The sequence below is a fragment of the Balaenoptera borealis genome (genome assembly GCF_965194805.1).
Source record: "Balaenoptera borealis genome assembly, chromosome: 17".
In the NCBI taxonomy this organism is placed as follows: domain Eukaryota; kingdom Metazoa; phylum Chordata; class Mammalia; order Artiodactyla; family Balaenopteridae; genus Balaenoptera; species Balaenoptera borealis.
Genome location: NC_138876.1, coordinates 48703733 through 48843805, shown reverse-complemented (window position 1 = coordinate 48843805; position 140073 = coordinate 48703733).

The window sequence follows — 140073 nt, the reverse complement described above, 5'->3', positions numbered from 1 at the left end:
GCTCAGCCTAGGGCAATGAGGCCGATTTGCATGACATGTAGGACGTGAGAGAACACAGTTCCTGGAGCTGTTGGAGTGCTGAGGAAATCTAGCTCTCCCAGGGAAGAGTGCAGTGTGTTGCCCTACACTCAGCATACACTGAGTGACTGGGAAAGGATTCCGGGCCTGGAAGTTTCTTAGCAGCCTAGTGGAGCCTGCCGGTGCTCGGTGTTCGTGCAGGGAATAGGGTGCCCAGGCGAGGTCCTCCGTTTCCTGAAATGCTTACTAACGTTAAAGAAAGCACACCTAAAGCTAATGCCTCAAGGACTCTGCTCCAAGCTTCCACTTCGGCAGGGCTATTCAAGGCTTTACCTTGAGGAAAGGACTCACGTCAAGTTTCCTTTTAGCTCTAGAGCGTATCAGGAGGAGCTCCCACCCAGGCTATGAAAGCACCCTGTTGATGTAGAGAACACTTGTTCCTTTCCCAGAGCCCTGCCTGCAGTGACTAGAGACCCGTCCTAAAACTGTTATTTAGGTAGCTTCAAGGCAGCATGAATGGAGCATTCAAAATGGGAAAGCAAGGCTTGTGCCATAAGGCCCTGTTTCCAGCGAACCCGCAGCCTACCTCCTTGTGATTTCTACCAAGTATACACTCTAGCTACACACTGGTCCCTTCCTTGAATAAAGTTTATTTGGCACGGAGTTCTGCGTGTAGCCAACCGCCTCCCCCAAGGAACGCTCTTGCTAGGCTCTCGGGCTTAGCTTCTTCTAAAACCCTGCAGTGTAAGAGGAAGAACTGTGCTTTGTTTACAGCAGGAACGCAAGCCGAATTTCTCCTGTAAGGATGGGGTCTTAATGTATGACTTTGTGGAAGGAATGCGAAGCAGTTTTGGTTTCTCAGTGCCGCTCAGCCTAGGGCAATGAGGCAGATTGGCATGACATGTAGGACGTGAGAGAACACAGTTCCTGGAGCTGTTGGAGTGCTGAGGAAATCTAGCTCTCCCAGGGAAGAGTGCAGTGTGTTGCCCTACACTCAGCATACACTGAGTGACTGGGAAAGGATTCCGGGCCTGGAAGTTTCTTAGCAGCCTAGTGGAGCCTGCCGGTGCTCGGTGTTCGTGCAGGGAATAGGGTGCCCAGGCGAGGTCCTCCGTTTCCTGAAATGCTTACTAACGTTAAAGAAAGCAGACCTAAAGCTAATGCCTCAAGGACTCTGCTCCAAGCTTCCACTTCGGCAGGGCTGTTCAAGGCTTTACCTTGAGGAAAGGACTCACGTCAAGTTTCCTTTTAGCTCTAGAGCGTATCAGGAGTAGCTCCCACCCAGGCTATGAAAGCACGCTGTTGATGTAGAGAAGACTCGTTCCTTTCCCAGAGCCCTGCCTGCAGTGACTAGAGACCCGTCCTAAAACTGTTATTTAGGTAGCTTCAAGGCAGCATGAATGGAGCATTCAAAATGGGAAAGCAAGGCTTGTGCCATAAGGCCCTGTTTCCAGCGAACACGCAGCCTACCTCCTTGTGATTTCTACCAAGTATACACTCTAGCTACACACTGGTCCCTTCCTTGAATAAAGTTTATTTGGCACGGAGTTCTGCGTGTAGCCAACCGCCTCCCCCAAGGAACGCTCTTGCTAGGCTCTCGGGCTTAGCTTCTTCTAAAACCCTGCAGTGTAAGAGGAAGAACTGTGCTTTGTTTACAGCAGGAACGCAAGCCGAATTTCTCCTGTAAGGATGGGGTCTTAATGTATGACTTTGTGGAAGGAATGCGAAGCAGTTTTGGTTTCTCAGTGCCGCTCAGCCTAGGGCAATGAGGCAGATTTGCATGACATGTAGGACGTGAGAGAACACAGTTCCTGGAGCTGTCGGAGTGCTGAGGAAATCTAGCTCTCCCAGGGAAGAGTGCAGTGTGTTGCCCTACACTCAGCATACACTGAGTGACTGGGAAAGGATTCCGGGCCTGGAAGTTTCTTAACAGCCTAGTGGAGCCTGCCGGTGCTCGGTGTTCGTGCAGGGAGTAGGGGCCCAGGTGAGGTCCTCCGTTTCCTGAAATGCTTACTAACGTTAAAGAAAGCAGACCTAAAGCTAATGCCTCAAGGACTCTGCTCCAAGCTTCCACTTCGGCAGGGCTATTCAAGGCTTTACCTTGAGGAAAGGACTCACGTCAAGTTTCCTTTTAGCTCTAGAGCGTATCAGGAGGAGCTCCCACCCAGGCTATGAAAGCACCCTGTTGATGTAGAGAACACTTGTTCCTTTCCCAGAGCCCTGCCTGCAGTGACTAGAGACCCGTCCTAAACTGTGATTTAGGTAGCTTCAAGGCAGCATGAATGGAGCACTCAAAATGGGAAAGCAAGGCTTGTGCCATAAGGCCCCCGTTTCCAGCGAACACGTAGCCTACCTCCATGTGATTTCTACCAAGTAAGTAGACACTCTAGCTACACACTGGTCCCTTCCTTGAATAAAGTTTATTTGGCACGGAGTTCTGCGTGTAGCCAAACGCCTCCCCCAAGGAGCGCTCTTGCTAGGCTATCGGGCTTAGCTTCTTCTAAAACCCTGCAGTGTAAGAGGAAGAACTGTGCTTTGGTTACAGCAGCAAGGCAAGCTGACTTTCTCCTGTAAGGATGGGGTCCTAAGGTATGACTTTGTAGAAGGAATGCAAAGCAGTTTTGGTTTCTCAGTGCCGCTCAGCCTAGGGCAATGAGGCAGATTTGCATGACATGTAGGACGTGAGAGAACACAGTTCCTGGAGCTGTCGGACTGCTGAGGAAATCTAGCTCTCCCAGGGAAGAGTGCAGTGTGTTGCCCTACACTCAGCATACACTGAGTGACTGGGAAAGGATTCCGGGCCTGGAAGTTTCTTAGCAGCCTAGTGGAGCCTGCCGGTGCTCGGTGTTCGTGCAGGGAATAGGGTGCCCAGGAGAGGTCCTCCGTTTCCTGAAATGCTTACTAACGTTAAAGAAAGCAGACCTAAAGCTAATGCCTCAAGGACTCTGCTCCAAGCTTCCACTTCGGCAGGGCTATTCAAGGCTTTACCTTGAGGAAAGGACTCACGTCAAGTTTCCTTTTAACTCTAGAGCGTATCAGGAGGAGCTCCCACCCAGGCTATGAAAGCACCCTGTTGATGTAGAGAACACTTGTTCCTTTCCCAGAGCCCTGCCTGCAGTGACTAGAGACCCGTCCTAAACTGTGATTTAGGTAGCTTCAAGGCAGCATGAATGGAGCACTCAAAATGGGAAAGCAAGGCTTGTGCCATAAGGCCCCCGTTTCCAGCGAACACGTAGCCTACCTCCATGTGATTTCTACCAAGTAAGTAGACACTCTAGCTACACACTGGTCCCTTCCTTGAATAAAGTTTATTTGGCACGGAGTTCTGCGTGTAGCCAAACGCCTCCCCCAAGGAGCGCTCTTGCTAGGCTATCGGGCTTAGCTTCTTCTAAAACCCTGCAGTGTAAGAGGAAGAACTGTGCTTTGGTTACAGCAGCAAGGCAAGCTGACTTTCTCCTGTAAGGATGGGGTCCTAAGGTATGACTGTGTAGAAGGAATGCAAAGCAGTTTTGGTTTCTCAGTGCCGCTCAGCCTAGGGCAATGAGGCAGATTGGCATGACATGTAGGACGTGAGAGAACACAGTTCCTGGAGCTGTTGGAGTGCTGAGGAAATCTAGCTCTCCCAGGGAAGAGTGCAGTGTGTTGCCCTACACTCAGCATACACTGAGTGACTGGGAAAGGATTCCGGGCCTGGAAGTTTCTTAGCAGCCTAGTGGAGCCTGCCGGTGCTCGGTGTTCGTGCAGGGAATAGGGTGCCCAGGAGAGGTCCTCCGTTTCCTGAAATGCTTACTAACGTTAAAGAAAGCACACCTAAAGCTAATGCCTCAAGGACTCTGCTCCAAGCTTCCACTTCGGCAGGGCTATTCAAGGCTTTACCTTGAGGAAAGGACTCACGTCACGTTTCCTTTTAGCTCTAGAGCGTATCAGGATGAGCTCCTACCCAGGCTATGAAAGCACGCTGTTGATGTAGAGAAGACTCGTTCCTTTCCCAGAGCCCTGCCTGCAGTGACTAGAGACCCGTCCTAAAACTGTTATTTAGGTAGCTTCAAGGCAGCATGAATGGAGCATTCAAAATGGGAAAGCAAGGCTTGTGCCATAAGGCCCTGTTTCCAGCGAACACGCAGCCTACCTCCTTGTGATTTCTACCAAGTATACACTCTAGCTACACACTGGTCCCTTCCTTGAATAAAGTTTATTTGGCACGGAGTTCTGCGTGTAGCCAACCGCCTCCCCCAAGGAACGCTCTTGCTAGGCTATCGGGCTTAGCTTCTTCTAAAACCCTGCAGTGTAAGAGGAAGAACTGTGCTTTGGTTACAGCAGCAAGGCAAGCTGACTTTCTCCTGTAAGGATGGGGTCCTAAGGTATGACTGTGTAGAAGGAATGCAAAGCAGTTTTGGTTTCTCAGTGCCGCTCAGCCTAGGGCAATGAGGCAGATTGGCATGACATGTAGGACGTGAGAGAACACAGTTCCTGGAGCTGTCGGAGTGCTGAGGAAATCTAGCTCTCCCAGGGAAGAGTGCAGTGTGTTGCCCTACACTCAGCATACACTGAGTGACTGGGAAAGGATTCCGGGCCTGGAAGTTTCTTAGCAGCCTAGTGGAGCCTGCCGGTGCTCGGTGTTCGTGCATGGAGTAGGGTGCCCAGGCGAGGTCCTCCGTTTCCTGAAATGCTTACTAACGTTAAAGAAAGCAGACCTAAAGCTAATGCCTCAAGGACTCTGCTCCAAGCTTCCACTTCGGCAGGGCTATTCAAGGCTTTACCTTGAGGAAAGGACTCACGTCAAGTTTCCTTTTAGCTCTAGAGCGTATCAGGAGGAGCTCCCACCCAGGCTATGAAAGCACCCTGTTGATGTAGAGAACACTTGTTCCTTTCCCAGAGCCCTGCCTGCAGTGACTAGAGACCCGTCCTAAACTGTGATTTAGGTAGCTTCAAGGCAGCATGAATGGAGCACTCAAAATGGGAAAGCAAGGCTTGTGCCATAAGGCCCCCGTTTCCAGCGAACACGTAGCCTACCTCCATGTGATTTCTACCAAGTAAGTAGACACTCTAGCTACACACTGGTCCCTTCCTTGAATAAAGTTTATTTGGCACGGAGTTCTGCGTGTAGCCAAACGCCTCCCCCAAGGAGCGCTCTTGCTAGGCTATCGGGCTTAGCTTCTTCTAAAACCCTGCAGTGTAAGAGGAAGAACTGTGCTTTGGTTACAGCAGCAAGGCAAGCTGACTTTCTCCTGTAAGGATGGGGTCCTAAGGTATGACTTTGTAGAAGGAATGCAAAGCAGTTTTGGTTTCTCAGTGCCGCTCAGCCTAGGGCAATGAGGCAGATTTGCATGACATGTAGGACGTGAGAGAACACAGTTCCTGGAGCTGTCGGACTGCTGAGGAAATCTAGCTCTCCCAGGGAAGAGTGCAGTGTGTTGCCCTACACTCAGCATACACTGAGTGACTGGGAAAGGATTCCGGGCCTGGAAGTTTCTTAGCAGCCTAGTGGAGCCTGCCGGTGCTCGGTGTTCGTGCAGGGAATAGGGTGCCCAGGCGAGGTCCTCCGTTTCCTGAAATGCTTACTAACGTTAAAGAAAGCAGACCTAAAGCTAATGCCTCAAGGACTCTGCTCCAAGCTTCCACTTCGGCAGGGCTATTCAAGGCTTTACCTTGAGGAAAGGACTCACGTCAAGTTTCCTTTTAACTCTAGAGCGTATCAGGAGGAGCTCCCACCCAGGCTATGAAAGCACCCTGTTGATGTAGAGAACACTTGTTCCTTTCCCAGAGCCCTGCCTGCAGTGACTAGAGACCCGTCCTAAACTGTGATTTAGGTAGCTTCAAGGCAGCATGAATGGAGCACTCAAAATTGGAAAGCAAGCCTTGTGCCATAAGGCCCCCGTTTCCAGCGAACACGTAGCCTACCTCCATGTGATTTCTACCAAGTAAGTAGACACTCTAGCTACACACTGGTCCCTTCCTTGAATAAAGTTTATTTGGCACGGAGTTCTGCGTGTAGCCAAACGCCTCCCCCAAGGAGCGCTCTTGCTAGGCTATCGGGCTTAGCTTCTTCTAAAACCCTGCAGTGTAAGAGGAAGAACTGTGCTTTGGTTACAGCAGCAAGGCAAGCTGACTTTCTCCTGTAAGGATGGGGTCCTAAGGTATGACTGTGTAGAAGGAATGCAAAGCAGTTTTGGTTTCTCAGTGCCGCTCAGCCTAGGGCAATGAGGCAGATTGGCATGACATGTAGGACGTGAGAGAACACAGTTCCTGGAGCTGTTGGAGTGCTGAGGAAATCTAGCTCTCCCAGGGAAGAGTGCAGTGTGTTGCCCTACACTCAGCATACACTGAGTGACTGGGAAAGGATTCCGGGCCTGGAAATTTCTTAGCAGCCTAGTGGAGCCTGCCGGTGCTCGGTGTTCGTGCAGGGAATAGGGTGCCCAGGAGAGGTCCTCCGTTTCCTGAAATGCTTACTAACGTTAAAGAAAGCACACCTAAAGCTAATGCCTCAAGGACTCTGCTCCAAGCTTCCACTTCGGCAGGGCTATTCAAGGCTTTACCTTGAGGAAAGGACTCACGTCAAGTTTCCTTTTAGCTCTAGAGCGTATCAGGATGAGCTCCCACCCAGGCTATGAAAGCACGCTGTTGATGTAGAGAAGACTCGTTCCTTTCCCAGAGCCCTGCCTGCAGTGACTAGAGACCCGTCCTAAAACTGTTATTTAGGTAGCTTCAAGGCAGCATGAATGGAGCATTCAAAATGGGAAAGCAAGGCTTGTGCCATAAGGCCCTGTTTCCAGCGAACACGCAGCCTACCTCCTTGTGATTTCTACCAAGTATACACTCTAGCTACACACTGGTCCCTTCCTTGAATAAAGTTTATTTGGCACGGAGTTCTGCGTGTAGCCAACCGCCTCCCCCAAGGAACGCTCTTGCTAGGCTCTCGGGCTTAGCTTCTTCTAAAACCCTGCAGTGTAAGAGGAAGAACTGTGCTTTGTCTACAGCAGGAACGCAAGCCGAATTTCTCCTGTAAGGATGGGGTCTTAATGTATGACTTTGTGGAAGGAATGCGAAGCAGTTTTGGTTTCTCAGTGCCGCTCAGCCTAGGGCAATGAGGCAGATTGGCATGACATGTAGGACGTGAGAGAACACAGTTCCTGGAGCTGTTGGAGTGCTGAGGAAATCTAGCTCTCCCAGGGAAGAGTGCAGTGTGTTGCCCTACACTCAGCATACACTGAGTGACTGGGAAAGGATTCCGGGCCTGGAAGTTTCTTAGCAGCCTAGTGGAGCCTGCCGGTGCTCGGTGTTCGTGCATGGAGTAGGGTGCCCAGGCGAGGTCCTCCGTTTCCTGAAATGCTTACTAACGTTAAAGAAAGCAGACCTAAAGCTAATGCCTCAAGGACTCTGCTCCAAGCTTCCACTTCGGCAGGGCTATTCAAGGCTTTACCTTGAGGAAAGGACTCACGTCAAGTTTCCTTTTAGCTCTAGAGCGTATCAGGAGGAGCTCCCACCCAGGCTATGAAAGCACCCTGTTGATGTAGAGAACACTTGTTCCTTTCCCAGAGCCCTGCCTGCAGTGACTAGAGACCCGTCCTAAACTGTGATTTAGGTAGCTTCAAGGCAGCATGAATGGAGCACTCAAAATGGGAAAGCAAGGCTTGTGCCATAAGGCCCCCGTTTCCAGCGAACACGTAGCCTACCTCCATGTGATTTCTACCAAGTAAGTAGACACTCTAGCTACACACTGGTCCCTTCCTTGAATAAAGTTTATTTGGCACGGAGTTCTGCGTGTAGCCAAACGCCTCCCCCAAGGAGCGCTCTTGCTAGGCTATCGGGCTTAGCTTCTTCTAAAACCCTGCAGTGTAAGAGGAAGAACTGTGCTTTGGTTACAGCAGCAAGGCAAGCTGACTTTCTCCTGTAAGGATGGGGTCCTAAGGTATGACTTTGTAGAAGGAATGCAAAGCAGTTTTGGTTTCTCAGTGCCGCTCAGCCTAGGGCAATGAGGCAGATTGGCATGACATGTAGGACGTGAGAGAACACAGTTCCTGGAGCTGTTGGAGTGCTGAGGAAATCTAGCTCTCCCAGGGAAGAGTGCAGTGTGTTGCCCTACACTCAGCATACACTGAGTGACTGGGAAAGGATTCCGGGCCTGGAAGTTTCTTAGCAGCCTAGTGGAGCCTGCCGGTGCTCGGTGTTCGTGCAGGGAATAGGGTGCCCAGGAGAGGTCCTCCGTTTCCTGAAATGCTTACTAACGTTAAAGAAAGCAGACCTAAAGCTAATGCCTCAAGGACTCTGCTCCAAGCTTCCACTTCGGCAGGGCTATTCAAGGCTTTACCTTGAGGAAAGGACTCACGTCAAGTTTCCTTTTAGCTCTAGAGCGTATCAGGAGGAGCTCCCACCCAGGCTATGAAAGCACCCTGTTGATGTAGAGAAGACTCGTTCCTTTCCCAGAGCCCTGCCTGCAGTGACTAGAGACCCGTCCTAAAACTGTGATTTAGGTAGCTTCAAGGCCGCATGAATGGAGCATTCAAAATGGGAAAGCAAGGCTTGTGCCATAAGGCCCTGTTTCCAGCGAACACGCAGCCTACCTCCTTGTGATTTCTACCAAGTATACACTCTAGCTACACACTGGTCCCTTCCTTGAATAAAGTTTATTTGGCACGGAGTTCTGCGTGTAGCCAACCGCCTCCCCCAAGGAACGCTCTTGCTAGGCTCTCGGGCTTAGCTTCTTCTAAAACCCTGCAGTGTAAGAGGAAGAACTGTGCTTTGTTTACAGCAGGAACGCAAGCCGAATTTCTCCTGTAAGGATGGGGTCTTAATGTATGACTTTGTGGAAGGAATGCGAAGCAGTTTTGGTTTCTCAGTGCCGCTCAGCCTAGGGCAATGAGGCAGATTGGCATGACATGTAGGACGTGAGAGAACACAGTTCCTGGAGCTGTTGGAGTGCTGAGGAAATCTAGCTCTCCCAGGGAAGAGTGCAGTGTGTTGCCCTACACTCAGCATACACTGAGTGACTGGGAAAGGATTCCGGGCCTGGAAGTTTCTTAGCAGCCTAGTGGAGCCTGCCGGTGCTCGGTGTTCGTGCAGGGAATAGGGTGCCCAGGCGAGGTCCTCCGTTTCCTGAAATGCTTACTAACGTTAAAGAAAGCAGACCTAAAGCTAATGCCTCAAGGACTCTGCTCCAAGCTTCCACTTCGGCAGGGCTATTCAAGGCTTTACCTTGAGGAAAGGACTCACGTCAAGTTTCCTTTTAGCTCTAGAGCGTATCAGGAGGAGCTCCCACCCAGGCTATGAAAGCACCCTGTTGATGTAGAGAACACTTGTTCCTTTCCCAGAGCCCTGCCTGCAGTGACTAGAGACCCGTCCTAAACTGTGATTTAGGTAGCTTCAAGGCAGCATGAATGGAGCACTCAAAATGGGAAAGCAAGGCTTGTGCCATAAGGCCCCCGTTTCCAGCGAACACGTAGCCTACCTCCATGTGATTTCTACCAAGTAAGTAGACACTCTAGCTACACACTGGTCCCTTCCTTGAATAAAGTTTATTTGGCACGGAGTTCTGCGTGTAGCCAAACGCCTCCCCCAAGGAGCGCTCTTGCTAGGCTATCGGGCTCAGCTTCTTCTAAAACCCTGCAGTGTAAGAGGAAGAACTGTGCTTTGGTTACAGCAGCAAGGCAAGCTGACTTTCTCCTGTAAGGATGGGGTCCTAAGGTATGACTTTGTAGAAGGAATGCAAAGCAGTTTTGGTTTCTCAGTGCCGCTCAGCCTAGGGCAATGAGGCAGATTTGCATGACATGTAGGACGTGAGAGAACACAGTTCCTGGAGCTGTTGGAGTGCTGAGGAAATCTAGCTCTCCCAGGGAAGAGTGCAGTGTGTTGCCCTACACTCAGCATACACTGAGTGACTGGGAAAGGATTCCGGGCCTGGAAGTTTCTTAGCAGCCTAGTGGAGCCTGCCGGTGCTCGGTGTTCGTGCAGGGAATAGGGTGCCCAGGAGAGGTCCTCCGTTTCCTGAAATGCTTACTAACGTTAAAGAAAGCAGACCTAAAGCTAATGCCTCAAGGACTCTGCTCCAAGCTTCCACTTCGGCAGGGCTATTCAAGGCTTTACCTTGAGGAAAGGACTCACGTCAAGTTTCCTTTTAGCTCTAGAGCGTATCAGGAGGAGCTCCCACCCAGGCTATGAAAGCACCCTGTTGATGTAGAGAAGACTCGTTCCTTTCCCAGAGCCCTGCCTGCAGTGACTAGAGACCCGTCCTAAAACTGTTATTTAGGTAGCTTCAAGGCAGCATGAATGGAGCATTCAAAATGGGAAAGCAAGGCTTGTGCCATAAGGCCCTGTTTCCAGCGAACACGCAGCCTACCTCCTTGTGATTTCTACCAAGTATACACTCTAGCTACACACTGGTCCCTTCCTTGAATAAAGTTTATTTGGCACGGAGTTCTGCGTGTAGCCAACCGCCTCCCCCAAGGAACGCTCTTGCTAGGCTCTCGGGCTTAGCTTCTTCTAAAACCCTGCAGTGTAAGAGGAAGAACTGTGCTTTGTTTACAGCAGGAACGCAAGCCGAATTTCTCCTGTAAGGATGGGGTCTTAATGTATGACTTTGTGGAAGGAATGCGAAGCAGTTTTGGTTTCTCAGTGCCGCTCAGCCTAGGGCAATGAGGCAGATTGGCATGACATGTAGGACGTGAGAGAACACAGTTCCTGGAGCTGTTGGAGTGCTGAGGAAATCTAGCTCTCCCAGGGAAGAGTGCAGTGTGTTGCCCTACACTCAGCATACACTGAGTGACTGGGAAAGGATTCCGGGCCTGGAAGTTTCTTAGCAGCCTAGTGGAGCCTGCCGGTGCTCGGTGTTCGTGCAGGGAATAGGGTGCCCAGGCGAGGTCCTCCGTTTCCTGAAATGCTTACTAACGTTAAAGAAAGCAGACCTAAAGCTAATGCCTCAAGGACTCTGCTCCAAGCTTCCACTTCGGCAGGGCTATTCAAGGCTTTACCTTGAGGAAAGGACTCACGTCAAGTTTCCTTTTAGCTCTAGAGCGTATCAGGAGGAGCTCCCACCCAGGCTATGAAAGCACCCTGTTGATGTAGAGAACACTTGTTCCTTTCCCAGAGCCCTGCCTGCAGTGACTAGAGACCCGTCCTAAACTGTGATTTAGGTAGCTTCAAGGCAGCATGAATGGAGCACTCAAAATGGGAAAGCAAGGCTTGTGCCATAAGGCCCCCGTTTCCAGCGAACACGTAGCCTACCTCCATGTGATTTCTACCAAGTAAGTAGACACTCTAGCTACACACTGGTCCCTTCCTTGAATAAAGTTTATTTGGCACGGAGTTCTGCGTGTAGCCAAACGCCTCCCACAAGGAGCGCTCTTGCTAGGCTATCGGGCTTAGCTTCTTCTAAAACCCTGCAGTGTAAGAGGAAGAACTGTGCTTTGGTTACAGCAGCAAGGCAAGCTGACTTTCTCCTGTAAGGATGGGGTCCTAAGGTATGACTTTGTAGAAGGAATGCAAAGCAGTTTTGGTTTCTCAGTGCCGCTCAGCCTAGGGCAATGAGGCAGATTTGCATGACATGTAGGACGTGAGAGAACACAGTTCCTGGAGCTGTTGGAGTGCTGAGGAAATCTAGCTCTCCCAGGGAAGAGTGCAGTGTGTTGCCCTACACTCAGCATACACTGAGTGACTGGGAAAGGATTCCGGGCCTGGAAGTTTCTTAGCAGCCTAGTGGAGCCTGCCGGTGCTCGGTGTTCGTGCAGGGAATAGGGTGCCCAGGCGAGGTCCTCCGTTTCCTGAAATGCTTACTAACGTTAAAGAAAGCAGACCTAAAGCTAATGCCTCAAGGACTCTGCTCCAAGCTTCCACTTCGGCAGGGCTATTCAAGGCTTTACCTTGAGGAAAGGACTCACGTCAAGTTTCCTTTTAGCTCTAGAGCGTATCAGGAGGAGCTCCCACCCAGGCTATGAAAGCACCCTGTTGATGTAGAGAAGACTCGTTCCTTTCCCAGAGCCCTGCCTGCAGTGACTAGAGACCCGTCCTAAAACTGTGATTTAGGTAGCTTCAAGGCAGCATGAATGGAGCATTCAAAATGGGAAAGCAAGGCTTGTGCCATAAGGCCCTGTTTCCAGCGAACACGCAGCCTACCTCCTTGTGATTTCTACCAAGTATACACTCTAGCTACACACTGGTCCCTTCCTTGAATAAAGTTTATTTGGCACGGAGTTCTGCGTGTAGCCAACCGCCTCCCCCAAGGAACGCTCTTGCTAGGCTCTCGGGCTTAGCTTCTTCTAAAACCCTGCAGTGTAAGAGGAAGAACTGTGCTTTGTTTACAGCAGGAACGCAAGCCGAATTTCTCCTGTAAGGATGGGGTCTTAATGTATGACTTTGTGGAAGGAATGCGAAGCAGTTTTGGTTTCTCAGTGCCGCTCAGCCTAGGGCAATGAGGCAGATTTGCATGACATGTAGGACGTGAGAGAACACAGTTCCTGGAGCTGTCGGAGTGCTGAGGAAATCTAGCTCTCCCAGGGAAGAGTGCAGTGTGTTGCCCTACACTCAGCATACACTGAGTGACTGGGAAAGGATTCCGGGCCTGGAAGTTTCTTAGCAGCCTAGTGGAGCCTGCCGGTGCTCGGTGTTCGTGCAGGGAGTAGGGTGCCCAGGCGAGGTCCTCCGTTTCCTGAAATGCTTACTAACGTTAAAGAAAGCAGACCTAAAGCTAATGCCTCAAGGACTCTGCTCCAAGCTTCCACTTCGGCAGGGCTATTCAAGGCTTTACCTTGAGGAAAGGACTCACGTCAAGTTTCCTTTTAGCTCTAGAGCGTATCAGGAGGAGCTCCCACCCAGGCTATGAAAGCACCCTGTTGATGTAGAGAAGACTCGTTCCTTTCCCAGAGCCCTGCCTGCAGTGACTAGAGACCCGTCCTAAACTGTGATTTAGGTAGCTTCAAGGCAGCATGAATGGAGCACTCAAAATGGGAAAGCAAGGCTTGTGCCATAAGGCCCCCGTTTCCAGCGAACACGTAGCCTACCTCCATGTGATTTCTACCAAGTAAGTAGACACTCTAGCTACACACTGGTCCCTTCCTTGAATAAAGTTTATTTGGCACGGAGTTCTGCGTGTAGCCAAACGCCTCCCCCAAGGAGCGTTCTTGCTAGGCTATCGGGCTTAGCTTCTTCTAAAACCCTGCAGTGTAAGAGGAAGAACTGTGCTTTGGTTACAGCAGCAAGGCAAGCTGACTTTCTCCTGTAAGGATGGGGTCCTAAGGTATGACTTTGTAGAAGGAATGCAAAGCAGTTTTGGTTTCTCAGTGCCGCTCAGCCTAGGGCAATGAGGCCGATTTGCATGACATGTAGGACGTGAGAGAACACAGTTCCTGGAGCTGTTGGAGTGCTGAGGAAATCTAGCTCTCCCAGGGAAGAGTGCAGTGTGTTGCCCTACACTCAGCATACACTGAGTGACTGGGAAAGGATTCCGGGCCTGGAAGTTTCTTAGCAGCCTAGTGGAGCCTGCCGGTGCTCGGTGTTCGTGCAGGGAATAGGGTGCCCAGGCGAGATCCTCCGTTTCCTGAAATGCTTACTAACGTTAAAGAAAGCAGACCTAAAGCTAATGCCTCAAGGACTCTGCTCCAAGCTTCCACTTCGGCAGGGCTATTCAAGGCTTTACCTTGAGGAAAGGACTCACGTCAAGTTTCCTTTTAGCTCTAGAGCGTATCAGGAGGAGCTCCCACCCAGGCTATGAAAGCACCCTGTTGATGTAGAGAAGACTAGTTCCTTTCCCAGAGCCCTGCCTGCAGTGACTAGAGACCCGTCCTAAAACTGTTATTTAGGTAGCTTCAAGGCAGCATGAATGGAGCATTCAAAATGGGAAAGCAAGGCTTGTGCCATAAGGCCCTGTTTCCAGCGAACACGCAGCCTACCTCCTTGTGATTTCTACCAAGTATACACTCTAGCTACACACTGGTCCCTTCCTTGAATAAAGTTTATTTGGCACGGTTTTCTGCGTGTAGCCAACCGCCTCCCCCAAGGAACGCTCTTGCTAGGCTCTCGGGCTTAGCTTCTTCTAAAACCCTGCAGTGTAAGAGGAAGAACTGTGCTTTGTTTACAGCAGGAACGCAAGCCGAATTTCTCCTGTAAGGATGGGGTCTTAATGTATGACTTTGTGGAAGGAATGCGAAGCAGTTTTGGTTTCTCAGTGCCGCTCAGCCTAGGGCAATGAGGCAGATTGGCATGACATGTAGGACGTGAGAGAACACAGTTCCTGGAGCTGTCGGAGTGCTGAGGAAATCTAGCTCTCCCAGGGAAGAGTGCAGTGTGTTGCCCTACACTCAGCATACACTGAGTGACTGGGAAAGGATTCCGGGCCTGAAGTTTATTAGCAGCCTAGTGGAGCCTGCCGGTGCTCGGTGTTCGTGCAGGGAATAGGGTGCCCAGGAGAGGTCCTCCGTTTCCTGAAATGCTTACTAACGTTAAAGAAAGCAGACCTAAAGCTAATGCCTCAAGGACTCTGCTCCAAGCTTCCACTTCGGCAGGGCTATTCAAGGCTTTACCTTGAGGAAAGGACTCACGTCAAGTTTCCTTTTAGCTCTAGAGCGTATGAGGAGGAGCTCCCACCCAGGCTATGAAAGCACCCTGTTGATGTAGAGAAGACTCGTTCCTTTCCCAGAGCCCTGCCTGCAGTGACTAGAGACCCGTCCTAAAACTGTTATTTAGGTAGCTTCAAGGCAGCATGAATGGAGCATTCAAAATGGGAAAGCAAGGCTTGTGCCATAAGGCCCTGTTTCCAGCGAACACGCAGCCTACCTCCTTGTGATTTCTACCAAGTATACACTCTAGCTACACACTGGTCCCTTCCTTGAATAAAGTTTATTTGGCACGGAGTTCTGCGTGTAGCCAACCGCCTCCCCCAAGGAACGCTCTTGCTAGGCTCTCGGGCTTAGCTTCTTCTAAAACCCTGCAGTGTAAGAGGAAGAACTGTGCTTTGTTTACAGCAGGAACGCAAGCCGAATTTCTCCTGTAAGGATGGGGTCTTAATGTATGACTTTGTGGAAGGAATGCGAAGCAGTTTTGGTTTCTCAGTGCCGCTCAGCCTAGGGCAATGAGGCAGATTGGCATGACATGTAGGACGTGAGAGAACACAGTTCCTGGAGCTGTTGGAGTGCTGAGGAAATCTAGCTCTCCCAGGGAAGAGTGCAGTGTGTTGCCCTACACTCAGCATACACTGAGTGACTGGGAAAGGATTCCGGGCCTGGAAGTTTCTTAGCAGCCTAGTGGAGCCTGCCGGTGCTCGGTGTTCGTGCAGGGAATAGGGTGCCCAGGCGAGGTCCTCCGTTTCCTGAAATGCTTACTAACGTTAAAGAAAGCACACCTAAAGCTAATGCCTCAAGGACTCTGCTCCAAGCTTCCACTTCGGCAGGGCTATTCAAGGCTTTACCTTGAGGAAAGGACTCACGTCAAGTTTCCTTTTAGCTCTAGAGCGTATCAGGAGGAGCTCCCACCCAGGCTATGAAAGCACCCTGTTGATGTAGAGAACACTTGTTCCTTTCCCAGAGCCCTGCCTGCAGTGACTAGAGACCCGTCGTAAAACTGTGATTTAGGTAGCTTCAAGGCAGCATGAATGGAGCATTCAAAATGGGAAAGCAAGGCTTGTGCCATAAGGCCCTGTTTCCAGCGAACACGCAGCCTACCTCCTTGTGATTTCTACCAAGTATACACTCTAGCTACACACTGGTCCCTTCCTTGAATAAAGTTTATTTGGCACGGAGTTCTGCGTGTAGCCAACCGCCTCCCCCAAGGAGCGCTCTTGCTAGGCTCTCGGGCTTAGCTTCTTCTAAAACCCTGCAGTGTAAGAGGAAGAACTGTGCTTTGTTTACAGCAGGAACGCAAGCCGAATTTCTCCTGTAATGATGGGGTCTTAATGTATGACTTTGTGGAAGGAATGCGAAGCAGTTTTGGTTTCTTAGTGCCGCTCAGCGTAGGGCAATGAGGCAGATTGGCATGACATGTAGGACGTGAGAGAACACAGTTCCTGGAGCTGTTGGAGTGCTGAGGAAATCTAGCTCTCCCAGGGAAGAGTGCAGTGTGTTGCCCTACACTCAGCATACACTGAGTGACTGGGAAAGGATTCCGGGCCTGGAAGTTTCTTAGCAGCCTAGTGGAGCCTGCCGGTGCTCGGTGTTCGTGCAGGGAATAGGGTGCCCAGGCGAGGTCCTCCGTTTCCTGAAATGCTTACTAACGTTAAAGAAAGCAGACCTAAAGCTAATGCCTCAAGGACTCTGCTCCAAGCTTCCACTTCGGCAGGGCTGTTCAAGGCTTTACCTTGAGGAAAGGACTCACGTCAAGTTTCCTTTTAGCTCTAGAGCGTATCAGGAGGAGCTCCCACCCAGGCTATGAAAGCACGCTGTTGATGTAGAGAAGACTCGTTCCTTTCCCAGAGCCCTGCCTGCAGTGACTAGAGACCCGTCCTAAACTGTGATTTAGGTAGCTTCAAGGCAGCATGAATGGAGCACTCAAAATGGGAAAGCAAGGCTTGTGCCATAAGGCCCCCGTTTCCAGCGAACACGTAGCCTACCTCCATGTGATTTCTACCAAGTAAGTAGACACTCTAGCTACACACTGGTCCCTTCCTTGAATAAAGTTTATTTGGCACGGAGTTCTGCGTGTAGCCAAACGCCTCCCCCAAGGAGCGCTCTTGCTAGGCTATCGGGCTTAGCTTCTTCTAAAACCCTGCAGTGTAAGAGGAAGAACTGTGCTTTGGTTACAGCAGCAAGGCAAGCTGACTTTCTCCTGTAAGGATGGGGTCCTAAGGTATGACTTTGTAGAAGGAATGCAAAGCAGTTTTGGTTTCTCAGTGCCGCTCAGCCTAGGGCAATGAGGCAGATTTGCATGACATGTAGGACGTGAGAGAACACAGTTCCTGGAGCTGTTGGAGTGCTGAGGAAATCTAGCTCTCCCAGGGAAGAGTGCAGTGTGTTGCCCTACACTCAGCATACACTGAGTGACTGGGAAAGGATTCCGGGCCTGGAAGTTTCTTAGCAGCCTAGTGGAGCCTGCCGGTGCTCGGTGTTCGTGCAGGGAATAGGGTGCCCAGGCGAGGTCCTCCGTTTCCTGAAATGCTTACTAACGTTAAAGAAAGCAGACCTAAAGCTAATGCCTCAAGGACTCTGCTCCAAGCTTCCACTTCGGCAGGGCTATTCAAGGCTTTACCTTGAGGAAAGGACTCACGTCAAGTTTCCTTTTAGCTCTAGAGCGTATCAGGAGGAGCTCCCACCCAGGCTATCAAAGCACGCTGTTGATGTAGAGAAGACTCGTTCCTTTCCCAGAGCCCTGCCTGCAGTGACTAGAGACCCGTCCTAAAACTGTTATTTAGGTAGCTTCAAGGCAGCATGAATGGAGCATTCAAAATGGGAAAGCAAGGCTTGTGCCATAAGGCCCTGTTTCCAGCGAACACGCAGCCTACCTCCTTGTGATTTCTACCAAGTATACACTCTAGCTACACACTGGTCCCTTCCTTGAATAAAGTTTATTTGGCACGGAGTTCTGCGTGTAGCCAACCGCCTCCCCCAAGGAACGCTCTTGCTAGGCTCTCGGGCTTAGCTTCTTCTAAAACCCTGCAGTGTAAGAGGAAGAACTGTGCTTTGTTTACAGCAGGAACGCAAGCCGAATTTCTCCTGTAAGGATGGGGTCTTAATGTATGACTTTGTGGAAGGAATGCGAAGCAGTTTTGGTTTCTCAGTGCCGCTCAGCCTAGGGCAATGAGGCAGATTGGCATGACATGTAGGACGTGAGAGAACACAGTTCCTGGAGCTGTTGGAGTGCTGAGGAAATCTAGCTCTCCCAGGGAAGAGTGCAGTGTGTTGCCCTACACTCAGCATACACTAAGTGACTGGGAAAGGATTCCGGGCCTGGAAGTTTCTTAGCAGCCTAGTGGAGCCTGCCGGTGCTCGGTGTTCGTGCAGGGAATAGGGTGCCCAGGCGAGGTCCTCCGTTTCCTGAAATGCTTACTAACGTTAAAGAAAGCAGACCTAAAGCTAATGCCTCAAGGACTCTGCTCCAAGCTTCCACTTCGGCAGGGCTATTCAAGGCTTTACCTTGAGGAAAGGACTCACGTCAAGTTTCCTTTTAGCTCTAGAGCGTATCAGGAGGAGCTCCCACCCAGGCTATGAAAGCACCCTGTTGATGTAGAGAAGACTCGTTCCTTTCCCAGAGCCCTGCCTGCAGTGACTAGAGACCCGTCCTAAAACTGTTATTTAGGTAGCTTCAAGGCGGCATGAATGGAGCATTCAAAATGGGAAAGCAAGGCTTGTGCCATAAGGCCCTGTTTCCAGCGAACACGCAGCCTACCTCCTTGTGATTTCTACCAAGTATACACTCTAGCTACACACTGGTCCCTTCCTTGAATAAAGTTTATTTGGCACGGAGTTCTGCGTGTAGCCAAACGCCTCCCCCAAGGAGCGCTCTTGCTAGGCTATCGGGCTTAGCTTCTTCTAAAACCCTGCAGTGTAAGAGGAAGAACTGTGCTTTGGTTACAGCAGCAAGGCAAGCTGACTTTCTCCTGTAAGGATGGGGTCCTAAGGTATGACTTTGTAGAAGGAATGCAAAGCAGTTTTGGTTTCTCAGTGCCGCTCAGCCTAGGGCAATGAGGCAGATTTGCATGACATGTAGGACGTGAGAGAACACAGTTCCCGAGGCTGTTGGAGTGCTGAGGAAATCTAGCTCTCCCAGGGAAGAGTGCAGTGTGTTGCCCTACACTCAGCATACACTGAGTGACTGGGAAAGGATTCCGGGCCTGGAAGTTTCTTAGCAGCCTAGTGGAGCCTGCCGGTGCTCGGTGTTCGTGCAGGGAATAGGGTGCCCAGGCGAGGTCCTCCGTTTCCTGAAATGCTTACTAACGTTAAAGAAAGCAGACCTAAAGCTAATGCCTCAAGGACTCTGCTCCAAGCTTCCACTTCGGCAGGGCTATTCAAGGCTTTACCTTGAGGAAAGGACTCACGTCAAGTTTCCTTTTAGCTCTAGAGCGTATCAGGAGGAGCTCCCACCCAGGCTATGAAAGCACGCTGTTGATGTAGAGAAGACTCGTTCCTTTCCCAGAGCCCTGCCTGCAGTGACTAGAGACCCGTCCTAAAACTGTTATTTAGGTAGCTTCAAGGCAGCATGAATGGAGCATTCAAAATGGGAAAGCAAGGCTTGTGCCATAAGGCCCTGTTTCCAGCGAACACGCAGCCTACCTCCTTGTGATTTCTACCAAGTATACACTCTAGCTACACACTGGTCCCTTCCTTGAATAAAGTTTATTTGGCACGGAGTTCTGCGTGTAGCCAACCGCCTCCCCCAAGGAACGCTCTTGCTAGGCTCTCGGGCTTAGCTTCTTCTAAAACCCTGCAGTGTAAGAGGAAGAACTGTGCTTTGTTTACAGCAGGAACGCAAGCCGAATTTCTCCTGTAAGGATGGGGTCTTAATGTATGACTTTGTGGAAGGAATGCGAAGCAGTTTTGGTTTCTCAGTGCCGCTCAGCCTAGGGCAATGAGGCAGATTGGCATGACATGTAGGACGTGAGAGAACACAGTTCCTGGAGCTGTTGGAGTGCTGAGGAAATCTAGCTCTCCCAGGGAAGAGTGCAGTGTGTTGCCCTACACTCAGCATACACTGAGTGACTGGGAAAGGATTCCGGGCCTGGAAGTTTCTTAGCAGCCTAGTGGAGCCTGCCGGTGCTCGGTGTTCGTGCAGGGAATAGGGTGCCCAGGCGAGGTCCTCCGTTTCCTGAAATGCTTACTAACGTTAAAGAAAGCAGACCTAAAGCTAATGCCTCAAGGACTCTGCTCCAAGCTTCCACTTCGGCAGGGCTATTCAAGGCTTTACCTTGAGGAAAGGACTCACGTCAAGTTTCCTTTTAGCTCTAGAGCGTATCAGGAGGAGCTCCCACCCAGGCTATGAAAGCACGCTGTTGATGTAGAGAAGACTCGTTCCTTTCCCAGAGCCCTGCCTGCAGTGACTAGAGACCCGTCCTAAAACTGTTATTTAGGTAGCTTCAAGGCAGCATGAATGGAGCATTCAAAATGGGAAAGCAAGGCTTGTGCCATAAGGCCCTGTTTCCAGCGAACACGCAGCCTACCTCCTTGTGATTTCTACCAAGTATACACTCTAGCTACACACTGGTCCCTTCCTTGAATAAAGTTTATTTGGCACGGAGTTCTGCGTGTAGCCAACCGCCTCCCCCAAGGAACGCTCTTGCTAGGCTCTCGGGCTTAGCTTCTTCTAAAACCCTGCAGTGTAAGAGGAAGAACTGTGCTTTGTTTACAGCAGGAACGCAAGCCGAATTTCTCCTGTAAGGATGGGGTCTTAATGTATGACTTTGTGGAAGGAATGCGAAGCAGTTTTGGTTTCTCAGTGCCGCTCAGCCTAGGGCAATGAGGCAGATTGGCATGACATGTAGGACGTGAGAGAACACAGTTCCTGGAGCTGTCGGAGTGCTGAGGAAATCTAGCTCTCCCAGGGAAGAGTGCAGTGTGTTGCCCTACACTCAGCATACACTGAGTGACTGGGAAAGGATTCCGGGCCTGGAAGTTTCTTAACAGCCTAGTGGAGCCTGCCGGTGCTCGGTGTTCGTGCAGGGAGTAGGGGCCCAGGTGAGGTCTTCCGTTTCCTGAAATGCTTACTAACGTTAAAGAAAGCAGACCTAAAGCTAATGCCTCAAGGACTCTGCTCCAAGCTTCCACTTCGGCAGGGCTATTCAAGGCTTTACCTTGAGGAAAGGACTCACGTCAAGTTTCCTTTTAGCTCTAGAGCGTATCAGGAGGAGCTCCCACCCAGGCTATGAAAGCACCCTGTTGATGTAGAGAACACTTGTTCCTTTCCCAGAGCACTGCCTGCAGTGACTAGAGACCCGTCCTAAACTGTGATTTAGGTAGCTTCAAGGCAGCATGAATGGAGCACTCAAAATGGGAAAGCAAGGCTTGTGCCATAAGGCCCCCGTTTCCAGCGAACACGTAGCCTACCTCCATGTGATTTCTACCAAGTAAGTAGACACTCTAGCTACACACTGATCCCTTCCTTGAATAAAGTTTATTTGGCACGGAGTTCTGCGTGTAGCCAAACGCCTCCCCCAAGGAGCGCTCTTGCTAGGCTATCGGGCTTAGCTTCTTCTAAAACCCTGCAGTGTAAGAGGAAGAACTGTGCTTTGGTTACAGCAGCAAGGCAAGCTGACTTTCTCCTGTAAGGATGGGGTCCTAAGGTATGACTTTGTAGAAGGAATGCAAAGCAGTTTTGGTTTCTCAGTGCCGCTCAGCCTAGGGCAATGAGGCCGATTTGCATGACATGTAGGACGTGAGAGAACACAGTTCCTGGAGCTGTTGGAGTGCTGAGGAAATCTAGCTCTCCCAGGGAAGAGTGCAGTGTGTTGCCCTACACTCAGCATACACTGAGTGACTGGGAAAGGTTTCCGGGCCTGGAAGTTTCTTAGCAGCCTAGTGGAGCCTGCCGGTGCTCGGTGTTCGTGCAGGGAATAGGGTGCCCAGGAGAGGTCCTCCGTTTCCTGAAATGCTTACTAACGTTAAAGAAAGCAGACCTAAAGCTAATGCCTCAAGGACTCTGCTCCAAGCTTCCACTTCGGCAGGGCTATTCAAGGCTTTACCTTGAGGAAAGGACTCACGTCAAGTTTCCTTTTAGCTCTAGAGCGTATCAGGAGGAGCTCCCACCCAGGCTATGAAAGCACCCTGTTGATGTAGAGAAGACTCGTTCCTTTCCCAGAGCCCTGCCTGCAGTGACTAGAGACCCGTCCTAAAACTGTTATTTAGGTAGCTTCAAGGCAGCATGAATGGAGCATTCAAAATGGGAAAGCAAGGCTTGTGCCATAAGGCCCTGTTTCCAGCGAACACGCAGCCTACCTCCTTGTGATTTCTACCAAGTATACACTCTAGCTACACACTGGTCCCTTCCTTGAATAAAGTTTATTTGGCACGGAGTTCTGCGTGTAGCCAACCGCCTCCCCCAAGGAACGCTCTTGCTAGGCTCTCGGGCTTAGCTTCTTCTAAAACCCTGCAGTGTAAGAGGAAGAACTGTGCTTTGTTTACAGCAGGAACGCAAGCCGAATTTCTCCTGTAAGGATGGGGTCTTAATGTATGACTTTGTGGAAGGAATGCGAAGCAGTTTTGGTTTCTCAGTGCCGCTCAGCCTAGGGCAATGAGGCAGATTGGCATGACATGTAGGACGTGAGAGAACACAGTTCCTGGAGCTGTCGGAGTGCTGAGGAAATCTAGCTCTCCCAGGGAAGAGTGCAGTGTGTTGCCCTACACTCAGCATACACTGAGTGACTGGGAAAGGATTCCGGGCCTGGAAGTTTCTTAACAGCCTAGTGGAGCCTGCCGGTGCTCGGTGTTCGTGCAGGGAGTAGGGGCCCAGGTGAGGTCTTCCGTTTCCTGAAATGCTTACTAACGTTAAAGAAAGCAGACCTAAAGCTAATGCCTCAAGGACTCTGCTCCAAGCTTCCACTTCGGCAGGGCTATTCAAGGCTTTACCTTGAGGAAAGGACTCACGTCAAGTTTCCTTTTAGCTCTAGAGCGTATCAGGAGGAGCTCCCACCCAGGCTATGAAAGCACCCTGTTGATGTAGAGAACACTTGTTCCTTTCCCAGAGCACTGCCTGCAGTGACTAGAGACCCGTCCTAAACTGTGATTTAGGTAGCTTCAAGGCAGCATGAATGGAGCACTCAAAATGGGAAAGCAAGGCTTGTGCCATAAGGCCCCCGTTTCCAGCGAACACGTAGCCTACCTCCATGTGATTTCTACCAAGTAAGTAGACACTCTAGCTACACACTGATCCCTTCCTTGAATAAAGTTTATTTGGCACGGAGTTCTGCGTGTAGCCAAACGCCTCCCCCAAGGAGCGCTCTTGCTAGGCTATCGGGCTTAGCTTCTTCTAAAACCCTGCAGTGTAAGAGGAAGAACTGTGCTTTGGTTACAGCAGCAAGGCAAGCTGACTTTCTCCTGTAAGGATGGGGTCCTAAGGTATGACTTTGTAGAAGGAATGCAAAGCAGTTTTGGTTTCTCAGTGCCGCTCAGCCTAGGGCAATGAGGCCGATTTGCATGACATGTAGGACGTGAGAGAACACAGTTCCTGGAGCTGTTGGAGTGCTGAGGAAATCTAGCTCTCCCAGGGAAGAGTGCAGTGTGTTGCCCTACACTCAGCATACACTGAGTGACTGGGAAAGGTTTCCGGGCCTGGAAGTTTCTTAGCAGCCTAGTGGAGCCTGCCGGTGCTCGGTGTTCGTGCAGGGAATAGGGTGCCCAGGAGAGGTCCTCCGTTTCCTGAAATGCTTACTAACGTTAAAGAAAGCAGACCTAAAGCTAATGCCTCAAGGACTCTGCTCCAAGCTTCCACTTCGGCAGGGCTATTCAAGGCTTTACCTTGAGGAAAGGACTCACGTCAAGTTTCCTTTTAGCTCTAGAGCGTATCAGGAGGAGCTCCCACCCAGGCTATGAAAGCACCCTGTTGATGTAGAGAAGACTCGTTCCTTTCCCAGAGCCCTGCCTGCAGTGACTAGAGACCCGTCCTAAAACTGTTATTTAGGTAGCTTCAAGGCAGCATGAATGGAGCATTCAAAATGGGAAAGCAAGGCTTGTGCCATAAGGCCCTGTTTCCAGCGAACACGCAGCCTACCTCCTTGTGATTTCTACCAAGTATACACTCTAGCTACACACTGGTCCCTTCCTTGAATAAAGTTTATTTGGCACGGAGTTCTGCGTGTAGCCAACCGCCTCCCCCAAGGAACGCTCTTGCTAGGCTCTCGGGCTTAGCTTCTTCTAAAACCCTGCAGTGTAAGAGGAAGAACTGTGCTTTGTTTACAGCAGGAACGCAAGCCGAATTTCTCCTGTAAGGATGGGGTCTTAATGTATGACTTTGTGGAAGGAATGCGAAGCAGTTTTGGTTTCTCAGTGCCGCTCAGCCTAGGGCAATGAGGCAGATTGGCATGACATGTAGGACGTGAGAGAACACAGTTCCTGGAGCTGTCGGAGTGCTGAGGAAATCTAGCTCTCCCAGGGAAGAGTGCAGTGTGTTGCCCTACACTCAGCATACACTGAGTGACTGGGAAAGGATTTCGGGCCTGGAAGTTTCTTAACAGCCTAGTGGAGCCTGCCGGTGCTCGGTGTTCGTGCAGGGAGTAGGGGCCCAGGTGAGGTCTTCCGTTTCCTGAAATGCTTACTAACGTTAAAGAAAGCAGACCTAAAGCTAATGCCTCAAGGACTCTGCTCCAAGCTTCCACTTCGGCAGGGCTATTCAAGGCTTTACCTTGAGGAAAGGACTCACGTCAAGTTTCCTTTTAGCTCTAGAGCGTATCAGGAGGAGCTCCCACCCAGGCTATGAAAGCACCCTGTTGATGTAGAGAACACTTGTTCCTTTCCCAGAGCACTGCCTGCAGTGACTAGAGACCCGTCCTAAACTGTGATTTAGGTAGCTTCAAGGCAGCATGAATGGAGCACTCAAAATGGGAAAGCAAGGCTTGTGCCATAAGGCCCCCGTTTCCAGCGAACACGTAGCCTACCTCCATGTGATTTCTACCAAGTAAGTAGACACTCTAGCTACACACTGATCCCTTCCTTGAATAAAGTTTATTTGGCAAGGAGTTCTGCGTGTAGCCAAACGCCTCCCCCAAGGAGCGCTCTTGCTAGGCTATCGGGCTTAGCTTCTTCTAAAACCCTGCAGTGTAAGAGGAAGAACTGTGCTTTGGTTACAGCAGCAAGGCAAGCTGACTTTCTCCTGTAAGGATGGGGTCCTAAGGTATGACTTTGTAGAAGGAATGCAAAGCAGTTTTGGTTTCTCAGTGCCGCTCAGCCTAGGGCAATGAGGCCGATTTGCATGACATGTAGGACGTGAGAGAACACAGTTCCTGGAGCTGTTGGAGTGCTGAGGAAATCTAGCTCTCCCAGGGAAGAGTGCAGTGTGTTGCCCTACACTCAGCATACACTGAGTGACTGGGAAAGGTTTCCGGGCCTGGAAGTTTCTTAGCAGCCTAGTGGAGCCTGCCGGTGCTCGGTGTTCGTGCAGGGAATAGGGTGCCCAGAAGAGGTCCTCCGTTTCCTGAAATGCTTACTAACGTTAAAGAAAGCAGACCTAAAGCTAATGCCTCAAGGACTCTGCTCCAAGCTTCCACTTCGGCAGGGCTATTCAAGGCTTTACCTTGAGGAAAGGACTCACGTCAAGTTTCCTTTTAGCTCTAGAGCGTATCAGGAGGAGCTCCCACCCAGGCTATGAAAGCACCCTGTTGATGTAGAGAAGACTCGTTCCTTTCCCAGAGCCCTGCCTGCAGTGACTAGAGACCCGTCCTAAAACTGTTATTTAGGTAGCTTCAAGGCAGCATGAATGGAGCATTCAAAATGGGAAAGCAAGGCTTGTGCCATAAGGCCCTGTTTCCAGCGAACACGCAGCCTACCTCCTTGTGATTTCTACCAAGTATACACTCTAGCTACACACTGGTCCCTTCCTTGAATAAAGTTTATTTGGCACGGAGTTCTGCGTGTAGCCAACCGCCTCCCCCAAGGAACGCTCTTGCTAGGCTCTCGGGCTTAGCTTCTTCTAAAACCCTGCAGTGTAAGAGGAAGAACTGTGCTTTGTTTACAGCAGGAACGCAAGCCGAATTTCTCCTGTAAGGATGGGGTCTTAATGTATGACTTTGTGGAAGCAATGCGAAGCAGTTTTGGTTTCTCAGTGCCGCTCAGCCTAGGGCAATGAGGCAGATTGGCATGACATGTAGGACGTGAGAGAACACAGTTCCTGGAGCTGTCGGAGTGCTGAGGAAATCTAGCTCTCCCAGGGAAGAGTGCAGTGTGTTGCCCTACACTCAGCATACACTGAGTGACTGGGAAAGGATTCCGGGCCTGGAAGTTTCTTAGCAGCCTAGTGGAGCCTGCCGGTGCTCGGTGTTCGTGCAGGGAGTAGGGTGCCCAGGCGAGGTCCTCCGTTTCCTGAAATGCTTACTAACGTTAAAGAAAGCAGACCTAAAGCTAATGCCTCAAGGACTCTGCTCCAAGCTTCCACTTCGGCAGGGCTATTCAAGGCTTTACCTTGAGGAAAAGACTCACGTCAAGTTTCCTTTTAGCTCTAGAGCGTATCAGGAGGAGCTCCCACCCAGGCTATGAAAGCACCCTGTTGATGTAGAGAACACTTGTTCCTTTCCCAGAGCCCTGCCTGCAGTGACTAGAGACCGTCCTAAACTGTGATTTAGGTAGCTTCAAGGCAGCATGAATGGAGCATTCAAAATGGGAAAGCAAGGCTTGTGCCATAAGGCCCCCGTTTCCAGCGAACACGTAGCCTACCTCCATGTGATTTCTACCAAGTAAGTAGACACTCTAGCTACACACTGGTCCCTTCCTTGAATAAAGTTTATTTGGCACGGAGTTCTGCGTGTAGCCAAACGCCTCCCCCAAGGAGCGCTCTTGCTAGGCTATCGGGCTTAGCTTCTTCTAAAACCCTGCAGTGTAAGAGGAAGAACTGTGCTTTGTTTACAGCAGGAACGCAAGCCGAATTTCTCCTGTAAGGATGGGGTCTTAATGTATGACTTTGTGGAAGGAATGCGAAGCAGTTTTGGTTTCTCAGTGCCGCTCAGCCTAGGGCAATGAGGCAGATTGGCATGACATGTAGGACGTGAGAGAACACAGTTCCTGGAGCTGTTGGAGTGCTGAGGAAATCTAGCTCTCCCAGGGAAGAGTGCAGTGTGTTGCCCTACACTCAGCATACACTGAGTGACTGGGAAAGGATTCCGGGCCTGGAAGTTTCTTAGCAGCCTAGTGGAGCCTGCCGGTGCTCGGTGTTCGTGCAGGGAATAGGGTGCCCAGGCGAGGTCCTCCGTTTCCTGAAATGCTTACTAACGTTAAAGAAAGCAGACCTAAAGCTAATGCCTCAAGGACTCTGCTCCAAGCTTCCACTTCGGCAGGGCTATTCAAGGCTTTACCTTGAGGAAAGGACTCACGTCAAGTTTCCTTTTAGCTCTAGAGCGTATCAGGAGGAGCTCCCACCCAGGCTATGAAAGCACGCTGTTGATGTAGAGAAGACTCGTTCCTTTCCCAGAGCCCTGCCTGCAGTGACTAGAGACCCGTCCTAAAACTGTTATTTAGGTAGCTTCAAGGCAGCATGAATGGAGCATTCAAAATGGGAAAGCAAGGCTTGTGCCATAAGGCCCTGTTTCCAGCGAACACGCAGCCTACCTCCTTGTGATTTCTACCAAGTATACACTCTAGCTACACACTGGTCCCTTCCTTGAATAAAGTTTATTTGGCACGGAGTTCTGCGTGTAGCCAAACGCCTCCCCCAAGGAGCGCTCTTGCTAGGCTATCGGGCTTAGCTTCTTCTAAAACCCTGCAGTGTAAGAGGAAGAACTGTGCTTTGGTTACAGCAGCAAGGCAAGCTGACTTTCTCCTGTAAGGATGGGGTCCTAAGGTATGACTTTGTAGAAGGAATGCAAAGCAGTTTTGGTTTCTCAGTGCCGCTCAGCCTAGGGCAATGAGGCAGATTTGCATGACATGTAGGACGTGAGAGAACACAGTTCCTGGAGCTGTTGGAGTGCTGAGGAAATCTAGCTCTCCCAGGGAAGAGTGCAGTGTGTTGCCCTACACTCAGCATACACTGAGTGACTGGGAAAGGATTCCGGGCCTGGAAGTTTCTTAGCAGCCTAGTGGAGCCTGCCGGTGCTCGGTGTTCGTGCAGGGAATAGGGTGCCCAGGCGAGGTCCTCCGTTTCCTGAAATGCTTACTAACGTTAAAGAAAGCAGACCTAAAGCTAATGCCTCAAGGACTCTGCTCCAAGCTTCCACTTCGGCAGGGCTATTCAAGGCTTTACCTTGAGGAAAGGACTCACGTCAAGTTTCCTTTTAGCTCTAGAGCGTATCAGGAGGAGCTCCCACCCAGGCTATGAAAGCACGCTGTTGATGTAGAGAAGACTCGTTCCTTTCCCAGAGCCCTGCCTGCAGTGACTAGAGACCCGTCCTAAAACTGTTATTTAGGTAGCTTCAAGGCAGCATGAATGGAGCATTCAAAATGGGAAAGCAAGGCTTGTGCCATAAGGCCCTGTTTCCAGCGAACACGCAGCCTACCTCCTTGTGATTTCTACCAAGTATACACTCTAGCTACACACTGGTCCCTTCCTTGAATAAAGTTTATTTGGCACGGAGTTCTGCGTGTAGCCAACCGCCTCCCCCAAGGAACGCTCTTGCTAGGCTCTCGGGCTTAGCTTCTTCTAAAACCCTGCAGTGTAAGAGGAAGAACTGTGCTTTGTTTACAGCAGGAACGCAAGCCGAATTTCTCCTGTAAGGATGGGGTCTTAATGTATGACTTTGTGGAAGGAATGCGAAGCAGTTTTGGTTTCTCAGTGCCGCTCAGCCTAGGGCAATGAGGCAGATTGGCATGACATGTAGGACGTGAGAGAACACAGTTCCTGGAGCTGTTGGAGTGCTGAGGAAATCTAGCTCTCCCAGGGAAGAGTGCAGTGTGTTGCCCTACACTCAGCATACACTGAGTGACTGGGAAAGGATTCCGGGCCTGGAAGTTTCTTAGCAGCCTAGTGGAGCCTGCCGGTGCTCGGTGTTCGTGCAGGGAATAGGGTGCCCAGGCGAGGTCCTCCGTTTCCTGAAATGCTTACTAACGTTAAAGAAAGCAGACCTAAAGCTAATGCCTCAAGGACTCTGCTCCAAGCTTCCACTTCGGCAGGGCTATTCAAGGCTTTACCTTGAGGAAAGGACTCACGTCAAGTTTCCTTTTAGCTCTAGAGCGTATCAGGAGGAGCTCCCACCCAGGCTATCAAAGCACGCTGTTGATGTAGAGAAGACTCGTTCCTTTCCCAGAGCCCTGCCTGCAGTGACTAGAGACCCGTCCTAAAACTGTTATTTAGGTAGCTTCAAGGCAGCATGAATGGAGCATTCAAAATGGGAAAGCAAGGCTTGTGCCATAAGGCCCTGTTTCCAGCGAACACGCAGCCTACCTCCTTGTGATTTCTACCAAGTATACACTCTAGCTACACACTGGTCCCTTCCTTGAATAAAGTTTATTTGGCACGGAGTTCTGCGTGTAGCCAACCGCCTCCCCCAAGGAACGCTCTTGCTAGGCTCTCGGGCTTAGCTTCTTCTAAAACCCTGCAGTGTAAGAGGAAGAACTGTGCTTTGGTTACAGCAGCAAGGCAAGCTGACTTTCTCCTGTAAGGATGGGGTCCTAAGGTATGACTTTGTAGAAGGAATGCAAAGCAGTTTTGGTTTCTCAGTGCCGCTCAGCCTAGGGCAATGAGGCAGATTTGCATGACATGTAGGACGTGAGAGAACACAGTTCCTGGAGCTGTTGGAGTGCTGAGGAAATCTAGCTCTCCCAGGGAAGAGTGCAGTGTGTTGCCCTACACTCAGCATACACTGAGTGACTGGGAAAGGATTCCGGGCCTGGAAGTTTCTTAGCAGCCTAGTGGAGCCTGCCGGTGCTCGGTGTTCGTGCAGGGAATAGGGTGCCCAGGCGAGGTCCTCCGTTTCCTGAAATGCTTACTAACGTTAAAGAAAGCAGACCTAAAGCTAATGCCTCAAGGACTCTGCTCCAAGCTTCCACTTCGGCAGGGCTATTCAAGGCTTTACCTTGAGGAAAGGACTCACGTCAAGTTTCCTTTTAGCTCTAGAGCGTATCAGGAGGAGCTCCCACCCAGGCTATGAAAGCACGCTGTTGATGTAGAGAAGACTCGTTCCTTTCCCAGAGCCCTGCCTGCAGTGACTAGAGACCCGTCCTAAAACTGTTATTTAGGTAGCTTCAAGGCAGCATGAATGGAGCATTCAAAATGGGAAAGCAAGGCTTGTGCCATAAGGCCCTGTTTCCAGCGAACACGCAGCCTACCTCCTTGTGATTTCTACCAAGTATACACTCTAGCTACACACTGGTCCCTTCCTTGAATAAAGTTTATTTGGCACGGAGTTCTGCGTGTAGCCAACCGCCTCCCCCAAGGAACGCTCTTGCTAGGCTCTCGGGCTTAGCTTCTTCTAAAACCCTGCAGTGTAAGAGGAAGAACTGTGCTTTGTTTACAGCAGGAACGCAAGCCGAATTTCTCCTGTAAGGATGGGGTCTTAATGTATGACTTTGTGGAAGGAATGCGAAGCAGTTTTGGTTTCTCAGTGCCGCTCAGCCTAGGGCAATGAGGCAGATTGGCATGACATGTAGGACGTGAGAGAACACAGTTCCTGGAGCTGTTGGAGTGCTGAGGAAATCTAGCTCTCCCAGGGAAGAGTGCAGTGTGTTGCCCTACACTCAGCATACACTGAGTGACTGGGAAAGGATTCCGGGCCTGGAAGTTTCTTAGCAGCCTAGTGGAGCCTGCCGGTGCTCGGTGTTCGTGCAGGGAATAGGGTGCCCAGGCGAGGTCCTCCGTTTCCTGAAATGCTTACTAACGTTAAAGAAAGCAGACCTAAAGCTAATGCCTCAAGGACTCTGCTCCAAGCTTCCACTTCGGCAGGGCTATTCAAGGCTTTACCTTGAGGAAAGGATTCACGTCAAGTTTCCTTTTAGCTCTAGAGCGTATCAGGAGGAGCTCCCACCCAGGCTATGAAAGCACCCTGTTGATGTAGAGAAGACTCTTTCCTTTCCCAGAGCCCTGCCTGCAGTGACTAGAGACCCGTCCTAAAACTGTGATTTAGGTAGCTTCAAGGCAGCATGAATGGAGCATTCAAAATGGGAAAGCAAGGCTTGTGCCATAAGGCCCTGTTTCCAGCGAACACGCAGCCTACCTCCTTGTGATTTCTACCAAGTATACACTCTAGCTACACACTGGTCCCTTCCTTGAATAAAGTTTATTTGGCACGGAGTTCTGCGTGTAGCCAACCGCCTCCCCCAAGGAGCGCTCTTGCTAGGCTATCGGGCTTAGCTTCTTCTAAAACCCTGCAGTGTAAGAGGAAGAACTGTGCTTTGTTTACAGCAGGAACGCAAGCCGAATTTCTCCTGTAAGGATGGCGTCTTAATGTATGACTTTGTGGAAGGAATGCGAAGCAGTTTTGGTTTCTCAGTGCCGCTCAGCCTAGGGCAATGAGGCAGATTTGCATGACATGTAGGACGTGAGAGAACACAGTTCCTGGAGCTGTTGGAGTGCTGAGGAAATCTAGCTCTCCCAGGGAAGAGTGCAGTGTGTTGCCCTACACTCAGCATACACTCAGTGACTGGGAAAGGTTTCCGGGCCTGGAAGTTTCTTAGCAGCCTAGTGGAGCCTGCCGGTGCTCGGTGTTCGTGCAGGGAATAGGGTGCCCAGGAGAGGTCCTCCGTTTCCTGAAATGCTTACTAACGTTAAAGAAAGCAGACCTAAAGCTAATGCCTCAAGGACTCTGCTCCAAGCTTCCACTTCGGCAGGGCTATTCAAGGCTTTACCTTGAGGAAAGGACTCACGTCAAGTTTCCTTTTAGCTCTAGAGCGTATCAGGAGGAGCTCCCACCCAGGCTATGAAAGCACCCTGTTGATGTAGAGAAGACTCGTTCCTTTCCCAGAGCCCTGCCTGCAGTGACTAGAGACCCGTCCTAAAACTGTGATTTAGGTAGCTTCAAGGCAGCATGAATGGAGCATTCAAAATGGGAAAGCAAGGCTTGTGCCATAAGGCCCTGTTTCCAGCGAACACGCAGCCTACCTCCTTGTGATTTCTACCAAGTATACACTCTAGCTACACACTGGTCCCTTCCTTGAATAAAGTTTATTTGGCACGGAGTTCTGCGTGTAGCCAACCGCCTCCCCCAAGGAACGCTCTTGCTAGGCTCTCGGGCTTAGCTTCTTCTAAAACCCTGCAGTGTAAGAGGAAGAACTGTGCTTTGTTTACAGCAGGAACGCAAGCCGAATTTCTCCTGTAAGGATGGGGTCTTAATGTATGACTTTGTGGAAGGAATGTGAAGCAGTTTTGGTTTCTCAGTGCCGCTCAGCCTAGGGCAATGAGGCAGATTGGCATGACATGTAGGACGTGAGAGAACACAGTTCCTGGAGCTGTCGGAGTGCTGAGGAAATCTAGCTCTCCCAGGGAAGAGTGCAGTGTGTTGCCCTACACTCAGCATACACTGAGTGACTGGGAAAGGATTCCGGGCCTGGAAGTTTCTTAGCAGCCTAGTGGAGCCTGCCGGTGCTCGGTGATCGTGCATGGAGTAGGGTGCCCAGGCGAGGTCCTCCGTTTCCTGAAATGCTTACTAACGTTAAAGAAAGCAGACCTAAAGCTAATGCCTCAAGGACTCTGCTCCAAGCTTCCACTTCGGCAGGGCTATTCAAGGCTTTACCTTGAGGAAAGGACTCACGTCAAGTTTCCTTTTAGCTCTAGAGCGTATCAGGAGGAGCTCCCACCCAGGCTATGAAAGCACCCTGTTGATGTAGAGAACACTTGTTCCTTTCCCAGAGCCCTGCCTGCAGTGACTAGAGACCCGTCCTAAACTGTGATTTAGGTAGCTTCAAGGCAGCATGAATGGAGCACTCAAAATGGGAAAGCAAGGCTTGTGCCATAAGGCCCCCGTTTCCAGCGAACACGTAACCTACCTCCATGTGATTTCTACCAAGTAAGTAGACACTCTAGCTACACACTGTTCCCTTCCTTGAATAAAGTTTATTTGGCACGGAGTTCTGCGTGTAGCCAAACGCCTCCCCCAAGGAGCGCTCTTGCTAGGCTATCGGGCTTAGCTTCTTCTAAAACCCTGCAGTGTAAGAGGAAGAACTGTGCTTTGGTTACAGCAGCAAGGCAAGCTGACTTTCTCCTGTAAGGATGGGGTCCTAAGGTATGACTTTGTAGAAGGAATGCAAAGCAGTTTTGGTTTCTCAGTGCCGCTCAGCCTAGGGCAATGAGGCAGATTGGCATGACATGTAGGACGTGAGAGAACACAGTTCCTGGAGCTGTTGGAGTGCTGAGGAAATCTAGCTCTCCCAGGGAAGAGTGCAGTGTGTTGCCCTACACTCAGCATACACTGAGTGACTGGGAAAGGATTCCGGGCCTGGAAGTTTCTTAGCAGCCTAGTGGAGCCTGCCGGTGCTCGGTGTTCGTGCAGGGAATAGGGTGCCCAGGCGAGGTCCTCCGTTTCCTGAAATGCTTACTAACGTTAAAGAAAGCAGACCTAAAGCTAATGCCTCAAGGACTCTGCTCCAAGCTTCCACTTCGGCAGGGCTATTCAAGGCTTTACCTTGAGGAAAGGACTCACGTCAAGTTTCCTTTTAGCTCTAGAGCGTATCAGGAGGAGCTCCCACCCAGGCTATGAAAGCACCCTGTTGATGTAGAGAAGACTCTTTCCTTTCCCAGAGCCCTGCCTGCAGTGACTAGAGACCCGTCCTAAAACTGTGATTTAGGTAGCTTCAAGGCAGCATGAATGGAGCATTCAAAATGGGAAAGCAAGGCTTGTGCCATAAGGCCCTGTTTCCAGCGAACACGCAGCCTACCTCCTTGTGATTTCTACCAAGTATACACTCTAGCTACACACTGGTCCCTTCCTTGAATAAAGTTTATTTGGCACGGAGTTCTGCGTGTAGCCAACCGCCTCCCCCAAGGAGCGCTCTTGCTAGGCTATCGGGCTTAGCTTCTTCTAAAACCCTGCAGTGTAAGAGGAAGAACTGTGCTTTGTTTACAGCAGGAACGCAAGCCGAATTTCTCCTGTAAGGATGGGGTCTTAATGTATGACTTTGTGGAAGGAATGCGAAGCAGTTTTGGTTTCTCAGTGCCGCTCAGCCTAGGGCAATGAGGCAGATTTGCATGACATGTAGGACGTGAGAGAACACAGTTCCTGGAGCTGTTGGAGTGCTGAGGAAATCTAGCTCTCCCAGGGAAGAGTGCAGTGTGTTGCCCTACACTCAGCATACACTCAGTGACTGGGAAAGGTTTCCGGGCCTGGAAGTTTCTTAGCAGCCTAGTGGAGCCTGCCGGTGCTCGGTGTTCGTGCAGGGAATAGGGTGCCCAGGAGAGGTCCTCCGTTTCCTGAAATGCTTACTAACGTTAAAGAAAGCAGACCTAAAGCTAATGCCTCAAGGACTCTGCTCCAAGCTTCCACTTCGGCAGGGCTATTCAAGGCTTTACCTTGAGGAAAGGACTCACGTCAAGTTTCCTTTTAGCTCTAGAGCGTATCAGGAGGAGCTCCCACCCAGGCTATGAAAGCACCCTGTTGATGTAGAGAAGACTCGTTCCTTTCCCAGAGCCCTGCCTGCAGTGACTAGAGACCCGTCCTAAAACTGTTATTTAGGTAGCTTCAAGGCAGCATGAATGGAGCATTCAAAATGGGAAAGCAAGGCTTGTGCCATAAGGCCCTGTTTCCAGCGAACACGCAGCCTACCTCCTTGTGATTTCTACCAAGTATACACTCTAGCTACACACTGGTCCCTTCCTTGAATAAAGTTTATTTGGCACGGAGTTCTGCGTGTAGCCAACCGCCTCCCCCAAGGAACGCTCTTGCTAGGCTCTCGGGCTTAGCTTCTTCTAAAACCCTGCAGTGTAAGAGGAAGAACTGTGCTTTGTTTACAGCAGGAACGCAAGCCGAATTTCTCCTGTAAGGATGGGGTCTTAATGTATGACTTTGTGGAAGGAATGTGAAGCAGTTTTGGTTTCTCAGTGCCGCTCAGCCTAGGGCAATGAGGCAGATTGGCATGACATGTAGGACGTGAGAGAACACAGTTCCTGGAGCTGTCGGAGTGCTGAGGAAATCTAGCTCTCCCAGGGAAGAGTGCAGTGTGTTGCCCTACACTCAGCATACACTGAGTGACTGGGAAAGGATTCCGGGCCTGGAAGTTTCTTAGCAGCCTAGTGGAGCCTGCCGGTGCTCGGTGATCGTGCATGGAGTAGGGTGCCCAGGCGAGGTCCTCCGTTTCCTGAAATGCTTACTAACGTTAAAGAAAGCAGACCTAAAGCTAATGCCTCAAGGACTCTGCTCCAAGCTTCCACTTCGGCAGGGCTATTCAAGGCTTTACCTTGAGGAAAGGACTCACGTCAAGTTTCCTTTTAGCTCTAGAGCGTATCAGGAGGAGCTCCCACCCAGGCTATGAAAGCACCCTGTTGATGTAGAGAACACTTGTTCCTTTCCCAGAGCCCTGCCTGCAGTGACTAGAGACCCGTCCTAAACTGTGATTTAGGTAGCTTCAAGGCAGCATGAATGGAGCACTCAAAATGGGAAAGCAAGGCTTGTGCCATAAGGCCCCCGTTTCCAGCGAACACGTAGCCTACCTCCATGTGATTTCTACCAAGTAAGTAGACACTCTAGCTACACACTGTTCCCTTCCTTGAATAAAGTTTATTTGGCACGGAGTTCTGCGTGTAGCCAAACGCCTCCCCCAAGGAGCGCTCTTGCTAGGCTATCGGGCTTAGCTTCTTCTAAAACCCTGCAGTGTAAGAGGAAGAACTGTGCTTTGGTTACAGCAGCAAGGCAAGCTGACTTTCTCCTGTAAGGATGGGGTCCTAAGGTATGACTTTGTAGAAGGAATGCAAAGCAGTTTTGGTTTCTCAGTGCCGCTCAGCCTAGGGCAATGAGGCAGATTGGCATGACATGTAGGACGTGAGAGAACACAGTTCCTGGAGCTGTTGGAGTGCTGAGGAAATCTAGCTCTCCCAGGGAAGAGTGCAGTGTGTTGCCCTACACTCAGCATACACTGAGTGACTGGGAAAGGATTCCGGGCCTGGAAGTTTCTTAGCAGCCTAGTGGAGCCTGCCGGTGCTCGGTGTTCGTGCAGGGAATAGGGTGCCCAGGAGAGGTCCTCCGTTTCCTGAAATGCTTACTAACGTTAAAGAAAGCACACCTAAAGCTAATGCCTCAAGGACTCTGCTCCAAGCTTCCACTTCGGCAGGGCTATTCAAGGCTTTACCTTGAGGAAAGGACTCACGTCAAGTTTCCTTTTAGCTCTAGAGCGTATCAGGAGGAGCTCCCACCCAGGCTATGAAAGCACCCTGTTGATGTAGAGAAGACTCGTTCCTTTCCCAGAGCCCTGCCTGCAGTGACTAGAGACCCGTCCTAAAACTGTGATTTAGGTAGCTTCAAGGCCGCATGAATGGAGCATTCAAAATGGGAAAGCAAGGCTTGTGCCATAAGGCCCTGTTTCCAGCGAACACGCAGCCTACCTCCTTGTGATTTCTACCAAGTATACACTCTAGCTACACACTGGTCCCTTCCTTGAATAAAGTTTATTTGGCACGGAGTTCTGCGTGTAGCCAACCGCCTCCCCCAAGGAGCGCTCTTGCTAGGCTATCGGGCTTAGCTTCTTCTAAAACCCTGCAGTGTAAGAGGAAGAACTGTGCTTTGTTTACAGCAGGAACGCAAGCCGAATTTCTCCTGTAAGGATGGGGTCTTAATGTATGACTTTGTGGAAGGAATGCGAAGCAGTTTTGGTTTCTCAGTGCCGCTCAGCCTAGGGCAATGAGGCAGATTTGCATGACATGTAGGACGTGAGAGAACACAGTTCCTGGAGCTGTTGGAGTGCTGAGGAAATCTAGCTCTCCCAGGGAAGAGTGCAGTGTGTTGCCCTACACTCAGCATACACTGAGTGACTGGGAAAGGATTCTGGGCCTGGAAGTTTCTTAGCAGCCTAGTGGAGCCTGCCGGTGCTCGGTGTTCGTGCAGGGAATAGGGTGCCCAGGAGAGGTCCTCCGTTTCCTGAAATGCTTACTAACGTTAAAGAAAGCAGACCTAAAGCTAATGCCTCAAGGACTCTGCTCCAAGCTTCCACTTCGGCAGGGCTATTCAAGGCTTTACCTTGAGGAAAGGACTCACGCCAAGTTTCCTTTTAGTTCTAGAGCGTATCAGGAGGAGCTCCCACCCAGGCTATGAAAGCACCCTGTTGATGTAGAGAACACTTGTTCCTTTCCCAGAGCCCTGCCTGCAGTGACTAGAGACCCGTGCTAAACTGTGATTTAGGTAGCTTCAAGGCAGCATGAATGGAGCACTCAAAATGGGAAAGCAAGGGTTGTGCCATAAGGCCCCCGTTTCCAGCGAACACGTAGCCTACCTCCATGTGATTTCTACCAAGTAAGTAGACACTCTAGCTACACACTGGTCCCTTCCTTGAATAAAGTTTATTTGGCACGGAGTTCTGCGTGTAGCAAAACGCCTCCCCCAAGGAGCGCTCTTGCTAGGCTATCGGGCTTAGCTTCTTCTAAAACCCTGCAGTGTAAGAGGAAGAACTGTGCTTTGGTTACAGCAGCAAGGCAAGCTGACTTTCTCCTGTAAGGATGGGGTCCTAAGGTATGACTTTTAGAAGGAATGCAAAGCAGTTTTGGTTTCTCAGTGCCGCTCAGCCTAGGGCAATGAGGCAGATTTGCATGACATGTAGGACGTGAGAGAACACAGTTCCTGGAGCTGTTGGAGTGCTGAGGAAATCTAGCTCTCCCAGGGAAGAGTGCAGTGTGTTGCCCTACACTCAGCATACACTGAGTGACTGGGAAAGGATTCCGGGCCTGGAAGTTTCTTAGCAGCCTAGTGGAGCCTGCCGGTGCTCGGTGTTCGTGCAGGGAATAGGGTGCCCAGGCGAGGTCCTCCGTTTCCTGAAATGCTTACTAACGTTAAAGAAAGCAGACCTAAAGCTAATGCCTCAAGGACTCTGCTCCAAGCTTCCACTTCGGCAGGGCTATTCAAGGCTTTACCTTGAGGAAAGGACTCACGTCAAGTTTCCTTTTAGCTCTAGAGCGTATCAGGAGGAGCTCCCACCCAGGCTATGAAAGCACCCTGTTGATGTAGAGAAGACTCGTTCCTTTCCCAGAGCCCTGCCTGCAGTGACTAGAGACCCGTCCTAAAACTGTTATTTACGTAGCTTCAAGGCAGCATGAATGGAGCATTCAAAATGGGAAAGCAAGGCTTGTGCCATAAGGCCCTGTTTCCAGCGAACACGCAGCCTACCTCCTTGTGATTTCTAGCAAGTATACACTCTAGCTACACACTGGTCCCTTCCTTGAATAAAGTTTATTTGGCACGGAGTTCTGCGTGTAGCCAACCGCCTCCCCCAAGGAACGCTCTTGCTAGGCTCTCGGGCTTAGCTTCTTCTAAAACCCTGCAGTGTAAGAGGAAGAACTGTGCTTTGTTTACAGCAGGAACGCAAGCCGAATTTCTCCTGTAAGGATGGGGTCTTAATGTATGACTTTGTGGAAGGAATGCGAAGCAGTTTTGGTTTCTCAGTGCCGCTCAGCCTAGGGCAATGAGGCAGATTTGCATGACATGTAGGACGTGAGAGAACACAGTTCCTGGAGCTGTCGGAGTGCTGAGGAAATCTAGCTCTCCCAGGGAAGAGTGCAGTGTGTTGCCCTACACTCAGCATACACTGAGTGACTGGGAAAGGATTCCGGGCCTGAAGTTTCTTAGCAGCCTAGTGGAGCCTGCCGGTGCTCGGTGTTCGTGCAGGGAGTAGGGTGCCCAGGCGAGGTCCTCCGTTTCCTGAAATGCTTACTAACGTTAAAGAAAGCAGACCTAAAGCTAATGCCTCAAGGACTCTGCTCCAAGCTTCCACTTCGGCAGGGCTATTCAAGGCTTTACCTTGAGGAAAGGACTCACGTCAAGTTTCCTTTTAGCTCTAGAGCGTATCAGGAGGAGCTCCCACCCAGGCTATGAAAGCACGCTGTTGATGTAGAGAAGACTCGTTCCTTTCCCAGAGCCCTGCCTGCAGTGACTAGAGACCCGTCCTAAAACTGTGATTTAGGTAGCTTCAAGGCAGCATGAATGGAGCATTCAAAATGGGAAAGCAAGGCTTGTGCCATAAGGCCCCCGTTTCCAGCGAACACGTAGCCTACCTCCATGTGATTTCTACCAAGTAAGTAGACACTCTAGCTACACACTGGTCCCTTCCTTGAATAAAGTTTAGTTGGCACGGAGTTCTGCGTGTAGCCAAACGCCTCCCCCAAGGAGCGCTCTTGCTAGGCTATCGGGCTTAGCTTCTTCTAAAACCCTGCAGTGTAAGAGGAAGAACTGTGCTTTGGTTACAGCAGCAAGGCAAGCTGACTTTCTCCTGTAAGGATGGGGTCCTAAGGTATGACTTTGTAGAAGGAATGCAAAGCAGTTTTGGTTTCTCAGTGCCGCTCAGCCTAGGGCAATGAGGCAGATTTGCATGACATGTAGGACGTGAGAGAACACAGTTCCTGGAGCTGTTGGAGTGCTGAGGAAATCTAGCTCTCCCAGGGAAGAGTGCAGTGTGTTGCCCTACACTCAGCATACACTGAGTGACTGGGAAAGGATTCCGGGCCTGGAAGTTTCTTAGCAGCCTAGTGGAGCCTGCCGGTGCTCGGTGTTCGTGCAGGGAATAGGGTGCCCAGGCGAGGTCCTCCGTTTCCTGAAATGCTTACTAACGTTAAAGAAAGCACACCTAGAGCTAATGCCTCAAGGACTCTGCTCCAAGCTTCCACTTCGGCAGGGCTATTCAAGGCTTTACCTTGAGGAAAGGACTCACGTCAAGTTTCCTTTTAGCTCTAGAGCGTATCAGGAGGAGCTCCCACCCAGGCTATGAAAGCACCCTGTTGATGTAGAGAAGACTCGTTCCTTTCCCAGAGCCCTGCCTGCAGTGACTAGAGACCCGTCCTAAAACTGTTATTTAGGTAGCTTCAAGGCAGCATGAATGGAGCATTCAAAATGGGAAAGCAAGGCTTGTGCCATAAGGCCCTGTTTCCAGCGAACACGCAGCCTACCTCCTTGTGATTTCTACCAAGTATACACTCTAGCTACACACTGGTCCCTTCCTTGAATAAAGTTTATTTGGCACGGAGTTCTGCGTGTAGCCAACCGCCTCCCCCAAGGAACGCTCTTACTAGGCTCTCGGGCTTAGCTTCTTCTAAAACCCTGCAGTGTAAGAGGAAGAACTGTGCTTTGTTTACAGCAGGAACGCAAGCCGAATTTCTCCTGTAAGGATGGGGTCTTAATGTATGACTTTGTGGAAGGAATGCGAAGCAGTTTTGGTTTCTCAGTGCCGCTCAGCCTAGGGCAATGAGGCAGATTGGCATGACATGTAGGACGTGAGAGAACACAGTTCCTGGAGCTGTCGGAGTGCTGAGGAAATCTAGCTCTCCCAGGGAAGAGTGCAGTGTGTTGCCCTACACTCAGCATATACTGAGTGACTGGGAAAGGATTCCGGGCCTGGAAGTTTCTTAGCAGCCTAGTGGAGCCTGCCAGTGCTCGGTGTTCGTGCAGGGAATAGGGTGCCCAGGCGAGGTCCTCCGTTTCCTGAAATGCTTACAAACGTTAAAGAAAGCAGACCTAAAGCTAATGCCTCAAGGACTCTGCTCCAAGCTTCCACTTCGGCAGGGCTATTCAAGGCTTTACCTTGAGGAAAGGACTCACGTCAAGTTTCCTTTTAGCTCTAGAGCGTATCAGGAGGAGCTCCCACCCAGGCTATGAAAGCACCCTGTTGATGTAGAGAAGACTCGTTCCTTTCCCAGAGCCCTGCCTGCAGTGACTAGAGACCCGTCCTAAAACTGTGATTTAGGTAGCTTCAAGGCAGCATGAATGGAGCATTCAAAATGGGAAAGCAAGGCTTGTGCCATAAGGCCCTGTTTCCAGCGAACACGCAGCCTACCTCCTTGTGATTTCTACCAAGTATACACTCTAGCTACACACTGGTCCCTTCCTTGAATAAAGTTTATTTGGCACGGAGTTCTGCGTGTAGCCAACCGCCTCCCCCAAGGAACGCTCTTGCTAGGCTCTCGGGCTTAGCTTCTTCTAAAACCCTGCAGTGTAAGAGGAAGAACTGTGCTTTGTTTACAGCAGGAACGCAAGCCGAATTTCTCCTGTAAGGATGGGGTCTTAATGTATGACTTTGTGGAAGGAATGGGAAGCAGTTTTGGTTTCTCAGTGCCGCTCAGCCTAGGGCAATGAGGCAGATTTGCATGACATGTAGGACGTGAGAGAACACAGTTCCTGGAGCTGTCGGAATGCTGAGGAAATCTAGCTCTCCCAGGGAAGAGTGCAGTGTGTTGCCCTACACTCAGCATACACTGAGTGACTGGGAAAGGATTCCGGGCCTGGAAGTTTCTTAGCAGCCTAGTGGAGCCTGCCGGTGCTCGGTGTTCGTGCAGGGAGTAGGGTGCCCAGGCGAGGTCCTCCGTTTCCTGAAATGCTTACTAACGTTAAAGAAAGCAGACCTAAAGCTAATGCCTCAAGGACTCTGCTCCAAGCTTCCACTTCGGCAGGGCTATTCAAGGCTTTACCTTGAGGAAAGGACTCACGTCAAGTTTCCTTTTAGCTCTAGAGCGTATCAGGAGGAGCTCCCACCCAGGCTATGAAAGCACCCTGTTGATGTAGAGAACACTTGTTCCTTTCCCAGAGCCCTGCCTGCAGTGACTAGAGACCCGTCCTAAACTGTGATTTAGGTAGCTTCAAGGCAGCATGAATGGAGCACTCAAAATGGGAAAGCAAGGCTTGTGCCATAAGGCCCCCGTTTCCAGCGAACACGTAGCCTACCTCCATGTGATTTCTACCAAGTAAGTAGACACTCTAGCTACACACTGGTCCCTTCCTTGAATAAAGTTTATTTGGCACGGAGTTCTGCGTGTAGCCAAACGCCTCCCCCAAGGAGCGCTCTTGCTAGGCTATCGGGCTTAGCTTCTTCTAAAACCCTGCAGTGTAAGAGGAAGAACTGTGCTTTGGTTACAGCAGCAAGGCAAGCTGACTTTCTCCTGTAAGGATGGGGTCCTAAGGTATGACTTTGTAGAAGGAATGCAAAGCAGTTTTGGTTTCTCAGTGCCGCTCAGCCTAGGGCAATGAGGCAGATTTGCATGACATGTAGGACGTGAGAGAACACAGTTCCTGGAGCTGTTGGAGTGCTGAGGAAATCTAGCTCTCCCAGGGAAGAGTGCAGTGTGTTGCCCTACACTCAGCATACACTGAGTGACTGGGAAAGGATTCCGGGCCTGGAAGTTTCTTAGCAGCCTAGTGGAGCCTGCCGGTGCTCGGTGTTCGTGCAGGGAATAGGGTGCCCAGGCGAGGTCCTCCGTTTCCTGAAATGCTTACTAACGTTAAAGAAAGCACACCTAAAGCTAATGCCTCAAGGACTCTGCTCCAAGCTTCCACTTCGGCAGGGCTATTCAAGGCTTTACCTTGAGGAAAGGACTCACGTCAAGTTTCCTTTTAGCTCTAGAGCGTATCAGGAGGAGCTCCCACCCAGGCTATGAAAGCACCCTGTTGATGTAGAGAAGACTCGTTCCTTTCCCAGAGCCCTGCCTGCAGTGACTAGAGACCCGTCCTAAAACTGTGATTTAGGTAGCTTCAAGGCAGCATGAATGGAGCATTCAAAATGGGAAAGCAAGGCTTGTGCCATAAGGCCCTGTTTCCAGCGAACACGCAGCCTACCTCCTTGTGATTTCTACCAAGTATACACTCTAGCTACACACTGGTCCCTTCCTTGAATAAAGTTTATTTGGCACGGAGTTCTGCGTGTAGCCAACCGCCTCCCCCAAGGAACGCTCTTGCTAGGCTCTCGGGCTTAGCTTCTTCTAAAACCCTGCAGTGTAAGAGGAAGAACTGTGCTTTGTTTACAGCAGGAACGCAAGCCGAATTTCTCCTGTAAGGATGGCGTCTTAATGTATGACTTTGTGGAAGGAATGCGAAGCAGTTTTGGTTTCTCAGTGCCGCTCAGCCTAGGGCAATGAGGCAGATTTGCATGACATGTAGGACGTGAGAGAACACAGTTCCTGGAGCTGTCGGAGTGCTGAGGAAATCTAGCTCTCCCAGGGAAGAGTGCAGTGTGTTGCCCTACACTCAGCATACACTGAGTGACTGGGAAAGGATTCCGGGCCTGAAGTTTCTTAGAAGCCTAGTGGAGCCTGCCGGTGCTCGGTGTTCGTGCATGGAGTAGGGTGCCCAGGAGAGGTCCACCGTTTCCTGAAATGCTTACTAACGTTAAAGAAAGCAGACCTAAAGCTAATGCCTCAAGGACTCTGCTCCAAGCTTCCACTTCGGCAGGGCTATTCAAGGCTTTACCTTGAGGAAAGGACTCACGTCAAGTTTCCTTTTAGCTCTAGAGCGTATCAGGAGGAGCTCCCACCCAGGCTATGAAAGCACCCTGTTGATGTAGAGAACACTTGTTCCTTTCCCAGAGCCCTGCCTGCAGTGACTAGAGACCCGTCCTAAACTGTGATTTAGGTAGCTTCAAGGCAGCATGAATGGAGCACTCAAAATGGGAAAGCAAGGCTTGTGCCATAAGGCCCCCGTTTCCAGCGAACACGTAGCCTACCTCCATGTGATTTCTACCAAGTAAGTAGACACTCTAGCTACACACTGGTCCCTTCCTTGAATAAAGTTTATTTGGCACGGAGTTCTGCGTGTAGCCAAACGCCTCCCCCAAGGAGCGCTCTTGCTAGGCTATCGGGCTTAGCTTCTTCTAAAACCCTGCAGTGTAAGAGGAAGAACTGTGCTTTGGTTACAGCAGCAAGGCAAGCTGACTTTCTCCTGTAAGGATGGGGTCCTAAGGTATGACTTTGTAGAAGGAATGCAAAGCAGTTTTGGTTTCTCAGTGCCGCTCAGCCTAGGGCAATGAGGCAGATTTGCATGACATGTAGGACGTGAGAGAACACAGTTCCTGGAGCTGTTGGAGTGCTGAGGAAATCTAGCTCTCCCAGGGAAGAGTGCAGTGTGTTGCCCTACACTCAGCATACACTGAGTGACTGGGAAAGGATTCCGGGCCTGGAAGTTTCTTAGCAGCCTAGTGGAGCCTGCCGGTGCTCGGTGTTCGTGCAGGGAATAGGGTGCCCAGGCGAGGTCCTCCGTTTCCTGAAATGCTTACTAACGTTAAAGAAAGCAGACCTAAAGCTAATGCCTCAAGGACTCTGCTCCAAGCTTCCACTTCGGCAGGGCTATTCAAGGCTTTACCTTGAGGAAAGGACTCACGTCAAGTTTCCTTTTAGCTCTAGAGCGTATCAGGAGGAGCTCCCACCCAGGCTATGAAAGCACCCTGTTGATGTAGAGAAGACTCGTTCCTTTCCCAGAGCCCTGCCTGCAGTGACTAGAGACCCGTCCTAAAACTGTGATTTAGGTAGCTTCAAGGCAGCATGAATGGAGCATTCAAAATGGGAAAGCAAGGCTTGTGCCATAAGGCCCTGTTTCCAGCGAACACGCAGCCTACCTCCTTGTGATTTCTACCAAGTATACACTCTAGCTACACACTGGTCCCTTCCTTGAATAAAGTTTATTTGGCACGGAGTTCTGCGTGTAGCCAACCGCCTCCCCCAAGGAACGCTCTTGCTAGGCTCTCGGGCTTAGCTTCTTCTAAAACCCTGCAGTGTAAGAGGAAGAACTGTGCTTTGTTTACAGCAGGAACGCAAGCCGAATTTCTCCTGTAAGGATGGCGTCTTAATGTATGACTTTGTGGAAGGAATGCGAAGCAGTTTTGGTTTCTCAGTGCCGCTCAGCCTAGGGCAATGAGGCAGATTTGCATGACATGTAGGACGTGAGAGAACACAGTTCCTGGAGCTGTCGGAGTGCTGAGGAAATCTAGCTCTCCCAGGGAAGAGTGCAGTGTGTTGCCCTACACTCAGCATACACTGAGTGACTGGGAAAGGATTCCGGGCCTGAAGTTTCTTAGAAGCCTAGTGGAGCCTGCCGGTGCTCGGTGTTCGTGCATGGAGTAGGGTGCCCAGGAGAGGTCCACCGTTTCCTGAAATGCTTACTAACGTTAAAGAAAGCAGACCTAAAGCTAATGCCTCAAGGACTCTGCTCCAAGCTTCCACTTCGGCAGGGCTATTCAAGGCTTTACCTTGAGGAAAGGACTCACGTCAAGTTTCCTTTTAGCTCTAGAGCGTATCAGGAGGAGCTCCCACCCAGGCTATGAAAGCACCCTGTTGATGTAGAGAACACTTGTTCCTTTCCCAGAGCCCTGCCTGCAGTGACTAGAGACCCGTCCTAAACTGTGATTTAGGTAGCTTCAAGGCAGCATGAATGGAGCACTCAAAATGGGAAAGCAAGGCTTGTGCCATAAGGCCCCCGTTTCCAGCGAACACGTAGCCTACCTCCATGTGATTTCTACCAAGTAAGTAGACACTCTAGCTACACACTGGTCCCTTCCTTGAATAAAGTTTATTTGGCACGGAGTTCTGCGTGTAGCCAAACGCCTCCCCCAAGGAGCGCTCTTGCTAGGCTATCGGGCTTAGCTTCTTCTAAAACCCTGCAGTGTAAGAGGAAGAACTGTGCTTTGGTTACAGCAGCAAGGCAAGCTGACTTTCTCCTGTAAGGATGGGGTCCTAAGGTATGACTTTGTAGAAGGAATGCAAAGCAGTTTTGGTTTCTCAGTGCCGCTCAGCCTAGGGCAATGAGGCAGATTTGCATGACATGTAGGACGTGAGAGAACACAGTTCCTGGAGCTGTTGGAGTGCTGAGGAAATCTAGCTCTCCCAGGGAAGAGTGCAGTGTGTTGCCCTACACTCAGCATACACTGAGTGACTGGGAAAGGATTCCGGGCCTGGAAGTTTCTTAGCAGCCTAGTGGAGCCTGCCGGTGCTCGGTGTTCGTGCAGGGAATAGGGTGCCCAGGCGAGGTCCTCCGTTTCCTGAAATGCTTACTAACGTTAAAGAAAGCAGACCTAAAGCTAATGCCTCAAGGACTCTGCTCCAAGCTTCCACTTCGGCAGGGCTATTCAAGGCTTTACCTTGAGGAAAGGACTCACGTCAAGTTTCCTTTTAGCTCTAGAGCGTATCAGGAGGAGCTCCCACCCAGGCTATGAAAGCACCCTGTTGATGTAGAGAAGACTCGTTCCTTTCCCAGAGCCCTGCCTGCAGTGACTAGAGACCCGTCCTAAAACTGTGATTTAGGTAGCTTCAAGGCCGCATGAATGGAGCATTCAAAATGGGAAAGCAAGGCTTGTGCCATAAGGCCCTGTTTCCAGCGAACACGCAGCCTACCTCCTTGTGATTTCTACCAAGTATACACTCTAGCTACACACTGGTCCCTTCCTTGAATAAAGTTTATTTGGCACGGAGTTCTGCGTGTAGCCAACCGCCTCCCCCAAGGAACGCTCTTGCTAGGCTCTCGGGCTTAGCTTCTTCTAAAACCCTGCAGTGTAAGAGGAAGAACTGTGCTTTGTTTACAGCAGGAACGCAAGCCGAATTTCTCCTGTAAGGATGGGGTCTTAATGTATGACTTTGTGGAAGGAATGCGAAGCAGTTTTGGTTTCTCAGTGCCGCTCAGCCTAGGGCAATGAGGCAGATTTGCATGACATGTAGGACGTGAGAGAACACAGTTCCTGGAGCTGTCGGAGTGCTGAGGAAATCTAGCTCTCCCAGGGAAGAGTGCAGTGTGTTGCCCTACACTCAGCATACACTGAGTGACTGGGAAAGGATTCCGGGCCTGAAGTTTCTTAGCAGCCTAGTGGAGCCTGCCGGTGCTCGGTGTTCGTGCAGGGAGTAGGGTGCCCAGGCGAGGTCCTCCGTTTCCTGAAATGCTTACTAACGTTAAAGAAAGCAGACCTAAAGCTAATGCCTCAAGGACTCTGCTCCAAGCTTCCACTTCGGCAGGGCTATTCAAGGCTTTACCTTGAGGAAAGGACTCACGTCAAGTTTCCTTTTAGCTCTAGAGCGTATCAGGAGGAGCTCCCACCCAGGCTATGAAAGCACGCTGTTGATGTAGAGAAGACTCGTTCCTTTCCCAGAGCCCTGCCTGCAGTGACTAGAGACCCGTCCTAAAACTGTGATTTAGGTAGCTTCAAGGCAGCATGAATGGAGCATTCAAAATGGGAAAGCAAGGCTTGTGCCATAAGGCCCCCGTTTCCAGCGAACACGTAGCCTACCTCCATGTGATTTCTACCAAGTAAGTAGACACTCTAGCTACACACTGGTCCCTTCCTTGAATAAAGTTTAGTTGGCACGGAGTTCTGCGTGTAGCCAAACGCCTCCCCCAAGGAGCGCTCTTGCTAGGCTATCGGGCTTAGCTTCTTCTAAAACCCTGCAGTGTAAGAGGAAGAACTGTGCTTTGGTTACAGCAGCAAGGCAAGCTGACTTTCTCCTGTAAGGATGGGGTCCTAAGGTATGACTTTGTAGAAGGAATGCAAAGCAGTTTTGGTTTCTCAGTGCCGCTCAGCCTAGGGCAATGAGGCAGATTTGCATGACATGTAGGACGTGAGAGAACACAGTTCCTGGAGCTGTTGGAGTGCTGAGGAAATCTAGCTCTCCCAGGGAAGAGTGCAGTGTGTTGCCCTACACTCAGCATACACTGAGTGACTGGGAAAGGATTCCGGGCCTGGAAGTTTCTTAGCAGCCTAGTGGAGCCTGCCGGTGCTCGGTGTTCGTGCAGGGAATAGGGTGCCCAGGCGAGGTCCTCCGTTTCCTGAAATGCTTACTAACGTTAAAGAAAGCAGACCTAAAGCTAATGCCTCAAGGACTCTGCTCCAAGCTTCCACTTCGGCAGGGCTATTCAAGGCTTTACCTTGAGGAAAGGACTCACGTCAAGTTTCCTTTTAGCTCTAGAGCGTATCAGGAGGAGCTCCCACCCAGGCTATGAAAGCACCCTGTTGATGTAGAGAAGACTCGTTCCTTTCCCAGAGCCCTGCCTGCAGTGACTAGAGACCCGTCCTAAAACTGTGATTTAGGTAGCTTCAAGGCAGCATGAATGGAGCATTCAAAATGGGAAAGCAAGGCTTGTGCCATAAGGCCCTGTTTCCAGCGAACACGCAGCCTACCTCCTTGTGATTTCTACCAAGTATACACTCTAGCTACACACTGGTCCCTTCCTTGAATAAAGTTTATTTGGCACGGAGTTCTGCGTGTAGCCAACCGCCTCCCCCAAGGAACGCTCTTGCTAGGCTCTCGGGCTTAGCTTCTTCTAAAACCCTGCAGTGTAAGAGGAAGAACTGTGCTTTGTTTACAGCAGGAACGCAAGCCGAATTTCTCCTGTAAGGATGGCGTCTTAATGTATGACTTTGTGGAAGGAATGCGAAGCAGTTTTGGTTTCTCAGTGCCGCTCAGCCTAGGGCAATGAGGCAGATTTGCATGACATGTAGGACGTGAGAGAACACAGTTCCTGGAGCTGTCGGAGTGCTGAGGAAATCTAGCTCTCCCAGGGAAGAGTGCAGTGTGTTGCCCTACACTCAGCATACACTGAGTGACTGGGAAAGGATTCCGGGCCTGAAGTTTCTTAGAAGCCTAGTGGAGCCTGCCGGTGCTCGGTGTTCGTGCATGGAGTAGGGTGCCCAGGAGAGGTCCACCGTTTCCTGAAATGCTTACTAACGTTAAAGAAAGCAGACCTAAAGCTAATGCCTCAAGGACTCTGCTCCAAGCTTCCACTTCGGCAGGGCTATTCAAGGCTTTACCTTGAGGAAAGGACTCACGTCAAGTTTCCTTTTAGCTCTAGAGCGTATCAGGAGGAGCTCCCACCCAGGCTATGAAAGCACCCTGTTGATGTAGAGAACACTTGTTCCTTTCCCAGAGCCCTGCCTGCAGTGACTAGAGACCCGTCCTAAACTGTGATTTAGGTAGCTTCAAGGCAGCATGAATGGAGCACTCAAAATGGGAAAGCAAGGCTTGTGCCATAAGGCCCCCGTTTCCAGCGAACACGTAGCCTACCTCCATGTGATTTCTACCAAGTAAGTAGACACTCTAGCTACACACTGGTCCCTTCCTTGAATAAAGTTTATTTGGCACGGAGTTCTGCGTGTAGCCAAACGCCTCCCCCAAGGAGCGCTCTTGCTAGGCTATCGGGCTTAGCTTCTTCTAAAACCCTGCAGTGTAAGAGGAAGAACTGTGCTTTGGTTACAGCAGCAAGGCAAGCTGACTTTCTCCTGTAAGGATGGGGTCCTAAGGTATGACTTTGTAGAAGGAATGCAAAGCAGTTTTGGTTTCTCAGTGCCGCTCAGCCTAGGGCAATGAGGCAGATTTGCATGACATGTAGGACGTGAGAGAACACAGTTCCTGGAGCTGTTGGAGTGCTGAGGAAATCTAGCTCTCCCAGGGAAGAGTGCAGTGTGTTGCCCTACACTCAGCATACACTGAGTGACTGGGAAAGGATTCCGGGCCTGGAAGTTTCTTAGCAGCCTAGTGGAGCCTGCCGGTGCTCGGTGTTCGTGCAGGGAATAGGGTGCCCAGGCGAGGTCCTCCGTTTCCTGAAATGCTTACTAACGTTAAAGAAAGCAGACCTAAAGCTAATGCCTCAAGGACTCTGCTCCAAGCTTCCACTTCGGCAGGGCTATTCAAGGCTTTACCTTGAGGAAAGGACTCACGTCAAGTTTCCTTTTAGCTCTAGAGCGTATCAGGAGGAGCTCCCACCCAGGCTATGAAAGCACCCTGTTGATGTAGAGAAGACTCGTTCCTTTCCCAGAGCCCTGCCTGCAGTGACTAGAGACCCGTCCTAAAACTGTGATTTAGGTAGCTTCAAGGCCGCATGAATGGAGCATTCAAAATGGGAAAGCAAGGCTTGTGCCATAAGGCCCTGTTTCCAGCGAACACGCAGCCTACCTCCTTGTGATTTCTACCAAGTATACACTCTAGCTACACACTGGTCCCTTCCTTGAATAAAGTTTATTTGGCACGGAGTTCTGCGTGTAGCCAACCGCCTCCCCCAAGGAACGCTCTTGCTAGGCTCTCGGGCTTAGCTTCTTCTAAAACCCTGCAGTGTAAGAGGAAGAACTGTGCTTTGTTTACAGCAGGAACGCAAGCCGAATTTCTCCTGTAAGGATGGGGTCTTAATGTATGACTTTGTGGAAGGAATGCGAAGCAGTTTTGGTTTCTCAGTGCCGCTCAGCCTAGGGCAATGAGGCAGATTTGCATGACATGTAGGACGTGAGAGAACACAGTTCCTGGAGCTGTCGGAGTGCTGAGGAAATCTAGCTCTCCCAGGGAAGAGTGCAGTGTGTTGCCCTACACTCAGCATACACTGAGTGACTGGGAAAGGATTCCGGGCCTGAAGTTTCTTAGCAGCCTAGTGGAGCCTGCCGGTGCTCGGTGTTCGTGCAGGGAGTAGGGTGCCCAGGCGAGGTCCTCCGTTTCCTGAAATGCTTACTAACGTTAAAGAAAGCAGACCTAAAGCTAATGCCTCAAGGACTCTGCTCCAAGCTTCCACTTCGGCAGGGCTATTCAAGGCTTTACCTTGAGGAAAGGACTCACGTCAAGTTTCCTTTTAGCTCTAGAGCGTATCAGGAGGAGCTCCCACCCAGGCTATGAAAGCACGCTGTTGATGTAGAGAAGACTCGTTCCTTTCCCAGAGCCCTGCCTGCAGTGACTAGAGACCCGTCCTAAAACTGTGATTTAGGTAGCTTCAAGGCAGCATGAATGGAGCATTCAAAATGGGAAAGCAAGGCTTGTGCCATAAGGCCCCCGTTTCCAGCGAACACGTAGCCTACCTCCATGTGATTTCTACCAAGTAAGTAGACACTCTAGCTACACACTGGTCCCTTCCTTGAATAAAGTTTAGTTGGCACGGAGTTCTGCGTGTAGCCAAACGCCTCCCCCAAGGAGCGCTCTTGCTAGGCTATCGGGCTTAGCTTCTTCTAAAACCCTGCAGTGTAAGAGGAAGAACTGTGCTTTGGTTACAGCAGCAAGGCAAGCTGACTTTCTCCTGTAAGGATGGGGTCCTAAGGTATGACTTTGTAGAAGGAATGCAAAGCAGTTTTGGTTTCTCAGTGCCGCTCAGCCTAGGGCAATGAGGCAGATTTGCATGACATGTAGGACGTGAGAGAACACAGTTCCTGGAGCTGTTGGAGTGCTGAGGAAATCTAGCTCTCCCAGGGAAGAGTGCAGTGTGTTGCCCTACACTCAGCATACACTGAGTGACTGGGAAAGGATTCCGGGCCTGGAAGTTTCTTAGCAGCCTAGTGGAGCCTGCCGGTGCTCGGTGTTCGTGCAGGGAATAGGGTGCCCAGGCGAGGTCCTCCGTTTCCTGAAATGCTTACTAACGTTAAAGAAAGCACACCTAAAGCTAATGCCTCAAGGACTCTGCTCCAAGCTTCCACTTCGGCAGGGCTATTCAAGGCTTTACCTTGAGGAAAGGACTCACGTCAAGTTTCCTTTTAGCTCTAGAGCGTATCAGGAGGAGCTCCCACCCAGGCTATGAAAGCACCCTGTTGATGTAGAGAAGACTCGTTCCTTTCCCAGAGCCCTGCCTGCAGTGACTAGAGACCCGTCCTAAAACTGTTATTTAGGTAGCTTCAAGGCAGCATGAATGGAGCATTCAAAATGGGAAAGCAAGGCTTGTGCCATAAGGCCCTGTTTCCAGCGAACACGCAGCCTACCTCCTTGTGATTTCTACCAAGTATACACTCTAGCTACACACTGGTCCCTTCCTTGAATAAAGTTTATTTGGCACGGAGTTCTGCGTGTAGCCAACCGCCTCCCCCAAGGAACGCTCTTACTAGGCTCTCGGGCTTAGCTTCTTCTAAAACCCTGCAGTGTAAGAGGAAGAACTGTGCTTTGTTTACAGCAGGAACGCAAGCCGAATTTCTCCTGTAAGGATGGGGTCTTAATGTATGACTTTGTGGAAGGAATGCGAAGCAGTTTTGGTTTCTCAGTGCCGCTCAGCCTAGGGCAATGAGGCAGATTGGCATGACATGTAGGACGTGAGAGAACACAGTTCCTGGAGCTGTCGGAGTGCTGAGGAAATCTAGCTCTCCCAGGGAAGAGTGCAGTGTGTTGCCCTACACTCAGCATATACTGAGTGACTGGGAAAGGATTCCGGGCCTGGAAGTTTCTTAGCAGCCTAGTGGAGCCTGCCAGTGCTCGGTGTTCGTGCAGGGAATAGGGTGCCCAGGCGAGGTCCTCCGTTTCCTGAAATGCTTACAAACGTTAAAGAAAGCAGACCTAAAGCTAATGCCTCAAGGACTCTGCTCCAAGCTTCCACTTCGGCAGGGCTATTCAAGGCTTTACCTTGAGGAAAGGACTCACGTCAAGTTTCCTTTTAGCTCTAGAGCGTATCAGGAGGAGCTCCCACCCAGGCTATGAAAGCACCCTGTTGATGTAGAGAAGACTCGTTCCTTTCCCAGAGCCCTGCCTGCAGTGACTAGAGACCCGTCCTAAAACTGTGATTTAGGTAGCTTCAAGGCAGCATGAATGGAGCATTCAAAATGGGAAAGCAAGGCTTGTGCCATAAGGCCCTGTTTCCAGCGTACACGCAGCCTACCTCCTTGTGATTTCTACCAAGTATACACTCTAGCTACACACTGGTCCCTTCCTTGAATAAAGTTTATTTGGCACGGAGTTCTGCGTGTAGCCAACCGCCTCCCCCAAGGAACGCTCTTGCTAGGCTCTCGGGCTTAGCTTCTTCTAAAACCCTGCAGTGTAAGAGGAAGAACTGTGCTTTGTTTACAGCAGGAACGCAAGCCGAATTTCTCCTGTAAGGATGGGGTCTTAATGTATGACTTTGTGGAAGGAATGGGAAGCAGTTTTGGTTTCTCAGTGCCGCTCAGCCTAGGGCAATGAGGCAGATTTGCATGACATGTAGGACGTGAGAGAACACAGTTCCTGGAGCTGTCGGAATGCTGAGGAAATCTAGCTCTCCCAGGGAAGAGTGCAGTGTGTTGCCCTACACTCAGCATACACTGAGTGACTGGGAAAGGATTCCGGGCCTGGAAGTTTCTTAGCAGCCTAGTGGAGCCTGCCGGTGCTCGGTGTTCGTGCAGGGAGTAGGGTGCCCAGGCGAGGTCCTCCGTTTCCTGAAATGCTTACTAACGTTAAAGAAAGCAGACCTAAAGCTAATGCCTCAAGGACTCTGCTCCAAGCTTCCACTTCGGCAGGGCTATTCAAGGCTTTACCTTGAGGAAAGGACTCACGTCAAGTTTCCTTTTAGCTCTAGAGCGTATCAGGAGGAGCTCCCACCCAGGCTATGAAAGCACCCTGTTGATGTAGAGAACACTTGTTCCTTTCCCAGAGCCCTGCCTGCAGTGACTAGAGACCCGTCCTAAACTGTGATTTAGGTAGCTTCAAGGCAGCATGAATGGAGCACTCAAAATGGGAAAGCAAGGCTTGTGCCATAAGGCCCCCGTTTCCAGCGAACACGTAGCCTACCTCCATGTGATTTCTACCAAGTAAGTAGACACTCTAGCTACACACTGGTCCCTTCCTTGAATAAAGTTTATTTGGCACGGAGTTCTGCGTGTAGCCAAACGCCTCCCCCAAGGAGCGCTCTTGCTAGGCTATCGGGCTTAGCTTCTTCTAAAACCCTGCAGTGTAAGAGGAAGAACTGTGCTTTGGTTACAGCAGCAAGGCAAGCTGACTTTCTCCTGTAAGGATGGGGTCCTAAGGTATGACTTTGTAGAAGGAATGCAAAGCAGTTTTGGTTTCTCAGTGCCGCTCAGCCTAGGGCAATGAGGCAGATTTGCATGACATGTAGGACGTGAGAGAACACAGTTCCTGGAGCTGTTGGAGTGCTGAGGAAATCTAGCTCTCCCAGGGAAGAGTGCAGTGTGTTGCCCTACACTCAGCATACACTGAGTGACTGGGAAAGGATTCCGGGCCTGGAAGTTTCTTAGCAGCCTAGTGGAGCCTGCCGGTGCTCGGTGTTCGTGCAGGGAATAGGGTGCCCAGGCGAGGTCCTCCGTTTCCTGAAATGCTTACTAACGTTAAAGAAAGCACACCTAAAGCTAATGCCTCAAGGACTCTGCTCCAAGCTTCCACTTCGGCAGGGCTATTCAAGGCTTTACCTTGAGGAAAGGACTCACGTCAAGTTTCCTTTTAGCTCTAGAGCGTATCAGGAGGAGCTCCCACCCAGGCTATGAAAGCACCCTGTTGATGTAGAGAAGACTCGTTCCTTTCCCAGAGCCCTGCCTGCAGTGACTAGAGACCCGTCCTAAAACTGTGATTTAGGTAGCTTCAAGGCAGCATGAATGGAGCATTCAAAATGGGAAAGCAAGGCTTGTGCCATAAGGCCCTGTTTCCAGCGAACACGCAGCCTACCTCCTTGTGATTTCTACCAAGTATACACTCTAGCTACACACTGGTCCCTTCCTTGAATAAAGTTTATTTGGCACGGAGTTCTGCGTGTAGCCAACCGCCTCCCCCAAGGAACGCTCTTGCTAGGCTCTCGGGCTTAGCTTCTTCTAAAACCCTGCAGTGTAAGAGGAAGAACTGTGCTTTGTTTACAGCAGGAACGCAAGCCGAATTTCTCCTGTAAGGATGGCGTCTTAATGTATGACTTTGTGGAAGGAATGCGAAGCAGTTTTGGTTTCTCAGTGCCGCTCAGCCTAGGGCAATGAGGCAGATTTGCATGACATGTAGGACGTGAGAGAACACAGTTCCTGGAGCTGTCGGAGTGCTGAGGAAATCTAGCTCTCCCAGGGAAGAGTGCAGTGTGTTGCCCTACACTCAGCATACACTGAGTGACTGGGAAAGGATTCCGGGCCTGAAGTTTCTTAGAAGCCTAGTGGAGCCTGCCGGTGCTCGGTGTTCGTGCATGGAGTAGGGTGCCCAGGAGAGGTCCACCGTTTCCTGAAATGCTTACTAACGTTAAAGAAAGCAGACCTAAAGCTAATGCCTCAAGGACTCTGCTCCAAGCTTCCACTTCGGCAGGGCTATTCAAGGCTTTACCTTGAGGAAAGGACTCACGTCAAGTTTCCTTTTAGCTCTAGAGCGTATCAGGAGGAGCTCCCACCCAGGCTATGAAAGCACCCTGTTGATGTAGAGAACACTTGTTCCTTTCCCAGAGCCCTGCCTGCAGTGACTAGAGACCCGTCCTAAACTGTGATTTAGGTAGCTTCAAGGCAGCATGAATGGAGCACTCAAAATGGGAAAGCAAGGCTTGTGCCATAAGGCCCCCGTTTCCAGCGAACACGTAGCCTACCTCCATGTGATTTCTACCAAGTAAGTAGACACTCTAGCTACACACTGGTCCCTTCCTTGAATAAAGTTTATTTGGCACGGAGTTCTGCGTGTAGCCAAACGCCTCCCCCAAGGAGCGCTCTTGCTAGGCTATCGGGCTTAGCTTCTTCTAAAACCCTGCAGTGTAAGAGGAAGAACTGTGCTTTGGTTACAGCAGCAAGGCAAGCTGACTTTCTCCTGTAAGGATGGGGTCCTAAGGTATGACTTTGTAGAAGGAATGCAAAGCAGTTTTGGTTTCTCAGTGCCGCTCAGCCTAGGGCAATGAGGCAGATTTGCATGACATGTAGGACGTGAGAGAACACAGTTCCTGGAGCTGTTGGAGTGCTGAGGAAATCTAGCTCTCCCAGGGAAGAGTGCAGTGTGTTGCCCTACACTCAGCATACACTGAGTGACTGGGAAAGGATTCCGGGCCTGGAAGTTTCTTAGCAGCCTAGTGGAGCCTGCCGGTGCTCGGTGTTCGTGCAGGGAATAGGGTGCCCAGGCGAGGTCCTCCGTTTCCTGAAATGCTTACTAACGTTAAAGAAAGCAGACCTAAAGCTAATGCCTCAAGGACTCTGCTCCAAGCTTCCACTTCGGCAGGGCTATTCAAGGCTTTACCTTGAGGAAAGGACTCACGTCAAGTTTCCTTTTAGCTCTAGAGCGTATCAGGAGGAGCTCCCACCCAGGCTATGAAAGCACCCTGTTGATGTAGAGAAGACTCGTTCCTTTCCCAGAGCCCTGCCTGCAGTGACTAGAGACCCGTCCTAAAACTGTGATTTAGGTAGCTTCAAGGCAGCATGAATGGAGCATTCAAAATGGGAAAGCAAGGCTTGTGCCATAAGGCCCTGTTTCCAGCGAACACGCAGCCTACCTCCTTGTGATTTCTACCAAGTATACACTCTAGCTACACACTGGTCCCTTCCTTGAATAAAGTTTATTTGGCACGGAGTTCTGCGTGTAGCCAACCGCCTCCCCCAAGGAACGCTCTTGCTAGGCTCTCGGGCTTAGCTTCTTCTAAAACCCTGCAGTGTAAGAGGAAGAACTGTGCTTTGTTTACAGCAGGAACGCAAGCCGAATTTCTCCTGTAAGGATGGCGTCTTAATGTATGACTTTGTGGAAGGAATGCGAAGCAGTTTTGGTTTCTCAGTGCCGCTCAGCCTAGGGCAATGAGGCAGATTTGCATGACATGTAGGACGTGAGAGAACACAGTTCCTGGAGCTGTCGGAGTGCTGAGGAAATCTAGCTCTCCCAGGGAAGAGTGCAGTGTGTTGCCCTACACTCAGCATACACTGAGTGACTGGGAAAGGATTCCGGGCCTGAAGTTTCTTAGAAGCCTAGTGGAGCCTGCCGGTGCTCGGTGTTCGTGCATGGAGTAGGGTGCCCAGGAGAGGTCCACCGTTTCCTGAAATGCTTACTAACGTTAAAGAAAGCAGACCTAAAGCTAATGCCTCAAGGACTCTGCTCCAAGCTTCCACTTCGGCAGGGCTATTCAAGGCTTTACCTTGAGGAAAGGACTCACGTCAAGTTTCCTTTTAGCTCTAGAGCGTATCAGGAGGAGCTCCCACCCAGGCTATGAAAGCACCCTGTTGATGTAGAGAACACTTGTTCCTTTCCCAGAGCCCTGCCTGCAGTGACTAGAGACCCGTCCTAAACTGTGATTTAGGTAGCTTCAAGGCAGCATGAATGGAGCACTCAAAATGGGAAAGCAAGGCTTGTGCCATAAGGCCCCCGTTTCCAGCGAACACGTAGCCTACCTCCATGTGATTTCTACCAAGTAAGTAGACACTCTAGCTACACACTGGTCCCTTCCTTGAATAAAGTTTATTTGGCACGGAGTTCTGCGTGTAGCCAAACGCCTCCCCCAAGGAGCGCTCTTGCTAGGCTATCGGGCTTAGCTTCTTCTAAAACCCTGCAGTGTAAGAGGAAGAACTGTGCTTTGGTTACAGCAGCAAGGCAAGCTGACTTTCTCCTGTAAGGATGGGGTCCTAAGGTATGACTTTGTAGAAGGAATGCAAAGCAGTTTTGGTTTCTCAGTGCCGCTCAGCCTAGGGCAATGAGGCAGATTTGCATGACATGTAGGACGTGAGAGAACACAGTTCCTGGAGCTGTTGGAGTGCTGAGGAAATCTAGCTCTCCCAGGGAAGAGTGCAGTGTGTTGCCCTACACTCAGCATACACTGAGTGACTGGGAAAGGATTCCGGGCCTGGAAGTTTCTTAGCAGCCTAGTGGAGCCTGCCGGTGCTCGGTGTTCGTGCAGGGAATAGGGTGCCCAGGCGAGGTCCTCCGTTTCCTGAAATGCTTACTAACGTTAAAGAAAGCAGACCTAAAGCTAATGCCTCAAGGACTCTGCTCCAAGCTTCCACTTCGGCAGGGCTATTCAAGGCTTTACCTTGAGGAAAGGACTCACGTCAAGTTTCCTTTTAGCTCTAGAGCGTATCAGGAGGAGCTCCCACCCAGGCTATGAAAGCACCCTGTTGATGTAGAGAAGACTCGTTCCTTTCCCAGAGCCCTGCCTGCAGTGACTAGAGACCCGTCCTAAAACTGTGATTTAGGTAGCTTCAAGGCCGCATGAATGGAGCATTCAAAATGGGAAAGCAAGGCTTGTGCCATAAGGCCCTGTTTCCAGCGAACACGCAGCCTACCTCCTTGTGATTTCTACCAAGTATACACTCTAGCTACACACTGGTCCCTTCCTTGAATAAAGTTTATTTGGCACGGAGTTCTGCGTGTAGCCAACCGCCTCCCCCAAGGAGCGCTCTTGCTAGGCTATCGGGCTTAGCTTCTTCTAAAACCCTGCAGTGTAAGAGGAAGAACTGTGCTTTGTTTACAGCAGGAACGCAAGCCGAATTTCTCCTGTAAGGATGGGGTCTTAATGTATGACTTTGTGGAAGGAATGCGAAGCAGTTTTGGTTTCTCAGTGCCGCTCAGCCTAGGGCAATGAGGCAGATTTGCATGACATGTAGGACGTGAGAGAACACAGTTCCTGGAGCTGTCGGAGTGCTGAGGAAATCTAGCTCTCCCAGGGAAGAGTGCAGTGTGTTGCCCTACACTCAGCATACACTGAGTGACTGGGAAAGGATTCCGGGCCTGGAAGTTTCTTAGCAGCCTAGTGGAGCCTGCCGGTGCTCGGTGTTCGTGCAGGGAGTAGGGTGCCCAGGCGAGGTCCTCCGTTTCCTGAAATGCTTACTAACGTTAAAGAAAGCAGACCTAAAGCTAATGCCTCAAGGACTCTGCTCCAAGCTTCCACTTCGGCAGGGCTATTCAAGGCTTTACCTTGAGGAAAGGACTCACGTCAAGTTTCCTTTTAGCTCTAGAGCGTATCAGGAGGAGCTCCCACCCAGGCTATGAAAGCACCCTGTTGATGTAGAGAACACTTGTTCCTTTCCCAGAGCCCTGCCTGCAGTGACTAGAGACCCGTCCTAAACTGTGATTTAGGTAGCTTCAAGGCAGCATGAATGGAGCACTCAAAATGGGAAAGCAAGGCTTGTGCCATAAGGCCCCCGTTTCCAGCGAACACGTAGCCTACCTCCATGTGATTTCTACCAAGTAAGTAGACACTCTAGCTACACACTGGTCCCTTCCTTGAATAAAGTTTATTTGGCACGGAGTTCTGCGTGTAGCCAAACGCCTCCCCCAAGGAGCGCTCTTGCTAGGCTCTCGGGCTTAGCTTCTTCTAAAACCCTGCAGTGTAAGAGGAAGAACTGTGCTTTGTTTACAGCAGGAACGCAAGCCGAATTTCTCCTGTAAGGATGGGGTCTTAATGTATGACTTTGTGGAAGGAATGCGAAGCAGTTTTGGTTTCTCAGTGCCGCTCAGCCTAGGGCAATGAGGCAGATTTGCATGACATGTAGGACGTGAGAGAACACAGTTCCTGGAGCTGTTGGAGTGCTGAGGAAATCTAGCTCTCCCAGGGAAGAGTGCAGTGTGTTGCCCTACACTCAGCATACACTGAGTGACTGGGAAAGGATTCCGGGCCTGGAAGTTTCTTAGCAGCCTAGTGGAGCCTGCCGGTGCTCGGTGTTCGTGCAGGGAATAGGGTGCCCAGGCGAGGTCCTCCGTTTCCTGAAATGCTTACTAACGTTAAAGAAAGCAGACCTAAAGCTAATGCCTCAAGGACTCTGCTCCAAGCTTCCACTTTGGCAGGGCTATTCAAGGCTTTACCTTGAGGAAAGGACTCACGTCATTTTCCTTTTAGCTCTAGAGCGTATCAGGAGGAGCTCCCACCCAGGCTATGAAAGCACCCTGTTGATGTAGAGAACACTCGTTCCTTTCCCAGAGCCCTGCCTGCAGTGACTAGAGACCCGTCCTAAAACTGTGATTTAGGTAGCTTCAAGGCAGCATGAATGGAGCATTCAAAATGGGAAAGCAAGGCTTGTGCCATAAGGCCCTGTTTCCAGCGAACACGCAGCCTACCTCCTTGTGATTTCTACCAAGTATACACTCTAGCTACACACTGGTCCCTTCCTTGAATAAAGTTTATTTGGCACGGAGTTCTGCGTGTAGCCAACCGCCTCCCCCAAGGAACGCTCTTGCTAGGCTCTCGGGCTTAGCTTCTTCTAAAACCCTGCAGTGTAAGAGGAAGAACTGTGCTTTGTTTACAGCAGGAACGCAAGCCGAATTTCTCCTGTAAGGATGGCGTCTTAATGTATGACTTTGTGGAAGGAATGCGAAGCAGTTTTGGTTTCTCAGTGCCGCTCAGCCTAGGGCAATGAGGCAGATTTGCATGACATGTAGGACGTGAGAGAACACAGTTCCTGGAGCTGTCGGAGTGCTGAGGAAATCTAGCTCTCCCAGGGAAGAGTGCAGTGTGTTGCCCTACACTCAGCATACACTGAGTGACTGGGAAAGGATTCCGGGCCTGAAGTTTCTTAGAAGCCTAGTGGAGCCTGCCGGTGCTCGGTGTTCGTGCATGGAGTAGGGTGCCCAGGAGAGGTCCACCGTTTCCTGAAATGCTTACTAACGTTAAAGAAAGCAGACCTAAAGCTAATGCCTCAAGGACTCTGCTCCAAGCTTCCACTTCGGCAGGGCTATTCAAGGCTTTACCTTGAGGAAAGGACTCACGTCAAGTTTCCTTTTAGCTCTAGAGCGTATCAGGAGGAGCTCCCACCCAGGCTATGAAAGCACCCTGTTGATGTAGAGAACACTTGTTCCTTTCCCAGAGCCCTGCCTGCAGTGACTAGAGACCCGTCCTAAACTGTGATTTAGGTAGCTTCAAGGCAGCATGAATGGAGCACTCAAAATGGGAAAGCAAGGCTTGTGCCATAAGGCCCCCGTTTCCAGCGAACACGTAGCCTACCTCCATGTGATTTCTACCAAGTAAGTAGACACTCTAGCTACACACTGGTCCCTTCCTTGAATAAAGTTTATTTGGCACGGAGTTCTGCGTGTAGCCAAACGCCTCCCCCAAGGAGCGCTCTTGCTAGGCTATCGGGCTTAGCTTCTTCTAAAACCCTGCAGTGTAAGAGGAAGAACTGTGCTTTGGTTACAGCAGCAAGGCAAGCTGACTTTCTCCTGTAAGGATGGGGTCCTAAGGTATGACTTTGTAGAAGGAATGCAAAGCAGTTTTGGTTTCTCAGTGCCGCTCAGCCTAGGGCAATGAGGCCGATTTGCATGACATGTAGGACGTGAGAGAACACAGTTCCTGGAGCTGTTGGAGTGCTGAGGAAATCTAGCTCTCCCAGGGAAGAGTGCAGTGTGTTGCCCTACACTCAGCATACACTGAGTGACTGGGAAAGGATTCCGGGCCTGGAAGTTTCTTAGCAGCCTAGTGGAGCCTGCCGGTGCTCGGTGTTCGTGCAGGGAATAGGGTGCCCAGGCGAGGTCCTCCGTTTCCTGAAATGCTTACTAACGTTAAAGAAAGCAGACCTAAAGCTAATGCCTCAAGGACTCTGCTCCAAGCTTCCACTTCGGCAGGGCTATTCAAGGCTTTACCTTGAGGAAAGGACTCACGTCAAGTTTCCTTTTAGCTCTAGAGCGTATCAGGAGGAGCTCCCACCCAGGCTATGAAAGCACCCTGTTGATGTAGAGAAGACTCGTTCCTTTCCCAGAGCCCTGCCTGCAGTGACTAGAGACCCGTCCTAAAACTGTGATTTAGGTAGCTTCAAGGCCGCATGAATGGAGCATTCAAAATGGGAAAGCAAGGCTTGTGCCATAAGGCCCTGTTTCCAGCGAACACGCAGCCTACCTCCTTGTGATTTCTACCAAGTATACACTCTAGCTACACACTGGTCCCTTCCTTGAATAAAGTTTATTTGGCACGGAGTTCTGCGTGTAGCCAACCGCCTCCCCCAAGGAGCGCTCTTGCTAGGCTATCGGGCTTAGCTTCTTCTAAAACCCTGCAGTGTAAGAGGAAGAACTGTGCTTTGTTTACAGCAGGAACGCAAGCCGAATTTCTCCTGTAAGGATGGGGTCTTAATGTATGACTTTGTGGAAGGAATGCGAAGCAGTTTTGGTTTCTCAGTGCCGCTCAGCCTAGGGCAATGAGGCAGATTTGCATGACATGTAGGACGTGAGAGAACACAGTTCCTGGAGCTGTCGGAGTGCTGAGGAAATCTAGCTCTCCCAGGGAAGAGTGCAGTGTGTTGCCCTACACTCAGCATACACTGAGTGACTGGGAAAGGATTCCGGGCCTGGAAGTTTCTTAGCAGCCTAGTGGAGCCTGCCGGTGCTCGGTGTTCGTGCAGGGAGTAGGGTGCCCAGGCGAGGTCCTCCGTTTCCTGAAATGCTTACTAACGTTAAAGAAAGCAGACCTAAAGCTAATGCCTCAAGGACTCTGCTCCAAGCTTCCACTTCGGCAGGGCTATTCAAGGCTTTACCTTGAGGAAAGGACTCACGTCAAGTTTCCTTTTAGCTCTAGAGCGTATCAGGAGGAGCTCCCACCCAGGCTATGAAAGCACCCTGTTGATGTAGAGAACACTTGTTCCTTTCCCAGAGCCCTGCCTGCAGTGACTAGAGACCCGTCCTAAACTGTGATTTAGGTAGCTTCAAGGCAGCATGAATGGAGCACTCAAAATGGGAAAGCAAGGCTTGTGCCATAAGGCCCCCGTTTCCAGCGAACACGTAGCCTACCTCCATGTGATTTCTACCAAGTAAGTAGACACTCTAGCTACACACTGGTCCCTTCCTTGAATAAAGTTTATTTGGCACGGAGTTCTGCGTGTAGCCAAACGCCTCCCCCAAGGAGCGCTCTTGCTAGGCTCTCGGGCTTAGCTTCTTCTAAAACCCTGCAGTGTAAGAGGAAGAACTGTGCTTTGTTTACAGCAGGAACGCAAGCCGAATTTCTCCTGTAAGGATGGGGTCTTAATGTATGACTTTGTGGAAGGAATGCGAAGCAGTTTTGGTTTCTCAGTGCCGCTCAGCCTAGGGCAATGAGGCAGATTTGCATGACATGTAGGACGTGAGAGAACACAGTTCCTGGAGCTGTTGGAGTGCTGAGGAAATCTAGCTCTCCCAGGGAAGAGTGCAGTGTGTTGCCCTACACTCAGCATACACTGAGTGACTGGGAAAGGATTCCGGGCCTGGAAGTTTCTTAGCAGCCTAGTGGAGCCTGCCGGTGCTCGGTGTTCGTGCAGGGAATAGGGTGCCCAGGCGAGGTCCTCCGTTTCCTGAAATGCTTACTAACGTTAAAGAAAGCAGACCTAAAGCTAATGCCTCAAGGACTCTGCTCCAAGCTTCCACTTCGGCAGGGCTATTCAAGGCTTTACCTTGAGGAAAGGACTCACGTCATTTTCCTTTTAGCTCTAGAGCGTATCAGGAGGAGCTCCCACCCAGGCTATGAAAGCACCCTGTTGATGTAGAGAACACTCGTTCCTTTCCCAGAGCCCTGCCTGCAGTGACTAGAGACCCGTCCTAAAACTGTGATTTAGGTAGCTTCAAGGCAGCATGAATGGAGCATTCAAAATGGGAAAGCAAGGCTTGTTCCATAAGGCCCTGTTTCCAGCGAACACGCAGCCTACCTCCTTGTGATTTCTACCAAGTATACACTCTAGCTACACACTGGTCCCTTCCTTGAATAAAGTTTATTTGGCACGGAGTTCTGCGTGTAGCCAACCGCCTCCCCCAAGGAACGCTCTTGCTAGGCTCTCGGGCTTAGCTTCTTCTAAAACCCTGCAGTGTAAGAGGAAGAACTGTGCTTTGTTTACAGCAGGAACGCAAGCCGAATTTCTCCTGTAAGGATGGCGTCTTAATGTATGACTTTGTGGAAGGAATGCGAAGCAGTTTTGGTTTCTCAGTGCCGCTCAGCCTAGGGCAATGAGGCAGATTTGCATGACATGTAGGACGTGAGAGAACACAGTTCCTGGAGCTGTCGGAGTGCTGAGGAAATCTAGCTCTCCCAGGGAAGAGTGCAGTGTGTTGCCCTACACTCAGCATACACTGAGTGACTGGGAAAGGATTCCGGGCCTGGAAGTTTCTTAGCAGCCTAGTGGAGCCTGCCGGTGCTCGGTGTTCGTGCAGGGAGTAGGGTGCCCAGGCGAGGTCCTCCGTTTCCTGAAATGCTTACTAACGTTAAAGAAAGCAGACCTAAAGCTAATGCCTCAAGGACTCTGCTCCAAGCTTCCACTTCGGCAGGGCTATTCAAGGCTTTACCTTGAGGAAAGGACTCACGTCAAGTTTCCTTTTAGCTCTAGAGCGTATCAGGAGGAGCTCCCACCCAGGCTATGAAAGCACCCTGTTGATGTAGAGAAGACTCGTTCCTTTCCCAGAGCCCTGCCTGCAGTGACTAGAGACCCGTCCTAAAACTGTGATTTAGGTAGCTTCAAGGCAGCATGAATGGAGCATTCAAAATGGGAAAGCAAGGCTTGTGCCATAAGGCCCTGTTTCCAGCGAACACGCAGCCTACCTCCTTGTGATTTCTACCAAGTATACACTCTAGCTACACACTGGTCCCTTCCTTGAATAAAGTTTATTTGGCACGGAGTTCTGCGTGTAGCCAACCGCCTCCCCCAAGGAACGCTCTTGCTAGGCTCTCGGGCTTAGCTTCTTCTAAAACCCTGCAGTGTAAGACGAAGAACTGTGCTTTGTTTACAGCAGGAACGCAAGCCGAATTTCTCCTGTAAGGATGGGGTCTTAATGTATGACTTTGTGGAAGGAATGCGAAGCAGTTTTGGTTTCTCAGTGCCGCTCAGCCTAGGGCAATGAGGCAGATTGGCATGACATGTAGGACGTGAGAGAACACAGTTCCTGGAGCTGTTGGAGTGCTGAGGAAATCTAGCTCTCCCAGGGAAGAGTGCAGTGTGTTGCCCTACACTCAGCATACACTGAGTGACTGGGAAAGGATTCCGGGCCTGGAAGTTTCTTAGCAGCCTAGTGGAGCCTGCCGGTGCTCGGTGTTCGTGCAGGGAATAGGGTGCCCAGGCGAGGTCCTCCGTTTCCTGAAATGCTTACTAACGTTAAAGAAAGCAGACCTAAAGCTAATGCCTCAAGGACTCTGCTCCAAGCTTCCACTTCGGCAGGGCTATTCAAGGCTTTACCTTGAGGAAAGGACTCACGTCATTTTCCTTTTAGCTCTAGAGCGTATCAGGAGGAGCTCCCACCCAGGCTATGAAAGCACCCTGTTGATGTAGAGAACACTCGTTCCTTTCCCAGAGCCCTGCCTGCAGTGACTAGAGACCCGTCCTAAAACTGTGATTTAGGTAGCTTCAAGGCAGCATGAATGGAGCATTCAAAATGGGAAAGCAAGGCTTGTGCCATAAGGCCCTGTTTCCAGCGAACACGCAGCCTACCTCCTTGTGATTTCTACCAAGTATACACTCTAGCTACACACTGGTCCCTTCCTTGAATAAAGTTTATTTGGCACGGAGTTCTGCGTGTAGCCAACCGCCTCCCCCAAGGAACGCTCTTGCTAGGCTCTCGGGCTTAGCTTCTTCTAAAACCCTGCAGTGTAAGAGGAAGAACTGTGCTTTGTTTACAGCAGGAACGCAAGCCGAATTTCTCCTGTAAGGATGGCGTCTTAATGTATGACTTTGTGGAAGGAATGCGAAGCAGTTTTGGTTTCTCAGTGCCGCTCAGCCTAGGGCAATGAGGCAGATTTGCATGACATGTAGGACGTGAGAGAACACAGTTCCTGGAGCTGTCGGAGTGCTGAGGAAATCTAGCTCTCCCAGGGAAGAGTGCAGTGTGTTGCCCTACACTCAGCATACACTGAGTGACTGGGAAAGGATTCCGGGCCTGAAGTTTCTTAGAAGCCTAGTGGAGCCTGCCGGTGCTCGGTGTTCGTGCATGGAGTAGGGTGCCCAGGAGAGGTCCACCGTTTCCTGAAATGCTTACTAACGTTAAAGAAAGCAGACCTAAAGCTAATGCCTCAAGGACTCTGCTCCAAGCTTCCACTTCGGCAGGGCTATTCAAGGCTTTACCTTGAGGAAAGGACTCACGTCAAGTTTCCTTTTAGCTCTAGAGCGTATCAGGAGGAGCTCCCACCCAGGCTATGAAAGCACCCTGTTGATGTAGAGAACACTTGTTCCTTTCCCAGAGCCCTGCCTGCAGTGACTAGAGACCCGTCCTAAACTGTGATTTAGGTAGCTTCAAGGCAGCATGAATGGAGCACTCAAAATGGGAAAGCAAGGCTTGTGCCATAAGGCCCCCGTTTCCAGCGAACACGTAGCCTACCTCCATGTGATTTCTACCAAGTAAGTAGACACTCTAGCTACACACTGGTCCCTTCCTTGAATAAAGTTTATTTGGCACGGAGTTCTGCGTGTAGCCAAACGCCTCCCCCAAGGAGCGCTCTTGCTAGGCTATCGGGCTTAGCTTCTTCTAAAACCCTGCAGTGTAAGAGGAAGAACTGTGCTTTGGTTACAGCAGCAAGGCAAGCTGACTTTCTCCTGTAAGGATGGGGTCCTAAGGTATGACTTTGTAGAAGGAATGCAAAGCAGTTTTGGTTTCTCAGTGCCGCTCAGCCTAGGGCAATGAGGCAGATTTGCATGACATGTAGGACGTGAGAGAACACAGTTCCTGGAGCTGTTGGAGTGCTGAGGAAATCTAGCTCTCCCAGGGAAGAGTGCAGTGTGTTGCCCTACACTCAGCATACACTGAGTGACTGGGAAAGGATTCCGGGCCTGGAAGTTTCTTAGCAGCCTAGTGGAGCCTGCCGGTGCTCGGTGTTCGTGCAGGGAATAGGGTGCCCAGGCGAGGTCCTCCGTTTCCTGAAATGCTTACTAACGTTAAAGAAAGCACACCTAAAGCTAATGCCTCAAGGACTCTGCTCCAAGCTTCCACTTCGGCAGGGCTATTCAAGGCTTTACCTTGAGGAAAGGACTCACGTCAAGTTTCCTTTTAGCTCTAGAGCGTATCAGGAGGAGCTCCCACCCAGGCTATGAAAGCACCCTGTTGATGTAGAGAAGACTCGTTCCTTTCCCAGAGCCCTGCCTGCAGTGACTAGAGACCCGTCCTAAAACTGTTATTTAGGTAGCTTCAAGGCAGCATGAATGGAGCATTCAAAATGGGAAAGCAAGGCTTGTGCCATAAGGCCCTGTTTCCAGCGAACACGCAGCCTACCTCCTTGTGATTTCTACCAAGTATACACTCTAGCTACACACTGGTCCCTTCCTTGAATAAAGTTTATTTGGCACGGAGTTCTGCGTGTAGCCAACCGCCTCCCCCAAGGAACGCTCTTGCTAGGCTCTCGGGCTTAGCTTCTTCTAAAACCCTGCAGTGTAAGAGGAAGAACTGTGCTTTGTTTACAGCAGGAACGCAAGCCGAATTTCTCCTGTAAGGATGGGGTCTTAATGTATGACTTTGTGGAAGGAATGCGAAGCAGTTTTGGTTTCTCAGTGCCGCTCAGCCTAGGGCAATGAGGCAGATTTGCATGACATGTAGGACGTGAGAGAACACAGTTCCTGGAGCTGTCGGAGTGCTGAGGAAATCTAGCTCTCCCAGGGAAGAGTGCAGTGTGTTGCCCTACACTCAGCATACACTGAGTGACTGGGAAAGGATTCCGGGCCTGGAAGTTTCTTAGCAGCCTAGTGGAGCCTGCCGGTGCTCGGTGTTCGTGCAGGGAGTAGGGTGCCCAGGCGAGGTCCTCCGTTTCCTGAAATGCTTACTAACGTTAAAGAAAGCAGACCTAAAGCTAATGCCTCAAGGACTCTGCTCCAAGCTTCCACTTCGGCAGGGCTATTCAAGGCTTTACCTTGAGGAAAGGACTCACGTCAAGTTTCCTTTTAGCTCTAGAGCGTATCAGGAGGAGCTCCCACCCAGGCTATGAAAGCACCCTGTTGATGTACAGAACACTTGTTCCTTTCCCAGAGCCCTGCCTGCAGTGACTAGAGACCCGTCCTAAACTGTGATTTAGGTAGCTTCAAGGCAGCATGAATGGAGCACTCAAAATGGGAAAGCAAGGCTTGTGCCATAAGGCCCCCATTTCCAGCGAACACGTAGCCTACCTCCATGTGATTTCTACCAAGTAAGTAGACACTCTAGCTACACACTGGTCCCTTCCTTGAATAAAGTTTATTTGGCACGGAGTTCTGCGTGTAGCCAAACGCCTCCCCCAAGGAGCGCTCTTGCTAGGCTATCGGGCTTAGCTTCTTCTAAAACCCTGCAGTGTAAGAGGAAGAACTGTGCTTTGGTTACAGCAGCAAGGCAAGCTGACTTTCTCCTGTAAGGATGGGGTCCTAAGGTATGACTTTGTAGAAGGAATGCAAAGCAGTTTTGGTTTCTCAGTGCCGCTCAGCCTAGGGCAATGAGGCAGATTTGCATGACATGTAGGACGTGAGAGAACACAGTTCCTGGAGCTGTTGGAGTGCTGAGGAAATCTAGCTCTCCCAGGGAAGAGTGCAGTGTGTTGCCCTACACTCAGCATACACTGAGTGACTGGGAAAGGATTCCGGGCCTGGAAGTTTCTTAGCAGCCTAGTGGAGCCTGCCGGTGCTCGGTGTTCGTGCAGGGAATAGGGTGCCCAGGCGAGGTCCTCCGTTTCCTGAAATGCTTACTAACGTTAAAGAAAGCAGACCTAAAGCTAATGCCTCAAGGACTCTGCTCCAAGCTTCCACTTCGGCAGGGCTATTCAAGGCTTTACCTTGAGGAAAGGACTCACGTCAAGTTTCCTTTTAGCTCTAGAGCGTATCAGGAGGAGCTCCCACCCAGGCTATGAAAGCACCCTGTTGATGTAGAGAAGACTCGTTCCTTTCCCAGAGCCCTGCCTGCAGTGACTAGAGACCCGTCCTAAAACTGTGATTTAGGTAGCTTCAAGGCAGCATGAATGGAGCATTCAAAATGGGAAAGCAAGGCTTGTGCCATAAGGCCCTGTTTCCAGCGAACACGCAGCCTACCTCCTTGTGATTTCTACCAAGTATACACTCTAGCTACACACTGGTCCCTTCCTTGAATAAAGTTTATTTGGCACGGAGTTCTGCGTGTAGCCAACCGCCTCCCCCAAGGAACGCTCTTGCTAGGCTCTCGGGCTTAGCTTCTTCTAAAACCCTGCAGTGTAAGAGGAAGAACTGTGCTTTGTTTACAGCAGGAATGCAAGCCGAATTTCTCCTGTAAGGATGGGGTCTTAATGTATGACTTTGTGGAAGCAATGCGAAGCAGTTTTGGTTTCTCAGTGCCGCTCAGCCTAGGGCAATGAGGCAGATTGGCATGACATGTAGGACGTGAGAGAACACAGTTCCTGGAGCTGTTGGAGTGCTGAGGAAATCTAGCTCTCCCAGGGAAGAGTGCAGTGTGTTGCCCTACACTCAGCATACACTGAGTGACTGGGAAAGGATTCCGGGCCTGGAAGTTTCTTAGCAGCCTAGTGGAGCCTGCCGGTGCTCGGTGTTCGTGCAGGGAATAGGGTGCCCAGGAGAGGTCCTCCGTTTCCTGAAATGCTTACTAACGTTAAAGAAAGCAGACATAAAGCTAATGCCTCAAGGACTCTGCTCCAAGCTTCCACTTCGGCAGGGCTATTCAAGGCTTTACCTTGAGGAAAGGACTCACGTCAAGTTTCCTTTTAGCTCTAGAGCGTATCAGGAGGAGCTCCCACCCAGGCTATGAAAGCACCCTGTTGATGTAGAGAAGACTCGTTCCTTTCCCAGAGCCCTGCCTGCAGTGACTAGAGACCCGTCCTAAAACTGTGATTTAGGTAGCTTCAAGGCAGCATGAATGGAGCATTCAAAATGGGAAAGCAAGGCTTGTGCCATAAGGCCCTGTTTCCAGCGAACACGCAGCCTACCTCCTTGTGATTTCTACCAAGTATACACTCTAGCTACACACTGGTCCCTTCCTTGAATAAAGTTTATTTGGCACGGAGTTCTGCGTGTAGCCAACCGCCTCCCCCAAGGAACGCTCTTGCTAGGCTCTCGGGCTTAGCTTCTTCTAAAACCCTGCAGTGTAAGAGGAAGAACTGTGCTTTGTTTACAGCAGGAACGCAAGCCGAATTTCTCCTGTAAGGATGGCGTCTTAATGTATGACTTTGTGGAAGGAATGAGAAGCAGTTTTGGTTTCTCAGTGCCGCTCAGCCTAGGGCAATGAGGCAGATTTGCATGACATGTAGGACGTGAGAGAACACAGTTCCTGGAGCTGTCGGAGTGCTGAGGAAATCTAGCTCTCCCAGGGAAGAGTGCAGTGTGTTGCCCTACACTCAGCATACACTGAGTGACTGGGAAAGGATTCCGGGCCTGAAGTTTCTTAGAAGCCTAGTGGAGCCTGCCGGTGCTCGGTGTTCGTGCATGGAGTAGGGTGCCCAGGCGAGGTCCTCCGTTTCCTGAAATGCTTACTAACGTTAAAGAAAGCAGACCTAAAGCTAATGCCTCAAGGACTCTGCTCCAAGCTTCCACTTCGGCAGGGCTATTCAAGGCTTTACCTTGAGGAAAGGACTCACGTCATTTTCCTTTTAGCTCTAGAGCGTATCAGGAGGAGCTCCCACCCAGGCTATGAAAGCACCCTGTTGATGTAGAGAAGACTCGTTCCTTTCCCAGAGCCCTGCCTGCAGTGACTAGAGACCCGTCGTAAAACTGTGATTTAGGTAGCTTCAAGGCAGCATGAATGGAGCATTCAAAATGGGAAAGCAAGGCTTGTGCCATAAGGCCCTGTTTCCAGCGAACACGCAGCCTACCTCCTTGTGATTTCTACCAAGTATACACTCTAGCTACACACTGGTCCCTTCCTTGAATAAAGTTTATTTGGCACGGAGTTCTGCGTGTAGCCAACCGCCTCCCCCAAGGAACGCTCTTGCTAGGCTCTCGGGCTTAGCTTCTTCTAAAACCCTGCAGTGTAAGAGGAAGAACTGTGCTTTGTTTACAGCAGGAACGCAAGCCGAATTTCTCCTGTAAGGATGGCGTCTTAATGTATGACTTTGTGGAAGGAATGCGAAGCAGTTTTGGTTTCTCAGTGCCGCTCAGCCTAGGGCAATGAGGCAGATTTGCATGACATGTAGGACGTGAGAGAACACAGTTCCTGGAGCTGTCGGAGTGCTGAGGAAATCTAGCTCTCCCAGGGAAGAGTGCAGTGTGTTGCCCTACACTCAGCATACACTGAGTGACTGGGAAAGGATTCCGGGCCTGAAGTTTCTTAGAAGCCTAGTGGAGCCTGCCGGTGCTCGGTGTTCGTGCATGGAGTAGGGTGCCCAGGAGAGGTCCACCGTTTCCTGAAATGCTTACTAACGTTAAAGAAAGCAGACCTAAAGCTAATGCCTCAAGGACTCTGCTCCAAGCTTCCACTTCGGCAGGGCTATTCAAGGCTTTACCTTGAGGAAAGGACTCACGTCAAGTTTCCTTTTAGCTCTAGAGCGTATCAGGAGGAGCTCCCACCCAGGCTATGAAAGCACCCTGTTGATGTAGAGAACACTTGTTCCTTTCCCAGAGCCCTGCCTGCAGTGACTAGAGACCCGTCCTAAACTGTGATTTAGGTAGCTTCAAGGCAGCATGAATGGAGCACTCAAAATGGGAAAGCAAGGCTTGTGCCATAAGGCCCCCGTTTCCAGCGAACACGTAGCCTACCTCCATGTGATTTCTACCAAGTAAGTAGACACTCTAGCTACACACTGGTCCCTTCCTTGAATAAAGTTTATTTGGCACGGAGTTCTGCGTGTAGCCAAACGCCTCCCCCAAGGAGCGCTCTTGCTAGGCTATCGGGCTTAGCTTCTTCTAAAACCCTGCAGTGTAAGAGGAAGAACTGTGCTTTGGTTACAGCAGCAAGGCAAGCTGACTTTCTCCTGTAAGGATGGGGTCCTAAGGTATGACTTTGTAGAAGGAATGCAAAGCAGTTTTGGTTTCTCAGTGCCGCTCAGCCTAGGGCAATGAGGCAGATTTGCATGACATGTAGGACGTGAGAGAACACAGTTCCTGGAGCTGTTGGAGTGCTGAGGAAATCTAGCTCTCCCAGGGAAGAGTGCAGTGTGTTGCCCTACACTCAGCATACACTGAGTGACTGGGAAAGGATTCCGGGCCTGGAAGTTTCTTAGCAGCCTAGTGGAGCCTGCCGGTGCTCGGTGTTCGTGCAGGGAATAGGGTGCCCAGGCGAGGTCCTCCGTTTCCTGAAATGCTTACTAACGTTAAAGAAAGCAGACCTAAAGCTAATGCCTCAAGGACTCTGCTCCAAGCTTCCACTTCGGCAGGGCTATTCAAGGCTTTACCTTGAGGAAAGGACTCACGTCAAGTTTCCTTTTAGCTCTAGAGCGTATCAGGAGGAGCTCCCACCCAGGCTATGAAAGCACCCTGTTGATGTAGAGAAGACTCGTTCCTTTCCCAGAGCCCTGCCTGCAGTGACTAGAGACCCGTCCTAAAACTGTTATTTAGGTAGCTTCAAGGCAGCATGAATGGAGCATTCAAAATGGGAAAGCAAGGCTTGTGCCATAAGGCCCTGTTTCCAGCGAACACGCAGCCTACCTCCTTGTGATTTCTACCAAGTATACACTCTAGCTACACACTGGTCCCTTCCTTGAATAAAGTTTATTTGGCACGGAGTTCTGCGTGTAGCCAACCGCCTCCCCCAAGGAACGCTCTTGCTAGGCTCTCGGGCTTAGCTTCTTCTAAAACCCTGCAGTGTAAGAGGAAGAACTGTGCTTTGTTTACAGCAGGAATGCAAGCCGAATTTCTCCTGTAAGGATGGGGTCTTAATGTATGACTTTGTGGAAGCAATGCGAAGCAGTTTTGGTTTCTCAGTGCCGCTCAGCCTAGGGCAATGAGGCAGATTGGCATGACATGTAGGACGTGAGAGAACACAGTTCCTGGAGCTGTTGGAGTGCTGAGGAAATCTAGCTCTCCCAGGGAAGAGTGCAGTGTGTTGCCCTACACTCAGCATACACTGAGTGACTGGGAAAGGATTCCGGGCCTGGAAGTTTCTTAGCAGCCTAGTGGAGCCTGCCGGTGCTCGGTGTTCGTGCAGGGAATAGGGTGCCCAGGAGAGGTCCTCCGTTTCCTGAAATGCTTACTAACGTTAAAGAAAGCAGACCTAAAGCTAATGCCTCAAGGACTCTGCTCCAAGCTTCCACTTCGGCAGGGCTATTCAAGGCTTTACCTTGAGGAAAGGACTCACGTCAAGTTTCCTTTTAGCTCTAGAGCGTATCAGGAGGAGCTCCCACCCAGGCTATGAAAGCACCCTGTTGATGTAGAGAAGACTCGTTCCTTTCCCAGAGCCCTGCCTGCAGTGACTAGAGACCCGTCCTAAAACTGTGATTTAGGTAGCTTCAAGGCAGCATGAATGGAGCATTCAAAATGGGAAAGCAAGGCTTGTGCCATAAGGCCCTGTTTCCAGCGAACACGCAGCCTACCTCCTTGTGATTTCTACCAAGTATACACTCTAGCTACACACTGGTCCCTTCCTTGAATAAAGTTTATTTGGCACGGAGTTCTGCGTGTAGCCAACCGCCTCCCCCAAGGAGCGCTCTTGCTAGGCTCTCGGGCTTAGCTTCTTCTAAAACCCTGCAGTGTAAGAGGAAGAACTGTGCTTTGTTTACAGCAGGAACGCAAGCCGAATTTCTCCTGTAAGGATGGGGTCTTAATGTATGACTTTGTGGAGGGAATGCGAAGCAGTTTTGGTTTCTCAGTGCCGCTCAGCCTAGGGCAATGAGGCAGATTTGCATGACATGTAGGACGTGAGAGAACACAGTTCCTGGAGCTGTCGGAGTGCTGAGGAAATCTAGCTCTCCCAGGGAAGAGTGCAGTGTGTTGCCCTACACTCAGCATACACTGAGTGACTGGGAAAGGATTCCGGGCCTGAAGTTTCTTAGCAGCCTAGTGGAGCCTGCCGGTGCTCGGTGTTCGTGCATGGAGTAGGGTGCCCAGGCGAGGTCCTCCGTTTCCTGAAATGCTTACTAACGTTAAAGAAAGCAGACCTAAAGCTAATGCCTCAAGGACTCTGCTCCAAGCTTCCACTTCGGCAGGGCTATTCAAGGCTTTACCTTGAGGAAAGGACTCACGTCAAGTTTCCTTTTAGCTCTAGAGCGTATCAGGAGGAGCTCCCACCCAGGCTATGAAAGCACCCTGTTGATGTACAGAACACTTGTTCCTTTCCCAGAGCCCTGCCTGCAGTGACTAGAGACCCGTCCTAAACTGTGATTTAGGTAGCTTCAAGGCAGCATGAATGGAGCACTCAAAATGGGAAAGCAAGGCTTGTGCCATAAGGCCCCCATTTCCAGCGAACACGTAGCCTACCTCCATGTGATTTCTACCAAGTAAGTAGACACTCTAGCTACACACTGGTCCCTTCCTTGAATAAAGTTTATTTGGCACGGAGTTCTGCGTGTAGCCAAACGCCTCCCCCAAGGAGCGCTCTTGCTAGGCTATCGGGCTTAGCTTCTTCTAAAACCCTGCAGTGTAAGAGGAAGAACTGTGCTTTGGTTACAGCAGCAAGGCAAGCTGACTTTCTCCTGTAAGGATGGGGTCCTAAGGTATGACTTTGTAGAAGGAATGCAAAGCAGTTTTGGTTTCTCAGTGCCGCTCAGCCTAGGGCAATGAGGCAGATTTGCATGACATGTAGGACGTGAGAGAACACAGTTCCTGGAGCTGTTGGAGTGCTGAGGAAATCTAGCTCTCCCAGGGAAGAGTGCAGTGTGTTGCCCTACACTCAGCATACACTGAGTGACTGGGAAAGGATTCCGGGCCTGGAAGTTTCTTAGCAGCCTAGTGGAGCCTGCCGGTGCTCGGTGTTCGTGCAGGGAATAGGGTGCCCAGGCGAGGTCCTCCGTTTCCTGAAATGCTTACTAACGTTAAAGAAAGCAGACCTAAAGCTAATGCCTCAAGGACTCTGCTCCAAGCTTCCACTTCGGCAGGGCTATTCAAGGCTTTACCTTGAGGAAAGGACTCACGTCAAGTTTCCTTTTAGCTCTAGAGCGTATCAGGAGGAGCTCCCACCCAGGCTATGAAAGCACCCTGTTGATGTAGAGAAGACTCGTTCCTTTCCCAGAGCCCTGCCTGCAGTGACTAGAGACCCGTCCTAAAACTGTGATTTAGGTAGCTTCAAGGCAGCATGAATGGAGCATTCAAAATGGGAAAGCAAGGCTTGTGCCATAAGGCCCTGTTTCCAGCGAACACGCAGCCTACCTCCTTGTGATTTCTACCAAGTATACACTCTAGCTACACACTGGTCCCTTCCTTGAATAAAGTTTATTTGGCACGGAGTTCTGCGTGTAGCCAACCGCCTCCCCCAAGGAACGCTCTTGCTAGGCTCTCGGGCTTAGCTTCTTCTAAAACCCTGCAGTGTAAGAGGAAGAACTGTGCTTTGTTTACAGCAGGAATGCAAGCCGAATTTCTCCTGTAAGGATGGGGTCTTAATGTATGACTTTGTGGAAGCAATGCGAAGCAGTTTTGGTTTCTCAGTGCCGCTCAGCCTAGGGCAATGAGGCAGATTGGCATGACATGTAGGACGTGAGAGAACACAGTTCCTGGAGCTGTTGGAGTGCTGAGGAAATCTAGCTCTCCCAGGGAAGAGTGCAGTGTGTTGCCCTACACTCAGCATACACTGAGTGACTGGGAAAGGATTCCGGGCCTGGAAGTTTCTTAGCAGCCTAGTGGAGCCTGCCGGTGCTCGGTGTTCGTGCAGGGAATAGGGTGCCCAGGAGAGGTCCTCCGTTTCCTGAAATGCTTACTAACGTTAAAGAAAGCAGACATAAAGCTAATGCCTCAAGGACTCTGCTCCAAGCTTCCACTTCGGCAGGGCTATTCAAGGCTTTACCTTGAGGAAAGGACTCACGTCAAGTTTCCTTTTAGCTCTAGAGCGTATCAGGAGGAGCTCCCACCCAGGCTATGAAAGCACCCTGTTGATGTAGAGAAGACTCGTTCCTTTCCCAGAGCCCTGCCTGCAGTGACTAGAGACCCGTCCTAAAACTGTGATTTAGGTAGCTTCAAGGCAGCATGAATGGAGCATTCAAAATGGGAAAGCAAGGCTTGTGCCATAAGGCCCTGTTTCCAGCGAACACGCAGCCTACCTCCTTGTGATTTCTACCAAGTATACACTCTAGCTACACACTGGTCCCTTCCTTGAATAAAGTTTATTTGGCACGGAGTTCTGCGTGTAGCCAACCGCCTCCCCCAAGGAACGCTCTTGCTAGGCTCTCGGGCTTAGCTTCTTCTAAAACCCTGCAGTGTAAGAGGAAGAACTGTGCTTTGTTTACAGCAGGAACGCAAGCCGAATTTCTCCTGTAAGGATGGCGTCTTAATGTATGACTTTGTGGAAGGAATGAGAAGCAGTTTTGGTTTCTCAGTGCCGCTCAGCCTAGGGCAATGAGGCAGATTTGCATGACATGTAGGACGTGAGAGAACACAGTTCCTGGAGCTGTCGGAGTGCTGAGGAAATCTAGCTCTCCCAGGGAAGAGTGCAGTGTGTTGCCCTACACTCAGCATACACTGAGTGACTGGGAAAGGATTCCGGGCCTGAAGTTTCTTAGAAGCCTAGTGGAGCCTGCCGGTGCTCGGTGTTCGTGCATGGAGTAGGGTGCCCAGGCGAGGTCCTCCGTTTCCTGAAATGCTTACTAACGTTAAAGAAAGCAGACCTAAAGCTAATGCCTCAAGGACTCTGCTCCAAGCTTCCACTTCGGCAGGGCTATTCAAGGCTTTACCTTGAGGAAAGGACTCACGTCATTTTCCTTTTAGCTCTAGAGCGTATCAGGAGGAGCTCCCACCCAGGCTATGAAAGCACCCTGTTGATGTAGAGAAGACTCGTTCCTTTCCCAGAGCCCTGCCTGCAGTGACTAGAGACCCGTCGTAAAACTGTGATTTAGGTAGCTTCAAGGCAGCATGAATGGAGCATTCAAAATGGGAAAGCAAGGCTTGTGCCATAAGGCCCTGTTTCCAGCGAACACGCAGCCTACCTCCTTGTGATTTCTACCAAGTATACACTCTAGCTACACACTGGTCCCTTCCTTGAATAAAGTTTATTTGGCACGGAGTTCTGCGTGTAGCCAACCGCCTCCCCCAAGGAACGCTCTTGCTAGGCTCTCGGGCTTAGCTTCTTCTAAAACCCTGCAGTGTAAGAGGAAGAACTGTGCTTTGTTTACAGCAGGAACGCAAGCCGAATTTCTCCTGTAAGGATGGCGTCTTAATGTATGACTTTGTGGAAGGAATGCGAAGCAGTTTTGGTTTCTCAGTGCCGCTCAGCCTAGGGCAATGAGGCAGATTTGCATGACATGTAGGACGTGAGAGAACACAGTTCCTGGAGCTGTCGGAGTGCTGAGGAAATCTAGCTCTCCCAGGGAAGAGTGCAGTGTGTTGCCCTACACTCAGCATACACTGAGTGACTGGGAAAGGATTCCGGGCCTGAAGTTTCTTAGCAGCCTAGTGGAGCCTGCCGGTGCTCGGTGTTCGTGCATGGAGTAGGGTGCCCAGGAGAGGTCCACCGTTTCCTGAAATGCTTACTAACGTTAAAGAAAGCAGACCTAAAGCTAATGCCTCAAGGACTCTGCTCCAAGCTTCCACTTCGGCAGGGCTATTCAAGGCTTTACCTTGAGGAAAGGACTCACGTCAAGTTTCCTTTTAGCTCTAGAGCGTATCAGGAGGAGCTCCCACCCAGGCTATGAAAGCACCCTGTTGATGTAGAGAACACTTGTTCCTTTCCCAGAGCCCTGCCTGCAATGACTAGAGACCCGTCCTAAACTGTGATTTAGGTAGCTTCAAGGCAGCATGAATGGAGCACTCAAAATGGGAAAGCAAGGCTTGTGCCATAAGGCCCCCGTTTCCAGCGAACACGTAGCCTACCTCCATGTGATTTCTACCAAGTAAGTAGACACTCTAGCTACACACTGGTCCCTTCCTTGAATAAAGTTTATTTGGCACGGAGTTCTGCGTGTAGCCAAACGCCTCCCCCAAGGAGCGCTCTTGCTAGGCTATCGGGCTTAGCTTCTTCTAAAACCCTGCAGTGTAAGAGGAAGAACTGTGCTTTGGTTACAGCAGCAAGGCAAGCTGACTTTCTCCTGTAAGGATGGGGTCCTAAGGTATGACTTTGTAGAAGGAATGCAAAGCAGTTTTGGTTTCTCAGTGCCGCTCAGCCTAGGGCAATGAGGCAGATTTGCATGACATGTAGGACGTGAGAGAACACAGTTCCTGGAGCTGTTGGAGTGCTGAGGAAATCTAGCTCTCCCAGGGAAGAGTGCAGTGTGTTGCCCTACACTCAGCATACACTGAGTGACTGGGAAAGGATTCCGGGCCTGGAAGTTTCTTAGCAGCCTAGTGGAGCCTGCCGGTGCTCGGTGTTCGTGCAGGGAATAGGGTGCCCAGGCGAGGTCCTCCGTTTCCTGAAATGCTTACTAACGTTAAAGAAAGCAGACCTAAAGCTAATGCCTCAAGGACTCTGCTCCAAGCTTCCACTTCGGCAGGGCTATTCAAGGCTTTACCTTGAGGAAAGGACTCACGTCAAGTTTCCTTTTAGCTCTAGAGCGTATCAGGAGGAGCTCCCACCCAGGCTATGAAAGCACCCTGTTGATGTAGAGAAGACTCGTTCCTTTCCCAGAGCCCTGCCTGCAGTGACTAGAGACCCGTCCTAAAACTGTTATTTAGGTAGCTTCAAGGCAGCATGAATGGAGCATTCAAAATGGGAAAGCAAGGCTTGTGCCATAAGGCCCTGTTTCCAGCGAACACGCAGCCTACCTCCTTGTGATTTCTACCAAGTATACACTCTAGCTACACACTGGTCCCTTCCTTGAATAAAGTTTATTTGGCACGGAGTTCTGCGTGTAGCCAACCGCCTCCCCCAAGGAACGCTCTTGCTAGGCTCTCGGGCTTAGCTTCTTCTAAAACCCTGCAGTGTAAGAGGAAGAACTGTGCTTTGTTTACAGCAGGAATGCAAGCCGAATTTCTCCTGTAAGGATGGGGTCTTAATGTATGACTTTGTGGAAGCAATGCGAAGCAGTTTTGGTTTCTCAGTGCCGCTCAGCCTAGGGCAATGAGGCAGATTGGCATGACATGTAGGACGTGAGAGAACACAGTTCCTGGAGCTGTTGGAGTGCTGAGGAAATCTAGCTCTCCCAGGGAAGAGTGCAGTGTGTTGCCCTACACTCAGCATACACTGAGTGACTGGGAAAGGATTCCGGGCCTGGAAGTTTCTTAGCAGCCTAGTGGAGCCTGCCGGTGCTCGGTGTTCGTGCAGGGAATAGGGTGCCCAGGAGAGGTCCTCCGTTTCCTGAAATGCTTACTAACGTTAAAGAAAGCAGACCTAAAGCTAATGCCTCAAGGACTCTGCTCCAAGCTTCCACTTCGGCAGGGCTATTCAAGGCTTTACCTTGAGGAAAGGACTCACGTCAAGTTTCCTTTTAGCTCTAGAGCGTATCAGGAGGAGCTCCCACCCAGGCTATGAAAGCACCCTGTTGATGTAGAGAAGACTCGTTCCTTTCCCAGAGCCCTGCCTGCAGTGACTAGAGACCCGTCCTAAAACTGTGATTTAGGTAGCTTCAAGGCAGCATGAATGGAGCATTCAAAATGGGAAAGCAAGGCTTGTGCCATAAGGCCCTGTTTCCAGCGAACACGCAGCCTACCTCCTTGTGATTTCTACCAAGTATACACTCTAGCTACACACTGGTCCCTTCCTTGAATAAAGTTTATTTGGCACGGAGTTCTGCGTGTAGCCAACCGCCTCCCCCAAGGAGCGCTCTTGCTAGGCTCTCGGGCTTAGCTTCTTCTAAAACCCTGCAGTGTAAGAGGAAGAACTGTGCTTTGTTTACAGCAGGAACGCAAGCCGAATTTCTCCTGTAAGGATGGGGTCTTAATGTATGACTTTGTGGAGGGAATGCGAAGCAGTTTTGGTTTCTCAGTGCCGCTCAGCCTAGGGCAATGAGGCAGATTTGCATGACATGTAGGACGTGAGAGAACACAGTTCCTGGAGCTGTCGGAGTGCTGAGGAAATCTAGCTCTCCCAGGGAAGAGTGCAGTGTGTTGCCCTACACTCAGCATACACTGAGTGACTGGGAAAGGATTCCGGGCCTGAAGTTTCTTAGCAGCCTAGTGGAGCCTGCCGGTGCTCGGTGTTCGTGCATGGAGTAGGGTGCCCAGGCGAGGTCCTCCGTTTCCTGAAATGCTTACTAACGTTAAAGAAAGCAGACCTAAAGCTAATGCCTCAAGGACTCTGCTCCAAGCTTCCACTTCGGCAGGGCTATTCAAGGCTTTACCTTGAGGAAAGGACTCACGTCAAGTTTCCTTTTAGCTCTAGAGCGTATCAGGAGGAGCTCCCACCCAGGCTATGAAAGCACCCTGTTGATGTACAGAACACTTGTTCCTTTCCCAGAGCCCTGCCTGCAGTGACTAGAGACCCGTCCTAAACTGTGATTTAGGTAGCTTCAAGGCAGCATGAATGGAGCACTCAAAATGGGAAAGCAAGGCTTGTGCCATAAGGCCCCCATTTCCAGCGAACACGTAGCCTACCTCCATGTGATTTCTACCAAGTAAGTAGACACTCTAGCTACACACTGGTCCCTTCCTTGAATAAAGTTTATTTGGCACGGAGTTCTGCGTGTAGCCAAACGCCTCCCCCAAGGAGCGCTCTTGCTAGGCTATCGGGCTTAGCTTCTTCTAAAACCCTGCAGTGTAAGAGGAAGAACTGTGCTTTGGTTACAGCAGCAAGGCAAGCTGACTTTCTCCTGTAAGGATGGGGTCCTAAGGTATGACTTTGTAGAAGGAATGCAAAGCAGTTTTGGTTTCTCAGTGCCGCTCAGCCTAGGGCAATGAGGCAGATTGGCATGACATGTAGGACGTGAGAGAACACAGTTCCTGGAGCTGTTGGAGTGCTGAGGAAATCTAGCTCTCCCAGGGAAGAGTGCAGTGTGTTGCCCTACACTCAGCATACACTGAGTGACTGGGAAAGGATTCCGGGCCTGGAAGTTTCTTAGCAGCCTAGTGGAGCCTGCCGGTGCTCGGTGTTCGTGCAGGGAATAGGGTGCCCAGGCGAGGTCCTCCGTTTCCTGAAATGCTTACTAACGTTAAAGAAAGCAGACCTAAAGCTAATGCCTCAAGGACTCTGCTCCAAGCTTCCACTTCGGCAGGGCTATTCAAGGCTTTACCTTGAGGAAAGGACTCACGTCAAGTTTCCTTTTAGCTCTAGAGCGTATCAGGAGGAGCTCCCACCCAGGCTATGAAAGCACCCTGTTGATGTAGAGAAGACTCGTTCCTTTCCCAGAGCCCTGCCTGCAGTGACTAGAGACCCGTCCTAAAACTGTTATTTAGGTAGCTTCAAGGCAGCATGAATGGAGCATTCAAAATGGGAAAGCAAGGCTTGTGCCATAAGGCCCTGTTTCCAGCGAACACGCAGCCTACCTCCTTGTGATTTCTACCAAGTATACACTCTAGCTACACACTGGTCCCTTCCTTGAATAAAGTTTATTTGGCACGGAGTTCTGCGTGTAGCCAACCGCCTCCCCCAAGGAACGCTCTTGCTAGGCTCTCGGGCTTAGCTTCTTCTAAAACCCTGCAGTGTAAGAGGAAGAACTGTGCTTTGTTTACAGCAGGAATGCAAGCCGAATTTCTCCTGTAAGGATGGGGTCTTAATGTATGACTTTGTGGAAGCAATGCGAAGCAGTTTTGGTTTCTCAGTGCCGCTCAGCCTAGGGCAATGAGGCAGATTGGCATGACATGTAGGACGTGAGAGAACACAGTTCCTGGAGCTGTTGGAGTGCTGAGGAAATCTAGCTCTCCCAGGGAAGAGTGCAGTGTGTTGCCCTACACTCAGCATACACTGAGTGACTGGGAAAGGATTCCGGGCCTGGAAGTTTCTTAGCAGCCTAGTGGAGCCTGCCGGTGCTCGGTGTTCGTGCAGGGAATAGGGTGCCCAGGAGAGGTCCTCCGTTTCCTGAAATGCTTACTAACGTTAAAGAAAGCAGACATAAAGCTAATGCCTCAAGGACTCTGCTCCAAGCTTCCACTTCGGCAGGGCTATTCAAGGCTTTACCTTGAGGAAAGGACTCACGTCAAGTTTCCTTTTAGCTCTAGAGCGTATCAGGAGGAGCTCCCACCCAGGCTATGAAAGCACCCTGTTGATGTAGAGAAGACTCGTTCCTTTCCCAGAGCCCTGCCTGCAGTGACTAGAGACCCGTCCTAAAACTGTGATTTAGGTAGCTTCAAGGCAGCATGAATGGAGCATTCAAAATGGGAAAGCAAGGCTTGTGCCATAAGGCCCTGTTTCCAGCGAACACGCAGCCTACCTCCTTGTGATTTCTACCAAGTATACACTCTAGCTACACACTGGTCCCTTCCTTGAATAAAGTTTATTTGGCACGGAGTTCTGCGTGTAGCCAACCGCCTCCCCCAAGGAACGCTCTTGCTAGGCTCTCGGGCTTAGCTTCTTCTAAAACCCTGCAGTGTAAGAGGAAGAACTGTGCTTTGTTTACAGCAGGAACGCAAGCCGAATTTCTCCTGTAAGGATGGCGTCTTAATGTATGACTTTGTGGAAGGAATGAGAAGCAGTTTTGGTTTCTCAGTGCCGCTCAGCCTAGGGCAATGAGGCAGATTTGCATGACATGTAGGACGTGAGAGAACACAGTTCCTGGAGCTGTCGGAGTGCTGAGGAAATCTAGCTCTCCCAGGGAAGAGTGCAGTGTGTTGCCCTACACTCAGCATACACTGAGTGACTGGGAAAGGATTCCGGGCCTGAAGTTTCTTAGAAGCCTAGTGGAGCCTGCCGGTGCTCGGTGTTCGTGCATGGAGTAGGGTGCCCAGGCGAGGTCCTCCGTTTCCTGAAATGCTTACTAACGTTAAAGAAAGCAGACCTAAAGCTAATGCCTCAAGGACTCTGCTCCAAGCTTCCACTTCGGCAGGGCTATTCAAGGCTTTACCTTGAGGAAAGGACTCACGTCAAGTTTCCTTTTAGCTCTAGAGCGTATCAGGAGGAGCTCCCACCCAGGCTATGAAAGCACCCTGTTGATGTAGAGAACACTTGTTCCTTTCCCAGAGCCCTGCCTGCAGTGACTAGAGACCCGTCCTAAACTGTGATTTAGGTAGCTTCAAGGCAGCATGAATGGAGCACTCAAAATGGGAAAGCAAGGCTTGTGCCATAAGGCCCCCGTTTCCAGCGAACACGTAGCCTACCTCCATGTGATTTCTACCAAGTAAGTAGACACTCTAGCTACACACTGGTCCCTTCCTTGAATAAAGTTTATTTGGCACGGAGTTCTGCGTGTAGCCAAACGCCTCCCCCAAGGAGCGCTCTTGCTAGGCTATCGGGCTTAGCTTCTTCTAAAACCCTGCAGTGTAAGAGGAAGAACTGTGCTTTGGTTACAGCAGCAAGGCAAGCTGACTTTCTCCTGTAAGGATGGGGTCCTAAGGTATGACTTTGTAGAAGGAATGCAAAGCAGTTTTGGTTTCTCAGTGCCGCTCAGCCTAGGGCAATGAGGCAGATTGGCATGACATGTAGGACGTGAGAGAACACAGTTCCTGGAGCTGTTGGAGTGCTGAGGAAATCTAGCTCTCCCAGGGAAGAGTGCAGTGTGTTGCCCTACACTCAGCATACACTGAGTGACTGGGAAAGGATTCCGGGCCTGGAAGTTTCTTAGCAGCCTAGTGGAGCCTGCCGGTGCTCGGTGTTCGTGCAGGGAATAGGGTGCCCAGGCGAGGTCCTCCGTTTCCTGAAATGCTTACTAACGTTAAAGAAAGCACACCTAAAGCTAATGCCTCAAGGACTCTGCTCCAAGCTTCCACTTCGGCAGGGCTATTCAAGGCTTTACCTTGAGGAAAGGACTCACGTCAAGTTTCCTTTTAGCTCTAGAGCGTATCAGGAGGAGCTCCCACCCAGGCTATGAAAGCACCCTGTTGATGTAGAGAAGACTCGTTCCTTTCCCAGAGCCCTGCCTGCAGTGACTAGAGACCCGTCCTAAAACTGTGATTTAGGTAGCTTCAAGGCAGCATGAATGGAGCATTCAAAATGGGAAAGCAAGGCTTGTGCCATAAGGCCCTGTTTCCAGCGAACACGCAGCCTACCTCCTTGTGATTTCTACCAAGTATACACTCTAGCTACACACTGGTCCCTTCCTTGAATAAAGTTTATTTGGCACGGAGTTCTGCGTGTAGCCAACCGCCTCCCCCAAGGAACGCTCTTGCTAGGCTCTCGGGCTTAGCTTCTTCTAAAACCCTGCAGTGTAAGAGGAAGAACTGTGCTTTGTTTACAGCAGGAACGCAAGCCGAATTTCTCCTGTAAGGATGGGGTCTTAATGTATGACTTTGTGGAAGCAATGCGAAGCAGTTTTGGTTTCTCAGTGCCGCTCAGCCTAGGGCAATGAGGCAGATTGGCATGACATGTAGGACGTGAGAGAACACAGTTCCTGGAGCTGTCGGAGTGCTGAGGAAATCTAGCTCTCCCAGGGAAGAGTGCAGTGTGTTGCCCTACACTCAGCATACACTGAGTGACTGGGAAAGGATTCCGGGCCTGAAGTTTCTTAGCAGCCTAGTGGAGCCTGCCGGTGCTCGGTGTTCGTGCATGGAGTAGGGTGCCCAGGCGAGGTCCTCCGTTTCCTGAAATGCTTACTAACGTTAAAGAAAGCAGACCTAAAGCTAATGCCTCAAGGACTCTGCTCCAAGCTTCCACTTCGGCAGGGCTATTCAAGGCTTTACCTTGAGGAAAGGACTCACGTCAAGTTTCCTTTTAGCTCTAGAGCGTATCAGGAGGAGCTCCCACCCAGGCTATGAAAGCACCCTGTTGATGTAGAGAACACTTGTTCCTTTCCCAGAGCCCTGCCTGCAGTGACTAGAGACCCGTCCTAAACTGTTATTTAGGTAGCTTCAAGGCAGCATGAATGGAGCACTCAAAATGGGAAAGCAAGGCTTGTGCCATAAGGCCCCCGTTTCCAGCGAACACGTAGCCTACCTCCATGTGATTTCTACCAAGTAAGTAGACACTCTAGCTACACACTGTTCCCTTCCTTGAATAAAGTTTATTTGGCACGGAGTTCTGCGTGTAGCCAAACGCCTCCCCCAAGGAGCGCTCTTGCTAGGCTATCGGGCTTAGCTTCTTCTAAAACCCTGCAGTGTAAGAGGAAGAACTGTGCTTTGGTTACAGCAGCAAGGCAAGCTGACTTTCTCCTGTAAGGATGGGGTCCTAAGGTATGACTTTGTAGAAGGAATGCAAAGCAGTTTTGGTTTCTCAGTGCCGCTCAGCCTAGGGCAATGAGGCAGATTGGCATGACATGTAGGACGTGAGAGAACACAGTTCCTGGAGCTGTTGGAGTGCTGAGGAAATCTAGCTCTCCCAGGGAAGAGTGCAGTGTGTTGCCCTACACTCAGCATACACTGAGTGACTGGGAAAGGATTCCGGGCCTGGAAGTTTCTTAGCAGCCTAGTGGAGCCTGCCGGTGCTCGGTGTTCGTGCAGGGAATAGGGTGCCCAGGAGAGGTCCTCCGTTTCCTGAAATGCTTACTAACGTTAAAGAAAGCAGACCTAAAGCTAATGCCTCAAGGACTCTGCTCCAAGCTTCCACTTCGGCAGGGCTATTCAAGGCTTTACCTTGAGGAAAGGACTCACGTCAAGTTTCCTTTTAGCTCTAGAGCGTATCAGGAGGAGCTCCCACCCAGGCTATGAAAGCACCCTGTTGATGTAGAGAAGACTCGTTCCTTTCCCAGAGCCCTGCCTGCAGTGACTAGAGACCCGTCCTAAAACTGTTATTTACGTAGCTTCAAGGCAGCATGAATGGAGCATTCAAAATGGGAAAGCAAGGCTTGTGCCATAAGGCCCTGTTTCCAGCGAACACGCAGCCTACCTCCTTGTGATTTCTACCAAGTATACACTCTAGCTACACACTGGTCCCTTCCTTGAATAAAGTTTATTTGGCACGGAGTTCTGCGTGTAGCCAACCGCCTCCCCCAAGGAACGCTCTTGCTAGGCTCTCGGGCTTAGCTTCTTCTAAAACCCTGCAGTGTAAGAGGAAGAACTGTGCTTTGTTTACAGCAGGAACGCAAGCCGAATTTCTCCTGTAAGGATGGGGTCTTAATGTATGACTTTGTGGAAGGAATGCGAAGCAGTTTTGGTTTCTCAGTGCCGCTCAGCCTAGGGCAATGAGGCAGATTTGCATGACATGTAGGACGTGAGAGAACACAGTTCCTGGAGCTGTCGGAGTGCTGAGGAAATCTAGCTCTCCCAGGGAAGAGTGCAGTGTGTTGCCCTACACTCAGCATACACTGAGTGACTGGGAAAGGATTCCGGGCCTGAAGTTTCTTAGCAGCCTAGTGGAGCCTGCCGGTGCTCGGTGTTCGTGCAGGGAGTAGGGTGCCCAGGCGAGGTCCTCCGTTTCCTGAAATGCTTACTAACGTTAAAGAAAGCAGACCTAAAGCTAATGCCTCAAGGACTCTGCTCCAAGCTTCCACTTCGGCAGGGCTATTCAAGGCTTTACCTTGAGGAAAGGACTCACGTCAAGTTTCCTTTTAGCTCTAGAGCGTATCAGGAGGAGCTCCCACCCAGGCTATGAAAGCACGCTGTTGATGTAGAGAAGACTCGTTCCTTTCCCAGAGCCCTGCCTGCAGTGACTAGAGACCCGTCCTAAAACTGTTATTTAGGTAGCTTCAAGGCAGCATGAATGGAGCATTCAAAATGGGAAAGCAAGGCTTGTGCCATAAGGCCCCCGTTTCCAGCGAACACGTAGCCTACCTCCATGTGATTTCTACCAAGTAAGGAGACACTCTAGCTACACACTGGTCCCTTCCTTGAATAAAGTTTATTTGGCACGGAGTTCTGCGTGTAGCCAAACGCCTCCCCCAAGGAGCGCTCTTGCTAGGCTATCGGGCTTAGCTTCTTCTAAAACCCTGCAGTGTAAGAGGAAGAACTGTGCTTTGGTTACAGCAGCAAGGCAAGCTGACTTTCTCCTGTAAGGATGGGGTCCTAAGGTATGACTTTGTAGAAGGAATGCAAAGCAGTTTTGGTTTCTCAGTGCCGCTCAGCCTAGGGCAATGAGGCAGATTGGCATGACATGTAGGACGTGAGAGAACACAGTTCCTGGAGCTGTTGGATTGCTGAGGAAATCTAGCTCTCCCAGGGAAGAGTGCAGTGTGTTGCCCTACACTCAGCATACACTGAGTGACTGGGAAAGGATTCCGGGCCTGGAAGTTTCTTAGCAGCCTAGTGGAGCCTGCCGGTGCTCGGTGTTCGTGCAGGGAATAGGGTGCCCAGGCGAGGTCCTCCGTTTCCTGAAATGCTTACTAACGTTAAAGAAAGCAGACCTAAAGCTAATGCCTCAAGGACTCTGCTCCAAGCTTCCACTTCGGCAGGGCTATTCAAGGCTTTACCTTGAGGAAAGGACTCACGTCAAGTTTCCTTTTAGCTCTAGAGCGTATCAGGAGGAGCTCCCACCCAGGCTATGAAAGCACCCTGTTGATGTAGAGAAGACTCGTTCCTTTCCCAGAGCCCTGCCTGCAGTGACTAGAGACCCGTCCTAAAACTGTGATTTAGGTAGCTTCAAGGCCGCATGAATGGAGCATTCAAAATGGGAAAGCAAGGCTTGTGCCATAAGGCCCTGTTTCCAGCGAACACGCAGCCTACCTCCTTGTGATTTCTACCAAGTATACACTCTAGCTACACACTGGTCCCTTCCTTGAATAAAGTTTATTTGGCACGGAGTTCTGCGTGTAGCCAACCGCCTCCCCCAAGGAGCGCTCTTGCTAGGCTCTCGGGCTTAGCTTCTTCTAAAACCCTGCAGTGTAAGAGGAAGAACTGTGCTTTGTTTACAGCAGGAACGCAAGCCGAATTTCTCCTGTAAGGATGGGGTCTTAATGTATGACTTTGTGGAAGGAATGCGAAGCAGTTTTGGTTTCTCAGTGCCGCTCAGCCTAGGGCAATGAGGCAGATTTGCATGACATGTAGGACGTGAGAGAACACAGTTCCTGGAGCTGTCGGAGTGCTGAGGAAATCTAGTTCTCCCAGGGAAGAGTGCAGTGTGTTGCCCTACACTCAGCATACACTGAGTGACTGGGAAAGGATTCCGGGCCTGGAAGTTTCTTAGCAGCCTAGTGGAGCCTGCCGGTGCTCGGTGTTCGTGCAGGGAGTAGGGTGCCCAGGCGAGGTCCTCCGTTTCCTGAAATGCTTACTAACGTTAAAGAAAGCAGACCTAAAGCTAATGCCTCAAGGACTCTGCTCCAAGCTTCCACTTCGGCAGGGCTATTCAAGGCTTTACCTTGAGGAAAGGACTCACGTCAAGTTTCCTTTTAGCTCTAGAGCGTATCAGGAGGAGCTCCCACCCAGGCTATGAAAGCACCCTGCTGATGTAGAGAACACTTGTTCCTTTCCCAGAGCCCTGCCTGCAGTGACTAGAGACCCGTCCTAAACTGTGATTTAGGTAGCTTCAAGGCAGCATGAATGGAGCACTCAAAATGGGAAAGCAAGGCTTGTGCCATAAGGCCCCCGTTTCCAGCGAACACGTAGCCTACCTCCATGTGATTTCTACCAAGTAAGTAGACACTCTAGCTACACACTGGTCCCTTCCTTGAATAAAGTTTATTTGGCACGGAGTTCTGCGTGTAGCCAAACGCCTCCCCCAAGGAGCGCTCTTGCTAGGCTATCGGGCTTAGCTTCTTCTAAAACCCTGCAGTGTAAGAGGAAGAACTGTGCTTTGGTTACAGCAGCAAGGCAAGCTGACTTTCTCCTGTAAGGATGGGGTCCTAAGGTATGACTTTGTAGAAGGAATGCAAAGCAGTTTTGGTTTCTCAGTGCCGCTCAGCCTAGGGCAATGAGGCAGATTGGCATGACATGTAGGACGTGAGAGAACACAGTTCCTGGAGCTGTTGGAGTGCTGAGGAAATCTAGCTCTCCCAGGGAAGAGTGCAGTGTGTTGCCCTACACTCAGCATACACTGAGTGACTGGGAAAGGATTCCGGGCCTGGAAGTTTCTTAGCAGCCTAGTGGAGCCTGCAGGTGCTCGGTGTTCGTGCAGGGAATAGGGTGCCCAGGAGAGGTCCTCCGTTTCCTGAAATGCTTACTAACGTTAAAGAAAGCAGACCTAAAGCTAATGCCTCAAGGACTCTGCTCCAAGCTTCCACTTCGGCAGGGCTATTCAAGGCTTTACCTTGAGGAAAGGACTCACGTCAAGTTTCCTTTTAGCTCTAGAGCGTATCAGGAGGAGCTCCCACCCAGGCTATGAAAGCACCCTGTTGATGTAGAGAAGACTCGTTCCTTTCCCAGAGCCCTGCCTGCAGTGACTAGAGACCCGTCCTAAAACTGTGATTTAGGTAGCTTCAAGGCCGCATGAATGGAGCATTCAAAATGGGAAAGCAAGGCTTGTGCCATAAGGCCCTGTTTCCAGCGAACACGCAGCCTACCTCCTTGTGATTTCTACCAAGTATACACTCTAGCTACACACTGGTCCCTTCCTTGAATAAAGTTTATTTGGCACGGAGTTCTGCGTGTAGCCAACCGCCTCCCCCAAGGAGCGCTCTTGCTAGGCTCTCGGGCTTAGCTTCTTCTAAAACCCTGCAGTGTAAGAGGAAGAACTGTGCTTTGTTTACAGCAGGAACGCAAGCCGAATTTCTCCTGTAAGGATGGGGTCTTAATGTATGACTTTGTGGAAGGAATGCGAAGCAGTTTTGGTTTCTCAGTGCCGCTCAGCCTAGGGCAATGAGGCAGATTTGCATGACATGTAGGACGTGAGAGAACACAGTTCCTGGAGCTGTCGGAGTGCTGAGGAAATCTAGCTCTCCCAGGGAAGAGTGCAGTGTGTTGCCCTACACTCAGCATACACTGAGTGACTGGGAAAGGATTCCGGGCCTGGAAGTTTCTTAGCAGCCTAGTGGAGCCTGCCAGTGCTCGGTGTTCGTGCAGGGAGTAGGGTGCCCAGGCGAGGTCCTCCGTTTCCTGAAATGCTTACTAACGTTAAAGAAAGCAGACCTAAAGCTAATGCCTCAAGGACTCTGCTCCAAGCTTCCACTTCGGCAGGGCTATTCAAGGCTTTACCTTGAGGAAAGGACTCACGTCAAGTTTCCTTTTAGCTCTAGAGCGTATCAGGAGGAGCTCCCACCCAGGCTATGAAAGCACCCTGTTGATGTAGAGAACACTTGTTCCTTTCCCAGAGCCCTGCCTGCAGTGACTAGAGACCCGTCCTAAACTGTGATTTAGGTAGCTTCAAGGCAGCATGAATGGAGCACTCAAAATGGGAAAGCAAGGCTTGTGCCATAAGGCCCCCGTTTCCAGCGAACACGTAGCCTACCTCCATGTGATTTCTACCAAGTAAGTAGACACTCTAGCTACACACTGGTCCCTTCCTTGAATAAAGTTTATTTGGCACGGAGTTCTGCGTGTAGCCAAACGCCTCCCCCAAGGAGCGCTCTTGCTAGGCTATCGGGCTTAGCTTCTTCTAAAACCCTGCAGTGTAAGAGGAAGAACTGTGCTTTGGTTACAGCAGCAAGGCAAGCTGACTTTCTCCTGTAAGGATGGGGTCCTAAGGTATGACTTTGTAGAAGGAATGCAAAGCAGTTTTGGTTTCTCAGTGCCGCTCAGCCTAGGGCAATGAGGCAGATTTGCATGACATGTAGGACGTGAGAGAACACAGTTCCTGGAGCTGTTGGAGTGCTGAGGAAATCTAGCTCTCCCAGGGAAGAGTGCAGTGTGTTGCCCTACACTCAGCATACACTGAGTGACTGGGAAAGGATTCCGGGCCTGGAAGTTTCTTAGCAGCCTAGTGGAGCCTGCCGGTGCTCGGTGTTCGTGCAGGGAATAGGGTGCCCAGGCGAGGTCCTCCGTTTCCTGAAATGCTTACTAACGTTAAAGAAAGCAGACCTAAAGCTAATGCCTCAAGGACTCTGCTCCAAGCTTCCACTTCGGCAGGGCTATTCAAGGCTTTACCTTGAGGAAAGGACTCACGTCAAGTTTCCTTTTAGCTCTAGAGCGTATCAGGAGGAGCTCCCACCCAGGCTATGAAAGCACCCTGTTGATGTAGAGAAGACTCGTTCCTTTCCCAGAGCCCTGCCTGCAGTGACTAGAGACCCGTCCTAAAACTGTGATTTAGGTAGCTTCAAGGCCGCATGAATGGAGCATTCAAAATGGGAAAGCAAGGCTTGTGCCATAAGGCCCTGTTTCCAGCGAACACGCAGCCTACCTCCTTGTGATTTCTACCAAGTATACACTCTAGCTACACACTGGTCCCTTCCTTGAATAAAGTTTATTTGGCACGGAGTTCTGCGTGTAGCCAACCGCCTCCCCCAAGGAGCGCTCTTGCTAGGCTCTCGGGCTTAGCTTCTTCTAAAACCCTGCAGTGTAAGAGGAAGAACTGTGCTTTGTTTACAGCAGGAACGCAAGCCGAATTTCTCCTGTAAGGATGGGGTCTTAATGTATGACTTTGTGGAAGGAATGCGAAGCAGTTTTGGTTTCTCAGTGCCGCTCAGCCTAGGGCAATGAGGCAGATTTGCATGACATGTAGGACGTGAGAGAACACAGTTCCTGGAGCTGTCGGAGTGCTGAGGAAATCTAGCTCTCCCAGGGAAGAGTGCAGTGTGTTGCCCTACACTCAGCATACACTGAGTGACTGGGAAAGGATTCCGGGCCTGGAAGTTTCTTAGCAGCCTAGTGGAGCCTGCCGGTGCTCGGTGTTCGTGCAGGGAGTAGGGTGCCCAGGCGAGGTCCTCCGTTTCCTGAAATGCTTACTAACGTTAAAGAAAGCAGACCTAAAGCTAATGCCTCAAGGACTCTGCTCCAAGCTTCCACTTCGGCAGGGCTATTCAAGGCTTTACCTTGAGGAAAGGACTCACGTCAAGTTTCCTTTTAGCTCTAGAGCGTATCAGGAGGAGCTCCCACCCAGGCTATGAAAGCACCCTGCTGATGTAGAGAACACTTGTTCCTTTCCCAGAGCCCTGCCTGCAGTGACTAGAGACCCGTCCTAAACTGTGATTTAGGTAGCTTCAAGGCAGCATGAATGGAGCACTCAAAATGGGAAAGCAAGGCTTGTGCCATAAGGCCCCCGTTTCCAGCGAACACGTAGCCTACCTCCATGTGATTTCTACCAAGTAAGTAGACACTCTAGCTACACACTGGTCCCTTCCTTGAATAAAGTTTATTTGGCACGGAGTTCTGCGTGTAGCCAAACGCCTCCCCCAAGGAGCGCTCTTGCTAGGCTATCGGGCTTAGCTTCTTCTAAAACCCTGCAGTGTAAGAGGAAGAACTGTGCTTTGGTTACAGCAGCAAGGCAAGCTGACTTTCTCCTGTAAGGATGGGGTCCTAAGGTATGACTTTGTAGAAGGAATGCAAAGCAGTTTTGGTTTCTCAGTGCCGCTCAGCCTAGGGCAATGAGGCAGATTGGCATGACATGTAGGACGTGAGAGAACACAGTTCCTGGAGCTGTTGGAGTGCTGAGGAAATCTAGCTCTCCCAGGGAAGAGTGCAGTGTGTTGCCCTACACTCAGCATACACTGAGTGACTGGGAAAGGATTCCGGGCCTGGAAGTTTCTTAGCAGCCTAGTGGAGCCTGCAGGTGCTCGGTGTTCGTGCAGGGAATAGGGTGCCCAGGAGAGGTCCTCCGTTTCCTGAAATGCTTACTAACGTTAAAGAAAGCAGACCTAAAGCTAATGCCTCAAGGACTCTGCTCCAAGCTTCCACTTCGGCAGGGCTATTCAAGGCTTTACCTTGAGGAAAGGACTCACGTCAAGTTTCCTTTTAGCTCTAGAGCGTATCAGGAGGAGCTCCCACCCAGGCTATGAAAGCACCCTGTTGATGTAGAGAAGACTCGTTCCTTTCCCAGAGCCCTGCCTGCAGTGACTAGAGACCCGTCCTAAAACTGTGATTTAGGTAGCTTCAAGGCCGCATGAATGGAGCATTCAAAATGGGAAAGCAAGGCTTGTGCCATAAGGCCCTGTTTCCAGCGAACACGCAGCCTACCTCCTTGTGATTTCTACCAAGTATACACTCTAGCTACACACTGGTCCCTTCCTTGAATAAAGTTTATTTGGCACGGAGTTCTGCGTGTAGCCAACCGCCTCCCCCAAGGAGCGCTCTTGCTAGGCTCTCGGGCTTAGCTTCTTCTAAAACCCTGCAGTGTAAGAGGAAGAACTGTGCTTTGTTTACAGCAGGAACGCAAGCCGAATTTCTCCTGTAAGGATGGGGTCTTAATGTATGACTTTGTGGAAGGAATGCGAAGCAGTTTTGGTTTCTCAGTGCCGCTCAGCCTAGGGCAATGAGGCAGATTTGCATGACATGTAGGACGTGAGAGAACACAGTTCCTGGAGCTGTCGGAGTGCTGAGGAAATCTAGCTCTCCCAGGGAAGAGTGCAGTGTGTTGCCCTACACTCAGCATACACTGAGTGACTGGGAAAGGATTCCGGGCCTGGAAGTTTCTTAGCAGCCTAGTGGAGCCTGCCAGTGCTCGGTGTTCGTGCAGGGAGTAGGGTGCCCAGGCGAGGTCCTCCGTTTCCTGAAATGCTTACTAACGTTAAAGAAAGCAGACCTAAAGCTAATGCCTCAAGGACTCTGCTCCAAGCTTCCACTTCGGCAGGGCTATTCAAGGCTTTACCTTGAGGAAAGGACTCACGTCAAGTTTCCTTTTAGCTCTAGAGCGTATCAGGAGGAGCTCCCACCCAGGCTATGAAAGCACCCTGTTGATGTAGAGAACACTTGTTCCTTTCCCAGAGCCCTGCCTGCAGTGACTAGAGACCCGTCCTAAACTGTGATTTAGGTAGCTTCAAGGCAGCATGAATGGAGCACTCAAAATGGGAAAGCAAGGCTTGTGCCATAAGGCCCCCGTTTCCAGCGAACACGTAGCCTACCTCCATGTGATTTCTACCAAGTAAGTAGACACTCTAGCTACACACTGGTCCCTTCCTTGAATAAAGTTTATTTGGCACGGAGTTCTGCGTGTAGCCAAACGCCTCCCCCAAGGAGCGCTCTTGCTAGGCTATCGGGCTTAGCTTCTTCTAAAACCCTGCAGTGTAAGAGGAAGAACTGTGCTTTGGTTACAGCAGCAAGGCAAGCTGACTTTCTCCTGTAAGGATGGGGTCCTAAGGTATGACTTTGTAGAAGGAATGCAAAGCAGTTTTGGTTTCTCAGTGCCGCTCAGCCTAGGGCAATGAGGCAGATTTGCATGACATGTAGGACGTGAGAGAACACAGTTCCTGGAGCTGTTGGAGTGCTGAGGAAATCTAGCTCTCCCAGGGAAGAGTGCAGTGTGTTGCCCTACACTCAGCATACACTGAGTGACTGGGAAAGGATTCCGGGCCTGGAAGTTTCTTAGCAGCCTAGTGGAGCCTGCCGGTGCTCGGTGTTCGTGCAGGGAATAGGGTGCCCAGGCGAGGTCCTCCGTTTCCTGAAATGCTTACTAACGTTAAAGAAAGCAGACCTAAAGCTAATGCCTCAAGGACTCTGCTCCAAGCTTCCACTTCGGCAGGGCTATTCAAGGCTTTACCTTGAGGAAAGGACTCACGTCAAGTTTCCTTTTAGCTCTAGAGCGTATCAGGAGGAGCTCCCACCCAGGCTATGAAAGCACCCTGTTGATGTAGAGAAGACTCGTTCCTTTCCCAGAGCCCTGCCTGCAGTGACTAGAGACCCGTCCTAAAACTGTGATTTAGGTAGCTTCAAGGCCGCATGAATGGAGCATTCAAAATGGGAAAGCAAGGCTTGTGCCATAAGGCCCTGTTTCCAGCGAACACGCAGCCTACCTCCTTGTGATTTCTACCAAGTATACACTCTAGCTACACACTGGTCCCTTCCTTGAATAAAGTTTATTTGGCACGGAGTTCTGCGTGTAGCCAACCGCCTCCCCCAAGGAGCGCTCTTGCTAGGCTCTCGGGCTTAGCTTCTTCTAAAACCCTGCAGTGTAAGAGGAAGAACTGTGCTTTGTTTACAGCAGGAACGCAAGCCGAATTTCTCCTGTAAGGATGGGGTCTTAATGTATGACTTTGTGGAAGGAATGCGAAGCAGTTTTGGTTTCTCAGTGCCGCTCAGCCTAGGGCAATGAGGCAGATTTGCATGACATGTAGGACGTGAGAGAACACAGTTCCTGGACCTGTCGGAGTGCTGAGGAAATCTAGCTCTCCCAGGGAAGAGTGCAGTGTGTTGCCCTACACTCAGCATACACTGAGTGACTGGGAAAGGATTCCGGGCCTGGAAGTTTCTTAGCAGCCTAGTGGAGCCTGCCAGTGCTCGGTGTTCGTGCAGGGAGTAGGGTGCCCAGGCGAGGTCCTCCGTTTCCTGAAATGCTTACTAACGTTAAAGAAAGCAGACCTAAAGCTAATGCCTCAAGGACTCTGCTCCAAGCTTCCACTTCGGCAGGGCTATTCAAGGCTTTACCTTGAGGAAAGGACTCACGTCAAGTTTCCTTTTAGCTCTAGAGCGTATCAGGAGGAGCTCCCACCCAGGCTATGAAAGCACCCTGTTGATGTAGAGAACACTTGTTCCTTTCCCAGAGCCCTGCCTGCAGTGACTAGAGACCCGTCCTAAACTGTGATTTAGGTAGCTTCAAGGCAGCATGAATGGAGCACTCAAAATGGGAAAGCAAGGCTTGTGCCATAAGGCCCCCGTTTCCAGCGAACACGTAGCCTACCTCCATGTGATTTCTACCAAGTAAGTAGACACTCTAGCTACACACTGGTCCCTTCCTTGAATAAAGTTTATTTGGCACGGAGTTCTGCGTGTAGCCAAACGCCTCCCCCAAGGAGCGCTCTTGCTAGGCTATCGGGCTTAGCTTCTTCTAAAACCCTGCAGTGTAAGAGGAAGAACTGTGCTTTGGTTACAGCAGCAAGGCAAGCTGACTTTCTCCTGTAAGGATGGGGTCCTAAGGTATGACTTTGTAGAAGGAATGCAAAGCAGTTTTGGTTTCTCAGTGCCGCTCAGCCTAGGGCAATGAGGCAGATTTGCATGACATGTAGGACGTGAGAGAACACAGTTCCTGGAGCTGTTGGAGTGCTGAGGAAATCTAGCTCTCCCAGGGAAGAGTGCAGTGTGTTGCCCTACACTCAGCATACACTGAGTGACTGGGAAAGGATTCCGGGCCTGGAAGTTTCTTAGCAGCCTAGTGGAGCCTGCCGGTGCTCGGTGTTCGTGCAGGGAATAGGGTGCCCAGGCGAGGTCCTCCGTTTCCTGAAATGCTTACTAACGTTAAAGAAAGCAGACCTAAAGCTAATGCCTCAAGGACTCTGCTCCAAGCTTCCACTTCGGCAGGGCTATTCAAGGCTTTACCTTGAGGAAAGGACTCACGTCAAGTTTCCTTTTAGCTCTAGAGCGTATCAGGAGGAGCTCCCACCCAGGCTATGAAAGCACCCTGTTGATGTAGAGAAGACTCGTTCCTTTCCCAGAGCCCTGCCTGCAGTGACTAGAGACCCGTCCTAAAACTGTTATTTAGGTAGCTTCAAGGCAGCATGAATGGAGCATTCAAAATGGGAAAGCAAGGCTTGTGCCATAAGGCCCTGTTTCCAGCGAACACGCAGCCTACCTCCTTGTGATTTCTACCAAGTATACACTCTAGCTACACACTGGTCCCTTCCTTGAATAAAGTTTATTTGGCACGGAGTTCTGCGTGTAGCCAACCGCCTCCCCCAAGGAACGCTCTTGCTAGGCTCTCGGGCTTAGCTTCTTCTAAAACCCTGCAGTGTAAGAGGAAGAACTGTGCTTTGTTTACAGCAGGAACGCAAGCCGAATTTCTCCTGTAAGGATGGCGTCTTAATGTATGACTTTGTGGAAGGAATGCGAAGCAGTTTTGGTTTCTCAGTGCCGCTCAGCCTAGGGCAATGAGGCAGATTTGCATGACATGTAGGACGTGAGAGAACACAGTTCCTGGACCTGTCGGAGTGCTGAGGAAATCTAGCTCTCCCAGGGAAGAGTGCAGTGTGTTGCCCTACACTCAGCATACACTGAGTGACTGGGAAAGGATTCCGGGCCTGGAAGTTTCTTAGAATCCTAGTGGAGCCTGCCGGTGCTCGTTGTTCGTGCAGGGAGTAGGGTGCCCAGGCGAGGTCCTCCGTTTCCTGAAATGCTTACTAACGTTAAAGAAAGCAGACCTAAAGCTAATGCCTCAAGGACTCTGCTCCAAGCTTCCACTTCGGCAGGGCTATTCAAGGCTTTACCTTGAGGAAAGGACTCACGTCAAGTTTCCTTTTAGCTCTAGAGCGTATCAGGAGGAGCTCCCACCCAGGCTATGAAAGCACCCTGTTGATGTAGAGAACACTTGTTCCTTTCCCAGAGCCCTGCCTGCAGTGACTAGAGACCCGTCCTAAACTGTGATTTAGGTAGCTTCAAGGCAGCATGAATGGAGCACTCAAAATGGGAAAGCAAGGCTTGTGCCATAAGGCCCCCGTTTCCAGCGAACACGTAGCCTACCTCCATGTGATTTCTACCAAGTAAGTAGACACTCTAGCTACACACTGGTCCCTTCCTTGAATAAAGTTTATTTGGCACGGAGTTCTGCGTGTAGCCAAACGCCTCCCCCAAGGAGCGCTCTTGCTAGGCTATCGGGCTTAGCTTCTTCTAAAACCCTGCAGTGTAAGAGGAAGAACTGTGCTTTGGTTACAGCAGCAAGGCAAGCTGACTTTCTCCTGTAAGGATGGGGTCCTAAGGTATGACTTTGTAGAAGGAATGCAAAGCAGTTTTGGTTTCTCAGTGCCGCTCAGCCTAGGGCAATGAGGCAGATTGGCATGACATGTAGGACGTGAGAGAACACAGTTCTTGGAGCTGTTGGAGTGCTGAGGAAATCTAGCTCTCCCAGGGAAGAGTGCAGTGTGTTGCCCTACACTCAGCATACACTGAGTGACTGGGAAAGGATTCCGGGCCTGGAAGTTTCTTAGCAGCCTAGTGGAGCCTGCAGGTGCTCGGTGTTCGTGCAGGGAATAGGGTGCCCAGGAGAGGTCCTCCGTTTCCTGAAATGCTTACTAACGTTAAAGAAAGCAGACCTAAAGCTAATGCCTCAAGGACTCTGCTCCAAGCTTCCACTTCGGCAGGGCTATTCAAGGCTTTACCTTGAGGAAAGGACTCACGTCAAGTTTCCTTTTAGCTCTAGAGCGTATCAGGAGGAGCTCCCACCCAGGCTATGAAAGCACCCTGTTGATGTAGAGAAGACTCGTTCCTTTCCCAGAGCCCTGCCTGCAGTGACTAGAGACCCGTCCTAAAACTGTGATTTAGGTAGCTTCAAGGCCGCATGAATGGAGCATTCAAAATGGGAAAGCAAGGCTTGTGCCATAAGGCCCTGTTTCCAGCGAACACGCAGCCTACCTCCTTGTGATTTCTACCAAGTATACACTCTAGCTACACACTGGTCCCTTCCTTGAATAAAGTTTATTTGGCACGGAGTTCTGCGTGTAGCCAACCGCCTCCCCCAAGGAGCGCTCTTGCTAGGCTCTCGGGCTTAGCTTCTTCTAAAACCCTGCAGTGTAAGAGGAAGAACTGTGCTTTGTTTACAGCAGGAACGCAAGCCGAATTTCTCCTGTAAGGATGGGGTCTTAATGTATGACTTTGTGGAAGGAATGCGAAGCAGTTTTGGTTTCTCAGGGCCGCTCAGCCTAGGGCAATGAGGCAGATTTGCATGACATGTAGGACGTGAGAGAACACAGTTCCTGGAGCTGTCGGAGTGCTGAGGAAATCTAGTTCTCCCAGGGAAGAGTGCAGTGTGTTGCCCTACACTCAGCATACACTGAGTGACTGGGAAAGGATTCCGGGCCTGGAAGTTTCTTAGCAGCCTAGTGGAGCCTGCCGGTGCTCGGTGTTCGTGCAGGGAGTAGGGTGCCCAGGCGAGGTCCTCCGTTTCCTGAAATGCTTACTAACGTTAAAGAAAGCAGACCTAAAGCTAATGCCTCAAGGACTCTGCTCCAAGCTTCCACTTCGGCAGGGCTATTCAAGGCTTTACCTTGAGGAAAGGACTCACGTCAAGTTTCCTTTTAGCTCTAGAGCGTATCAGGAGGAGCTCCCACCCAGGCTATGAAAGCACCCTGCTGATGTAGAGAACACTTGTTCCTTTCCCAGAGCCCTGCCTGCAGTGACTAGAGACCCGTCCTAAACTGTGACTTAGGTAGCTTCAAGGCAGCATGAATGGAGCACTCAAAATGGGAAAGCAAGGCTTGTGCCATAAGGCCCCCGTTTCCAGGGAACACGTAGCCTACCTCCATGTGATTTCTAACAAGTAAGTAGACACTCTAGCTACACACTGGTCCCTTCCTTGAATAAAGTTTATTTGGCACGGAGTTCTGCGTGTAGCCAAACGCCTCCCCCAAGGAGCGCTCTTGCTAGGCTATCGGGCTTAGCTTCTTCTAAAACCCTGCAGTGTAAGAGGAAGAACTGTGCTTTGGTTACAGCAGCAAGGCAAGCTGACTTTCTCCTGTAAGGATGGGGTCCTAAGGTATGACTTTGTAGAAGGAATGCAAAGCAGTTTTGGTTTCTCAGTGCCGCTCAGCCTAGGGCAATGAGGCAGATTTGCATGACATGTAGGACGTGAGAGAACACAGTTCCTGGAGCTGTTGGAGTGCTGAGGAAATCTAGCTCTCCCAGGGAAGAGTGCAGTGTGTTGCCCTACACTCAGCATACACTGAGTGACTGGGAAAGGATTCCGGGCCTGGAAGTTTCTTAGCAGCCTAGTGGAGCCTGCCGGTGCTCGGTGTTCATGCAGGGAATAGGGTGCCCAGGCGAGGTCCTCCGTTTCCTGAAATGCTTACTAACGTTAAAGAAAGCAGACCTAAAGCTAATGCCTCAAGGACTCTGCTCCAAGCTTCCACTTCGGCAGGGCTATTCAAGGCTTTACCTTGAGGAAAGGACTCACGTCAAGTTTCCTTTTAGCTCTAGAGCGTATCAGGAGGAGCTCCCACCCAGGCTATGAAAGCACCCTGTTGATGTAGAGAAGACTCGTTCCTTTCCCAGAGCCCTGCCTGCAGTGACTAGAGACCCGTCCTAAAACTGTTATTTAGGTAGCTTCAAGGCAGCATGAATGGAGCATTCAAAATGGGAAAGCAAGGCTTGTGCCATAAGGCCCTGTTTCCAGCGAACACGCAGCCTACCTCCTTGTGATTTCTACCAAGTATACACTCTAGCTACACACTGGTCCCTTCCTTGAATAAAGTTTATTTGGCACGGAGTTCTGCGTGTAGCCAACCGCCTCCCCCAAGGAACGCTCTTGCTAGGCTCTCGGGCTTAGCTTCTTCTAAAACCCTGCAGTGTAAGAGGAAGAACTGTGCTTTGTTTACAGCAGGAACGCAAGCCGAATTTCTCCTGTAAGGATGGGGTCTTAATGTATGACTTTGTGGAAGCAATGCGAAGCAGTTTTGGTTTCTCAGTGCCGCTCAGCCTAGGGCAATGAGGCAGATTGGCATGACATGTAGGACGTGAGAGAACACAGTTCCTGGAGCTGTTGGAGTGCTGAGGAAATCTAGCTCTCCCAGGGAAGAGTGCAGTGTGTTGCCCTACACTCAGCATACACTGAGTGACTGGAAAAGGATTCCGGGCCTGGAAGTTTCTTAGCAGCCTAGTGGAGCCTGCCGGTGCTCGGTGTTCGTGCAGGGAATAGGGTGCCCAGGAGAGGTCCTCCGTTTCCTGAAATGCTTACTAACGTTAAAGAAAGCAGACCTAAAGCTAATGCCTCAAGGACTCTGCTCCAAGCTTCCACTTCGGCAGGGCTATTCAAGGCTTTACCTTGAGGAAAGGACTCACGTCAAGTTTCCTTTTAGCTCTAGAGCGTATCAGGAGGAGCTCCCACCCAGGCTATGAAAGCACCCTGTTGATGTAGAGAAGACTCGTTCCTTTCCCAGAGCCCTGCCTGCAGTGACTAGAGACCCGTCCTAAAACTGTGATTTAGGTAGCTTCAAGGCAGCATGAATGGAGCATTCAAAATGGGAAAGCAAGGCTTGTGCCATAAGGCCCTGTTTCCAGCGAACACGCAGCCTACCTCCTTGTGATTTCTACCAAGTATACACTCTAGCTACACACTGGTCCCTTCCTTGAATAAAGTTTATTTGGCACGGAGTTCTGCGTGTAGCCAACCGCCTCCCCCAAGGAACGCTCTTGCTAGGCTCTCGGGCTTAGCTTCTTCTAAAACCCTGCAGTTTAAGAGGAAGAACTGTGCTTTGTTTACAGCAGGAACGCAAGCCGAATTTCTCCTGTAAGGATGGGGTCTTAATGTATGACTTTGTGGAAGGAAAGCGAAGCAATTTTGGTTTCTCAGTGCCGCTCAGCCTAGGGCAATGAGGCAGATTTGCATGACATGTAGGACGTGAGAGAACACAGTTCCTGGAGCTGTCGGAGTGCTGAGGAAATCTAGCTCTCCCAGGGAAGAGTGCAGTGTGTTGCCCTACACTCAGCATACACTGAGTGACTGGGAAAGGATTCCGGGCCTGAAGTTTCTTAGCAGCCTAGTGGAGCCTGCCGGTGCTCGGTGTTCGTGCATGGAGTAGGGTGCCCAGGAGAGGTCCTCCGTTTCCTGAAATGCTTACTAACGTTAAAGAAAGCAGACCTAAAGCTAATGCCTCAAGGACTCTGCTCCAAGCTTCCACTTCGGCAGGGCTATTCAAGGCTTTACCTTGAGGAAAGGACTCACGTCAAGTTTCCTTTTAGCTCTAGAGCGTATCAGGAGGAGCTCCCACCCAGGCTATGAAAGCACCCTGTTGATGTAGAGAACACTTGTTCCTTTCCCAGAGCCCTGCCTGCAGTGACTAGAGACCCGTCCTAAACTGTGACTTAGGTAGCTTCAAGGCAGCATGAATGGAGCACTCAAAATGGGAAAGCAAGGCTTGTGCCATAAGGCCCCCGTTTCCAGCGAACACGTAGCCTACCTCCATGTGATTTCTACCAAGTAAGTAGACACTCTAGCTACACACTGGTCCCTTCCTTGAATAAAGTTTATTTGGCACGGAGTTCTGCGTGTAGCCAAACGCCTCCCCCAAGGAGCGCTCTTGCTAGGCTATCGGGCTTAGCTTCTTCTAAAACCCTGCAGTGTAAGAGGAAGAACTGTGCTTTGGTTACAGCAGCAAGGCAAGCTGACTTTCTCCTGTAAGGATGGGGTCCTAAGGTATGACTTTGTAGAAGGAATGCAAAGCAGTTTTGGTTTCTCAGTGCCGCTCAGCCTAGGGCAATGAGGCAGATTGGCATGACATGTAGGACGTGAGAGAACACAGTTCCTGGAGCTGTTGGAGTGCTGAGGAAATCTAGCTCTCCCAGGGAAGAGTGCAGTGTGTTGCCCTACACTCAGCATACACTGAGTGACTGGGAAAGGATTCCGGGCCTGGAAGTTTCTTAGCAGCCTAGTGGAGCCTGCCGGTGCTCGGTGTTCGTGCAGGGAATAGGGTGCCCAGGCGAGGTCCTCCGTTTCCTGAAATGCTTACTAACGTTAAAGAAAGCAGACCTAAAGCTAATGCCTCAAGGACTCTGCTCCAAGCTTCCACTTCGGCAGGGCTATTCAAGGCTTTACCTTGAGGAAAGGACTCACGTCAAGTTTCCTTTTAGCTCTAGAGCGTATCAGGAGGAGCTCCCACCCAGGCTATGAAAGCACCCTGTTGATGTAGAGAAGACTCGTTCCTTTCCCAGAGCCCTGCCTGCAGTGACTAGAGACCCGTCCTAAAACTGTTATTTAGGTAGCTTCAAGGCAGCATGAATGGAGCATTCAAAATGGGAAAGCAAGGCTTGTGCCATAAGGCCCTGTTTCCAGCGAACACGCAGCCTACCTCCTTGTGATTTCTACCAAGTATACACTCTAGCTACAAACTGGTCCCTTCCTTGAATAAAGTTTATTTGGCACGGAGTTCTGCGTGTAGCCAACCGCCTCCCCCAAGGAACGCTCTTGCTAGGCTCTCGGGCTTAGCTTCTTCTAAAACCCTGCAGTGTAAGAGGAAGAACTGTGCTTTGTTTACAGCAGGAACGCAAGCCGAATTTCTCCTGTAAGGATGGGGTCTTAATGTATGACTTTGTGGAAGCAATGCGAAGCAGTTTTGGTTTCTCAGTGCCGCTCAGCCTAGGGCAATGAGGCAGATTGGCATGACATGTAGGACGTGAGAGAACACAGTTCCTGGAGCTGTTGGAGTGCTGAGGAAATCTAGCTCTCCCAGGGAAGAGTGCAGTGTGTTGCCCTACACTCAGCATACACTGAGTGACTGGGAAAGGATTCCGGGCCTGGAAGTTTCTTAGCAGCCTAGTGGAGCCTGCCGGTGCTCGGTGTTCGTGCAGGGAATAGGGTGCCCAGGAGAGGTCCTCCGTTTCCTGAAATGCTTACTAACGTTAAAGAAAGCAGACCTAAAGCTAATGCCTCAAGGACTCTGCTCCAAGCTTCCACTTCGGCAGGGCTATTCAAGGCTTTACCTTGAGGAAAGGACTCACGTCAAGTTTCCTTTTAGCTCTAGAGCGTATCAGGAGGAGCTCCCACCCAGGCTATGAAAGCACGCTGTTGATGTAGAGAAGACTCGTTCCTTTCCCAGAGCCCTGCCTGCAGTGACTAGAGACCCGTCCTAAAACTGTGATTTAGGTAGCTTCAAGGCAGCATGAATGGAGCATTCAAAATGGGAAAGCAAGGCTTGTGCCATAAGGCCCTGTTTCCAGCGAACACGCAGCCTACCTCCTTGTGATTTCTACCAAGTATACACTCTAGCTACACACTGGTCCCTTCCTTGAATAAAGTTTATTTGGCACGGAGTTCTGCGTGTAGCCAACCGCCTCCCCCAAGGAACGCTCTTGCTAGGCTCTCGGGCTTAGCTTCTTCTAAAACCCTGCAGTGTAAGAGGAAGAACTGTGCTTTGTTTACAGCAGGAACGCAAGCCGAATTTCTCCTGTAAGGATGGCGTCTTAATGTATGACTTTGTGGAAGGAATGCAAAGCAGTTTTGGTTTCTCAGTGCCGCTCAGCCTAGGGCAATGAGGCAGATTTGCATGACATGTAGGACGTGAGAGAACACAGTTCCTGGAGCTGTCGGAGTGCTGAGGAAATCTAGCTCTCCCAGGGAAGAGTGCAGTGTGTTGCCCTACACTCAGCATACACTGAGTGACTGGGAAAGGATTCCGGGCCTGAAGTTTCTTAGAAGCCTAGTGGAGCCTGCCGGTGCTCGGTGTTCGTGCATGGAGTAGGGTGCCCAGGCGAGGTCCTCCGTTTCCTGAAATGCTTACTAACGTTAAAGAAAGCAGACCTAAAGCTAATGCCTCAAGGACTCTGCTCCAAGCTTCCACTTCGGCAGGGCTATTCAAGGCTTCACCTTGAGGAAAGGACTCACGTCAAGTTTCCTTTTAGCTCTAGAGCGTATCAGGAGGAGCTCCCACCCAGGCTATGAAAGCACCCTGTTGATGTAGAGAACACTTGTTCCTTTCCCAGAGCCCTGCCTGCAGTGACTAGAGACCCGTCCTAAACTGTGATTTAGGTAGCTTCAAGGCAGCATGAATGGAGCACTCAAAATGGGAAAGCAAGGCTTGTGCCATAAGGCCCCCGTTTCCAGCGAACACGTAGCCTACCTCCATGTGATTTCTACCAAGTAAGTAGACACTCTAGCTACACACTGGTCCCTTCCTTGAATAAAGTTTATTTGGCACGGAGTTCTGCGTGTAGCCAAACGCCTCCCCCAAGGAGCGCTCTTGCTAGGCTATCGGGCTTAGCTTCTTCTAAAACCCTGCAGTGTAAGAGGAAGAACTGTGCTTTGGTTACAGCAGCAAGGCAAGCTGACTTTCTCCTGTAAGGATGGGGTCCTAAGGTATGACTTTGTAGAAGGAATGCAAAGCAGTTTTGGTTTCTCAGTGCCGCTCAGCCTAGGGCAATGAGGCAGATTTGCATGACATGTAGGACGTGAGAGAACACAGTTCCTGGAGCTGTCGGAGTGCTGAGGAAATCTAGTTCTCCCAGGGAAGAGTGCAGTGTGTTGCCCTACACTCAGCATACACTGAGTGACTGGGAAAGGATTCCGGGCCTGGAAGTTTCTTAGCAGCCTAGTGGAGCCTGCCGGTGCTCGGTGTTCGTGCAGGGAGTAGGGTGCCCAGGCGAGGTCCTCCGTTTCCTGAAATGCTTACTAACGTTAAAGAAAGCAGACCTAAAGCTAATGCCTCAAGGACTCTGCTCCAAGCTTCCACTTCGGCAGGGCTATTCAAGGCTTTACCTTGAGGAAAGGACTCACGTCAAGTTTCCTTTTAGCTCTAGAGCGTATCAGGAGGAGCTCCCACCCAGGCTATGAAAGCACCCTGCTGATGTAGAGAACACTTGTTCCTTTCCCAGAGCCCTGCCTGCAGTGACTAGAGACCCGTCCTAAACTGTGATTTAGGTAGCTTCAAGGCAGCATGAATGGAGCACTCAAAATGGGAAAGCAAGGCTTGTGCCATAAGGCCCTGTTTCCAGCGAACACGCAGCCTACCTCCTTGTGATTTCTACCAAGTATACACTCTAGCTACACACTGGTCCCTTCCTTGAATAAAGTTTATTTGGCACGGAGTTCTGCGTGTAGCCAACCGCCTCCCCCAAGGAGCGCTCTTGCTAGGCTCTCGGGCTTAGCTTCTTCTAAAACCCTGCAGTGTAAGAGGAAGAACTGTGCTTTGTTTACAGCAGGAACGCAAGCCGAATTTCTCCTGTAAGGATGGGGTCTTAATGTATGACTTTGTGGAAGGAATGCGAAGCAGTTTTGGTTTCTCAGTGCCGCTCAGCCTAGGGCAATGAGGCAGATTTGCATGACATGTAGGACGTGAGAGAACACAGTTCCTGGAGCTGTCGGAGTGCTGAGGAAATCTAGCTCTCCCAGGGAAGAGTGCAGTGTGTTGCCCTACACTCAGCATACACTGAGTGACTGGGAAAGGATTCCGGGCCTGGAAGTTTCTTAGCAGCCTAGTGGAGCCTGCCAGTGCTCGGTGTTCGTGCAGGGAGTAGGGTGCCCAGGCGAGGTCCTCCGTTTCCTGAAATGCTTACTAACGTTAAAGAAAGCAGACCTAAAGCTAATGCCTCAAGGACTCTGCTCCAAGCTTCCACTTCGGCAGGGCTATTCAAGGCTTTACCTTGAGGAAAGGACTCACGTCAAGTTTCCTTTTAGCTCTAGAGCGTATCAGGAGGAGCTCCCACCCAGGCTATGAAAGCACCCTGTTGATGTAGAGAACACTTGTTCCTTTCCCAGAGCCCTGCCTGCAGTGACTAGAGACCCGTCCTAAACTGTGATTTAGGTAGCTTCAAGGCAGCATGAATGGAGCACTCAAAATGGGAAAGCAAGGCTTGTGCCATAAGGCCCCCGTTTCCAGCGAACACGTAGCCTACCTCCATGTGATTTCTACCAAGTAAGTAGACACTCTAGCTACACACTGGTCCCTTCCTTGAATAAAGTTTATTTGGCACGGAGTTCTGCGTGTAGCCAAACGCCTCCCCCAAGGAGCGCTCTTGCTAGGCTATCGGGCTTAGCTTCTTCTAAAACCCTGCAGTGTAAGAGGAAGAACTGTGCTTTGGTTACAGCAGCAAGGCAAGCTGACTTTCTCCTGTAAGGATGGGGTCCTAAGGTATGACTTTGTAGAAGGAATGCAAAGCAGTTTTGGTTTCTCAGTGCCGCTCAGCCTAGGGCAATGAGGCAGATTGGCATGACATGTAGGACGTGAGAGAACACAGTTCCTGGAGCTGTTGGAGTGCTGAGGAAATCTAGCTCTCCCAGGGAAGAGTGCAGTGTGTTGCCCTACACTCAGCATACACTGAGTGACTGGGAAAGGATTCCGGGCCTGGAAGTTTCTTAGCAGCCTAGTGGAGCCTGCCGGTGCTCGGTGTTCGTGCAGGGAATAGGGTGCCCAGGCGAGGTCCTCCGTTTCCTGAAATGCTTACTAACGTTAAAGAAAGCAGACCTAAAGCTAATGCCTCAAGGACTCTGCTCCAAGCTTCCACTTCGGCAGGGCTATTCAAGGCTTTACCTTGAGGAAAGGACTCACGTCAAGTTTCCTTTTAGCTCTAGAGCGTATCAGGAGGAGCTCCCACCCAGGCTATGAAAGCACCCTGTTGATGTAGAGAAGACTCGTTCCTTTCCCAGAGCCCTGCCTGCAGTGACTAGAGACCCGTCCTAAAACTGTGATTTAGGTAGCTTCAAGGCCGCATGAATGGAGCATTCAAAATGGGAAAGCAAGGCTTGTGCCATAAGGCCCTGTTTCCAGCGAACACGCAGCCTACCTCCTTGTGATTTCTACCAAGTATACACTCTAGCTACACACTGGTCCCTTCCTTGAATAAAGTTTATTTGGCACGGAGTTCTGCGTGTAGCCAACCGCCTCCCCCAAGGAGCGCTCTTGCTAGGCTCTCGGGCTTAGCTTCTTCTAAAACCCTGCAGTGTAAGAGGAAGAACTGTGCTTTGTTTACAGCAGGAACGCAAGCCGAATTTCTCCTGTAAGGATGGGGTCTTAATGTATGACTTTGTGGAAGGAATGCGAAGCAGTTTTGGTTTCTCAGTGCCGCTCAGCCTAGGGCAATGAGGCAGATTTGCATGACATGTAGGACGTGAGAGAACACAGTTCCTGGAGCTGTCGGAGTGCTGAGGAAATCTAGCTCTCCCAGGGAAGAGTGCAGTGTGTTGCCCTACACTCAGCATACACTGAGTGACTGGGAAAGGATTCCGGGCCTGGAAGTTTCTTAGCAGCCTAGTGGAGCCTGCCAGTGCTCGGTGTTCGTGCAGGGAGTAGGGTGCCCAGGCGAGGTCCTCCGTTTCCTGAAATGCTTACTAACGTTAAAGAAAGCAGACCTAAAGCTAATGCCTCAAGGACTCTGCTCCAAGCTTCCACTTCGGCAGGGCTATTCAAGGCTTTACCTTGAGGAAAGGACTCACGTCAAGTTTCCTTTTAGCTCTAGAGCGTATCAGGAGGAGCTCCCACCCAGGCTATGAAAGCACCCTGTTGATGTAGAGAACACTTGTTCCTTTCCCAGAGCCCTGCCTGCAGTGACTAGAGACCCGTCCTAAACTGTGATTTAGGTAGCTTCAAGGCAGCATGAATGGAGCACTCAAAATGGGAAAGCAAGGCTTGTGCCATAAGGCCCCCGTTTCCAGCGAACACGTAGCCTACCTCCATGTGATTTCTACCAAGTAAGTAGACACTCTAGCTACACACTGGTCCCTTCCTTGAATAAAGTTTATTTGGCACGGAGTTCTGCGTGTAGCCAAACGCCTCCCCCAAGGAGCGCTCTTGCTAGGCTATCGGGCTTAGCTTCTTCTAAAACCCTGCAGTGTAAGAGGAAGAACTGTGCTTTGGTTACAGCAGCAAGGCAAGCTGACTTTCTCCTGTAAGGATGGGGTCCTAAGGTATGACTTTGTAGAAGGAATGCAAAGCAGTTTTGGTTTCTCAGTGCCGCTCAGCCTAGGGCAATGAGGCAGATTGGCATGACATGTAGGACGTGAGAGAACACAGTTCCTGGAGCTGTTGGAGTGCTGAGGAAATCTAGCTCTCCCAGGGAAGAGTGCAGTGTGTTGCCCTACACTCAGCATACACTGAGTGACTGGGAAAGGATTCCGGGCCTGGAAGTTTCTTAGCAGCCTAGTGGAGCCTGCCGGTGCTCGGTGTTCGTGCAGGGAATAGGGTGCCCAGGCGAGGTCCTCCGTTTCCTGAAATGCTTACTAACGTTAAAGAAAGCAGACCTAAAGCTAATGCCTCAAGGACTCTGCTCCAAGCTTCCACTTCGGCAGGGCTATTCAAGGCTTTACCTTGAGGAAAGGACTCACGTCAAGTTTCCTTTTAGCTCTAGAGCGTATCAGGAGGAGCTCCCACCCAGGCTATGAAAGCACCCTGTTGATGTAGAGAAGACTCGTTCCTTTCCCAGAGCCCTGCCTGCAGTGACTAGAGACCCGTCCTAAAACTGTGATTTAGGTAGCTTCAAGGCCGCATGAATGGAGCATTCAAAATGGGAAAGCAAGGCTTGTGCCATAAGGCCCTGTTTCCAGCGAACACGCAGCCTACCTCCTTGTGATTTCTACCAAGTATACACTCTAGCTACACACTGGTCCCTTCCTTGAATAAAGTTTATTTGGCACGGAGTTCTGCGTGTAGCCAACCGCCTCCCCCAAGGAGCGCTCTTGCTAGGCTCTCGGGCTTAGCTTCTTCTAAAACCCTGCAGTGTAAGAGGAAGAACTGTGCTTTGTTTACAGCAGGAACGCAAGCCGAATTTCTCCTGTAAGGATGGGGTCTTAATGTATGACTTTGTGGAAGGAATGCGAAGCAGTTTTGGTTTCTCAGTGCCGCTCAGCCTAGGGCAATGAGGCAGATTTGCATGACATGTAGGACGTGAGAGAACACAGTTCCTGGAGCTGTCGGAGTGCTGAGGAAATCTAGCTCTCCCAGGGAAGAGTGCAGTGTGTTGCCCTACACTCAGCATACACTGAGTGACTGGGAAAGGATTCCGGGCCTGGAAGTTTCTTAGCAGCCTAGTGGAGCCTGCCAGTGCTCGGTGTTCGTGCAGGGAGTAGGGTGCCCAGGCGAGGTCCTCCGTTTCCTGAAATGCTTACTAACGTTAAAGAAAGCAGACCTAAAGCTAATGCCTCAAGGACTCTGCTCCAAGCTTCCACTTCGGCAGGGCTATTCAAGGCTTTACCTTGAGGAAAGGACTCACGTCAAGTTTCCTTTTAGCTCTAGAGCGTATCAGGAGGAGCTCCCACCCAGGCTATGAAAGCACCCTGTTGATGTAGAGAACACTTGTTCCTTTCCCAGAGCCCTGCCTGCAGTGACTAGAGACCCGTCCTAAACTGTGATTTAGGTAGCTTCAAGGCAGCATGAATGGAGCACTCAAAATGGGAAAGCAAGGCTTGTGCCATAAGGCCCCCGTTTCCAGCGAACACGTAGCCTACCTCCATGTGATTTCTACCAAGTAAGTAGACACTCTAGCTACACACTGGTCCCTTCCTTGAATAAAGTTTATTTGGCACGGAGTTCTGCGTGTAGCCAAACGCCTCCCCCAAGGAGCGCTCTTGCTAGGCTATCGGGCTTAGCTTCTTCTAAAACCCTGCAGTGTAAGAGGAAGAACTGTGCTTTGGTTACAGCAGCAAGGCAAGCTGACTTTCTCCTGTAAGGATGGGGTCCTAAGGTATGACTTTGTAGAAGGAATGCAAAGCAGTTTTGGTTTCTCAGTGCCGCTCAGCCTAGGGCAATGAGGCAGATTTGCATGACATGTAGGACGTGAGAGAACACAGTTCCTGGAGCTGTTGGAGTGCTGAGGAAATCTAGCTCTCCCAGGGAAGAGTGCAGTGTGTTGCCCTACACTCAGCATACACTGAGTGACTGGGAAAGGATTCCGGGCCTGGAAGTTTCTTAGCAGCCTAGTGGAGCCTGCCGGTGCTCGGTGTTCGTGCAGGGAATAGGGTGCCCAGGCGAGGTCCTCCGTTTCCTGAAATGCTTACTAACGTTAAAGAAAGCAGACCTAAAGCTAATGCCTCAAGGACTCTGCTCCAAGCTTCCACTTCGGCAGGGCTATTCAAGGCTTTACCTTGAGGAAAGGACTCACGTCAAGTTTCCTTTTAGCTCTAGAGCGTATCAGGAGGAGCTCCCACCCAGGCTATGAAAGCACCCTGTTGATGTAGAGAAGACTCGTTCCTTTCCCAGAGCCCTGCCTGCAGTGACTAGAGACCCGTCCTAAAACTGTTATTTAGGTAGCTTCAAGGCAGCATGAATGGAGCATTCAAAATGGGAAAGCAAGGCTTGTGCCATAAGGCCCTGTTTCCAGCGAACACGCAGCCTACCTCCTTGTGATTTCTACCAAGTATACACTCTAGCTACACACTGGTCCCTTCCTTGAATAAAGTTTATTTGGCACGGAGTTCTGCGTGTAGCCAACCGCCTCCCCCAAGGAACGCTCTTGCTAGGCTCTCGGGCTTAGCTTCTTCTAAAACCCTGCAGTGTAAGAGGAAGAACTGTGCTTTGTTTACAGCAGGAACGCAAGCCGAATTTCTCCTGTAAGGATGGCGTCTTAATGTATGACTTTGTGGAAGGAATGCGAAGCAGTTTTGGTTTCTCAGTGCCGCTCAGCCTAGGGCAATGAGGCAGATTTGCATGACATGTAGGACGTGAGAGAACACAGTTCCTGGAGCTGTCGGAGTGCTGAGGAAATCTAGCTCTCCCAGGGAAGAGTGCAGTGTGTTGCCCTACACTCAGCATACACTGAGTGACTGGGAAAGGATTCCGGGCCTGGAAGTTTCTTAGAATCCTAGTGGAGCCTGCCGGTGCTCGGTGTTCGTGCAGGGAGTAGGGTGCCCAGGCGAGGTCCTCCGTTTCCTGAAATGCTTACTAACGTTAAAGAAAGCAGACCTAAAGCTAATGCCTCAAGGACTCTGCTCCAAGCTTCCACTTCGGCAGGGCTATTCAAGGCTTTACCTTGAGGAAAGGACTCACGTCAAGTTTCCTTTTAGCTCTAGAGCGTATCAGGAGGAGCTCCCACCCAGGCTATGAAAGCACCCTGTTGATGTAGAGAACACTTGTTCCTTTCCCAGAGCCCTGCCTGCAGTGACTAGAGACCCGTCCTAAACTGTGATTTAGGTAGCTTCAAGGCAGCATGAATGGAGCACTCAAAATGGGAAAGCAAGGCTTGTGCCATAAGGCCCCCGTTTCCAGCGAACACGTAGCCTACCTCCATGTGATTTCTACCAAGTAAGTAGACACTCTAGCTACACACTGGTCCCTTCCTTGAATAAAGTTTATTTGGCACGGAGTTCTGCGTGTAGCCAAACGCCTCCCCCAAGGAGCGCTCTTGCTAGGCTATCGGGCTTAGCTTCTTCTAAAACCCTGCAGTGTAAGAGGAAGAACTGTGCTTTGGTTACAGCAGCAAGGCAAGCTGACTTTCTCCTGTAAGGATGGGGTCCTAAGGTATGACTTTGTAGAAGGAATGCAAAGCAGTTTTGGTTTCTCAGTGCCGCTCAGCCTAGGGCAATGAGGCAGATTGGCATGACATGTAGGACGTGAGAGAACACAGTTCTTGGAGCTGTTGGAGTGCTGAGGAAATCTAGCTCTCCCAGGGAAGAGTGCAGTGTGTTGCCCTACACTCAGCATACACTGAGTGACTGGGAAAGGATTCCGGGCCTGGAAGTTTCTTAGCAGCCTAGTGGAGCCTGCAGGTGCTCGGTGTTCGTGCAGGGAATAGGGTGCCCAGGAGAGGTCCTCCGTTTCCTGAAATGCTTACTAACGTTAAAGAAAGCAGACCTAAAGCTAATGCCTCAAGGACTCTGCTCCAAGCTTCCACTTCGGCAGGGCTATTCAAGGCTTTACCTTGAGGAAAGGACTCACGTCAAGTTTCCTTTTAGCTCTAGAGCGTATCAGGAGGAGCTCCCACCCAGGCTATGAAAGCACCCTGTTGATGTAGAGAAGACTCGTTCCTTTCCCAGAGCCCTGCCTGCAGTGACTAGAGACCCGTCCTAAAACTGTGATTTAGGTAGCTTCAAGGCCGCATGAATGGAGCATTCAAAATGGGAAAGCAAGGCTTGTGCCATAAGGCCCTGTTTCCAGCGAACACGCAGCCTACCTCCTTGTGATTTCTACCAAGTATACACTCTAGCTACACACTGGTCCCTTCTTTGAATAAAGTTTATTTGGCACGGAGTTCTGCGTGTAGCCAACCGCCTCCCCCAAGGAGCGCTCTTGCTAGGCTCTCGGGCTTAGCTTCTTCTAAAACCCTGCAGTGTAAGAGGAAGAACTGTGCTTTGTTTACAGCAGGAACGCAAGCCGAATTTCTCCTGTAAGGATGGGGTCTTAATGTATGACTTTGTGGAAGGAATGCGAAGCAGTTTTGGTTTCTCAGGGCCGCTCAGCCTAGGGCAATGAGGCAGATTTGCATGACATGTAGGACGTGAGAGAACACAGTTCCTGGAGCTGTCGGAGTGCTGAGGAAATCTAGTTCTCCCAGGGAAGAGTGCAGTGTGTTGCCCTACACTCAGCATACACTGAGTGACTGGGAAAGGATTCCGGGCCTGGAAGTTTCTTAGCAGCCTAGTGGAGCCTGCCGGTGCTCGGTGTTCGTGCAGGGAGTAGGGTGCCCAGGCGAGGTCCTCCGTTTCCTGAAATGCTTACTAACGTTAAAGAAAGCAGACCTAAAGCTAATGCCTCAAGGACTCTGCTCCAAGCTTCCACTTCGGCAGGGCTATTCAAGGCTTTACCTTGAGGAAAGGACTCACGTCAAGTTTCCTTTTAGCTCTAGAGCGTATCAGGAGGAGCTCCCACCCAGGCTATGAAAGCACCCTGCTGATGTAGAGAACACTTGTTCCTTTCCCAGAGCCCTGCCTGCAGTGACTAGAGACCCGTCCTAAACTGTGACTTAGGTAGCTTCAAGGCAGCATGAATGGAGCACTCAAAATGGGAAAGCAAGGCTTGTGCCATAAGGCCCCCGTTTCCAGGGAACACGTAGCCTACCTCCATGTGATTTCTAACAAGTAAGTAGACACTCTAGCTACACACTGGTCCCTTCCTTGAATAAAGTTTATTTGGCACGGAGTTCTGCGTGTAGCCAAACGCCTCCCCCAAGGAGCGCTCTTGCTAGGCTATCGGGCTTAGCTTCTTCTAAAACCCTGCAGTGTAAGAGGAAGAACTGTGCTTTGGTTACAGCAGCAAGGCAAGCTGACTTTCTCCTGTAAGGATGGGGTCCTAAGGTATGACTTTGTAGAAGGAATGCAAAGCAGTTTTGGTTTCTCAGTGCCGCTCAGCCTAGGGCAATGAGGCAGATTTGCATGACATGTAGGACGTGAGAGAACACAGTTCCTGGAGCTGTTGGAGTGCTGAGGAAATCTAGCTCTCCCAGGGAAGAGTGCAGTGTGTTGCCCTACACTCAGCATACACTGAGTGACTGGGAAAGGATTCCGGGCCTGGAAGTTTCTTAGCAGCCTAGTGGAGCCTGCCGGTGCTCGGTGTTCATGCAGGGAATAGGGTGCCCAGGCGAGGTCCTCCGTTTCCTGAAATGCTTACTAACGTTAAAGAAAGCAGACCTAAAGCTAATGCCTCAAGGACTCTGCTCCAAGCTTCCACTTCGGCAGGGCTATTCAAGGCTTTACCTTGAGGAAAGGACTCACGTCAAGTTTCCTTTTAGCTCTAGAGCGTATCAGGAGGAGCTCCCACCCAGGCTATGAAAGCACCCTGTTGATGTAGAGAAGACTCGTTCCTTTCCCAGAGCCCTGCCTGCAGTGACTAGAGACCCGTCCTAAAACTGTTATTTAGGTAGCTTCAAGGCAGCATGAATGGAGCATTCAAAATGGGAAAGCAAGGCTTGTGCCATAAGGCCCTGTTTCCAGCGAACACGCAGCCTACCTCCTTGTGATTTCTACCAAGTATACACTCTAGCTACACACTGGTCCCTTCCTTGAATAAAGTTTATTTGGCACGGAGTTCTGCGTGTAGCCAACCGCCTCCCCCAAGGAACGCTCTTGCTAGGCTCTCGGGCTTAGCTTCTTCTAAAACCCTGCAGTGTAAGAGGAAGAACTGTGCTTTGTTTACAGCAGGAACGCAAGCCGAATTTCTCCTGTAAGGATGGGGTCTTAATGTATGACTTTGTGGAAGCAATGCGAAGCAGTTTTGGTTTCTCAGTGCCGCTCAGCCTAGGGCAATGAGGCAGATTGGCATGACATGTAGGACGTGAGAGAACACAGTTCCTGGAGCTGTTGGAGTGCTGAGGAAATCTAGCTCTCCCAGGGAAGAGTGCAGTGTGTTGCCCTACACTCAGCATACACTGAGTGACTGGAAAAGGATTCCGGGCCTGGAAGTTTCTTAGCAGCCTAGTGGAGCCTGCCGGTGCTCGGTGTTCGTGCAGGGAATAGGGTGCCCAGGAGAGGTCCTCCGTTTCCTGAAATGCTTACTAACGTTAAAGAAAGCAGACCTAAAGCTAATGCCTCAAGGACTCTGCTCCAAGCTTCCACTTCGGCAGGGCTATTCAAGGCTTTACCTTGAGGAAAGGACTCACGTCAAGTTTCCTTTTAGCTCTAGAGCGTATCAGGAGGAGCTCCCACCCAGGCTATGAAAGCACCCTGTTGATGTAGAGAAGACTCGTTCCTTTCCCAGAGCCCTGCCTGCAGTGACTAGAGACCCGTCCTAAAACTGTGATTTAGGTAGCTTCAAGGCAGCATGAATGGAGCATTCAAAATGGGAAAGCAAGGCTTGTGCCATAAGGCCCTGTTTCCAGCGAACACGCAGCCTACCTCCTTGTGATTTCTACCAAGTATACACTCTAGCTACACACTGGTCCCTTCCTTGAATAAAGTTTATTTGGCACGGAGTTCTGCGTGTAGCCAACCGCCTCCCCCAAGGAACGCTCTTGCTAGGCTCTCGGGCTTAGCTTCTTCTAAAACCCTGCAGTTTAAGAGGAAGAACTGTGCTTTGTTTACAGCAGGAACGCAAGCCGAATTTCTCCTGTAAGGATGGGGTCTTAATGTATGACTTTGTGGAAGGAAAGCGAAGCAGTTTTGGTTTCTCAGTGCCGCTCAGCCTAGGGCAATGAGGCAGATTTGCATGACATGTAGGACGTGAGAGAACACAGTTCCTGGAGCTGTCGGAGTGCTGAGGAAATCTAGCTCTCCCAGGGAAGAGTGCAGTGTGTTGCCCTACACTCAGCATACACTGAGTGACTGGGAAAGGATTCCGGGCCTGAAGTTTCTTAGCAGCCTAGTGGAGCCTGCCGGTGCTCGGTGTTCGTGCATGGAGTAGGGTGCCCAGGAGAGGTCCTCCGTTTCCTGAAATGCTTACTAACGTTAAAGAAAGCAGACCTAAAGCTAATGCCTCAAGGACTCTGCTCCAAGCTTCCACTTCGGCAGGGCTATTCAAGGCTTTACCTTGAGGAAAGGACTCACGTCAAGTTTCCTTTTAGCTCTAGAGCGTATCAGGAGGAGCTCCCACCCAGGCTATGAAAGCACCCTGTTGATGTAGAGAACACTTGTTCCTTTCCCAGAGCCCTGCCTGCAGTGACTAGAGACCCGTCCTAAACTGTGACTTAGGTAGCTTCAAGGCAGCATGAATGGAGCACTCAAAATGGGAAAGCAAGGCTTGTGCCATAAGGCCCCCGTTTCCAGCGAACACGTAGCCTACCTCCATGTGATTTCTACCAAGTAAGTAGACACTCTAGCTACACACTGGTCCCTTCCTTGAATAAAGTTTATTTGGCACGGAGTTCTGCGTGTAGCCAAACGCCTCCCCCAAGGAGCGCTCTTGCTAGGCTATCGGGCTTAGCTTCTTCTAAAACCCTGCAGTGTAAGAGGAAGAACTGTGCTTTGGTTACAGCAGCAAGGCAAGCTGACTTTCTCCTGTAAGGATGGGGTCCTAAGGTATGACTTTGTAGAAGGAATGCAAAGCAGTTTTGGTTTCTCAGTGCCGCTCAGCCTAGGGCAATGAGGCAGATTGGCATGACATGTAGGACGTGAGAGAACACAGTTCCTGGAGCTGTTGGAGTGCTGAGGAAATCTAGCTCTCCCAGGGAAGAGTGCAGTGTGTTGCCCTACACTCAGCATACACTGAGTGACTGGGAAAGGATTCCGGGCCTGGAAGTTTCTTAGCAGCCTAGTGGAGCCTGCCGGTGCTCGGTGTTCGTGCAGGGAATAGGGTGCCCAGGCGAGGTCCTCCGTTTCCTGAAATGCTTACTAACGTTAAAGAAAGCAGACCTAAAGCTAATGCCTCAAGGACTCTGCTCCAAGCTTCCACTTCGGCAGGGCTATTCAAGGCTTTACCTTGAGGAAAGGACTCACGTCAAGTTTCCTTTTAGCTCTAGAGCGTATCAGGAGGAGCTCCCACCCAGGCTATGAAAGCACCCTGTTGATGTAGAGAAGACTCGTTCCTTTCCCAGAGCCCTGCCTGCAGTGACTAGAGACCCGTCCTAAAACTGTGATTTAGGTAGCTTCAAGGCAGCATGAATGGAGCATTCAAAATGGGAAAGCAAGGCTTGTGCCATAAGGCCCTGTTTCCAGCGAACACGCAGCCTACCTCCTTGTGATTTCTACCAAGTATACACTCTAGCTACACACTGGTCCCTTCCTTGAATAAAGTTTATTTGGCACGGAGTTCTGCGTGTAGCCAACCGCCTCCCCCAAGGAACGCTCTTGCTAGGCTCTCGGGCTTAGCTTCTTCTAAAACCCTGCAGTGTAAGAGGAAGAACTGTGCTTTGTTTACAGCAGGAACGCAAGCCGAATTTCTCCTGTAAGGATGGGGTCTTAATGTATGACTTTGTGGAAGCAATGCGAAGCAGTTTTGGTTTCTCAGTGCCGCTCAGCCTAGGGCAATGAGGCAGATTTGCATGACATGTAGGACGTGAGAGAACACAGTTCCTGGAGCTGTCGGAGTGCTGAGGAAATCTAGCTCTCCCAGGGAAGAGTGCAGTGTGTTGCCCTACACTCAGCATACACTGAGTGACTGGGAAAGGATTCCGGGCCTGGAAGTTTCTTAGCAGCCTAGTGGAGCCTGCCGGTGCTCGGTGTTCGTGCAGGGAGTAGGGTGCCCAGGCGAGGTCCTCCGTTTCCTGAAATGCTTACTAACGTTAAAGAAAGCAGACCTAAAGCTAATGCCTCAAGGACTCTGCTCCAAGCTTCCACTTCGGCAGGGCTATTCAAGGCTTTACCTTAAGGAAAGGACTCACATCAAGTTTCCTTTTAGCTCTAGAGCGTATCAGGAGGAGCTCCCACCCAGGCTATGAAAGCACCCTGTTGATGTAGAGAACACTTGTTCCTTTCCCAGAGCCCTGCCTGCAGTGACTAGAGACCCGTCCTAAACTGTGATTTAGGTAGCTTCAAGGCAGCATGAATGGAGCACTCAAAATGGGAAAGCAAGGCTTGTGCCATAAGGCCCCCGTTTCCAGCGAACACGTAGCCTACCTCCATGTGATTTCTACCAAGTAAGTAGACACTCTAGCTACACACTGGTCCCTTCCTTGAATAAAGTTTATTTGGCACGGAGTTCTGCGTGTAGCCAAACGCCTCCCCCAAGTAGCGCTCTTGCTAGGCTATCGGGCTTAGCTTCTTCTAAAACCCTGCAGTGTAAGAGGAAGAACTGTGCTTTGGTTACAGCAGCAAGGCAAGCTGACTTTCTCCTGTAAGGATGGGGTCCTAAGGTATGACTTTGTAGAAGGAATGCAAAGCAGTTTTGGTTTCTCAGTGCCGCTCAGCCTAGGGCAATGAGGCAGATTGGCATGACATGTAGGACGTGAGAGAACACAGTTCCTGGAGCTGTTGGAGTGCTGAGGAAATCTAGCTCTCCCAGGGAAGAGTGCAGTGTGTTGCCCTACACTCAGCATACACTGAGTGACTGGGAAAGGATTCCGGGCCTGGAAGTTTCTTAGCAGCCTAGTGGAGCCTGCCGGTGCTCGGTGTTCGTGCAGGGAATAGGGTGCCCAGGAGAGGTCCTCCGTTTCCTGAAATGCTTACTAACGTTAAAGAAAGCAGACCTAAAGCTAATGCCTCAAGGACTCTGCTCCAAGCTTCCACTTCGGCAGGGCTATTCAAGGCTTTACCTTGAGGAAAGGACTCACGTCAAGTTTCCTTTTAGCTCTAGAGCGTATCAGGAGGAGCTCCCACCCAGGCTATGAAAGCACCCTGTTGATGTAGAGAAGACTCGTTCCTTTCCCAGAGCCCTGCCTGCAGTGACTAGAGACCCGTCCTAAAACTGTTATTTACGTAGCTTCAAGGCAGCATGAATGGAGCATTCAAAATGGGAAAGCAAGGCTTGTGCCATAAGGCCCTGTTTCCAGCGAACACGCAGCCTACCTCCTTGTGATTTCTACCAAGTATACACTCTAGCTACACACTGGTGCCTTCCTTGAATAAAGTTTATTTGGCACGGAGTTCTGCGTGTAGCCAACCGCCTCCCCCAAGGAACGCTCTTGCTAGGCTCTCGGGCTTAGCTTCTTCTAAAACCCTGCAGTGTAAGAGGAAGAACTGTGCTTTGTTTACAGCAGGAACGCAAGCCGAATTTCTCCTGTAAGGATGGGGTGTTAATGTATGACTTTGTGGAAGCAATGCGAAGCAGTTTTGGTTTCTCAGTGCCGCTCAGCCTAGGGCAATGAGGCAGATTGGCATGACATGTAGGACGTGAGAGAACACAGTTCCTGGAGCTGTTGGAGTGCTGAGGAAATCTAGCTCTCCCAGGGAAGAGTGCAGTGTGTTGCCCTACACTCAGCATACACTGAGTGACTGGGAAAGGATTCCGGGCCTGGAAGTTTCTTAGCAGCCTAGTGGAGCCTGCCGGTGCTCGGTGTTCGTGCAGGGAATAGGGTGCCCAGGAGAGGTCCTCCGTTTCCTGAAATGCTTACTAACGTTAAAGAAAGCAGACCTAAAGCTAATGCCTCAAGGACTCTGCTCCAAGCTTCCACTTCGGCAGGGCTATTCAAGGCTTTACCTTGAGGAAAGGACTCACGTCGTTTCCTTTTAGCTCTAGAGCGTATCAGGAGGAGCTCCCACCCAGGCTATGAAAGCACCCTGTTGATGTAGAGAAGACTCGTTCCTTTCCCAGAGCCCTGCCTGCAGTGACTAGAGACCCGTCCTAAAACTGTGATTTAGGTAGCTTCAAGGCAGCATGAATGCAGCATTCAAAATGGGAAAGCAAGTCTTGTGCCATAAGGCCCTGTTTCCAGCGAACACGCAGCCTACCTCCTTGTGATTTCTACCAAGTAGACACTCTAGCTACACACTGGTCCCTTCCTTGAATAAAGTTTATTTGGCACGGAGTTCTGCGTGTAGCCAACCGCCTCCCCCAAGGAACGCTCGTGCTAGGCTCTCGGGCTTAGCTTCTTCTAAAACCCTGCAGTGTAAGAGGAAGAACTGTGCTTTGTTTACAGCAGGAACGCAAGCCGAATTTCTCCTGTAAGGATGGGGTCTTAATGTATGACTTTGTGGAAGGAATGCGAAGCAGTTTTGGTTTCTCAGTGCCGCTCAGCCTAGGGCAATGAGGCAGATTTGCATGACATGTAGGACGTGAGAGAACACAGTTCCTGGAGCTGTCGGAGTGCTGAGGAAATCTAGCTCTCCCAGGGAAGAGTGCAGTGTGTTGCCCTACACTCAGCATACACTGAGTGACTGGGAAAGGATTCCGGGCCTGAAGTTTCTTAGCAGCCTAGTGGAGCCTGCCGGTGCTCGGTGTTCGTGCATGGAGTAGGGTGCCCAGGCGAGGTCCTCCGTTTCCTGAAATGCTTACTAACGTTAAAGAAAGCAGACCTAAAGCTAATGCCTCAAGGACTCTGCTCCAAGCTTCCACTTCGGCAGGGCTATTCAAGGCTTTACCTTGAGGAAAGGACTCACGTCAAGTTTCCTTTTAGCTCTAGAGCGTATCAGGAGGAGCTCCCACCCAGGCTATGAAAGCACCCTGTTGATGTAGAGAACACTTGTTCCTTTCCCAGAGCCCTGCCTGCAGTGACTAGAGACCCGTCCTAAACTGTGATTTAGGTAGCTTCAAGGCAGCATGAATGGAGCACTCAAAATGGGAAAGCAAGGCTTGTGCCATAAGGCCCCCGTTTCCAGCGAACACGTAGCCTACCTCCATGTGATTTCTACCAAGTAAGTAGACACTCTAGCTACACACTGGTCCCTTCCTTGAATAAAGTTTATTTGGCACGGAGTTCTGCGTGTAGCCAAACGCCTCCCCCAAGGAGCGCTCTTGCTAGGCTATCGGGCTTAGCTTCTTCTAAAACCCTGCAGTGTAAGAGGAAGAACTGTGCTTTGGTTACAGCAGCAAGGCAAGCTGACTTTCTCCTGTAAGGATGGGGTCCTAAGGTATGACTTTGTAGAAGGAATGCAAAGCAGTTTTGGTTTCTCAGTGCCGCTCAGCCTAGGGCAATGAGGCAGATTGGCATGACATGTAGGACGTGAGAGAACACAGTTCCTGGAGCTGTTGGAGTGCTGAGGAAATCTAGCTCTCCCAGGGAAGAGTGCAGTGTGTTGCCCTACACTCAGCATACACTGAGTGACTGGGAAAGGATTCCGGGCCTGGAAGTTTCTTAGCAGCCTAGTGGAGCCTGCCGGTGCTCGGTGTTCGTGCAGGGAATAGGGTGCCCAGGAGAGGTCCTCCGTTTCCTGAAATGCTTACTAACGTTAAAGAAAGCAGACCTAAAGCTAATGCCTCAAGGACTCTGCTCCAAGCTTCCACTTCGGCAGGGCTATTCAAGGCTTTACCTTGAGGAAAGGACTCACGTCAAGTTTCCTTTTAGCTCTAGAGCGTATCAGGAGGAGCTCCCACCCAGGCTATGAAAGCACCCTGTTGATGTAGAGAAGACTCGTTCCTTTCCCAGAGCCCTGCCTGCAGTGACTAGAGACCCGTCCTAAAACTGTGATTTAGGTAGCTTCAAGGCCGCATGAATGGAGCATTCAAAATGGGAAAGCAAGGCTTGTGCCATAAGGCCCTGTTTCCAGCGAACACGCAGCCTACCTCCTTGTGATTTCTACCAAGTATACACTCTAGCTACACACTGGTCCCTTCCTTGAATAAAGTTTATTTGGCACGGAGTTCTGCGTGTAGCCAACCGCCTCCCCCAAGGAGCGCTCTTGCTAGGCTATCGGGCTTAGCTTCTTCTAAAACCCTGCAGTGTAAGAGGAAGAACTGTGCTTTGTTTACAGCAGGAACGCAAGCCGAATTTCTCCTGTAAGGATGGGGTCTTAATGTATGACTTTGTGGAAGGAATGCGAAGCAGTTTTGGTTTCTCAGTGCCGCTCAGCCTAGGGCAATGAGGCAGATTTGCATGACATGTAGGACGTGAGAGAACACAGTTCCTGGCGCTGTTGGAGTGCTGAGGAAATCTAGCTCTCCCAGGGAAGAGTGCAGTGTGTTGCCCTACACTCAGCATACACTGAGTGACTGGGAAAGGATTCCGGGCCTGGAAGTTTCTTAGCAGCCTAGTGGAGCCTGCCGGTGCTCGGTGTTCGTGCAGGGAGTAGGGTGCCCAGGCGAGGTCCTCCGTTTCCTGAAATGCTTACTAACGTTAAAGAAAGCAGACCTAAAGCTAATGCCTCAAGGACTCTGCTCCAAGCTTCCACTTCGGCAGGGCTATTCAAGGCTTTACCTTGAGGAAAGGACTCACGCCAAGTTTCCTTTTAGTTCTAGAGCGTATCAGGAGGAGCTCCCACCCAGGCTATGAAAGCACCCTGTTGATGTAGAGAACACTTGTTCCTTTCCCAGAGCCCTGCCTGCAGTGACTAGAGACCCGTCCTAAACTGTGATTTAGGTAGCTTCAAGGCAGCATGAATGGAGCACTCAAAATGGGAAAGCAAGGCTTGTGCCATAAGGCCCCCGTTTCCAGCGAACACGTAGCCTACCTCCATGTGATTTCTACCAAGTAAGTAGACACTCTGGCTACACACTGGTCCCTTCCTTGAATAAAGTTTATTTGGCACGGAGTTCTGCGTGTAGCCAAACGCCTCCCCCAAGGAGCGCTCTTGCTAGGCTCTCGGGCTTAGCTTCTTCTAAAACCCTGCAGTGTAAGAGGAAGAACTGTGCTTTGGTTACAGCAGCAAGGCAAGCTGACTTTCTCCTGTAAGGATGGGGTCCTAAGGTATGACTTTGTAGAAGGAATGCAAAGCAGTTTTGGTTTCTCAGTGCCGCTCAGCCTAGGGCAATGAGGCAGATTGGCATGACATGTAGGACGTGAGAGAACACAGTTCCTGGAGCTGTTGGAGTGCTGAGGAAATCTAGCTCTCCCAGGGAAGAGTGCAGTGTGTTGCCCTACACTCAGCATACACTGAGTGACTGGGAAAGGATTCCGGGCCTGGAAGTTTCTTAGCAGCCTAGTGGAGCCTGCCGGTGCTCGGTGTTCGTGCAGGGAATAGGGTGCCCAGGCGAGGTCCTCCGTTTCCTGAAATGCTTACTAACGTTAAAGAAAGCAGACCTAAAGCTAATGCCTCAAGGACTCTGCTCCAAGCTTCCACTTCGGCAGGGCTATTCAAGGCTTTACCTTGAGGAAAGGACTCACGTCAAGTTTCCTTTTAGCTCTAGAGCGTATCAGGAGGAGCTCCCACCCAGGCTATGAAAGCACCCTGTTGATGTAGAGAAGACTCGTTCCTTTCCCAGAGCCCTGCCTGCAGTGACTAGAGACCCGTCCTAAAACTGTTATTTAGGTAGCTTCAAGGCAGCATGAATGGAGCATTCAAAATGGGAAAGCAAGGCTTGTGCCATAAGGCCCTGTTTCCAGCGAACACGCAGCCTACCTCCTTGTGATTTCTACCAAGTATACACTCTAGCTACACACTGGTCCCTTCCTTGAATAAAGTTTATTTGGCACGGAGTTCTGCGTGTAGCCAACCGCCTCCCCCAAGGAACGCTCTTGCTAGGCTCTCGGGCTTAGCTTCTTCTAAAACCCTGCAGTGTAAGAGGAAGAACTGTGCTTTGTTTACAGCAGGAACGCAAGCCGAATTTCTCCTGTAAGGATGGGGTCTTAATGTATGACTTTGTGGAAGGAATGCGAAGCAGTTTTGGTTTCTCAGTGCCGCTCAGCCTAGGGCAATGAGGCAGATTTGCATGACATGTAGGACGTGAGAGAACACAGTTCCTGGAGCTGTCGGAGTGCTGAGGAAATCTAGCTCTCCCAGGGAAGAGTGCAGTGTGTTGCCCTACACTCAGCATACACTGAGTGACTGGGAAAGGATTCCGGGCCTGGAAGTTTCTTAGAAGCCTAGTGGAGCCTGCCGGTGCTCGGTGTTCGTGCATGGAGTAGGGTGCTCAGGCGAGGTCCTCCGTTTCCTGAAATGCTTACTAACGTTAAAGAAAGCAGACCTAAAGCTAATGCCTCAAGGACTCTGCTCCAAGCTTCCACTTCGGCAGGGCTATTCAAGGCTTTACCTTGAGGAAAGGACTCACGTCAAGTTTCCTTTTAGCTCTAGAGCGTATCAGGAGGAGCTCCCACCCAGGCTATGAAAGCACCCTGTTGATGTAGAGAACACTTGTTCCTTTCCCAGAGCCCTGCCTGCAGTGACTAGAGACCCGTCCTAAACTGTGATTTAGGTAGCTTCAAGGCAGCATGAATGGAGCACTCAAAATGGGAAAGCAAGGCTTGTGCCATAAGGCCCCCGTTTCCAGCGAACACGTAGCCTACCTCCATGTGATTTCTACCAAGTAAGTAGACACTCTAGCTACACACTGGTCCCTTCCTTGAATAAAGTTTATTTGGCACGGAGTTCTGCGTGTAGCCAAACGCCTCCCCCAAGGAGCGCTCTTGCTAGGCTATTGGGCTTAGCTTCTTCTAAAACCCTGCAGTGTAAGAGGAAGAACTGTGCTTTGGTTACAGCAGCAAGGCAAGATGACTTTCTCCTGTAAGGATGGGGTCCTAAGGTATGACTTTGTAGAAGGAATGCAAAGCAGTTTTGGTTTCTCAGTGCCGCTCAGCCTAGGGCAATGAGGCAGATTGGCATGACATGTAGGACGTGAGAGAACACAGTTCCTGGAGCTGTTGGAGTGCTGAGGAAATCTAGCTCTCCCAGGGAAGAGTGCAGTGTGTTGCCCTACACTCAGCATACACTGAGTGACTGGGAAAGGATTCCGGGCCTGGAAGTTTCTTAGCAGCCTAGTGGAGCCTGCAGGTGCTCGGTGTTCGTGCAGGGAATAGGGTGCCCAGGAGAGGTCCTCCGTTTCCTGAAATGCTTACTAACGTTAAAGAAAGCAGACCTAAAGCTAATGCCTCAAGGACTCTGCTCCAAGCTTCCACTTCGGCAGGGCTATTCAAGGCTTTACCTTGAGGAAAGGACTCACGTCAAGTTTCCTTTTAGCTCTAGAGCGTATCAGGAGGAGCTCCCACCCAGGCTATGAAAGCACCCTGTTGATGTAGAGAAGACTCGTTCCTTTCCCAGAGCCCTGCCTGCAGTGACTAGAGACCCGTCCTAAAACTGTGATTTAGGTAGCTTCAAGGCCGCATGAATGGAGCATTCAAAATGGGAAAGCAAGGCTTGTGCCATAAGGCCCTGTTTCCAGCGAACACGCAGCCTACCTCCTTGTGATTTCTACCAAGTATACACTCTAGCTACACACTGGTCCCTTCCTTGAATAAAGTTTATTTGGCACGGAGTTCTGCGTGTAGCCAACCGCCTCCCCCAAGGAGCGCTCTTGCTAGGCTCTCGGGCTTAGCTTCTTCTAAAACCCTGCAGTGTAAGAGGAAGAACTGTGCTTTGTTTACAGCAGGAACGCAAGCCGAATTTCTCCTGTAAGGATGGGGTCTTAATGTATGACTTTGTGGAAGGAATGCGAAGCAGTTTTGGTTTCTCAGTGCCGCTCAGCCTAGGGCAATGAGGCAGATTTGCATGACATGTAGGACGTGAGAGAACACAGTTCCTGGAGCTGTCGGAGTGCTGAGGAAATCTAGTTCTCCCAGGGAAGAGTGCAGTGTGTTGCCCTACACTCAGCATACACTGAGTGACTGGGAAAGGATTCCGGGCCTGGAAGTTTCTTAGCAGCCTAGTGGAGCCTGCCGGTGCTCGGTGTTCGTGCAGGGAGTAGGGTGCCCAGGCGAGGTCCTCCGTTTCCTGAAATGCTTACTAACGTTAAAGAAAGCAGACCTAAAGCTAATGCCTCAAGGACTCTGCTCCAAGCTTCCACTTCGGCAGGGCTATTCAAGGCTTTACCTTGAGGAAAGGACTCACGTCAAGTTTCCTTTTAGCTCTAGAGCGTATCAGGAGGAGCTCCCACCCAGGCTATGAAAGCACCCTGCTGATGTAGAGAACACTTGTTCCTTTCCCAGAGCCCTGCCTGCAGTGACTAGAGACCCGTCCTAAACTGTGATTTAGGTAGCTTCAAGGCAGCATGAATGGAGCACTCAAAATGGGAAAGCAAGGCTTGTGCCATAAGGCCCCCGTTTCCAGCGAACACGTAGCCTACCTCCATGTGATTTCTACCAAGTAAGTAGACACTCTAGCTACACACTGGTCCCTTCCTTGAATAAAGTTTATTTGGCACGGAGTTCTGCGTGTAGCCAAACGCCTCCCCCAAGGAGCGCTCTTGCTAGGCTATCGGGCTTAGCTTCTTCTAAAACCCTGCAGTGTAAGAGGAAGAACTGTGCTTTGGTTACAGCAGCAAGGCAAGCTGACTTTCTCCTGTAAGGATGGGGTCCTAAGGTATGACTTTGTAGAAGGAATGCAAAGCAGTTTTGGTTTCTCAGTGCCGCTCAGCCTAGGGCAATGAGGCAGATTGGCATGACATGTAGGACGTGAGAGAACACAGTTCCTGGAGCTGTTGGAGTGCTGAGGAAATCTAGCTCTCCCAGGGAAGAGTGCAGTGTGTTGCCCTACACTCAGCATACACTGAGTGACTGGGAAAGGATTCCGGGCCTGGAAGTTTCTTAGCAGCCTAGTGGAGCCTGCAGGTGCTCGGTGTTCGTGCAGGGAATAGGGTGCCCAGGAGAGGTCCTCCGTTTCCTGAAATGCTTACTAACGTTAAAGAAAGCAGACCTAAAGCTAATGCCTCAAGGACTCTGCTCCAAGCTTCCACTTCGGCAGGGCTATTCAAGGCTTTACCTTGAGGAAAGGACTCACGTCAAGTTTCCTTTTAGCTCTAGAGCGTATCAGGAGGAGCTCCCACCCAGGCTATGAAAGCACCCTGTTGATGTAGAGAAGACTCGTTCCTTTCCCAGAGCCCTGCCTGCAGTGACTAGAGACCCGTCCTAAAACTGTGATTTAGGTAGCTTCAAGGCCGCATGAATGGAGCATTCAAAATGGGAAAGCAAGGCTTGTGCCATAAGGCCCTGTTTCCAGCGAACACGCAGCCTACCTCCTTGTGATTTCTACCAAGTATACACTCTAGCTACACACTGGTCCCTTCCTTGAATAAAGTTTATTTGGCACGGAGTTCTGCGTGTAGCCAACCGCCTCCCCCAAGGAGCGCTCTTGCTAGGCTCTCGGGCTTAGCTTCTTCTAAAACCCTGCAGTGTAAGAGGAAGAACTGTGCTTTGTTTACAGCAGGAACGCAAGCCGAATTTCTCCTGTAAGGATGGGGTCTTAATGTATGACTTTGTGGAAGGAATGCGAAGCAGTTTTGGTTTCTCAGTGCCGCTCAGCCTAGGGCAATGAGGCAGATTTGCATGACATGTAGGACGTGAGAGAACACAGTTCCTGGAGCTGTCGGAGTGCTGAGGAAATCTAGTTCTCCCAGGGAAGAGTGCAGTGTGTTGCCCTACACTCAGCATACACTGAGTGACTGGGAAAGGATTCCGGGCCTGGAAGTTTCTTAGCAGCCTCGTGGAGCCTGCCGGTGCTCGGTGTTCGTGCAGGGAATAGGGTGCCCAGGAGAGGTCCTCCGTTTCCTGAAATGCTTACTAACGTTAAAGAAAGCAGACCTAAAGCTAATGCCTCAAGGACTCTGCTCCAAGCTTCCACTTCGGCAGGGCTATTCAAGGCTTTACCTTGAGGAAAGGACTCACGTCAAGTTTCCTTTTAGCTCTAGAGCGTATCAGGAGGAGCTCCCACCCAGGCTATGAAAGCACGCTGTTGATGTAGAGAAGACTCGTTCCTTTCCCAGAGCCCTGCCTGCAGTGACTAGAGACCCGTCCTAAAACTGTGATTTAGGTAGCTTCAAGGCAGCATGAATGGAGCATTCAAAATGGGAAAGCAAGGCTTGTGCCATAAGGCCCTGTTTCCAGCGAACACGCAGCCTACCTCCTTGTGATTTCTACCAAGTATACACTCTAGCTACACACTGGTCCCTTCCTTGAATAAAGTTTATTTGGCACGGAGTTCTGCGTGTAGCCAACCGCCTCCCCCAAGGAACGCTCTTGCTAGGCTCTCGGGCTTAGCTTCTTCTAAAACCCTGCAGTGTAAGAGGAAGAACTGTGCTTTGTTTACAGCAGGAACGCAAGCCGAATTTCTCCTGTAAGGATGGCGTCTTAATGTATGACTTTGTGGAAGGAATGCGAAGCAGTTTTGGTTTCTCAGTGCCGCTCAGCCTAGGGCAATGAGGCAGATTTGCATGACATGTAGGACGTGAGAGAACACAGTTCCTGGAGCTGTCGGAGTGCTGAGGAAATCTAGCTCTCCCAGGGAAGAGTGCAGTGTGTTGCCCTACACTCAGCATACACTGAGTGACTGGGAAAGGATTCCGGGCCTGAAGTTTCTTAGAAGCCTAGTGGAGCCTGCCGGTGCTCGGTGTTCGTGCATGGAGTAGGGTGCCCAGGCGAGGTCCTCCGTTTCCTGAAATGCTTACTAACGTTAAAGAAAGCAGACCTAAAGCTAATGCCTCAAGGACTCTGCTCCAAGCTTCCACTTCGGCAGGGCTATTCAAGGCTTTACCTTGAGGAAAGGACTCACGTCAAGTTTCCTTTTAGCTCTAGAGCGTATCAGGAGGAGCTCCCACCCAGGCTATGAAAGCACCCTGTTGATGTAGAGAACACTTGTTCCTTTCCCAGAGCCCTGCCTGCAGTGACTAGAGACCCGTCCTAAACTGTGATTTAGGTAGCTTCAAGGCAGCATGAATGGAGCACTCAAAATGGGAAAGCAAGGCTTGTGCCATAAGGCCCCCGTTTCCAGCGAACACGTAGCCTACCTCCATGTGATTTCTACCAAGTAAGTAGACACTCTAGCTACACACTGGTCCCTTCCTTGAATAAAGTTTATTTGGCACGGAGTTCTGCGTGTAGCCAAACGCCTCCCCCAAGGAGCGCTCTTGCTAGGCTATCGGGCTTAGCTTCTTCTAAAACCCTGCAGTGTAAGAGGAAGAACTGTGCTTTGGTTACAGCAGCAAGGCAAGCTGACTTTCTCCTGTAAGGATGGGGTCCTAAGGTATGACTTTGTAGAAGGAATGCAAAGCAGTTTTGGTTTCTCAGTGCCGCTCAGCCTAGGGCAATGAGGCAGATTGGCATGACATGTAGGACGTGAGAGAACACAGTTCCTGGAGCTGTTGGAGTGCTGAGGAAATCTAGCTCTCCCAGGGAAGAGTGCAGTGTGTTGCCCTACACTCAGCATACACTGAGTGACTGGGAAAGGATTCCGGGCCTGGAAGTTTCTTAGCAGCCTAGTGGAGCCTGCCGGTGCTCGGTGTTCGTGCAGGGAATAGGGTGCCCAGGAGAGGTCCTCCGTTTCCTGAAATGCTTACTAACGTTAAAGAAAGCACACCTAAAGCTAATGCCTCAAGGACTCTGCTCCAAGCTTCCACTTCGGCAGGGCTATTCAAGGCTTTACCTTGAGGAAAGGACTCACGTCAAGTTTCCTTTTAGCTCTAGAGCGTATCAGGAGGAGCTCCCACCCAGGCTATGAAAGCACCCTGTTGATGTAGAGAAGACTCGTTCCTTTCCCAGAGCCCTGCCTGCAGTGACTAGAGACCCGTCCTAAAACTGTGATTTAGGTAGCTTCAAGGCCGCATGAATGGAGCATTCAAAATGGGAAAGCAAGGCTTGTGCCATAAGGCCCTGTTTCCAGCGAACACGCAGCCTACCTCCTTGTGATTTCTACCAAGTATATACTCTAGCTACACACTGGTCCCTTCCTTGAATAAAGTTTATTTGGCACGGAGTTCTGCGTGTAGCCAACCGCCTCCCCCAAGGAGCGCTCTTGCTAGGCTATCGGGCTTAGCTTCTTCTAAAACCCTGCAGTGTAAGAGGAAGAACTGTGCTTTGTTTACAGCAGGAACGCAAGCCGAATTTCTCCTGTAAGGATGGGGTCTTAATGTATGACTTTGTGGAAGGAATGCGAAGCAGTTTTGGTTTCTCAGTGCCGCTCAGCCTAGGGCAATGAGGCAGATTTGCATGACATGTAGGACGTGAGAGAACACAGTTCCTGGCGCTGTTGGAGTGCTGAGGAAATCTAGCTCTCCCAGGGAAGAGTGCAGTGTGTTGCCCTACACTCAGCATACACTGAGTGACTGGGAAAGGATTCCGGGCCTGGAAGTTTCTTAGCAGCCTAGTGGAGCCTGCCGGTGCTCGGTGTTCGTGCAGGGAGTAGGGTGCCCAGGCGAGGTCCTCCGTTTCCTGAAATGCTTACTAACGTTAAAGAAAGCAGACCTAAAGCTAATGCCTCAAGGACTCTGCTCCAAGCTTCCACTTCGGCAGGGCTATTCAAGGCTTTACCTTGAGGAAAGGACTCACGCCAAGTTTCCTTTTAGTTCTAGAGCGTATCAGGAGGAGCTCCCACCCAGGCTATGAAAGCACCCTGTTGATGTAGAGAACACTTGTTCCTTTCCCAGAGCCCTGCCTGCAGTGACTAGAGACCCGTCCTAAACTGTGATTTAGGTAGCTTCAAGGCAGCATGAATGGAGCACTCAAAATGGGAAAGCAAGGCTTGTGCCATAAGGCCCCCGTTTCCAGCGAACACGTAGCCTACCTCCATGTGATTTCTACCAAGTAAGTAGACACTCTGGCTACACACTGGTCCCTTCCTTGAATAAAGTTTATTTGGCACGGAGTTCTGCGTGTAGCCAAACGCCTCCCCCAAGGAGCGCTCTTGCTAGGCTCTCGGGCTTAGCTTCTTCTAAAACCCTGCAGTGTAAGAGGAAGAACTGTGCTTTGGTTACAGCAGCAAGGCAAGCTGACTTTCTCCTGTAAGGATGGGGTCCTAAGGTATGACTTTGTAGAAGGAATGCAAAGCAGTTTTGGTTTCTCAGTGCCGCTCAGCCTAGGGCAATGAGGCAGATTGGCATGACATGTAGGACGTGAGAGAACACAGTTCCTGGAGCTGTTGGAGTGCTGAGGAAATCTAGCTCTCCCAGGGAAGAGTGCAGTGTGTTGCCCTACACTCAGCATACACTGAGTGACTGGGAAAGGATTCCGGGCCTGGAAGTTTCTTAGCAGCCTAGTGGAGCCTGCAGGTGCTCGGTGTTCGTGCAGGGAATAGGGTGCCCAGGCGAGGTCCTCCGTTTCCTGAAATGCTTACTAACGTTAAAGAAAGCAGACCTAAAGCTAATGCCTCAAGGACTCTGCTCCAAGCTTCCACTTCGGCAGGGCTATTCAAGGCTTTACCTTGAGGAAAGGACTCACGTCAAGTTTCCTTTTAGCTCTAGAGCGTATCAGGAGGAGCTCCCACCCAGGCTATGAAAGCACCCTGTTGATGTAGAGAAGACTCGTTCCTTTCCCAGAGCCCTGCCTGCAGTGACTAGAGACCCGTCCTAAAACTGTTATTTAGGTAGCTTCAAGGCAGCATGAATGGAGCATTCAAAATGGGAAAGCAAGGCTTGTGCCATAAGGCCCTGTTTCCAGCGAACACGCAGCCTACCTCCTTGTGATTTCTACCAAGTATACACTCTAGCTACACACTGGTCCCTTCCTTGAATAAAGTTTATTTGGCACGGAGTTCTGCGTGTAGCCAACCGCCTCCCCCAAGGAACGCTCTTGCTAGGCTCTCGGGCTTAGCTTCTTCTAAAACCCTGCAGTGTAAGAGGAAGAACTGTGCTTTGTTTACAGCAGGAACGCAAGCCGAATTTCTCCTGTAAGGATGGGGTCTTAATGTATGACTTTGTGGAAGGAATGCGAAGCAGTTTTGGTTTCTCAGTGCCGCTCAGCCTAGGGCAATGAGGCAGATTTGCATGACATGTAGGACGTGAGAGAACACAGTTCCTGGAGCTGTCGGAGTGCTGAGGAAATCTAGCTCTCCCAGGGAAGAGTGCAGTGTGTTGCCCTACACTCAGCATACACTGAGTGACTGGGAAAGGATTCCGGGCCTGGAAGTTTCTTAGAAGCCTAGTGGAGCCTGCCGGTGCTCGGTGTTCGTGCATGGAGTAGGGTGCTCAGGCGAGGTCCTCCGTTTCCTGAAATGCTTACTAACGTTAAAGAAAGCAGACCTAAAGCTAATGCCTCAAGGACTCTGCTCCAAGCTTCCACTTCGGCAGGGCTATTCAAGGCTTTACCTTGAGGAAAGGACTCACGTCAAGTTTCCTTTTAGCTCTAGAGCGTATCAGGAGGAGCTCCCACCCAGGCTATGAAAGCACCCTGTTGATGTAGAGAACACTTGTTCCTTTCCCAGAGCCCTGCCTGCAGTGACTAGAGACCCGTCCTAAACTGTGATTTAGGTAGCTTCAAGGCAGCATGAATGGAGCACTCAAAATGGGAAAGCAAGGCTTGTGCCATAAGGCCCCCGTTTCCAGCGAACACGTAGCCTACCTCCATGTGATTTCTACCAAGTAAGTAGACACTCTAGCTACACACTGGTCCCTTCCTTGAATAAAGTTTATTTGGCACGGAGTTCTGCGTGTAGCCAAACGCCTCCCCCAAGGAGCGCTCTTGCTAGGCTATTGGGCTTAGCTTCTTCTAAAACCCTGCAGTGTAAGAGGAAGAACTGTGCTTTGGTTACAGCAGCAAGGCAAGCTGACTTTCTCCTGTAAGGATGGGGTCCTAAGGTATGACTTTGTAGAAGGAATGCAAAGCAGTTTTGGTTTCTCAGTGCCGCTCAGCCTAGGGCAATGAGGCAGATTGGCATGACATGTAGGACGTGAGAGAACACAGTTCCTGGAGCTGTTGGAGTGCTGAGGAAATCTAGCTCTCCCAGGGAAGAGTGCAGTGTGTTGCCCTACACTCAGCATACACTGAGTGACTGGGAAAGGATTCCGGGCCTGGAAGTTTCTTAGCAGCCTAGTGGAGCCTGCAGGTGCTCGGTGTTCGTGCAGGGAATAGGGTGCCCAGGAGAGGTCCTCCGTTTCCTGAAATGCTTACTAACGTTAAAGAAAGCAGACCTAAAGCTAATGCCTCAAGGACTCTGCTCCAAGCTTCCACTTCGGCAGGGCTATTCAAGGCTTTACCTTGAGGAAAGGACTCACGTCAAGTTTCCTTTTAGCTCTAGAGCGTATCAGGAGGAGCTCCCACCCAGGCTATGAAAGCACCCTGTTGATGTAGAGAAGACTCGTTCCTTTCCCAGAGCCCTGCCTGCAGTGACTAGAGACCCGTCCTAAAACTGTGATTTAGGTAGCTTCAAGGCCGCATGAATGGAGCATTCAAAATGGGAAAGCAAGGCTTGTGCCATAAGGCCCTGTTTCCAGCGAACACGCAGCCTACCTCCTTGTGATTTCTACCAAGTATACACTCTAGCTACACACTGGTCCCTTCCTTGAATAAAGTTTATTTGGCACGGAGTTCTGCGTGTAGCCAACCGCCTCCCCCAAGGAGCGCTCTTGCTAGGCTCTCGGGCTTAGCTTCTTCTAAAACCCTGCAGTGTAAGAGGAAGAACTGTGCTTTGTTTACAGCAGGAACGCAAGCCGAATTTCTCCTGTAAGGATGGGGTCTTAATGTATGACTTTGTGGAAGGAATGCGAAGCAGTTTTGGTTTCTCAGTGCCGCTCAGCCTAGGGCAATGAGGCAGATTTGCATGACATGTAGGACGTGAGAGAACACAGTTCCTGGAGCTGTCGGAGTGCTGAGGAAATCTAGTTCTCCCAGGGAAGAGTGCAGTGTGTTGCCCTACACTCAGCATACACTGAGTGACTGGGAAAGGATTCCGGGCCTGGAAGTTTCTTAGCAGCCTAGTGGAGCCTGCCGGTGCTCGGTGTTCGTGCAGGGAGTAGGGTGCCCAGGCGAGGTCCTCCGTTTCCTGAAATGCTTACTAACGTTAAAGAAAGCAGACCTAAAGCTAATGCCTCAAGGACTCTGCTCCAAGCTTCCACTTCGGCAGGGCTATTCAAGGCTTTACCTTGAGGAAAGGACTCACGTCAAGTTTCCTTTTAGCTCTAGAGCGTATCAGGAGGAGCTCCCACCCAGGCTATGAAAGCACCCTGCTGATGTAGAGAACACTTGTTCCTTTCCCAGAGCCCTGCCTGCAGTGACTAGAGACCCGTCCTAAACTGTGATTTAGGTAGCTTCAAGGCAGCATGAATGGAGCACTCAAAATGGGAAAGCAAGGCTTGTGCCATAAGGCCCCCGTTTCCAGCGAACACGTAGCCTACCTCCATGTGATTTCTACCAAGTAAGTAGACACTCTAGCTACACACTGGTCCCTTCCTTGAATAAAGTTTATTTGGCACGGAGTTCTGCGTGTAGCCAAACGCCTCCCCCAAGGAGCGCTCTTGCTAGGCTATCGGGCTTAGCTTCTTCTAAAACCCTGCAGTGTAAGAGGAAGAACTGTGCTTTGGTTACAGCAGCAAGGCAAGCTGACTTTCTCCTGTAAGGATGGGGTCCTAAGGTATGACTTTGTAGAAGGAATGCAAAGCAGTTTTGGTTTCTCAGTGCCGCTCAGCCTAGGGCAATGAGGCAGATTGGCATGACATGTAGGACGTGAGAGAACACAGTTCCTGGAGCTGTTGGAGTGCTGAGGAAATCTAGCTCTCCCAGGGAAGAGTGCAGTGTGTTGCCCTACACTCAGCATACACTGAGTGACTGGGAAAGGATTCCGGGCCTGGAAGTTTCTTAGCAGCCTAGTGGAGCCTGCAGGTGCTCGGTGTTCGTGCAGGGAATAGGGTGCCCAGGAGAGGTCCTCCGTTTCCTGAAATGCTTACTAACGTTAAAGAAAGCAGACCTAAAGCTAATGCCTCAAGGACTCTGCTCCAAGCTTCCACTTCGGCAGGGCTATTCAAGGCTTTACCTTGAGGAAAGGACTCACGTCAAGTTTCCTTTTAGCTCTAGAGCGTATCAGGAGGAGCTCCCACCCAGGCTATGAAAGCACCCTGTTGATGTAGAGAAGACTCGTTCCTTTCCCAGAGCCCTGCCTGCAGTGACTAGAGACCCGTCCTAAAACTGTGATTTAGGTAGCTTCAAGGCCGCATGAATGGAGCATTCAAAATGGGAAAGCAAGGCTTGTGCCATAAGGCCCTGTTTCCAGCGAACACGCAGCCTACCTCCTTGTGATTTCTACCAAGTATACACTCTAGCTACACACTGGTCCCTTCCTTGAATAAAGTTTATTTGGCACGGAGTTCTGCGTGTAGCCAACCGCCTCCCCCAAGGAGCGCTCTTGCTAGGCTCTCGGGCTTAGCTTCTTCTAAAACCCTGCAGTGTAAGAGGAAGAACTGTGCTTTGTTTACAGCAGGAACGCAAGCCGAATTTCTCCTGTAAGGATGGGGTCTTAATGTATGACTTTGTGGAAGGAATGCGAAGCAGTTTTGGTTTCTCAGTGCCGCTCAGCCTAGGGCAATGAGGCAGATTTGCATGACATGTAGGACGTGAGAGAACACAGTTCCTGGAGCTGTCGGAGTGCTGAGGAAATCTAGTTCTCCCAGGGAAGAGTGCAGTGTGTTGCCCTACACTCAGCATACACTGAGTGACTGGGAAAGGATTCCGGGCCTGGAAGTTTCTTAGCAGCCTCGTGGAGCCTGCCGGTGCTCGGTGTTCGTGCAGGGAATAGGGTGCCCAGGAGAGGTCCTCCGTTTCCTGAAATGCTTACTAACGTTAAAGAAAGCAGACCTAAAGCTAATGCCTCAAGGACTCTGCTCCAAGCTTCCACTTCGGCAGGGCTATTCAAGGCTTTACCTTGAGGAAAGGACTCACGTCAAGTTTCCTTTTAGCTCTAGAGCGTATCAGGAGGAGCTCCCACCCAGGCTATGAAAGCACGCTGTTGATGTAGAGAAGACTCGTTCCTTTCCCAGAGCCCTGCCTGCAGTGACTAGAGACCCGTCCTAAAACTGTGATTTAGGTAGCTTCAAGGCAGCATGAATGGAGCATTCAAAATGGGAAAGCAAGGCTTGTGCCATAAGGCCCTGTTTCCAGCGAACACGCAGCCTACCTCCTTGTGATTTCTACCAAGTATACACTCTAGCTACACACTGGTCCCTTCCTTGAATAAAGTTTATTTGGCACGGAGTTCTGCGTGTAGCCAACCGCCTCCCCCAAGGAACGCTCTTGCTAGGCTCTCGGGCTTAGCTTCTTCTAAAACCCTGCAGTGTAAGAGGAAGAACTGTGCTTTGTTTACAGCAGGAACGCAAGCCGAATTTCTCCTGTAAGGATGGCGTCTTAATGTATGACTTTGTGGAAGGAATGCGAAGCAGTTTTGGTTTCTCAGTGCCGCTCAGCCTAGGGCAATGAGGCAGATTTGCATGACATGTAGGACGTGAGAGAACACAGTTCCTGGAGCTGTCGGAGTGCTGAGGAAATCTAGCTCTCCCAGGGAAGAGTGCAGTGTGTTGCCCTACACTCAGCATACACTGAGTGACTGGGAAAGGATTCCGGGCCTGGAAGTTTCTTAGAAGCCTAGTGGAGCCTGCCGGTGCTCGGTGTTCGTGCATGGAGTAGGGTGCTCAGGCGAGGTCCTCCGTTTCCTGAAATGCTTACTAACGTTAAAGAAAGCAGACCTAAAGCTAATGCCTCAAGGACTCTGCTCCAAGCTTCCACTTCGGCAGGGCTATTCAAGGCTTTACCTTGAGGAAAGGACTCACGTCAAGTTTCCTTTTAGCTCTAGAGCGTATCAGGAGGAGCTCCCACCCAGGCTATGAAAGCACCCTGTTGATGTAGAGAACACTTGTTCCTTTCCCAGAGCCCTGCCTGCAGTGACTAGAGACCCGTCCTAAACTGTGATTTAGGTAGCTTCAAGGCAGCATGAATGGAGCACTCAAAATGGGAAAGCAAGGCTTGTGCCATAAGGCCCCCGTTTCCAGCGAACACGTAGCCTACCTCCATGTGATTTCTACCAAGTAAGTAGACACTCTAGCTACACACTGGTCCCTTCCTTGAATAAAGTTTATTTGGCACGGAGTTCTGCGTGTAGCCAAACGCCTCCCCCAAGGAGCGCTCTTGCTAGGCTATTGGGCTTAGCTTCTTCTAAAACCCTGCAGTGTAAGAGGAAGAACTGTGCTTTGGTTACAGCAGCAAGGCAAGCTGACTTTCTCCTGTAAGGATGGGGTCCTAAGGTATGACTTTGTAGAAGGAATGCAAAGCAGTTTTGGTTTCTCAGTGCCGCTCAGCCTAGGGCAATGAGGCAGATTGGCATGACATGTAGGACGTGAGAGAACACAGTTCCTGGAGCTGTTGGAGTGCTGAGGAAATCTAGCTCTCCCAGGGAAGAGTGCAGTGTGTTGCCCTACACTCAGCATACACTGAGTGACTGGGAAAGGATTCCGGGCCTGGAAGTTTCTTAGCAGCCTAGTGGAGCCTGCAGGTGCTCGGTGTTCGTGCAGGGAATAGGGTGCCCAGGAGAGGTCCTCCGTTTCCTGAAATGCTTACTAACGTTAAAGAAAGCAGACCTAAAGCTAATGCCTCAAGGACTCTGCTCCAAGCTTCCACTTCGGCAGGGCTATTCAAGGCTTTACCTTGAGGAAAGGACTCACGTCAAGTTTCCTTTTAGCTCTAGAGCGTATCAGGAGGAGCTCCCACCCAGGCTATGAAAGCACCCTGTTGATGTAGAGAAGACTCGTTCCTTTCCCAGAGCCCTGCCTGCAGTGACTAGAGACCCGTCCTAAAACTGTGATTTAGGTAGCTTCAAGGCCGCATGAATGGAGCATTCAAAATGGGAAAGCAAGGCTTGTGCCATAAGGCCCTGTTTCCAGCGAACACGCAGCCTACCTCCTTGTGATTTCTACCAAGTATACACTCTAGCTACACACTGGTCCCTTCCTTGAATAAAGTTTATTTGGCACGGAGTTCTGCGTGTAGCCAACCGCCTCCCCCAAGGAGCGCTCTTGCTAGGCTCTCGGGCTTAGCTTCTTCTAAAACCCTGCAGTGTAAGAGGAAGAACTGTGCTTTGTTTACAGCAGGAACGCAAGCCGAATTTCTCCTGTAAGGATGGGGTCTTAATGTATGACTTTGTGGAAGGAATGCGAAGCAGTTTTGGTTTCTCAGTGCCGCTCAGCCTAGGGCAATGAGGCAGATTTGCATGACATGTAGGACGTGAGAGAACACAGTTCCTGGAGCTGTCGGAGTGCTGAGGAAATCTAGTTCTCCCAGGGAAGAGTGCAGTGTGTTGCCCTACACTCAGCATACACTGAGTGACTGGGAAAGGATTCCGGGCCTGGAAGTTTCTTAGCAGCCTAGTGGAGCCTGCCGGTGCTCGGTGTTCGTGCAGGGAGTAGGGTGCCCAGGCGAGGTCCTCCGTTTCCTGAAATGCTTACTAACGTTAAAGAAAGCAGACCTAAAGCTAATGCCTCAAGGACTCTGCTCCAAGCTTCCACTTCGGCAGGGCTATTCAAGGCTTTACCTTGAGGAAAGGACTCACGTCAAGTTTCCTTTTAGCTCTAGAGCGTATCAGGAGGAGCTCCCACCCAGGCTATGAAAGCACCCTGCTGATGTAGAGAACACTTGTTCCTTTCCCAGAGCCCTGCCTGCAGTGACTAGAGACCCGTCCTAAACTGTGATTTAGGTAGCTTCAAGGCAGCATGAATGGAGCACTCAAAATGGGAAAGCAAGGCTTGTGCCATAAGGCCCCCGTTTCCAGCGAACACGTAGCCTACCTCCATGTGATTTCTACCAAGTAAGTAGACACTCTGGCTACACACTGGTCCCTTCCTTGAATAAAGTTTATTTGGCACGGAGTTCTGCGTGTAGCCAAACGCCTCCCCCAAGGAGCGCTCTTGCTAGGCTCTCGGGCTTAGCTTCTTCTAAAACCCTGCAGTGTAAGAGGAAGAACTGTGCTTTGGTTACAGCAGCAAGGCAAGCTGACTTTCTCCTGTAAGGATGGGGTCCTAAGGTATGACTTTGTAGAAGGAATGCAAAGCAGTTTTGGTTTCTCAGTGCCGCTCAGCCTAGGGCAATGAGGCAGATTGGCATGACATGTAGGACGTGAGAGAACACAGTTCCTGGAGCTGTTGGAGTGCTGAGGAAATCTAGCTCTCCCAGGGAAGAGTGCAGTGTGTTGCCCTACACTCAGCATACACTGAGTGACTGGGAAAGGATTCCGGGCCTGGAAGTTTCTTAGCAGCCTAGTGGAGCCTGCAGGTGCTCGGTGTTCGTGCAGGGAATAGGGTGCCCAGGAGAGGTCCTCCGTTTCCTGAAATGCTTACTAACGTTAAAGAAAGCAGACCTAAAGCTAATGCCTCAAGGACTCTGCTCCAAGCTTCCACTTCGGCAGGGCTATTCAAGGCTTTACCTTGAGGAAAGGACTCACGTCAAGTTTCCTTTTAGCTCTAGAGCGTATCAGGAGGAGCTCCCACCCAGGCTATGAAAGCACCCTGTTGATGTAGAGAAGACTCGTTCCTTTCCCAGAGCCCTGCCTGCAGTGACTAGAGACCCGTCCTAAAACTGTGATTTAGGTAGCTTCAAGGCCGCATGAATGGAGCATTCAAAATGGGAAAGCAAGGCTTGTGCCATAAGGCCCTGTTTCCAGCAAACACGCAGCCTACCTCCTTGTGATTTCTACCAAGTATACACTCTAGCTACACACTGGTCCCTTCCTTGAATAAAGTTTATTTGGCACGGAGTTCTGCGTGTAGCCAACCGCCTCCCCCAAGGAGCGCTCTTGCTAGGCTCTCGGGCTTAGCTTCTTCTAAAACCCTGCAGTGTAAGAGGAAGAACTGTGCTTTGTTTACAGCAGGAACGCAAGCCGAATTTCTCCTGTAAGGATGGGGTCTTAATGTATGACTTTGTGGAAGGAATGCGAAGCAGTTTTGGTTTCTCAGTGCCGCTCAGCCTAGGGCAATGAGGCAGATTTGCATGACATGTAGGACGTGAGAGAACACAGTTCCTGGAGCTGTCGGAGTGCTGAGGAAATCTAGTTCTCCCAGGGAAGAGTGCAGTGTGTTGCCCTACACTCAGCATACACTGAGTGACTGGGAAAGGATTCCGGGCCTGGAAGTTTCTTAGCAGCCTCGTGGAGCCTGCCGGTGCTCGGTGTTCGTGCAGGGAATAGGGTGCCCAGGAGAGGTCCTCCGTTTCCTGAAATGCTTACTAACGTTAAAGAAAGCAGACCTAAAGCTAATGCCTCAAGGACTCTGCTCCAAGCTTCCACTTCGGCAGGGCTATTCAAGGCTTTACCTTGAGGAAAGGACTCACGTCAAGTTTCCTTTTAGCTCTAGAGCGTATCAGGAGGAGCTCCCACCCAGGCTATGAAAGCACGCTGTTGATGTAGAGAAGACTCGTTCCTTTCCCAGAGCCCTGCCTGCAGTGACTAGAGACCCGTCCTAAAACTGTGATTTAGGTAGCTTCAAGGCAGCATGAATGGAGCATTCAAAATGGGAAAGCAAGGCTTGTGCCATAAGGCCCTGTTTCCAGCGAACACGCAGCCTACCTCCTTGTGATTTCTACCAAGTATACACTCTAGCTACACACTGGTCCCTTCCTTGAATAAAGTTTATTTGGCACGGAGTTCTGCGTGTAGCCAACCGCCTCCCCCAAGGAGCGCTCTTGCTAGGCTCTCGGGCTTAGCTTCTTCTAAAACCCTGCAGTGTAAGAGGAAGAACTGTGCTTTGTTTACAGCAGGAACGCAAGCCGAATTTCTCCTGTAAGGATGGCGTCTTAATGTATGACTTTGTGGAAGGAATGCGAAGCAGTTTTGGTTTCTCAGTGCCGCTCAGCCTAGGGCAATGAGGCAGATTTGCATGACATGTAGGACGTGAGAGAACACAGTTCCTGGAGCTGTCGGAGTGCTGAGGAAATCTAGCTCTCCCAGGGAAGAGTGCAGTGTGTTGCCCTACACTCAGCATACACTGAGTGACTGGGAAAGGATTCCGGGCCTGAAGTTTCTTAGAAGCCTAGTGGAGCCTGCCGGTGCTCGGTGTTCGTGCATGGAGTAGGGTGCCCAGGCGAGGTCCTCCGTTTCCTGAAATGCTTACTAACGTTAAAGAAAGCAGACCTAAAGCTAATGCCTCAAGGACTCTGCTCCAAGCTTCCACTTCGGCAGGGCTATTCAAGGCTTTATCTTGAGGAAAGGACTCACGTCAAGTTTCCTTTTAGCTCTAGAGCGTATCAGGAGGAGCTCCCACCCAGGCTATGAAAGCACCCTGCTGATGTAGAGAACACTTGTTCCTTTCCCAGAGCCCTGCCTGCAGTGACTAGAGACCCGTCCTAAACTGTGATTTAGGTAGCTTCAAGGCAGCATGAATGGAGCACTCAAAATGGGAAAGCAAGGCTTGTGCCATAAGGCCCCCGTTTCCAGCGAACACGTAGCCTACCTCCATGTGATTTCTACCAAGTAAGTAGACACTCTAGCTACACACTGGTCCCTTCCTTGAATAAAGTTTATTTGGCACGGAGTTCTGCGTGTAGCCAAACGCCTCCCCCAAGGAGCGCTCTTGCTAGGCTATCGGGCTTAGCTTCTTCTAAAACCCTGCAGTGTAAGAGGAAGAACTGTGCTTTGGTTACAGCAGCAAGGCAAGCTGACTTTCTCCTGTAAGGATGGGGTCCTAAGGTATGACTTTGTAGAAGGAATGCAAAGCAGTTTTGGTTTCTCAGTGCCGCTCAGCCTAGGGCAATGAGGCAGATTGGCATGACATGTAGGACGTGAGAGAACACAGTTCCTGGAGCTGTTGGAGTGCTGAGGAAATCTAGCTCTCCCAGGGAAGAGTGCAGTGTGTTGCCCTACACTCAGCATACACTGAGTGACTGGGAAAGGATTCCGGGCCTGGAAGTTTCT